Consider the following 144,179-nt stretch of genomic DNA (forward strand, 5'->3'; position numbering starts at 1 on the left):
TTAAAGGATTGCAATTGCAAATGCAATTCGACCTTTGTGTTTTTGGCTTGCTTGCGAGAGAGGTTTTAAAACAAAGATGATGGTATGTGGGTATTGGGTTGTCATGGGTTCAGCGCGAGAGAGTGAATCCTAAATCATTTTCGACACATTCAGATTGAGAGAGTGAATGGACTGAAGTGCAAATTCTTATTTTGTTGGTTATTAGTGTTCGACAAAAACCAACTTGATTTGGAGAAGATTGTTTAAGAGAAAGTTTATCTCCTCTATAGTCTAGCATATTCACTCATATACAATTGTTATCTAATAATTTCAAGTACCCATTTTTCTACTTTCTCCTATAATCCAATCACATCCCAAGACAGCGTCTCATTATTGTTATTTTTTGTGTTATTTTCTGCTACTATAGTGAATAATCTCCAACAAAAACTCCCCATTTAACATTCATGTCACTCTTTAATTTGAATCAAGTTTTTTTTCGATAATGTCTTTTCCTATAACTGATTTGATCATATTCACAGTTTTCGAATGATTCCAAAACATATACAACTCTTAGTGCCCCAACTAATTTACTTGGGTTATATACTATTGAATGATCGTTGATGCTTAGAATCGGATGAAGTGTCTTCGCTTGTGTTTTTCATTATAAACGGTGCCACTACTGTGGGGTGGTGGTGTTTGAGAAATTTTTGTAAGCTGTCTTAATTGAATCTACTTATTTTTATTTTTCCTTTATGTGCTGATGTTTTGAATAGGAAGTATGAGTGTGAACGATAGCAATGGTTACCAGATGGACCTTGTTTTGAGATTCATGATTCTTAAGGATAATAAACTACTATTCAAGGAATTCGAGGGTGATACTATCCATGAGTTGTGGCCAAAATTTAAGGCATTACTTCAACAATACCAACTCATAGAATTTAATATAACATGCCACTGGAATGCTTCTACACAGGATTTGGTCCCAAAAATGTAGTGGTGGTTGACCAACTCTCCCCGAGTTGTTTGATTAGACTACCCCATAAGACAATAGCCCAATTCCTTGATGGTATGCCCAAGAAAAAAAATTAGTTAGAAAAAGACCGAGAATTGATCACATTGTTGAAAAAGACCAAGAATTGATCACATTGTTGACTCAAGTGGATGTCTTAACAAAGAAAGAAATGGAATTGAAGGCATTGTCCAAAAACAAAGACATGTAAATTGCACCTCACTAGCATCGAAGGAGAAAGAAGTAATAGGGTAGTAAAATTAAAAAGGTCATTTCACTCATTATAAAAAATTCAAAGAACATGAAAACATGTTGAAGAAGATAAGAGAGAACGTCTTGATGCTAAATCAGATGACAACCTATTATTCCATGAGCATTCAACTACTAAAGTCCCACGTGGATCAAGTTTGGTCTTGTATCTACCCAAATCAACAAAAAGTGTTGCCTTGTTACACTGAGGTAAACCCAAGGAATGAATTCTAGGTGAGGACTTCCTACATGCCATGACTTTAACTAAGATTCTTTTTGGAAGGCAACCAAATTTTTGTTTGCTTTTTGTTATTTTTTAATTAATTGTGTGTTTATTGTAAGTTAAAGTGTGCAATGTGTTTGAAAACTGCAGGTTGGCGATCAAAATGTTGGATCGACACCCAACACGGACAACCATTGAACTCAAAGCATTTTGGAATTGGAGTTTGTAAAACTCGATAAGCCCATGTGTAAATTGGTTAATCACTAACCAGGTCGGTGATCATGATTTTGCCATTGTTTGGACCCCTGAATTATGTAGAGGTCTTGTAAAAGGACACAAGGTAAGTTCCCACTTAGAGACATACCGAGTAGGTTGGCGAGCAAAACTTATATCACACCCTAGAATATATGGCACTCTTAAAGTGCGATGTGGCGTACTTGACCTCTCGGTTTCTCAGTTCACGTCTAGCTTTTGGAGGACCTTTCAAGATGAGTTGGGCACCCGGGTTGATATGTGCACAGCTTTCCACCTGCAGACTGATGGTCAGTCAGAGCGCACTATTCAGGTCATTGAGGACATGCTACGGGTTTCTGTTTTGGAGTTTGGTGGTCAACGGGACCAGTTCTTGCCTTTGGGGGAATTTGCATATAACAACAGCTACTATTTTATCATTCAGATGGCCTCGTTTGAGGCCTTGTATGGTAGGCGTTGTCGCACTCCAGTAGGCTGGTTCGAGTCTACAGAGCCTACGATGTGAGGTACAGATTTGATTCAGGAGTCTTTGGAGCAGGTGAGAGTGATATAGGATAGACTCAGGATAGATCAGAGTAGGCACCAGAGTTATGCGAATCGGAGGCGTCGACCTTTGAGATTATCTGTTGGTGATCGGGTATTTCTCCGTGTGTAGCCCATGAAGGGTGTGATGAGATTTGGGAGACGGGGTAAGCTTAGCCTTAGGTATATTGGGCCTTTTGAGATACTTCGAACGGTTGGGGAGGTTGCTGATGAATTGGCCCTACCTCCAGCATTTTTAGCCATCCATCCTGTTTTCCATGTATCGATGCTACGTCGATATATTCCTGATGAGTCCATGTGCTCCAGTATGATGCAATTGAGTTGGATGATCATTTGACATTTGTAGAAGAGCGAGTTGCCATCCTAGCCAGAGATGTGAGAAAATTTGCGCTCGAGAGACATTCCTATTGTTATGGTTCATTAGAGGCATCGTTCAGTCGAGGAGGCTACCTGGGAGACCGAGCAGGAGATGCGAGAGTAGTTTCCCGACTTGTTTGAGCCTTCAGGTACTTCTTGACCGTTACTTTCGCGGACGAAAGTTCTTTTTAGTAGTGGATATTATAATGACCCTTCTTGTCATTTTTAGTGTTTTATCTTCTGTGCATCGTTTAGAGCATTCCTGTAGCGATTCCAAGTCATTTATGACTTGCTGGGACTGACAGATCGGTCACCTGGTCATTCGTTTGGTTATTGTGTGAGCTTTAGTATTTTTATGAAGCTTATGAACCTTGAACGATCTTTTTCGATCAAAATTTCAAGAAGATGATATCAGAATCCAATTCTGACGATTCCATCAGCTCTGGAAGGGTCATTTTAGTCTAGTAGCATTGTCGACATGACTCCCAATGTTTTCAGTGTGAGTTGGTGGGATTAGGCGTTTTAACTTAAAGTTTAAAGGCTATGTTTGACTTTAGTAAACATTCTGAGTAAACGCGCTCGGATGAGAATTCCGTCAGTGCGGTTAGCTCCAGAATGTCGAGTTTGGTCTAGTTTGACCCTTCTTTCGGGTTTTGAGGTTTTTAATATTTTTTCGAGCCCTTTTGTGGTTTTTGACTCAAAATGGCCAATGGAAGTGGGACCCACATTTTATCGAGATGACCTCTGATGAAAATTTCGACTGCGCCTTTTAGTCTGGAATGTCGACTTTGGTAGGGTAGCATATCTATTTTATTTTTATCAGGTTCCGAAAGGATTCCGAGCACCTGTCGGAGACTATAAAAAAAGTAGGCAAAGCTAAAATCAGGTGCAGCCTTTTAACAACCAGAAATTGGGGTTTTAACGACCACATTCGTCCTTATTAAAACCCAACTTTCAGCTTTGTGTCTTACTTTGAAATCTTGATATCTTGAGCTATACAACTCCAAATTGGGCGATTCAAAAGGCTAAGTTGTGAGATTTTTCAAGGGCAACGCATTGGTGAGCTTGGAATATTATTTGGGGACCTGACTTGAGGTAAACTTTGGGTTTTAACTTATGTCATAGCTCATTTTCGAGCACAAGTTTTGGGAAATTTTAGAAGGTGATTTCTTGGTAATTTTAGGTCCGAATCAAGTTATTCAAGAGCCTATATTGTGGGGTTTTTCGTGAGGATCGGCGTGGTGTGATTTTTTTTGGCTGTTGGAGCTTCATTTTTGGTAAAATCTTGTAAGTAGCTGCTGTCATTGTTGCTTATTTTTTGCTTAGAATTTGTGTTTTTTTGTTGCATGTTCATGTTGGGACTGTCTTGAGTCCTGAATTATGTTCCATTCTGGTATACAAGTTTCGAGATTTCTTTAGGACTTTTATTTGGGGTTAATTCGGGATTTCTCAACGCGGATCCCACTTTTTCCATTTTGACCGCAAAATTGACCCGTGTCCGTTTCTTGAGATTTTAGTGTTTAAATGACTGTAATAACATTGTGACTATATTTCTGATAGTGTATCAATGTTTCGAGGCCTTTTAGAAAGTAAAAGATCCGGGGGGTGAATTTTGGAGCGCTCGTGATCTGCGTTCAGGTAGGCTATGGTTTCTCTTCTTAGATTCTACTAGAACATGTGAATGCATGTTGATTAGTTGGGATTTGGGTTGGGTAGTTATTGGATCATGCATAGGTGTTAAAAATCATATTTTCGGCCTTTTTCTAGACAATTATCGGGTAACTGTGAGCATGTTTATTTTTATTAATTGACCTTCTTTGTTATATGAATTACTTGTATGTTTGAATACTAGTTATCAGAAGTATGTTGGGCCTTAGTTTAGGTTTGACTAGGGTTTTCCTTAGAAATGCATGATTTAAAGTTGGTAGGACTTAGTTTAGCCCCGACATCGCTCGGCTGGCTTAAATCCTTGTAGACTGATGTAGCAGACTTGAGTCTGATAGTTTGGTATTTAGCTAGACGATGAGCTTGCTCTAGCGATAGTTACTCTTATTTCTTCGATGTTATGGCTTCTCGTGTTATGTCAGTGATAATGAATTCCGCTACGTGATTCAAAGTTGAGTTTCTATTCGACTTTAACGTCTTACATTGATTAGCTAAGTCTGGATTGTGTTCCATGGGTTTATATGATTATGGATAGATAAAGACTCTTTCAGCAGCTATATCGACATCTTTGTCGGGTATCCGGATTTAAGGTCCGGCCTCGACCATCGACATACTTATGTAGAGCATCCGTGTAGAGGTCCGACCTCAAGTATGTAGAGCATCCGGTTAGAGGTCCGGCCTCAGTTACTTATATTTTGCAATTGGCTACTCGTGTAATTCTGGTGAGCATCCGGTTAAAGGCCCGACCTCCGCACCGTCAGATTCTACTTTTTGGTTCGGTGTTTGCCGCCCTCGAGTTCTATTCTCCTTAAGTTATAGTTATTTTGTGTACTCGTTAGGCTTATGGGGGTCCGTTAGGGTTTTTATTTAAACATGTGCACGAGTGTACCTTCTGGGCTTATGGTGGGTCCAGTTAGGTGTAGTTAGCTTATTTATATTAATTTAGTTAGATCTTTATACACTCGTGTGCATTATTGTGTTACTTAGCCTTCCGTTCTTGACCTCTAGTTTTGTGATTACGTCTTTTCATAGTGCTTTACTTTTCTAGTTCAGTTGGCCTATGATGCCTACTGGGTACCTGTTATTTGGTACTCATGCTACGCTCTACATCTATTTTCGTGATGTAGGTCCGAGCACCAGTAGTCAGCGTTGATCGAGTTTGGAGCATTTCGGGTCTGGAGACAAGGGTGAGCACACAGGGTTTTGTACTAATGCAGTCTCCATCTGTTTACATAAAGACTTGTCTTTTACTTTTCGAGATAGTCTAGTTTCGGTGGTGCACTGTTGGGACTTGTACTCGTTTTGTTGGTAGCTCTGTATTAGTGAATTCCAGGCTCTGGGAGGGATCCTTAATTGTATTTATGTTTTGGTTTGCTAATGTTGTTATAGTAATTTTGCTTAGTCTTGTTTAGTTTGTACCCTCACACCCATTACGTGTTGTTCTGGGTTGTGGTTTGGCTTACCTACTAATGGGTCTTGTACAAGCCCTTGACATCATTCATTGTATTCACATATGAAAATTAGTGCAGAATTAAAACTTTTCACGTGAAATATCCTTAAAACATATTTAATATTAAAATCATAGAAAACACGAAGTATCAACATATCCCAATCATAGACTCAACAGTAATTAGGACAGGGCCCATATAAAAGAAATATAGAGACATAATCTATTACAATACTTGAATAAAAGAAGTCCAAATGATAACTATGCCCTCGAGCAAAAGAGGATATACTTTAACTTTGCATAAACGATTACTAGATTCCAAACTTTGTCCAAGATACCTCTCACCTATTTATCACACATTTAGAGATAGACAACAAGTATGAAATTAGTACCAATACATGTACTAAGTTTGACTTAATGCATAAAATCATAAGAAACGAATATTTATGACAAATATGCTATTTTTTATTAAAACGTGACATTGCAAGCATAAGAACCACATTTAAGCACCAAACATCAGAATTAGAACACAATATAATCCTAGGATATTTATACCAAACTATAAGACCTTATAGTGAACTTCCCTGTAACTTCAAGTAAAACTCACACATTACAATATAGCATCATCAACACGTACGAGATACATAAACATGAGATCTAACTGTCAAAGCTGATTCTAAGACTCACTTGAGTGAGTTATGAAGCGACCGCCCATACAATCCCTTCACACACACCTAAGAGAACCTTAAGAGTAGCTAGGATAAGATCATTCTCACTACACACCATAACATATATATATATATACATACATACATACATATATATAGATATATACATCTATATATATGTATAGGACATTCTCCTCCCAAATGTTCACAAAAGTCTTACTTCAGTAATTCAAGAAGAGAACGCCCATAAACCCTATCTAAGATTACCTAACTAACTCCTAAGCCTACCTATGTTTAGATCATGGCTACTTTATTAATTCACTTCCCTATCTAGATTCAGACTTAAGACTTCCGTAGGTAAGACATGAAGAAAGTTTGTGTGCCCTTCACACCTTTACTAGGCAACTATTAAACTTCATCGATAAGTAATTAGTAATTTACATAATTTATACCTTAATTCATTATCTTTTTTAGTTCACATAATAATCATTAAACATATAAGGACATTCAAGTAATGGTCTTGGAAAGACTTAGGGACTCACTCACTAACATCTTCATAGACTAATCATGCAATGTATAGATAGTGTCCCATACCACCACCTTAACTTCATAGAAATTCTCCAACACTAGTAGGTACCTCATATGATCAAAATAGGCAATGACCGACATAGACCATACTAGCTACGCATGGAATCAGGAGTCATGAACCTACTCCGATGTGTGTGTCTTACTTGCAAATGGTAGAACTGGGACACAACCCATGTAGGCACATGGTTATAGAATATTAAGGGTTTCTTTGTTCTCTAATGTAATCTTATATGGAGCAACTTCTTAAACCATACTCGCTCAGTGCTAGCCTTTGTTCTCATAGAGTGTTTCAATAAAGGAATACATTAAGAGGTTCCGTATCAAGTTCACAACCCAATCACATTACACATTAACAAAGAGGGTCCAATAGGCTACCTACAATTTCTAAGAGGATATCTCAATGACTTTCCTAAGGATGACTTCATACCGTTCTAGCCAACCAGCGTTAGTACACCATTCACACAAGGAGGACACCATTACAACATTCAACTTCAAGGATATCATAACCTTACAACTAGGGTAAAGGTTCCACATAAAGGACCTTCTTCATTATGTTCAAGGTCACATGTTAATAACACATACAAGACTAAGAAAATTTATCCTACTAAGTAAAGAAGACATATTCACATTATACATATATCAAGTAAGGGACATAAGTCTACTTAAACAAGACATATGCATACTTCACATATATCATATAATTTAAGAAGAACATAGGCATAACCAATAACTCTATAGGTCACCCTATTCCCTACTACATAACGATCAATATAAGTGTCACAAGTGTCATATAATATATTCAGAACATCATACTTCATCATCAAGTAATTGACTACATTATAGCCTACTAGAGACACACACCATCAACTAGAATAACTCATGTTTTGACTCCACATATAAGCATAAGTCCTCAAGACATTCATACTACCCACATATTCAAGTTATAACTTTATAAATCCATAACACGTAAATTAATGCCGATGAGGTCACATTGATTAACAATTCATAATGTAATGTTGACAAGGTCACATCAATCACAAGTATATCACATAACTACCGCTTCCATAAGTGAATCATACAAAACATCATTAAAAACTAAAGAATATACTACAAAATATAGGGAAATTTAGGTCAATATACCATTGAACCTACCTCAAAACTTCAACCCATAGACAATTTCCATATTTTACAATTCAACCAAACAATTACAATATCCAATGAATTCAAGATAATAAAACATTAATTTATGAATTTAGGTCACCTTAATAACAATTCTAACATATGATTCTATCATAATTCAGTTGCCCTAATAAAACAACATAAGAATTCAATAGCAATAACATAGAATCAATTCACCCACAAAATAGATAAAACTCGGTTTGCATGAATTGCGGGTTCATAAACATTTTAGGTTAAAATAATCAAATTATAACCAATTCAATCAATAAATAATGATTCAAAATGTTTTATACAAGATTAAATGCCAAGATATAAAAATAAGATAAGTTCATCTTTTGAAAGACTTGGGAAATTAATTTGAAGTTTGGCTCCTTGAAGAAAAGAGATTCAAGGATGAAGAACCATACCAAAAATGATTCTAGACCACGAATTTATGTACAATTGATGGATAAATCATCAAGAATATTCAATTTAAGATCTATCTTGAGTTTTGACTTCAATGGAGTTCTAGTGAGTTTCTTCGAGATTTTGTGTTTTGATTTGTATTAATGAATTCATCTTGATGTTTAGTACTTATAAACAAACTTCAAATACCCAAAAACCCCTTAGGAAACCTCCCTTTTAGTTATTTGGACATGGAATGAATTTACAAATTCAACCCTGCACTTTACAATGAATCAGCGCAGTTGTAGACCACCATCGATGGTTGTTCATTGACAGGACGTTGGTCCACAAACGGGCCGTCTTGTCTGAGCGTCGATGGAATGATAGACTTTTCTTTGAGAGATTAATATCCATAGTCTATGTCCTGACCCATGTGTCCCACGTACGGGGCGTAGGTCATCTTTCGTAGGTGAGACTTATTTTTGGCTGTTTTGTCTCAAATGATGGGTCCTTTTTCAAGGATTTTGGTTGGTCCTTGGGGAATTTTACCAAGACGTTTTAAACTAAAATATTTTTTTGTACAAGTTTATGACCTCTCTCAGAAATTTCATCCAAAATAACACAAAAACCTCAATGAAACGTACCAACACACACAAGGACGTTTCAAGCTTAACCTTTCGAACTTCATGGATGTTCTTGGACGTTTAACATCCCAACTTCATGAAACTTTAAAAAAATTCTCCTAACATCATTATAACCTATTTTAGGACCTCAAATTGTCAATACACATGTTTTACGCTCTACTGTCACCTAAGTCAATTTAGAGGTGTTACAACTTATGTCGCCATATGGAAGAGAACTAGACAGTTCTAAGGGACAAATTTCAAAATCTTTCACATTTAATAACTTTAAAACTTTCCAAACTCACACTTTCGTTATATTTTACCATAAATTTGCTTTATTATCACTTTCTAGTTGTCATTTGTGTGTTAAGAGTTTGTTTGTTTGCCGCCTACTTTTATAACTTCCCGTATTTGGCTTCTAAGGTTTGTTTTCTGAACCCTAAGATTTTATTGCAATTTTAATCATGTTCAATAATATTTAACTTAGTGATGTGTGTTGGCCTCTCTATACGTAATTTTGTATGTGTGTTCCTGTTTTAATTTTAATATAATGTTGGTAATGACTTTATTTTTCATTTTTGAAAATTTTGTGCCTCAAAATTGATAAGTGTTGTAGGGTGGTTTTTAAATGTTGTTGGGTCTAGTCCAGTGGAGTCTATGTACTCATATTTGTGCCAAATGACATAATTTTCCCAAAAATGGAGCATTTGACGTCATTTATAAGGGCAAACGTCGTCCAATTGAAAAATTTGACCAAATTGGGAGAATTCTAAGTATATATGGGGCTTGGATGTAAAGGATCTAGGTCTAATTATATGAGTGCATGTTTTTATTTTGAGTTAAGAGGTTGTGGGGTTGAATTTCGCAGTCGGGGTTGAAAATAAGTATGTTGGGCATTTTGGCGAGCTGGGTCAAGCTTGTTGAACCATTCGGCGGTTCACCCCTTATACCTTTAATTTCATGCTAAATACATAGTTTGGGCTATGTAACTTTTGGTGGGAAGAATCAGTTTTCTGAGTGCACTCGGAGAATCACTAAATGCCCTCAGAGACTCGCCGAAGGAACTCGACGACTCAACAAAAGTTTTTCCCGATCGCTCTTTCTACGCCCCTAACCCCTAAAATGCGATGTAAATTTTTGTGGGCTAGTCCTTTATCACCGAATTCAAAAGGAGGTACATCAAAAGGCCGTTCCCATCAGCAACACGTCAAATTTTCTAGAAATATTATAGCCATTCCTCTTGGCGATCCCGATCAAGATCGCGATAAAGTTCAGCAACTCGATGATCTTTTTACGAGCCTATCTACAACTATTTTTTGTAATTTTTCAAACACTTTTTCTAACTCTTGTTGATATTTCTGCAGACATGGCTATACAAGAAGTGGCCGGTAGAAGCATTCCACCTTGTAACTAGGCCAAGGGAATAAATATAATCTAGGATGGAGCTGCATTAAATGCTAAGGTTACCAAACTTCCCACAATAAGTTAAAAGGGAAAGGGAAAGGCACCTAATCTTGCATCACCAAAGGCTAGCTCCGACAGTTATGGTACCTGTGAAACTCACCTCACTACTTCTGAAAGTGAGTGTGAGCCACAGGAAAATAAGGTTGCGACTTCTGATCTTAAATATGAGCTACTAGACGCCTAGAGAGCAGAGTTGTGCTCCAAGAGGCAGATTGATCCTTCTAGGACTAGGACCCATAATGCTACTATTTTTCCTCCTGCTCCAGCATAGGCCATGGTTATAGCACCACCGGTATAGGGTCATCCACCTCCACCTCTGTTTTTTAATAAACTGAAGATTGAGTGATTAAGAATCATCATAGAGTAGAAGAAGCTATCAATTGATGGAGTCATTGAGAGGTACTCGGAGATTATGAGTTGTCTGAGATACTACAAAATTCCATTTTTTCGCTAAGCCATTTTGCTCGTACTGTAACAACCCTAAAAAAGACTACGCTAAGTGATACTTCATGTTTCTATAATGCCTACAATTAGACCGAGTCACACGGATTGATGCACATAGAACTAGACCTCGGAACCCTTTCTACAGCCAGCCAACAAACTAAGGGATTTATTTGAGCTAAGAAAGGTTGGGTCCAGCCATGTAGGGCTCTCGAATACGAAGATTTACGCTAAGGAGTCTTTACCGGACTTAAAAAGGAGAAATCTTAGGTTTGGAGGGTCTAGGGGTAAAATGGTCTTTTTTAAGGCTAAGGGTAGTATCATAATTACCCTAAATATATAATTAACTATATAATTTATAAGGTGGAGGGACATTTTGGGGAGAGAGGGCCGAAATTGGGCTCTTGAAATGAAGTCTTACTCCACCCGGGTTCGAACCTAGGTGGAAGCAATGAATTAAATTGTATTTAATTTAAGTTGGTAAATTAATGTATTTTATTTATATTTATTACTTATTATCTGATTTAAATAATATTTTTAATAATTAAATAAAACCTTATTTGACTAAGTCCTAAACTAGACTGCTAAGCCTAAGAAAATTCTCCTCTCCCACGCTCATCACTCTCTCTCACGTCTCTATCACTCTAAGTCACGTTTTTCCTGACAAACTAACTTCAAAAACAGTAGGTAAACCAAATTTTTTCACACTTGAAGAACTCACACGAAAATATAAGGAAAAAAACAAACGTTAATCAATCACTATTCAAAGAGGGGTTTTTCGTCGAGTTTTATGTTGAACTGTTGTTTTGGACGGGATTGTTGGAGAAGGTTTGGAAGCAACTTCAAATTTTGAACGTCAAAAAGGTATGGGTTCTCTTATCTCTTGGTCCCTTTCCCAAGAAACCCTTCAGATTAAGTCAATTTTAATCCAATAACTTGGATTGTTCCCATTGCATGTCCCTTTAACTAGCTCTCGTTGATTCGTAGGTTGGGTATGTTTGCTGGTAGTTATTAGGCATGTAATGTGTTTTTGCGTTGAATATGCTCATGAATGTGTATTTTGAATCGTATGAATGACAACCTATGTTTTCCGAAATGATGTGTATGTGTGTACAATGTATCCGTGACTCCTTTTGTTTGAGGTTCAAACTAACATGTTACATTTGTGTTCTTACGTGCACAAACTTATATAAATCGTGATGTTCACAAGTGATATAAAAATTCTTATTTGAGTGGAATTCTTTATCGAACAAAATCTTTAAAATGCACCTAAAGAACTCACTAAAAAACTAATTAAAACGTCTAAACATTTAATGTGAAAAGAAGTGAGAAAATAGGCTGCAAAAATTTCCAGCAGCTTGTTAATGAGTTTCCTCCAAGCTAAGGACAATTTCATGCTATGAAAAAAATAATTTAAATATGTGAGATCACTGGAGATTGAACCCGCGCCCTCACCATGATAAAAAAAATCAATCAAATGAGGTGAGAAAAAGGGAATGTGGAATGTGGGACTCGAACCTATGACCTTTGCTGGAAAATGAAAAAATAAAAAGAAAAGAAATGAGAGGAGTGGGATTTGTAGCCACGACCTCTCAAGCAGTGAATGAGAAAGGGAAAAAAATGAAAGAAAAGGAATGTGAGGCTTGGGATTCAAACCCAAAACCCCTTAATTTTGAGAGAATTAAAAATGAAAATGAAAGAAATGTGAGGCGTGGGAATTTAATCTGCGACCTCTAGGCAGTAAAGGAGAAATACAAGAAATATAAAGAGAGGTTATGGGGGTTTGATCTCACAACCTCATGGTCAATGGGAGATAGTCAAGGAGAAATTAATAAAGAAATAAAAGGGGTTTTGGGGGTTTGAACCCACAACCCATTGGCCAAAAGGAGAGAGTTTAAAGAGAAAAAAATTAAAGAAAATGAGGTTGTGAGGGTTTGATACCACATCCTGTCAATCCCATTGAGCGAAAAATGAAGAGAAAAACTAAGGGAAAAATAAAATGAAGTTGGTTGGGCTCGATCTAGGGTCCCAATGTCATGAGCACTAAAACTAAAATCAATGAAAAATGTAAGAGTTGCCCAAGGGATTCGAACATGAGTTCCGTTGCCCAAATTTCCATATTGATACATAAGTCATACATGAATTAAATGTTCAAGAATAATTCAACCTTTTTAGATCCAAATTGAGATCTTGGCATCCATACAAGATACATAAGTCTTGTACTACATAATCTTAGGAAGATATGAGTCACTTAAGAAACTACGAATGAAGCCTCATGGCTTGTATATTTAGAACCATAAGTCTAGCATATGTTTAAATGTAAGTGAACCTTAAACGTATGCAATCAAATGATGAAATGAACAACGAAATGATAAAATGAACAAAGAAAACATTATAAATTTATTAGCTCCTATCATATTAGATGGTACTCTTATGTGATCGAGGTTGGAGCATCTACCTAGAAGAAGGACCTCAATGTGGCAGCGTGGTACTAGTTTGGATTCATAGCAACGCAATCATTCCCTTCTTAAAGTATTTGTTCTCCATCACACCAAAGCGGTCAGCCTAGGCTGTAACATTGTTGGGACAAGGATTAAGTTAGGGATGATTATTGTAAACGAGATGCTCATATTATCCAATCAGTGCCATACTTCTCTCTTTTCCAATATTGATCACTGATTTATCTAGAAAATCTCGAGTTCCTAGGGATGAGAGAGAGTATTTGGAGGTGATTCCCACATCTTCTATTGATATCCAGAAAATTGAGTTGTAGTGCTTGAAAGATGAGGGCGAAAAGAAACAGGAAACCCCAGTGGATTCTTACCTGGTTGCTGATACCCAAGCACCATATGTAGAGGCAACATTGTCTTATTCGGCCCCTACTCCTTCATGTACATCTAGTTGTGTACCTATGAATACTCATAAATCCTCTACTTCCCCTTTGCCTCCCAGAGTAGTATTATTGTTGCTGCTACCTCCCAGCCCACTCACTCAGATTGCATTACTAAAGATGGGACAACTATCCTTTTTTGCTGATTGTCATGATTCTAGACATGAGGCCACTTATCTGGGATGATTTAAACAGACCTTGCTGATGTACTGACACCTCTATGTGCTACCATTGATGCCCTTTCAGATAGGATAATGGTGTGCGAGCGTGGACAAGGTCCCATGTGGAAGTGATGACTCTAAATACTACTATTGATGTTTTATAAAGATATGTGGACTACCTAAAGTCCATTGACAGGAATATTTATTTTTTGGACTGTGGAGATCGTAGATGTTCCATTTAATCAAGATATAAGGGCCTTATGGAGATTGTGGAGGCCATGGTAGATGCATTTTGCAGACTTCTTTACCAAACACAGCATTGGCTAACCCTACTAGATATAGTAAATTTTATATGACTCCGAACATTGAAGCCCAAGATTAGAGTATTTAACTGGGCACTGATGCCCCAATAGATGAAGCGATCTTTTAGACATGATTTTCTTTACTTCCTTTTCTGTTTTATTTTTATTGTTTTTTGGATATTTTTCTAATATATGAGGAAAATTGTTTTTTCTTTTGTTGTGGGGTAAGGTATTTCCATATATATCTCTTGTGATGTTTTTGCATCTCGTTAGGAATAGCCGGAAATGAAATTGAGTCTCTTGTTATGAATATTACTTTCTAGATAAAGTGTGGAGTCTCGTTTGAGATTGATGTCAATGTCTGGTATGATGAGTTTACCGTGAAGCATGTATGATGAAACCTAGAATTTTTCTTGTTGGTCTAGTTGACTAAGCGATGCATTCTCTTGAAATGATGTTGGAAAACTATTGAATTGTGAATTAATTTTACATTATACCTCTTTTATGGCCAAACTTGTTAGTGTGTGAAGTTTGCTTAAACACCCTTTGAGCCTTACCCTTTTCATGGAAGAAACTTGTTATAATTGTGACCTTTCTTTATCTCTTCACCCATAATCCTAATGAGATGTGGTTCGTTTGAATAGCCAACTTGGGCCCAAATCATAAGTTGGGTTGTTCATAAAAAGAGAAGTTAAATCAAGAAATTTCATGGAAGTTCCCCTGAGCTATCATTTTGAAAAGAATGGAATCCCTCCATATGAAAAAAAGAAAAAAAAGAAATAAAACATGGAAAGGAATGACAAATTTGTCAAAGATGTTGCAAAAGTAATTGTCTTTCCAACGTTCTATCGAAAATGAATAATGAAGAATTTAAAACATGGATAAAATTATCGATAAAAAGGGAAGAAAGTGTTGTTCACACCACATTTAATGAGAGTTACATCCATTGAGTCTAGATGATTATACCCTTACACTCAACAACATTACAAGCCTTGAAAAAGACCTTTTTGATCTTCAATGATATAAAACAAGTGTTGCTTGAAAAATAAGGAAAAACCTATGGGTGAAATTATGCATTGTGTTCATCTTTGTGTCAGAGGGCTTTGAGCACATTTGTTGAGCTAAAACTTGCATTTGAAGCAAGTATTGTGAGCTTAAAAATATATCCTAATAAATCCCTAACAGAATCCAAATCTAGGACTCATCAACACCCCCAACTTAACTTTTGGTTGTCCTCAAGTTAAGCCCAAGTGCAAAAGTTAAAAAAGGGTGCCTCAAATAGTGCTACACAAGACTCAATCATGAATTTTCACAAAAAGACTCTACTTACTCATCCAAGGAGCTTTATGCACTCAAGGATTCAATTTGTGACTTGCCATTACCAATGATTTTGTTCTTCTTGCAATAACCCTCTATTTCCAGAATATGAATTAGGCTTTCAATCTTGTGGGATGTAGTAGGTACTATTAGGCTTCCAATATAGGAGCAAGTGTCGAGTAGAGTCATGTTGATTAGTGTGGAGATGTGTGTATCCTATATTGGTATGTTGCTGAGTATTCTGAGCAACTTCAACTCTTGATTCGCTATCGTGGGATTTCACTTGAATATCTTTTGAAACTACATCTTCGGAATATATTATTTCAGATGAATAGTAAGATATTTTAATTCATGTCCTAAATATTTAACAGATGTTAGAGGGTCTAGGAGGAGAACAGGTTTTAAAAGAGCAAGTGTTTGTGTTGACTCCTCAAGACTCAGTAATGGGAGTTCATGGTATCATCGAAGGTACACCACAAACTTGTGTAACTCTTAGGTATGTAATTGGTTCAGTGGCTAGAGTAGAGTTAGAAGATTCCCAACTAGGTTTGTTATTCATTTATCGAATATGTGACCAAGTTTTTTTATTTGATCACCCATGCTCTGACATTGTCTTTGATAAGGAAAGTCATGAATCATCGAGTCATTAGATACTTGATTTTTTTAATGAGTCTAGCATTGGAGAAATTCATAGTAGTTGGGTGTACTTTTACACAGGTAGTTTTTCATTGAGAGGGTTTTATAGAAAGCATGTATTGAGACTTACTCTAGTAGAGGTACGAGAACCTGTTTTCAGCACAATAGTGATAGGACTTCCTATTGAGGTTGGCATTATCCCGATGAGAGTGATCCTCTCTCTCAACCTACCTGGTTAATGGCAAGAGTATCACAAACCGAAAGTACCCCCTAGAAGTTAGAGAGAACCCTCGTTTTCTGACCGGGCGTACTTGACCCATTGGGGTCTTGTTTACAAGTTATTTAACTATTGTTCATTACATAAGACATGAAAATTCGTGTGGCATTAAAACTTTCAAGTCATTTGATATAAAAAGTAATTTTTTATAAAGACTAAGAATATCTCATTGTCACAAATTAAACTTAAATACATGGCATAATTAACTCAGGGACACGGCTCTTAACATTGAAATAAAATACATAATAATTCTTTAACTAAGAAATTAAGAGAGGACTATGCCCTTGAATATGTGAGGACATACATTCTTTTAAGAGGAACTTTCCCAAGATTCACCTTCAAAGCTTCAAAAGCTTCCAACCTAAACTTATAGTATAGAAATGTATAGGGTTAGTACAAATAATGTACTAAGTATGGCGTATGCAAAAACATGCAAAAAGGGACATTTTAGTAAAATAAAATTTCATGCCAATTAAGTAAAACATTTATGACTCTAGAAGCAAAACATCATAAAAACCATCATTTAACACTTACATAAGAGTTTCTATAATTTTAGTCCAAAAGAGACCATTTACTGTAAACTCCTAAACTTATAGTGAAATCAACATGCCAATTACAGTGAACTACTTAAGCATTTGCAATGAATCCATTTTAAATTACAACGAATCATTTAAAGCATTAATAGTGAATTAAACTTGACCAATTTCAATAAACTATCCTATTCTAGATGCTTGAACTTCCAAGGCCAAGAGAAGAGAAAGTGAACTCATTTACGTATGAATTTCCCTATCTCGGGAATATCCTAAGACTCTCTAAGGTAAGGCATAAAGAAAGTATGCATATGCCTCCTTTAATACACAACAAATAAATCCTCAAGGCTACCCTTTTGGCTTACTCACCTCGGGAGAACTAGCCCCTCACTCAATGACAAGACATTAAATGAACGCCCAACAAACCACCAAACTCTTCCCTTTCAAAATGCCTACTTAGTGCAATGATTAGATGGCGTCTCATATCACCACCTACCCTGAGTAGCACACCCTTTTAGAAGGTTCGGCACTAAGTCTTCCCTTTCGAAAGGTCCTACCTAGTGCAATGAGTAGATAATGTCTCATGCCACCACCTACCCTAAGTAGCACATTCTTTTAGAAGAATTAGTTCAATCAATTCAAATAAGGCTCACCAAAACTCCACTTTCGGATTGCATACCTAGTACAATTGATAAATAACGTCCCATTCCACTTCCTACCCTAAGTAGAACACTCTTTTAGGAAACTTAGCACATTCATTTCTTTTGTGGGAGTTATCTTAACCGACATAGACTATAAGATCTAGACATGGAATCCCGATATTAAACCCTATCGGATGAGGCATTCTCACTTGCCTAGAATGAGGACATTCTCTTTGCTTTTACATGGCTTTCCCAATAGCTACACCTATGCGGGAGCATAGTTAAGTGTTAAGGAGATTGCTAATAATTAACTCATTCTATACTAACAAGGAGTACACATCTCAAGAGGTACATTGGAATACAATATCTCAACTCACGAAGTGTAACCACCTCTTCTTCATACCCTCTCACTTCTAGGCATAGCTTCCCACGGATTCTAAACGTTATAAACAATCGGTTAAGGATAAGTAGTGAACACCAAATCTCAACTCACGAAGGGCATTCATCCTCCAACCTATATTAGAAAACTCATGGAATGTAGTGTGGTTGCTACTAAACACTTCATCTCAAATCAGGAAGAGTGTTCACCCCAAAATTCCCCATTCGGGCTAAACTTAACTTCATTCATTCAAATGTAACTGTAGGTGTACATGTAATCACACCTTCATTCATTTACCTCTAACTTCTATACATACTTAAACCTTCATTCATCACATCACACACTTTACATAATTCACAAAATCATATAATTCCTTAAGACATAATCCTTAGCATACTCATAACAAGCTTCATAAAAAATTAACACGAAAAACATCATTGAAGTGTACACTCTAGTCTGCTACACATAATAACTTCATAAGGAACTAACAAGAAAGGCATATTTATCATCTTACTTCACATAACAAGCGTTAATATGCTAATTCAAAAAAAACTAGTAACATCACATACATACAATTTAAGTAAACACCGCCACCATGAAGGTGGACCATACCACTCAAGAACATTTCGAAACTGAAACTAAAAAACACAAACAACTTACCCTTTAATCCAATCATTCATCACCTATTACATTTTTCTCAATATTGCATCATAATAATGAATTTTTTGAAATATCTAAACACCAATAACAACCATAAGAAATCAAAGCTCAAAGAATACCAATTCATGCTCATATAACACATTTCATAGGCCAACATTAGATGAAAAACTTTAACATGATTTCATTCAATTTTAAACCTTAAAATCATCAACTAACATTAGAAGTACCATTATTAAGTCATTATAAATGTTTTCATGCAAGACCCATATTTAAAGTTGAAGATTGAAGAAACTAGGGTAAAGAACAAATTTTGAAAATTCATTAGAAGGGACTACTTGAATGGAACAGAGTTCAAGTATAAATACTATACCTCACATTGAAGAAATACTAATGATTTTTAATGAAGAAATGACCATCAACAGCCCTCCTAGCATTTCTTTACTTCTAGCTTTCATTGAGACTAGAGAGAAAAATCTAACGGAGAGGGGTCTAAAATGAGGTCTTAGGATTTAGAAAACTTTAATATATCTAATAAACCCTAAAAATAACGGTCTAGGTTCATAAAAGATTTGGGGTGATTTTACCAAACAACCCAAGCCTTGGTAAAAAACTTATAGTGTTTGAACCCCTCACTGACAAGATCTACCCAATGGATCTTGTGTGCATTAACGGACCATTGGTGGGGTCTCTTCGTTTGAAACTTAGCTCCACATGGAGCCTAACTAACCAACCTTGCAGGTCCAACCGATGGAGCAAGACGACGGGCCTTTGGTTAGACCACTAGCCGTCATTGCCTTCTTTGGATTACACTGTCAAGGCCGTTTTGGTCAAATTCTTAGGCCCTTTCTCTAGGGTCCCTTGTGGGTCCTATGTGGGGTCGTACCCAAACTTTAAACCCCTAAAATTAGTAACATAGGCATTAGGAACATCTCATGCAATTTTTAAGAAAAAGGAACACATAAAACTCACTCAAATAACTCAAGACACACAAATGCTATCTAAGGCACACCTTCCAAACGTCATGGATGTTATTGGACGTTTGACCTCCAAACATCTCAGATTGCATATTAACACTAAATTAACTCATCTTAACATAAAATTAAGTCATGAAAAACTCATGTGTCTCTATTTCAACTTAGTTCATTTTTGCGCGTTACATTCTCCCCCACTGAGAATAACATTCGTCCTTGAATGACACTGAAACATCAAATTCATGAAGGACTTACTTAGCATCACATAAAAATTACAATCATGACCAGAATATTTACTCAAAATTAAAGTAGCAAGGAAAATCAATTCACACTTTCACACACTTAGCAACATTAGCAACTTTTGTCAAACTTTACAAACTTCAAAACTCACCCTTAACCTTCTTTTATGGGGGAACTACCATCTCCAACCTTAAACATGCTCTTATACAACACTTGCGCACACATTGAAACTTCAATAAAAGTAAAGAAAATTTTTCTCAAAATTCAAAAATCTTATAGTGAACATCACTCTAACACCATTAAGCATTCATAAAATTTCAAATTTTCATTCTTTGAGCAATTAATCAAGAATGGATGATCATATGATGTATAATACAACATAAATCATGTCATGAAACATTGAAACGATGATTCATGAAGAATGCAATTTTCTCAAAAATTTGGACTCACTTACAGTAAATTTAGAACATCACTATGTAATATGCTAAAAATTTCCATAGTGCACCTTTCAAGAAACTTTAAGAAGATTTCATGATATTATGAGAGATAAGACCATACTAACTTACTTCAAAGAGACTTAGCAAGTCTAATTAAGTGAAATGTGAGGGTAGCATCCCATACTACCACTCCCACATAAGTGACCCTTGAAGATTCTCTTGGAAAAAGTACATTATATGAAATTCTACTCAACTCACTCTCCCCCTGTTAAGGTAAAGCCATCTTTAAGGTATCACACTTCAAAGTAGCACTATAATTCTTCACAAGGTAAGAACTCACACTAACCTTGACTCATGTACATCAAGAATACACATCAACCTTACAAGTTAAGCATAACACTTCAATTTTTGGATTCAACCCTAAACAAACTATCTTAATCATCACTTCATTTAACTCTTAGGCATCACCTATCTCACTTTCAAGGAATAAAACTTCTTCACTAGATATTCATACCACATTTCCATCTTAGTGTAAGCCTACACCACAACATCCACAAATCACAAGAGCAACTATGAACATTAGTCACACAAGGGAGTTGCATTCATAAAATTCTCCGCCTTTTCTCAGCTTGACACCTACTTTAGATCTTCTATAACATCTCCACATTCTCTCAATATTCCTCAAATTTACACCTTAAAGCATATCTACCATCATTGAACATAATCACAAGATAACTCATTTATTCTCAAAAGCACTTTAGTCAATACTTATAACTCTTACCATGCTTAGACCTAAATCACCATAACGTTTCTCAGCACAAAACTCGCAACCTCATAAATCACACCTAGACATAAATGCTATCACTTCAAAATTCTCAACACTTACCCTCATATCAAATCTTCTAGCCAATAAACCATGATAAAATCAAAACTCACCTTTTCTCTCCCTCAAACTTAGAAACATCTCCTCTTACAAACAATAACACCTAGAAGACACCCAGACAAGGAAACAAAAGAGAGAGAGGCCTTATGCAGGTAAAATCTATGGCATAATTCAAGAGTAATATAGAAAGTAAAACTCTATCGTCCTATAGCCTCTTGTGAATGGATGTGTCGCGACTCACACCACTGACCATGATACTACTAAATGTGGCTTGTGAGACTTTTAGAACCTAAACTAGTTCCCATAACCTTACGCTCTTATACCAAGTCCACAACCCGAAAGTACCCCCTAGAAGTTATCAAGAACCCTCATTTTGTGATCGGGCGTACTTTACCCTTTGTTGTCTCGTACAAGCCCGTTAACTATCGTTCATTACAGAAGACATGAAAAGTAGTGACGAATTAAAACTTTTCAAGAAAGTTGATATAAAAAGGAATCTTCTATAAATACTAAGAAAATCTCATCCTAAAAAGCAAAACATAAAGACACTATATAATTAACTTAGGGACACGGCCCTTTACATTGAAATAAAATATATAATAATTATTTCTAGAAGAAATTAAGAAACGGACTATGCCCTCGAATATGTTAGGACATACTTAGTCTTTAGAGGAACTTTCCCATGCTTCACCTTCAAAACTTCAAAAGCTTCCAACCTATACTTATAGTATAGAAATATATGGATTTAGTACAAATAATGTACTATGAATGGCATATGGAAAAACTTTCAAAAAAGGACATTTTATTAAAATAACATTTCATGCCAATTGAGTAAAACATTCATGAATCTTGAAGCAAAATATCATAAGAACCATTATTTCACACTTAGATATGAGTTTCCATAATTTAAGACCAAAAGAGACCATTTACAGTAAACTCCCAATCTTATAGTGAACTCAACTTGCCAATTACGGTGAACTACTTATGCATTTACAGTGAATCCATTTGAACATTTACAACAAATCATTTAAAGCATTCACATTGAATTTAACTTGCAATTACAATGAAATATCCTATTCTAAATGAGTGAACTTCCAAGGCCTAGAGAAAAGAAAATGAACTCATTTCCGCAAGAGTTTCCCTAGCTCAAGATTATCCTATGACTCACTAAGGTAAGACATGAAAAAAGTATGCATATGCCTCCTTCAACACACACCAAAGCAATCCTCACGACTACCCTTTTCGTCTTACAGACCTAGGGAGAACAAGCCTCACACTGAATGACAAGACATTAAAAGGACACCCAACAAACAACCAAAGTCTTCCCTTTCGGAATGCCTACTTAGTGCAATGAGTAGATGGTGTCACATACCACTACCTACCTTAAGTAGCACACTCTTTTATAAGGTACGACACCAAGTTTTCCCTTTCAGAAGGTCCTACCTATTGCAATGAGTAGATAGCATCCCATATCGCCACCTACCGTAAGAAGCACGTTGTTTTAAAAGAATTAGTTAAATCTTTTCAAATAATGATCACCAAGACTCCTCTTTCGGATTGACTACCTAGTGTAATGGATAAATAGCGTCTCATTCCACTACCTACCCTAAGTAAAACATTTTTTAGGAGACTAAGCATATTTATTTCTTTTGTAGGAGTTAGCTTAACCGACATAGACCATGAGAGCTAGATATAGAATCTTGATATTAACCCCTATGGGATGAGGGTTTATCACTTGCCTAGAATGAGACATTCTCTTTTATTTTACATGATTTTCCGAATAGCTACACCAATGCGGGAGAATAGTTAAGGGATAAGGAGATTGATACTAAGTTACTCATTTTATACTAACGAGGAGTACTCATCACAAGAGGTACATTGGAATACACCATCTCAACTCATGAAGTGTCACCACCACCTCTTCATATCCATTCGGTGGTAGGCATAACTTCCCACGGATTCTAAACACTATAAACTTTAGGTTGAGGATAACTAGTTTACACCACATCTCAACTCACAAAGGGAATTCATTATCCGACCTATCTTATAAAGCTCATGAGATGTAATGGGGTTGCTACTAAACACTTCATCTAAACTCACGAAGAGTGTTCAGCCCAAAACTCCCCTATAGGGATAAACTTAACTTCATTGATTCATTCAAGTGTGAGTGTGTGTGTACATGTGAGTACACCTTGCTTATAAGCTTCGTTTCATTTACCTCTAACTTCTATACATGCTTAAACCTTCATTCATCGGAACACACACTTTAGATACTTCACACAATAATATAAGTCCTTTAGACATAATCCTTACTTATTCATAACAAGCTTCATAAACAATCAACACAAATAACTTCATTTAAGCATACGCTCTAGTCTACTACACATAATAGCATCATAAGACACATTTAACAAGAATGGCATAAACGGCACATAAAGATCCATAATAGCCTAATTCATAATAAACTAGTAACTTCACATTCATAAAATTTAAGTAAACACCACATCAAGAAGGTGGATCATACAACTCAAGAGCATTTCAAAATTGAAACTAACCAACACAACCAACTTACTTTAATCCAATCATTCATAACCTATTACATTTTTCTCAATGTTTCATCATAATAAATCCCTTTGGCTAGTAACTGAAAAACAATAACAACCATAAGAAACCAAAGCTCGAAGACTACCAATTCATGCTCATTTAACCGATTTCTTAAGCCAACATTAGATGAAAATCTTTAACATGATTTCATTGAAGTTTTTAACTTAAAATTATAAACTAACATTATAAATACCATCATTAAGTCATTATAAATGTATTCATGCAACACTCATATTTAGAGTGAAGATAGAAAAAACTAGGGTTGAGAACCCATTTTGAAAATTCATTAGAAAGGACTTCTTCAATGGAATAGAGTTCAAGGATGGAAACCATACCTCACATCAAGTAAATAAAAATGATTTTTGATGAATAAAAAACATCAACAACCCTCCTAGCATTTCTTGACTTCTAGCTTCCATGGAGACTTAAGAGAGAAAGAGAGAGGGGTTTTGGGTTTTAGGAAGAGGGGTCTAAAATAAGGTCTTAGAGTTTAGAACACTTTTATTTATATAATAAAACCTAAAACAAACGTCATAGGTTCATAAAAGAAATGGGGTGAATTTACCAAACACCCCATGGTAGAAAACTTACAGTGTTTGAACCCCTCACAGACCAGACCTAACCAACGGGCCGTCTGTGCATCTACGGACCGTTGGTGGGGGTCTCGTGGGTTGACATTTAGCTCCAAATAGATCCTAAATAATCAACCTTGAAGTTACAACCGATGGAGCAAGATGATGGGCCGTTGGTGGGACCACTGCCCGTCGTTGACTTTGTTGGTTAACATTGCCAAGGCAGTTCTGGTACAAGTCTTGGGCCCTTTATGTAAGGCCCCTTGTGGGTCTAAGGTGGGGTCATACACAAATATTAAACACCTAAACTAATTCATCTAGGTCTTAGGAACATCTCATTCAGGGTTGAAGAAAAAAGAACACATAAGACTCACTCAAACACCTCAACACACATAAGCGTTATATCAGGCACACCTTCCGTACGTCATGGACGTTCTTGGACGTTTGACCTCCAAACTGAACTAAACTTCACAAAATGCCTAAGAACACTAAATTAACTCATTTTAACTTCCAATTAACTCAATAAACACTCATGAGGCTCTTGTTTACCTTAGTTTGTTTTGGGGCATTACAAAGAGTATCTCAATTTCTAGGTTGTTTAATGGAAGTTTATTATACCCACGGTGAATAAGGTTCATAAAAGGCTTCACATTCCATGTATTTTTATCTAGGGTTCATTCTCGTTCCACGGAGTCATCTTTGAAGGTCGTTATCAGTACAAAGTGTTATACATTCAAAGAGTTAGGGAATTTTTATAGGGAATGCCCTAAAGTGACTCATCGCCAATGAAAGTCTTGTTAGGTTTGGGGCCCAGTGTATTCATCTACAGGTGGTGATTATATATGTATTCTATGTTCCAAGTATTTCTATCTTGTTAGTGATCTTGTGTTTTTCTAACCCATGACTGCTTGTGTTGTGTAGACTTAGGGTTTTCGTACCTATTCAAGCCTTTGTAACTTAGTTTCTACTTTTTATTTGTGGTGAAATCCCTATTTTGAATTGTATGTTGATGTTTATTAGCCATGTAGATGATTTAATTTAGCAGTGGGTTTCTTAGCAATATTGTTGTGTTTTGAGTAGTTGTAGAGTAGAACCATGTGCCTTTATGCTTAAATGTCGTTCTCAGGTTTGGTCTGTTATGCTCTGGATAGTTTGTATGACGTTGACTTCTGTGACAGTGGTGATGGGAATGTGTGATCATTGGTGGTTTTTCTTCCAAATCCTTCTATTTATACCTTACCCTTTTCTAAATCTTATTCCAATCTCCTTGGTTGTAAGGATGAGGTTTTTCTATCTTACTTCTTCTTGAAGTGTCTCTTTTTTGTGAGCTCCTTTTTTAGATTAATGATTTATCCGATGTTTGATTCTCTCTGATGTTTTAGTACTAAATGAGTGTGTTTGAGTTAATGAGGTTGGGAGTGGAGTTGTTTTAAAAGGCTCTATGTACGGTGATGACATGGTTGGTGGCATTTCATGTAAGGTTCTTTTTTTTAGGGGTTAGCAGGTACCACTGAGAAATATAATAATATTCTACTGATGGCCAGTGAAAAGGAGTATCTTTTGAGTGAGAGTGTCTACTTGTTGATTATTGATTCATCCTGTAAACCTTGGGTGCTATTCCGATTCATGGGTTACTAATGTTTAGATATCATTGTTCCGCTTCTTGGTTATGGGGATATTCTACAATGCAAGAATGACTACTATATTTAATAGTGATTCTTGATTTTGCCAGAGTTACTCATGGGTTGTTTCATAGGTTTAATATGTAGTGATCGCAACATCTAAAAGAGTTAAACGAACACATACTGATTTTAATATGTTGAGGTATTAGGTTCATAACGATTAATTTAGTTAAGGATGTGCATCTTCCCATTTTAAATATTAATTTAAGTTCAAGATTTATATGGCACGAAATTTTAAGTAATCACAAAAAAACCTCCTAAAATATGTTATGCAAGGCCGATAAGCTTTTCATGCATATATTATCTTCACACTTAAGGACCAAATAACAATAATATTACCAACTTTTAAGTACCAAAATCAGTCTGTTCATGCTTCACACAAACTTACAAAACATATAGCAATTTAGTATTTCACAAGAAATGGGTTTACACAACCCAAAAAGATAAAAACATAGACTCGTACTTAAATTACAACCCACGGTTACATGACCAAATCATCCCTCAAAATTTCATGTAAATATACAACACATAGATCATGTACAAGTCCCAAGGTTTATACAAAATATATATATGCCTATATTCAAGTGTGATCTTCCTTGATGCTTTCAAAATATTCTTCTTCAATGACCAACTTCAAGCGTCCTCTTGAACATTTCATACTATAAAACCAACTATTGCTAAGCATATAACTTAGTGGTGTAAAAACTATAGATCCGGAGCCCTTAGATTCACCAAGTCATCATTATGAAGTCAAGGGAAGCATAATTGAAATATAGTCAATAAACAAAGTAAACAATATTGAAAGAGTATCAAGTTTGATATTTAAAGCTCCAAATGACCATAACGTTCATAGTAAAATTTTCCAAGAGGTTCAATAACAAGACTCGCCCAATGTATACATCATGTCATCACATCAAGCACGAGCAGGTATCAAGAGGGGTCGACCCCCTGTATCAAGAAGCGTTAAAGCCCAATAAACAAGAGAACCAAGAACCATATTATAATGGATTTCTAGTTTGTACTTAAAATGGAAAAATTCCATACTTAATACGAACTAAAAATCCAAATTGAAGATGGTTAATTGATCAAACAAATCATACAAGAGGGCGAATTACACAAGAGTCTTTAACGTCTTAAACGACAACAACACGACAATGCCAAGTGACAAGAGGTAACCAAGATACCAAGATAAAATTTCAGATAAACCAGAAGGTAAAACTAGTACAAGAAGAAGTTTATACACAAACCTCAACACTTTAGCAAAGAAATAGTCCAACATGACTTCAAAAGTTCAAACTGTAGACCAACAAACAAATGAAGGTCCTCAACTTGTTCACGAGTACATACAACCTTTAAAATGCAATTAAATAACTTCTTTAGTTCCTAGTATCTCAAAAATGTCGAATTAAATTAGGGTAACAATCACAAGTATGCTTATCCTTTACAAATACGACTATTGCTCCTAGTACAGTGATTCCAGTCAGCTTAGTGTCTCATGCTGCAACTAAGACTTGAAAGAGAAAATGGAAAAAAAATTGACATTATATCCTTCATAAAATATGTCGGTACATCTATTAAACTTGCAAAAAATAATAATAGCCTCAAAATATATTTTGTGCAAAAAGAGATTATAAAAACACTAACTGTTGAAAAGACATGATTTTTAATTCAAGAAGTTGAACAGAACTTGTCCTATGTTGTGTCCCATATGTGGAATCCTTAACCGCTAAATTAGAGATCTCCATAACCATAAAGGTTGTAGAATTATGAATTATTTTTCAAAATAATATTTACTCACTGTAAACAAATTTATATTGAACGAGATATGATTAAACTACTAAACACTAGCCAGTAATAAAATAAATTATTTATCACTTACAAAGATGAAGTGTGTGTATCGAATTTCAGGCAAAGGAGCTAGTGTTTCTCTTGATGTTAAAGAAAATATTTTTAGATAATATTCTTTGCTTCTTATACTTCAAATTATACAAAATTTACAAGAGGAGGCGTGAAATATATAACTACACAAATGATCCTCATCACATGGATAGATGTCACAAAAAGGTGCTGCCGACAAACTTGTGTGCAGCCCAAAATGCATACATATACACCAATATGTATATACTTGATGTCAATACTTCCGATTTACTTATAATTCTAAGTAGTCAATTTACATAAATAACCCCATAGAATACATTAAATTATGATAACACTTATGTTAGGCACATTTAAAATTATCACAAAACATATATACCTCATATCCTTTATGATATATTGGATGTGATTTTCCTTTATATATCAGCTCAATTTTTCTTAGAATATGAAGGTTTTCTCATATTCACATTCAGTGTGAGATTCATGGTTTCATAGCATTTATCTCTATTGCAACAAACTTTAATCTCCATATTACTTCAATTTTCTCATAGGATCGTCTTAAAAAGATTATTGTTGGAGTTTATCTCAGTTTTGTTGCATGTTTATGTGGGAAATATTTAGATGGTATTTAAAATTATTGATAAGGATACATATTGGAAGAAATTCGTGAAGTCTATGAGGTGTTTGGTTTGGTGTTTGAATCGGATAATCCTACTTGTGAGATATTGGGCATTTTCTCTTGTCTACTGTTCTGATGCGTTCAGTTGAGTTTTTTTAGGGTTAGCGGAAGCACTTTTAATGGAAAAAGTTAGTTTTCACATGTTTTTACCATTTTCCCCTTTCTGTAGCTTCCTTCTGGCTTTGGTGTGGTGCTTAGTTTGGTGGCACGCTTCCTAACATGTTTGGTTGGGTTTGGTGCAAATTTCTTACTTTGCAGACTTTAAGGTTGAAGGAGTAAACATTAGTCAACATCTAGATATTCTGGTGGCAGATTAGAATTTTGTAAGTTTCATTACCTCTGTAAGGTCCATTTTGGTCTAGTGTGATGATTGATTTTGGTTTCGAGGCTTCCATTTGGAGTTGGTTTGATTAGGCATTATAGTTTTTAACTTTTACCTAAAGTTTTACTTTGGTAAACTTTGTCAATAAACATGCTCCAAATCCAATTCCATTAGTTAGTAAGCTCCGTAATGCTGAGTGTGGTATAGAATGACATATGTTTTAGTTCCCAAGGCTTTCAGGTTGAGTTTCTAGATTTTGGTGTTTTGTTTGTGTTTCTTTGTTAAGTGTTTGACTCTTTCAACATTTTTATTAAACTTCTTTGGATGGTTGTTTAATTGATTCCGTTGATTCTGAAATAATGTTCAAAGGGGTTTTCACTTTAGCTTTATGTTTTTTGGACTCCAAATGAATTTCGAGGGCTTGTTCGAAGTTTGGGAACATCAAGACAATTTTCTGGTTTCAGCTGCTGGTGCACTCGCTTTTGGTGATCCTTCATCACTTAATAAGAAAGCACCAGGGGACAGGAGTCGCTTAAGGTGTTGGCCCCTCTTAAGTGTGAGTTGCTTAAGCGATGTCCCCTTAAGAATAATTTTGGCAGTTTTTCCAAAGATCACTAGGATTAAATCTCATTTGTTTCCCTTTTTTGAAACTTCAATATCTTGAGCTAGGAAGATCTGATTTGGGTTATTCGAGAAGAATCTTGTTCGTTATTATCATTTCTGCGGGTTGGACTATTTGAGGTACATTCTTCTTGAAAGAGGCTGCATGACCCTCTTTTGTGCTCTTTTATGGTGTTTAATTGCATTGGTTGTTTTCTCCCTTTTAAAGCATCGAATTGTGTCCCACCTTTTGAAAAATATCTTGCAAAAAATATCAGAACCTATAAATAGAGTCGATTTGAGATTTTTGGTATGGCTCCAACTTTTTCATTCAACTAGATTGTGGTTCCATTTCCAATTATGGCAATTTTGGTGTCTAAATGCATTTGCTTGCATTGTAATCAATTAATTTCCAGTGTGGCGGTGATCAGAGGTGATTTAATAAGGAGTGATCTAGTTCAATTATTTCAAAGCACGCATGTTTAGCTTCGATATAGGAAACGCTCTTCTTGTTCTTTCATTGAGCTTTCTTAGATGATTTTTATCATTTATTTCATGTGAGTAGGGATTATGTGTGGTGGGTTAGGTTTATCTCCCTTATCCTTATCTTTGATTCATGCACAAGCCTTTCTTTGTTTAGAATTGTTAAATCCTTGGTCTAGTAGTGATTATTTTCTTGTGCCTTAGTTTAGTACTTTTAATCTCCTTAAATTTTTTATTGGTACCTTGTGGGTAGTCGTGGCGATTAGTACCTTTAAATAAGTTATATTTTATCCTTATATTTTATTTTTTCATTATGAAGTTGTTCTTAGATTGGGTTTTCTCTACTAGTCGAGGACTAGCTGGATCCCATATTAGTTCTTATACTATATGAGAAAGAAGGTTGATATATATCCTATTTGTGATGGTGAATGTGCTTCGTAGATTCTGTTAATGGCATACATTGCATCGATATCCTCGTGCTCATATGACTCACTATACGATCCAGTGTATGCATTTTTGTCAACATACTATGTAGAGGGCGGGGGTTTAACCCGATTACTTTTCAAATTGATCTTTTATAGGGGGGTTCTACTACATTTACTATTGCACAAATGGATTTGAGGGTTAGAAGATCTGGATGGTCTTATATTTTTATATTTAGAGGCATCTGGGATGCATTTACTTTTAGAGATTTTAGGTCTCTGGCATGTGTTCATATTTACTTTACTGGTCTAGAAGTTTCCCGACCTTTCTATACTATTATGGTTATGTTTACTATCTCCAGTCAACTAGCAAACTCAAAAGTCAAAGATCGGGATCAGTAAGGTATACATGGGCACTCCTGACTCCCCCACGGATTCTTTTTTTATATGTGGCCCATTGAAAAATAAGAAAGAGGTGTGCATAGGTCCTACCTTACATTATGAGACTGAGGGAATGGTGTATATATCATGGCACTATTGTACTGCTGGTGTTATTTCATAAATCTAATTCACTATGAATTTTATAACACCAACATCATTGATTGATGTGCTTATCTTTTAGTCATTAGGGTCCGTAAGGATTTAGTTTTTTGTACACCTTCTTAGCACATAGGGGCGCAAAAATGTTATTGTTTGATTATTTTGTTGAATGTGGTAGTATGAAGGGTGGTTCTTTTTTTTAATGTAGGTACTGCCCTAGTTCCCCTTGATTATTATTTCGTGAAGGTTTAGTTTGGAATATCCATCTTTGCTCTTACTCGATATCTATGATTGTTTCAGTTACTATAACTTTGGGATAGTTTGTCTCCCTTTAGTAGGGACTTGTCATGTTTAGGTTGATGGGCTAGCACATCCATGATTCTCTTGTACTTCCTTTATCTGCTTCATTTACTCTTTGTTCTTTGCATAAGTTTGTTTCTTATGTTAATATTCCAGTTGTTCTATTAGTTATATGTTATATATGCTCCTTTCTTACATGTTATTTATGGTTATTTTGTCTTTGGAGCTCTGTCTTCCTAAAACTACTTCATAGGGTAGGGTATAATTTGTTCAAACCGAAAAAAACATGCCGGACATTTTTTTTAATTTCGATTTTGATTCCATCGATAGGTTTTGATTTTTAATTTTAAAAATTTTGTACTTTGGTTTGATTTTCGGTTTTATTTTGTTTAGTTTTTTAGTAAACCGAAAAAACAAATTTATCTGGTACATTTATAATTTTAAACAAATCCAATCCAAATGTCAACCCAATCCAAATGTTAGCCCATTAAAAAGTAAAAAAAATGTCACCTAATTTCTGAATAGATAAATTCCTAAATTCACCAAATATGAACCCATTGCACAATCTTCTTGCATCTCAACATTTTGAGTTTGATCAATTTTTTCCATTGCCGACAATTGATATCTCGAAGCCAGAGCCCTCAATCCTTAAAATCACATTGAAAATTTATTTCTTTTTAAAATTGATATAATTTAAATTTTAATTTATGATCAAACAAAGGCTCATAAGGATAATACTCAAACCAAAAAAATCAAATTGAAATAAATCAAACAAAAACTATAAAAATTGACTAACACGAATATATTTCAGTTCGGTTTTGATCAAAATTTTCATCAAACTGCAAACCAAAAGACCGAACTAATCGAATGCCCAGTCCTACTACTGAGTTCTACTTGTTTGAACTAATACTATACTTCTACACCCTGCAGATCAAAGTACAGGTTCTAGTCGTTCATGTTTGTCTCCTGCGGTGCAACTCTTGGATTTAGAAATTTAGGTGAGCTCTTGATATTAAGAGTTGTCTCACTCTCCCTCTATTTTGGACTAGGACTAGTCTTTAGTTTGGATACTGGGATAGTTTTGTATTAATTTATTATTATTGTACTCTTGTTTTTAATAGTAGATCAAATACCGGTTTATACAAAGTCTTGGGTTAGATTTTGTCTTGATTCGATTCTCTCTTTTATTTTTCCTTCTTATTATTATTTTTTTCTTCCGTTCAGTAGCCCTCTGTTTTTAGTTCAAGGCTATGTGTTAAGCTTACCTACTTGTGGGAGGTAGTAGGTACCATCACAATCTGAAATTTTAGGGCGTGGCATTAATAAATAATAATTTATGTACTAAATAATACATCTAAAATAATAATAATAATAATATTTTGTAATCTCGCTCATATAAATTTAGTGATGTTTTACCATAGTATTATTTTAATAATATAAGTTATTTGTAGGTATATATGGAAATTTATCTAAGGAAAGTAAATAGGAAAATTTGTTTAAGTATCTCTAGCTATATATATGATATACTCTATAGATATCTGCAGAACTATACCCCAATTTTAAGCATTATTCAGTTATTCTTAGCAAACTATTTGGACCCATTTTTATATTTCAAAGCTTTTTAAGTAAAAAATTTCAAACTCTTACTTGAAATCTATGGTCAAATATATCTTTAAAAATATTTTCTTTTTAAAAATTTTGATTCAAAATATAAGAAAACTCTACATCCACAAATATAAGCACTATTAAGCCCTTCTCAACAAACTGTTCGGACCCGTTTTTGACAGTTGAGAACTTTTTAAGGAAACTTTTCAAACTATATGATAAAATATATAGTTGAAAGTGTTTTCTTCTGTAAAATCTAATTCAAGCAACATATGAACTTCTATAAAAAAAAAATTTAAGCATTCTTAATGCCTATATAATCCTAAATTTTTGGCTTCTTGCAATGAACTACCTCTACTTCCTTTTCCCAATTATGACGTATTGCACAAGAAAGAAAAACCAAACTCTTGCTTACAATTACCAACGATAGTATAATCACAAATGGAAATCCCATGTGGTTTGTGCGGAAAAACATTGATTTTTGATGCATCTCATATTAAAAATTAGTCCAAAATTTCCACACAATATATATGGTCAAAAAAACGAGAAGCCTTGTTATGTAGCACAAGTACTTCATCTTCCCCTTATTGAATTCCAGTGTTTCTTTTTGGTGACTCTGTCACACCTCAACAAGAATCTAGGCTTGTTGATGAAGCGTGGAGGAGTCATGGTTTCTTTCTCGTAGAGAACCACATAGTTTATGCCAATCTCATCTCCAGTGTTCATCGTTACATGGATACATTATTTTACATGCCTCTCTCTGAGAAAACAAAAAGCTTAGAGGAAAATTTATGTGCATTGTTGCAATGCCTTAGCTTTACTAGAAGGTTTTCTTCAGAGTTGCCTTGGAAAGAGACTCTCTTTACGATATTTTGCAAAACAAGACTCATCGCACATAGTTGAAGAGTATTTCCAAAGGTCATTGGGTGAAAGTTTCAACAATCTCGGTTATGGAAAATTTACTATGTAAGTACTCTCTTTAAATTTGTTTGTCGTACTTTTGTTTTTTGTATGTTTCAAAAACATGTTTTTTCCTTTTTTGGCTAGACATGTTTAAGACCACTAAACTAAATGATATTCTTGTACATTTTACTTATGTTTTGTCTAAAACTACTGTATTCAAAAGTCCTTTTTTACTTTTTTAAACTTCATGTCAAATCAAAATCATAAAAAAACCAAATTGAAAGAAAAAGAGTATCTATTTTTTTATATAAATGAATTAACCTTTTTTAACTTTAAATACACAGGAGTATTTATCAATAATATTCCAATTCATTGAGTACACTTTCTCTTAGAATCATGGAACTCTGACGGATAATCGTAGATGTACACAAAAAAACATTAAAGAGTTTTTCGAATAAAATTATTTCATAATGAGACTCAACTACTATCCACAGTAACAGAAACCAGAGCTCACCTTCGAAACAAGATGTCACTATGATCCAACCCCATTAACAGTTCACCATCAAGATTGCATTATTGGACTTCACGTTTTTGTGGACAACAAATGGTATTCCATCCCTCAAAATTTCAATAGATATGTGGTTAACATAGGCAACACCTATATGGTATGAAAAATTACACACTTGTGTTAGGATCGAATTCACGCACACACACTTTATGAATGAAGAATACAGGAACTTTCAAGAGAAAGAGATGAGAGATCTAGAGAGAGAAAGAGAAAATCTAATATTTCATGGTAACACCCCGTGACTAAACTTCCACGGCGGTGGGGTATATTTATACTAATAAATCCGACTATTTTTTGTTACAGAAAATAAATAGTAAAGCCTAAAAAGTTATATATATTAATCAGGCTCCACAACCTAACAATTCTCCCACTTGGAGACTGATTCAGTTATCAAAAAATTACATTCTCAAAAAAAATCTCTTCATTATCAACATCTTCACCGCACCGCAACATCTGTAGCAATAACTACAAAAGACCAACCGAGGTTTTGCATAACCCAGTTTCCCAATATCAACACATTTCGCCAACATGTCTGCCGGGTTCTTTACACCCATTATCTTCTCCAAGCACATATCACCATCCTTCACTGCCCTGCGAGTGAAATGGTATCGCCTTCTTATGTGCTTTGTTTTCGAATGATAGACAGGATTTTTAACCAACTGTATGATACTCTTGGAATCTGAGTAAAGAATCATCTCGCTCTGCTTCTTTCCCAATTCCTCCAGATAGTATGCTAGCCATATCATCTCTTTCCCAGCTTATGCTATTGCCAAAATATTCAGCTTCAATAGATGAAAGAGAAACACACTTCTGAAGCCTGGACATCCAACTCACTGATGTTCCACCTATAATGTAAATGTACCCGGATGTACTCTTGCTCGAGTCAACATCCCCACCAAGATCAGCATCAACAAAACCCTGTACAGTCACATTGCCTTTGCAAAAACAAAGTGAAGTACTTGATATACCTCTCAAATATCTCCGAAGCCACTTCACAACTTCCCAATGCTCTTTCCCACGGTTTGCCATGTACCTGCTAACAACTCCCACTGCATGTGATATATCAGGTCTAGTGCAGACCATAGCATACATCACACTCCCAACTGCTGAAGCATATGGAAAAAGTTACATGTGCTCACGCTCCTTGGCAGTCTTGGGTGACTTCTCCTTTGACAATTTAAAGTTGTTTTCCAATGGAGTATTCGTGGGTTTAGCATAATTAACCCTGAATCTGCTCACCACCATCTCAATGTACAACTCTTGAGATAGATTTAAAGTGCCAGCAGATCTATCGCGAGAAATCTTCATTCCCAAAATCTGCTTCGCTGGACCCAAATCTTTCATCTCAAACGCTGCAGACAACCTTGTCTTCAGATTGTTAATCTCCCTCATACTAGATCCTGCAATCAACATATCATCCACATACAAGAGTACAAAGACATATGAATCAGTGTATTTCTCGAAGTAATAACAAGGATCCTTTTCATCTTTGATGAACCCACTCTTGGTTATGAAGGAGTCAAACTTCTTGTACCACTGCCTTCGTGCTTGCATTTAGTCCATAAAAGCTCTTGGTGAGCTTGCACACCATGTGTTCCTTTCCTGGAACAACAAATCCTTCTGGTTGCTACATATAGATCTCTTTGTCCAGATGTCCATGTAAAAATGCTGTTTTAACATCCATTTGATCTAGATGTAAATTCTCCGATGCAACAATACTCAACAGAATTCGAATAGAAGTTAACTTCACAATAGGAGAAAATATTTCAACATAATCAATACCTTTCCTTTTTGAATATCCTTTAACCACTAAACGAGCCTTGAACCTTCTTTTGCTATCTTGCTCAGTCTAGATTCTGAACACCCACTTGTTCAGCAAAGCTCTCTTCCCTGCAGGTAACTCAATAAACACCCATGTGTCGTTCTTCTCAAGTGACCTCATCTCTTCATCCAAGGCTTGCTCCAGCTTGATCGATCTTCCACCTGTAGGGCCTCATCAAAGACTCTGGTTCCCCCTCATCAGTCAGCAATAGATAGTGTAATGAAGGTGAATACCTATCTGGTGCCCTCGTGGTTTTGGATGATCTCCTTAACACCTGCTCAGGTGTATCTCGCTCCAGTTCAGATTCTTCAGTAGGAGTTGGTTGAGTATCTACTTCACCATATCTAGGGTTACTCTTCTCCAACTCAACATCAACACCAACTTGCTTTGTAATCTCTAGAAGCTTCTGCTCTCTATCCCTGTACAGGACAGACTCATCAAATGTCATGTCACAATGTCTCAGGATCTTTCTGTTCTTGTCATCCCAAAACCTGTAACCAAACAAATCAGAACCATAGACTATGAAGTAACACTTCACAGCCTTGGCATCAAGCTTGTCTCTCTTTTCTGGATCAACATGAACATAAGTAGTGCAACCAAAAGTCTACAACTGTGAGTACTTGAGTTTTTTTCCTGTCCACACCTCCTCTGGAATCTTGAACCCTAAAGGAACTAATGGTCCCCTGTTGATCAAGTATGTATTTGTGCTCACAACATCCGCTAAATATGTTTTGGGGAGCCCACAATGTATCCTCATACTCCTTGCACGCTCATTCAACGTTCTGTTCATCCTCTCAGCAATTTCATTTTGCCTTGCCTTACCAAGACTGTTCTCATCAATCTCATTCCCTCAGCTGCAAATAATTCCTTGAACTCTTATTTGTCATACTCTCATCCATTGTCAAACCATAGGCATTTGACTTTCAAACCGGTTTGATTCTCAACTTCAGCTTTCCATTTCTTGAAAGTTGCAAACACATCAAACTTATGCTTCAAGAAGTAAACCCATACCTTCCTGCTGAAATCATCCATGAAGGTAACATAGAATCTGGATCCTCCAAGTGATGATACTGGAGATGGTCCCCAAACATCTGTATGGATCATTTCCAACCGCACTTTCTTTGGATCTATAGGAGTCTTTGTGAAGCTCACTCTTTTCTGTTTGCCCATAACACAGCTCTCGCAAAGACCATCAACAGACTCTAGACCCTCTAATGCTCCTTTTGCAACCAGCATCTTCATTCCATTAGCACCTATGTGTCCAAGTCTGTTGTGACACAGACATGAACCGGAAGCACCTTCAGCAATAGCGGCCATGTTAATACACCCTGTGGTGGTGTACAAGGTTCCATATTTGGTGCCACTAGCTACTACCATAGAACCTTTTACAATCTTCCACGAACCTTTCCTAAACTCTGCTGCATATCCCGTGCTATCCAACTAACCAACAAAGATCATATTTTTCTTGAGCCCAAGAATATACCTGACATCATCCAATGTCCACTGGTTTCCCGAGGTGGTCATTATGCAAACATCTCCCTTTCCTTTAATCTCTAAGGATTTATTGTCAGCAAGATACACCTTTCCCAAAATTTCCAGATTTTAAATTTTGGAACAACTCTATGCTTAGAGACAAATGGAAAGATGCACCAGAATCCAAAATCCATGGTTCAACCGGGCTATTTACACTAAGGATTAGAGCATCCCCAATGTCCTCTACTGAATTTAAAGATACATTGTCATCTCCGAATTTCTGATTCTGTTTCTTCTTTGGATTTGTACACTTCGTCCGAAAGTGCCCTTTTTCTCCACAGTTACAACAAGTCACTTTTTATCTGTTGATGGATTTTCCTCGATTCTTTGATTTTGATCGACTATGTTGATTTTAGCCTTTCGTATTACTTCTCCACCTTCGGTCAACACTGAGAGCACTGCCCGATGAATCTCCCACTTCTCGTTTGCGAGTACTTTTACTAATAACAACATCACAGATTTCATCAAACTTCAGTTTCTCAGATCCACGAGAACTGGTAATCGCATCAACAACAGTATCCCAAGACTCGGGCAGAGATGACATCAAAATCAACGCCTTAATTTCATCTTCAAAATTAATATCCACAAAATTAAGTTTACTCAAAATCATCTTGAACTTGTTTATATGATCGAAAATTGACCCATTCTCAGACATCTATGAATTGAACAATCTACGCATCAAATATACCTTGTTGATGCCGATGGTTTTTTGTACTTGTTTGATAGTGCCTTCAACAGACAGGACGTAGTCTTCTCCTTCACGATGTTGAACGCCACGTTTCTTCACAAAGTCAATCGGATCAACCCTAGATCCTTGTTATCCTTAAGGTTCCACTTCTCCTCCGTCATAGATTTCTTCTTAACCCCGGTCAACAGTTCGTGAAGATCTTTCTGGTACAGATAATCTTCGATCTACATCTTCCAGAAACTGAAATCGGATCCATCAAACTTCTCGATTCCAAGCTTTGAACTATCCATCTTCAGTTATCGTGTTTAATCTCCTTAGCTCTGATACCAGTTTTTTTGGATCGAATACACACACACTTTATGAATGAAGAATATAGGAACTTTCAAGAGAAAGAGATGAGACATCTAGAGAGAGAAAGAGAAAACCCAATATTTTGTGGTAGCACCCCGTGAGTTAACTTCCACGGTGGTGGGAAATATTTATATTAATAAATCAGAGTATTTTTTGTTACAGAGAACAAATAGAGAATAAATAGTAAAGCCTAAACAGCTATATATATTAATCAGGCTCCGCAACCTAACAATTCTCCCACTTTAAGACTGATTCAGTCATCCAAAAATTATATTCTCAAAAAAAACCTCTTCATTATCAGCATCTTTACCGCACCGCAACATCTGTAGCAACAACTACAGAAGACCAACCGAGGTTTTGCATAACCCAAGTTTCCCAACATCAACACATTTCGTCAACATGTCTGTCGTGTTCTTTGCACCCTCTATCTTCTCCAAGCATATATCACCATCCTCCACTGCCCTGCAAGTGAAATGGTATCGCCTTCTGATGTGCTTTGTTTTCGAATGATAGACTGGATTTTTAATAAATTGTATGGCACTCTTGCAATCTGAGTAAAGAATCTTCTCGTTTTGCTTCTTACCTAATTCCTCCAGATAATCTGCCAGCCATATCATCTCTTTCCCAGATTCAGCTATTGCCACATATTCAGCTTCAGTAGATGAAAGAGAAACACACTTCTGAAGCCTGGACATCCAACTCACTGTTGTTCCACCTATGGTGTAAATGTACCTGAATGTACTCTTGTTCGAGTCAACATCCCCACCAAGATCAGCATCCACAAAATCCTTTAGAGTCACATTGACTTTGCCAAAACAAAGAGAAGTACTGCATGTACCTCTCAAATATCTCAGATGCCACTTCACAGAGCTTCCCAATGCTCTTTCCCAGTGTTCGCCATGTACCAGCTAACAACTCCCACTGCATGTGCTATATTAGGTCTAGTGCAGACCATAACATACATCAAATTCCCAACTGCTAAAACATATGGAACAACTGCCATGTGATCACGCCCCTCAGCAATCTTGGGTGACTGCTCCTTTGGCAATTTAATGTGATTTGCCAATGGACTAGTCCTGGGTTTCGCATCATTTAGCGTGAATCTTCTCAATACCTTCTCAATGTACAACTCCTGAGATATATATTAATCAGGTTCCACAATCTAACAACTTGAACTATAATATAAGCTAATGTATTATCTATAACATGCAAATAATGTAAACAGAGTAAATTTTAAGACAAACAATACATTTATAGATGAAAAATATTATAGGACATTTACACATGATGAGCAATGATATACATTATGAATTCATAGGCGTACAACATGAATATAACATATTTGGTATTTGGCATACAGGAGGTTCTATCAAATGGTAGATACAAAAATTGTTTGCTTAGAGTAGTGGTTAAAAACTAGACTCCTAGAAAATAACTTTCTTTCTCTATTTGTCCACACAAAGATAAGGTGGTGAATCCACCAACTAAATTGGTGGACTACCAAAAACCTCAACTATATCATGACTTCACATGGCCTGCTCTTCTTGAGTTTACTCAAACGCATCATAGAGCATATACAAACAGTATTCAAGCTTTCTAGATGTAGCTTCAAGACAATAATGCAGAAGCTTAAGAGCTATACATATGAGGTTTAATATTGAAGTCCTGGGAATCTTTTTTTATATCTGTTGAATCTTTGATTTATAACTACAAATATTTTTGCTACAACACTTCAATTAAGTTAGAGACCTAGTATTTTGGAGTTGATTTGTATATCAGTCTTGTTTTTAGTCTGTAAATACTTGTGATTTGTTAGTCAATAAAATAATGTTTTGTATTGCGATAAAAAAATTTATCCTTCATGTTTTCTTCCATTCTTATTTCTGTGCATTTCTTTTCGTTCAAAAACTGATAGTTGTGATTTAGAGCTATTTTTCTGAAGGAACATGTAAGTATAGTTGGATTTTGAAAATAGGTTTTTTACGAATGACTCATGCATTTTTGGTAATGAAAATTACCAATTATGAGTTATGATAATGGAAATTTACTAGAAGGCCCTTAAAAATTTGTGGAAGAGGATTATGAAATTAATCCTCTTCAAATTAATCCCACCATAGTGCAAATCATGAATCACATGGTAAAGAATATCATGAATTCCCGGCTAAAGCAACTATGTTTTTTTCTCAATCCAATATTTTTAAGAGAATTATGTTTCCAATATCACCAAATAAAATTTGGAATTATCTAAAGAAAGAATATGTTGGATCCTGGAGGTGAAGGAGTTCGAATTATAAAGAATGAAAGACTCTGATAAAATCAATGAATGCTCTGATAGATTCTTTTTCTTTTTTAACAAGGTAAGATTTCTAGGCATTGGATCTAAAAAGGTAATAAATAAATATAAGCACAAGAAGCTAAAGGTTGGTTCATTAAATAATTTGGATTTAGTAAAAAAGTTCCAGAAAAACATTCTTTGGATGTGATATTACAAACTCCCTTAATTAAGAAGAAATAGAGTTAATGCCAGAATCCTAATACACAACTTCCACTCAAAGATATTATACAACAGAGACGTGATAGCGACTGTTAGAAATAAAAGAAAGCAAGGGTTTCCAAGTCTGTTGGAACAGGTAGATGTAAAAAAAAGAGCGATTCAGACAAGATCTAGATTGCATTGTGTCTCCATGTAGTGCAGAAGTGGATGATTCTTTAAGTTGAGGAACATAAGAGATAAAGATGTACATTATTATGAAGATTACATTGAAGGGTCTTGTTTATTAAATAATGGGTCATAAATTTAAATACAAGTAGTCACAGTTTGATTCATTGAAAAAATCACTTTAGTAAATATTCCATAATACCATTCTTTGAATGTGATATTAAAGACTACCTTAAGAGTACTTAGAGTTAATGCAAGAATCTTGAGACTCGACCTTCCCATGATATTATAGAAATGGCATGTGATACTAGCTATAATAAAAAGAAAGAAAGAAAGGGTCTGAAAGTTTGTGGGGAAAGACTGCAACATAAGGAAAGGTAGTGATGGATCATTATAAGAAAAGTTATCTATGAACAAGTTAAAAATGATTACAATGAAGTTCATAGTTAGTTTAAAGATTTTTTGTGTCTCTTAGGAGGAGAATTTTGACAGGGAGGACCTTGCAAAAATAAATTGTGGCCATATATACCATATTCATTGCCGCAAAGAGTGGATCAAGATCTAGAACAGTGGCCCCATCTGCAAGACGAAAGTGGTTGTTATTTACCATTTTACATTGAGAATTTGTGCATTCCTTTGTAACTCCACTATAACTAGTCAACTTTACAGACCCACTGAACTGATTTCAGTGGGCTCTTTCTAGACCATGTTATTTTGGCAAAATTCAAGAAAGTTCAGCAAAACTTAGAAAGATGTTAGATATTTTAATTCGGTAAAACTTAGAAAAACAATGGTCTTTTAGTTTTTTCTATTTAGTAAGTTGGATGTTTTTTTTTCTTTTTCGAAGCTAAGTAGAACTAAGTACTCCTGTTGCATGTTTTTTATGAATGATCTACAAAATCTATGATTTCTGTTCATATCTAATGCACATTTTGAATACTTTTTGTTTATTGTAACTGCCTTATATTGTTCTTCATATACTCATCTATATTCTCCAGTTTGCAATGATATGTGCACTGGATTGTTTTTCTATTCTTGTACTATTAAAAAACCATGATTGTGTATGTATTTACAACATAAAATATACTTACATACATGCAAAATTTTATAATACATCATGTATGATTTGATATAAGTTTTGAATTTGTTATCTTAATTTCCAGACTTGTGTGCATTCTATGTAAATATACATATATGCATATCTATGTCTATATTCACATAATTTTATGTAAACACGTGCATGTAAATCGTTATAAGTGTATAGTATCTGATAACGATGTATAACTCTCTCTTATTTCAAAATATTTCAAAGTTTTTCTTTTCACATTTCTCTAAGTAAATCTTCTACTTAAAAAATGCCCTTAAATTTTAGGCAAATTTAGTGGAGTATGATGTTACAAAAATATTCCTTTTTCTAAAACATGAGTATCTTGCTAAGCTATTTTACCCTATAAAATGTAGAAGTTATTGTTTTGTTCTTTGAAAAAGTAAAAGGTGGAGTGCTAAGTTCTGTGGAGCTTTAGAAGTTTCTCATTATAATATGCTCATAGTTGCTTACTAGAAATTGAAAATCAAAATTATGACATCAATGCATAGACGAATTTATGGTTTATGATGGAAACTAGATAAGTTCAACCTTTAAGTCTTTAAGATCCTTATTGTTAATTTCATTGTACATTTAAAACTATATGTTCACAATTAGATAATATTTTTGAAATTTTAATAATTTTAGTTCTTTTTCATGTATATGTCTGTGTTCACATTGAAAATGTTAGGTTTAGTTTGACCTATAGAAGATACGCAATATCTGCCTTTTTACAACATATCATTAAAAATTATTTATCGTAAACTGAAACCTAACATGAAGGTATAGCTAGTGTCCTCATACACAAGTAAAACCATAAGGGAACCTTAATTAGTAGAAGCTTGAACGTTATTGCTAATTCTCCCACTGATAAATATGGCCATCAACGTGTGGGCCTGCCAAGTAACGAAAATTGTAGAGAAGAAGAATTGTAAGCAAAATGAAAAGATAAGATCACTTGAGAATTATCTTTATGGGTGTATATCTTAAGATATCTTACTTTGAACTATATAAAATCCTTGAATTTTTCTGCTCTCCATGTGACATGTTTTATATGTTTAAAAAATTTGAAGAAGAGGAACTTAAGTGAGACAAATTTTGATAGTTCTACAGTTAAAAGTGTAAGAAAAATAAGGTACATTATGATGACAATCTCATTGGTGGCACTAGTTTATCAAACAGTAGATAAGAAAAGGTTAGGGGCAATGCCCCGAGCCTACACCTTAGGCGTCCACTGGCACTTGAGAACCATTATTGGCTCCAAAAATATCATTGGCCTGGCTAAACTTTCAATAGAAAATTTTAAGAATTTATTAAGGAAAACAAATGCACTATCTCAAAATAACATAGAATGTCTTTGAAAATAAACATTCAACTAGCAAAAGTGGTAACTCAAGTCTTATAACAAAACAATTGAAATGCAAAGACTAAAGAACTATAGTGATGTGTCTATGAAGACTCCAATACTATGAGTGATTCCGGGACAAGACCCCCGACCATCCTAATAAATGAAATTATAAATCAATAATTAAGGGATCCTCTGTGAAGCAAGGATAATCACCAATGACTAAGAAATGCATAATTAGATCAACGAAGTGCTGAATGTTTATCCTAGATACATGTATCTGCATCATAAAATGATGTAGGCTAAATGACATAAGTACATTGAATCTAGAATCATGCAAGGAGAATTCTAAGAAAAAAAACCATAAGCTTGACTGGAATATGAAAGAAATACTTACCCCTGCTTTACTCAACTCATGGACACTTAACTTAATGCAGAAATATAAAAAAGAAAATATGCATTTTATATAAAGCATTAAAAGAGTAAGTACCAACTCAATTTGCATATACAATAATGTAATTTAATTTTGTGGGAGTTTCTCTAACTAACAACCATTATATGATCTATGTGATGATACAGCGTCTAGCACACTTTTCGAACTGTCCTATAACTTGTAAGGATATAGAACGCCTAAACTAAGTGGATCCACTAGTCTATGATAAAAGATTTGAGGAATCATTTAAAAGTTATGAATCTTTCTACCCATGTCGGCTACATGGTTTAAGGAGACTTGAGTTATTATGAATTTGTCCCCATATAGATGCTCAATACTACTTTAAAAATATACTCATCTCATATGTTTAAAAATGTAACTCTTTATCAGTGGTTTGAGCATATTACACAAAATTTTATTATCTTAAGAGAGATGAAACTCAAAACTATTCATCAAAACTCATTTAGAAATTGGTGTTTCGTCTTATCTTAAATGTAAAAACATTTACTCTTCGGGAATACATAGTCCTCATTTAACATTTTAAATAAAATGAAATCGACTCTAATTTTTATCATTCTCAATGCTTAAGTCTGAAAACAAGTTCAAAAGATTTGTAAAAGACTTCTGAAAAATTACTCGAAGAATAATCAAGACTTGACTCTCAACTCTAACATGAATTTGATTTATGAATCCAAGGTTGTGATTTGTGATAGGAGAGATTTCCTGATGCTTAGGAGTGTTTTAGATAGTTAAACATCAGAAAAGATAAAGAAATCACTGTCAAAAAGTGAATTCGCGATGCGGAGATGCATTTTAATATTTGGTTGCGAAATAAATTTTGAGTCAAAGGGATTCGAAACGTCTCCACAATGTGTGGAGAAAATTTTCCTTTTCTGAGGAACAGGTCCGCGTCTACCCGATTTATGCCTAACTTTTTTCTTCTTCATTTTCTAACGCTGATTTGCCTTTTCTAAAGCCATTTTAGTTTCAGATACCCAGTGCATGTACACAAGAATTTACTCCTAAAAGAATCTATAATCGACGTTATTCCATAAAGAACTCAACAATCCAATCAAATCCTAAGAGTGAAGGCAAAATTCAAGAAGACAATTCAAGATCATCAAACTTTCAACTCTCTATAACAGATTTCTCTGAACTAAACATTATTGGTGTGTGAGAACGAACTCAATGCTATGAAAGTCTCATACATCTTTATGGATCAACATTTGGCGAAACCACTTCAATTCCGCAAGAAACCTCCAAGAACGCCTCCTCTTTTATCCTATTTCTCTTCTATCAAAGCCCTAGCATAATTTTTAATTGCATAAACTTAAATAACCCATTATAGACCCCAAATAAATTACTAAAAAAGAAGTAAATCTATTTGGTAATGAAGACCGAAATTCCCCTTTACAATTCGGTTGACTTTTCTTATCTAGAGAGCTCAACTTCAAATAGTCATATCTCCTTCATACAAACTCGAAAATTAGCAAACTCGATGGCTTTGAAAATATATTTAAATACCTTTAATTTTATAACTTTTAGACCACCTAACTCATACTGTAAACATGAGTTATGGTCATCAAAGTTAATCAAATACTCATACTTGCAAAATCTCAGATTTGTTATTGTTTCCAAAAATGATTCTTTGTAATTTCAGCTCTTTCAAATAGCGGGGTGTTACAATATATCCCCCTTAGGAACATCTGTCCTTGAATTAGATTAGTCTTACTAGGCTAAGGTGTGACATCTAACATCCAGCTCAAATACCCAATAAGAAAAATATAAACACAACAAGTCAACTTAAAGTAAATGCCAAGAAAAGAATAAGTACCTTAATTTAGAATTTCTCTCGAATAGAAGGGATGTGGGTACCGATTCTTCATGTCCTCCTCATCTTCCCAAGTATCTTCCTCAAAAAACTGATCTCTCCATAGAAGTTTGATTGATTCTACTTCCTTGGTCCTCGGTTTGTGAACTTGACTATTTAGAATTTGAATAGGAATCTCCTCATAAGAAAAGTTATCCTTAATACCAATATTTTTAGTAGGTATGACAAGTGATGGATCGCCCATGCGCTTCTTCAAATATGAAATACCTGAAGGACTGGTGGTTTTCTATCTTTACTTGTTGACAATTTGTAAACTTCGCAACAAACTCTGTAATGCTGCCCTTCTTCATACTACTCCACCAATAAACCTCTCTCAAGTCACGATACATCTTTGTGGAACCCAGATGGATAGAATATCTTGAGTTATGAGCTTCCTCCATTATCCTCTCTTGAAGTTCATCACCCTTGCTACACACAAACTACATTGATATCTCAATACAACATCTCCCCCTTGTTCAAAAATCATCACTTTTTGCTTATGAACATTTGTCTTCTATTTAAGCAAAGTAGGATATTGGTCTTGATTCTCTTTAAATTCAGACAATAATGATGGTTCATCCCCAATCATCACCACTACTCCTCCTTCACTGGAATCCGTTTATGAGACTCCTAACATTAAAGTCTATGCACATACTTTGTTATCTCTTTTTTGTCCTCCTCAAAATAGGCAGTACTACACATAGACAACCTACTTAAGGGATCAGTAACATTAGCTTATCTAGGTGATAGAGAATACTCATGTCATAATCCTTGAATAATTCTAACCATCTTTTATTTACTAAACACATACTAAAGACTCTTATGATCGGTAAACACATAAACATAAACACCATAAAGATAATTATGCCATATTTCAAAGCAAATACTACCACAACAAACTCTAAAACATAGGTTGGGTAATTCTTCTCGTGAACCTTATGTTGAGTAGAGGCATAAGCTATAAATTTTTCATTCTACATTAATTAACAAAAACCCCGAACCGACTCTGGAGGCATCACAATAAACCACAAAGCCTTGTGTATCCACTAGTAATCAACCGATTTTTCATTTCCTGGAAGCTTTTCCCACAAGAATCAGACCAATGGAACTTAATTGTTTTCTAAGTCAACATAGTTAGAGGATATGAAATAGATTAGAACCCTTAAAGGAAAATTCTATAATATTCAAGAAATCTCAAGAAACTCCTAATATTTGTTTGAGACGTGGGTCTAGGACAATTTTGAACAACCTCTATCTTTTAAGTGTCAAATCAAATCCCATAACCGAAAACGATATGGTCTAAAAATGTTATAGACTCAATCAAGAACTCACACTTAGAAAACTTAGCATCTAAATCCTTATATATGAGAGTTTGGAGAACTATTTTTAGATAACTAGCATGATATTCCTCATTCTTCGAATAGATTAGGATGTCATCAATGAATATCATAGGACATATCTAAATAATCCTTGAATAATATGTTCATAAGGTCCATTAATGTTATAGGAGTATTTGTAAAACTGACCATAAAGGGTCCTAAAAGTTGTCTTATGGATATCACTTTTTCTTACTCTCAACTGATGATAGATGGACTTGAGATTTATATTCGAAAAAAAGTGGCACCCTGAAGTTAATCAAAGAGTTCATAAACTCTCAAAAGAGAATACTTATTCTTGATAGTAACCTTGTTTAACTAATGGTAATCTATGCATTAATTATTGGAGAACTATCTTTCTTTCTCATAAATAAGACTGGAGCACCCCAAGGTGAGACACTTGGTCGAATAAAATCCTTCTCAATGAGATCTTTCAACATCTCTTTAAACATTTTCAACTTTGTTAGTGTCATTCTATATGGAAGAATGGAGATAGTACGAGTATCGGGAAGAATATCCATATCGAAGTCTATTCTCACTAAAGAGGGACTCATAGAAGATCATATAGAATGACTCTAGAAACTCACTCGCGATCAAAATTATCTGAATAGAAAGCGTCTCAATGATAGAATCATTAAATCAGGCTTAGTGATAGACACAAACTTGGAGACTAACATTCTCTCCTTCAGGTGCGAAATAAAAAACGATGCTTATGCATTGCTGAAGTACACCTTCACTCAACAATTTGCTCATTATGAAACTGAAACTTAATAACTCAATATCTACATATAACTGAGGCATAACATGCATGAAGTTAATCCATAACTATAATGACATCAAAATCTACCATATCTAACTCAACTAAACCATCCATGGTGCTCTTATGATTTATAGAAATGGTACAATCATTATAGACTCTCTCAGCTAGAATATACTCACCAATATGTGTGTAAACACTTAAGGGATCATGAATTTTCTCTGGAAGAATATAAAAATTCATCACAACATAAGGATTCACAAAACATAGACCGACTCATGGTTCTACAAAAGCATAAACATCAGAAGTAAAGACTTTGATCATACTAGTGACAACATCTGAAGAATTCTCATGCTCCTAGAGAGTAGTGATCGCATATAGACGGGTTGTCCCTCTTCCGATCCCAGAAGTAGCTCCTCTAAGTGGAGCTCTATCTGGTGAAGGAACTGAAGAAGATTAAGATTTATTGCCCCAATTCCCATTGCTTTGTATGTTCTTAGGGAACTCTTTCATGAATTAACCCTCTTGACCGCACTTGAAACAACCAGTGGAGCTATCATGACAAGTACCTGGTGGTTCCTACCATACTTACAACATGTAAGAGCCTAATTACCTCCTTGTTCCACACTATCTTTGAGACTTTGAAGGCCAAACTGTGATATTTTCTGAACTCTTTATTCTTTGGTGCAAGTGCACTAGTAGATGATGGAGCAGGACCCTTATGTTTCTGTTGGAAAGAAGACCGATTCACATTGGTCTTTTGCTACTCGGCCTCATTTATTGTCTTAGTTTTCTAGTTTCTTAATTTGTCTCTACCCTAAGCATGTCCTCCTTAACTTGTTAGACATGGATCATCAACCTTGCTATGTCCATATATCATATCAACATAGTTTCCTTGTCTCCATACTTTAAGACGTGACAACCTAGCAATGAACAAACTCATCCTGCTTCTCATGTTAGCAACCATCTTTGGAGCATAGTGGGGAAATTGAGTGAACTCCAGACAATACTCATGAACACTCATTGATTTCTGCTTAAGAGTGAGGAAGTCTTATCCTTTTGCTTCTCTCAATTCTCGGGGAAAGAAACACCCTAAGAAAGCACTCCAAAACCCGACTTAAGATCGATGTACCCTCAGCTTTCTTCTTCTTCAATTGGTCAAACTAGATTTTATAAAGACTCTATAGTTGATATTCATCTAGTTCCACTCTCTGAACATCAGCAACTTGCATAGCCTCAAACACTTTTTTGTAGTTCCTCTACAAAGTTTTTCGAATCCTGAATGACACTTGAACCAGTAATGTTTGTAGTTTTCATCATTAAGAACTCATGGATCCTAGAAGTATCAGCCACTTTCTGTCGATTGTGTCTCTGTCCAATTTTATTGGTTTAAGTTTGACCCACCATCCGGATAGCTTCCCAAAACTTAGCATTGGCAACCTCTCCTTGGGGTTGCCCAAACGCATTAAGTACCCCTTGTTCCTCGAAATTCCTCTTAGATGAATGACCTCTAACAGCTTTTTATGGAGACATGATCAAATATACGCTTACACACGAATTAGAAGTAATTTTTTTAGCGATAAACTCTATCACAAGAAATAAATATAAAAGTGTGAGATAGTTCCTAAAATGCTCAACTGGATCATGAAGCGCTGAATTCTTATACTAGTTACCTCTATTTGAATCATAAAACGATGTAGGTCAAATGACATCAGTATATTGACTTAAATCAAAAAGAAATACTTACCTCAGCTTTACTCAACTTAATGCAAAAATAAACAACATTAAATATACAGTTTATATAAAATATTTAAACATTAAGTAGCAACTCAACTTATATATATATATATATATATATATATATATATATATATAATAAAGTAATATAATTATGTGGGAGTTTATCTAACCTACAACCATCACAATAAGTTATGTGATGATACACCGTCTTGCCCACGCTGCCAAAACTGTCCTATAATTCTCAGGATATAGAACATCTCAAATAAGTGGATCCACTAGTCTATGCTAAAAGCATTAAGAAATCATCTAAAAGGTATGACTCTTTCTATCCACATTGTCTAAATAGTTTATGGAGACTTTAGTTATTATGAACTCTTTCCCCATATTGGTTTTCAATACTACTCCCAAAAAATACTCAACTCATATGTCTAAAAACATAACCCTTTATCAATGGTTTGATATTATTACTCAAAAACTTATCTCTTAAAAACTCTTAAGAGAGATGGAACTCAAAACTACTCGTGAAAACTCATTTGGCAATCAGTATTGCCTTTCATCATAAATGTGTAAAAATTTACTCTTTTGGAATACATAGTTCCCATATAACATTCTAATGAAAATGAACTTGGCTCTACTCATTCTCAATCTTAATGCTTAAGTATTGAAACAAGTTTAAATGAATTGTAAATGTCTTCTTCACAATGACTTGAAGAACCCTCTAGACTTTACTCTTCACTCTACCTTGAATTTGATTTATGAATTCAAGATTGTGATTTGTGATAGGAAAGGTCTAAGGATGCTTAGGAGTTATTTTAGATAGTAAAACATGAGATAGATCAAGAAATAATTTAATGAAACAATTTACTCTTTTGGAATACATAGTTCCCATAAAACATTTTAATGAAAATGAACTTGGCTCTACTCTTTCTCAATTTGAATGCATAAGTATTGAAAAAAGTTTAAATGAATTGTAAAAGTTTTCTTAAAAATGACTTCAAGAACCTTCCAGACTTGACTTTAGAATCTACCTTGAATTTTATTTATGAATTTAAGATTGTGATTTGTGATAGGAAAGGTCTCAGGAAGCTTAGGAGTATTTTAGATAGTAAAACATGAGAATAGATCAAGAAATCATAGTCTTGAAGCAAGTTCACAACACGGAGATGCATTTCAATAATGGTTCGCGAAATAACTTTTGAGGGAGAGTGTTCTGGGACCTCTTTGCGACGCAGAGAAAAAAGTTTTATTTTTGAGGAACAAGTCTGCGTCGCACCCAATTTCTGCCAAACTGTTTCCTTCTTCATTTTCTAACTCTAATTCGCCTGAATTCGATTCTTTTTCTCAATTCCTAATTAGATTAAGACACCCAGTACATGTACACAAGAATATACTCCTAAAATACTATATAATGGACATGATTCCATCGTGAACTCAACATCATATCTTAAGAACAAAAGCCAATTTCAAGAACACAATTCAAGATCATCAAACTTTTAACTTTCTAGAATGAATTTCTCTTAACAAAACATGATTTGCGTGTGAGTGAACAAACCCAACGTTATGAAAGTCTCACATACTTCTTTAGATATTAACCCCTGGCGAAACGTCTTTGATTCCGTATGAAATCTCCAAAAACACCTTGACTTTTCTCCCATTTTCTCTTCTCTCGATGAACTAATGTAATTCATAATTGCATAAATAGAACTAAATTAGTTTAGACCACAAATAGATTACTAAAAATGAAATAAATTAATTGGGTAATGAAAATACCAAAATACCTCTCTTAAATTTGATTGACTTTCCTTATCTAGACATCGTGACCTCAAACGGGCATATCTCCCTCAAACAAACTCTAAATTAGCAAATTTAGTGGCGTTTGAAGGATAATTCAATTACCTTTCATTTAATACCTTGTAGCTCCCCTAACTCATCATGTAGAAGCAGTTATGATCGTTTAAATTTAACTCGTACTTAACATACTTGATAAATTTTGATATTTTTCATTCTTTTCAAATATGATTCTTTCTAATTCCTGCTCATTCAAATAGCAGAGTGTTACAGTTAGAGATAAATATAAATGGAAGCAGCTAAAGATTTATTCATTGAAAGATTATCCATTCTATGGATATGACATTGAACACTCCCTTAAGAGCAAATTGGGTGAGTGTTTAGAATCCTAAGATACAACCTCCAACAATTATTATAGAAGTGATATGTGATAATAAAGCTGTAAAAAAAAAGAAAAAAGAAAGCAAGGTCTCCAAGTCTGTGGGAAAAGACTCAAGCATAAGCAGAGCTAGTGTAAGGATTGATGGAAAAAGGAGAGCAAGTTAAAGAAGATATAGATTACACTGTCTCTCAGCATAGTCCAGATGCTGATGAAGATTCTTCAAAAAGGGGAAATTACACCGTGTCTCGTAGGAAAGTTTGTGAGCAATGTAGTCATGCCAGTAGCTTTACCACAAAGTTTTTTCGAAGGTACCTTGGAAAGATACACTATACCTAAGATACTCTCCTAAAGAAGACTCATCTCATATCGTTGAACAGCATTTTCAAAGGACATTAGTGAAATTTTTAAAAATCTCGGGTAAGGACAATTGACTATCTTAGTACTTATCTCTATCAATTTGTTTGTCATTCTTTTCTTTCTGGTATGTCTCAAAAAAACATACTATTTTATTTTTTGGAATTACATGTTTAAGAACACTAAATTAAATGATATTCTTGTACATTTTACATACTTTTTTTATCTAAGATTATTGTATTCAAAAGTGTTTCTTTACTTTCTTAAACTTCATGTCAATTCGAAACAGGCAAATAAATTAAAATAAAAAGATTATCTATTTTTCTATTTTTTATTATGTACATGAATTAACCTTTTCTGCCTTTAATTACACAGGAGTGTTTATCAAGAATATTGCATTTCCATGAGCACACTTTCTCTTAGGATCATGGAACTCTTAGGGATGAGCCTAAGTGTATAAAAGAGCCTCTTCAAAAAGTTTCCCAAAGATAATGAATCCATAGTGAGACTCAACTATTATCTTTATGATCCAATATCATTAATTGTTCTCCACCAAAATTGTGTTAGCGGACTTTAGGTATTTGTAGACAACAAATGGTACTTCATCCGTCAAAATTTCAATGCTTTTGTGGTAAACATAGGTGACACATTTATGGTTAGAAAATTCACACACCAGAACTATATAATAAGCTAATGCATTATATATACAAGTGATATAAGTAGAGTAAAATAGACAAACAATACATTGTTAGGTGACAAATATTATAAGATCTATTCACATGACGCGCAATGAGATACATCATGAATTGTTAGACGTACAATATATAAGGACTTTTGCAGACGCTATCGAATAGAAAATACAAGACTTCTAGAAAATCACTTGTTTCTTTTTTGTTTGTCCAGATAAAGATAAGTTGGTGAGTCCACCAGCTGAATTATTGGACTACAACAATCCTCGACTATATCACAACTTCATATGGCCTGCTCTCCTTGAGCTTAATCGAAAGCATCATAGAGTTGATACAAGCATTCTTAGGGATTTCTCGATGTGGCTTCAAGAAAATAATGCAAAAACTTAATAGCTATACATATGATGTTCAAGATTGAAGGCCTTGGAATCTTTTGTATATATATTGAATTAAAAACAAAATTCACAACAAATGAAACACTACACTATGTTGAATTATTTATTCTACTATATATTACATTTAAGTAGGTGAAGCTGGATAAAATACATTTGCTTCATCGTTTTCTATCCAAAACATATATGTTTCAGTCAATCAATAAAATAAAGTGAATAATTAGCTGAAGTTAACACAATAATCTCGCAATACATAATGATTTTTTTTCAACAAGTAGGATTGAAATTTATCATCTACATCAAAAATCTATTTATTATTTTTCTTTTCGAAAAGTTCTTATTTTAAAAATAGTTTCATGTGTCAAATGCATAGATCTCTAGTCTAGATTATATGTGGAAGTTTTTATCCTACTATATACTGTATTACATTTAAAAAGACCGCAGGTCGAATAAAATGCACGTACTTCGTCGAATAAAATATAATTAATAATATCAGAAGGGTGCAATTGGTAAACCGTCCTTACATTTGATATACTGTTGTTGGAAGAATAAATTTAACAACCTTAATTAACGGAAACTAAGATAATTATCACTAGATAAACTTTGCTTGGGAAGTCAATTAACTAAACCTTACTATACAAATAATTTAACCAATTATAATAAATTCTTATTCTCTTTTTAAGATATTTGATGTTAGGCCAAAATAAAATAAAAAATATCTATTACATGCCTCACATTTTAGTTTTTAAATATCTTTTGCATACTAATTTTATTACTTTGTTCTTAATATTATTTGTTTACATTGTCGAAATAAAGAGGTATGATGATTTTAAAATATTTGAATTAAAATAAATTAAAGTAAAAAAAGGATTAAAAGTAAATAAATTATAGGATATGTGCAATGTGTCCCACGATATGAAGACCAAAAATAAAATAAATAAAAAGAGGCCCAATATCTTTTACATTTTTCCACCATATTTCTAGAGGTATAGTTGTTAATTGATATTTTCAATCAAATTAAGGAATATTACATAAATTTCATAATGTAATAACTAACTACATCGTATTAATTGTTATTTTTTTCTAAATTATAAAAATCTCTTATATTTGGTGAAATCTGCATACATCTCAAATTGTCCCGATAAATCACGTCTTAATTTCGAATACATTACTCAATGTCTTGATACATCACGTCTTTGTTTTGAATATTTCACTCAACGTCCTGATAAATCACGTATGGTGATGTATCCGACGGATACATCACATATGTATAGTGATGTATCCGATTGATACATATCAAGTAAACTGATGTATAACATCTAGACACATCACGTACAATGCCCTATCCGACGGACACTTCGCTTGCTTTAGTTTATCCGATTGGTACATAGTGTAAAGATGTATATGACTGATATATCACGTAAAGTGATGTATCTGAGAATATGAGAGAATTGAGATTTTTATAATTTTTTCAAATGATAGAAAATTTTCTAGAATATGATAAAGAAGTTTTGTATTTAGGAAATTTTTTCCTAATTTACAAATTGGTTTACATATTTTACTTTTCAATTTGCTGCACTTTTAATCATATATACTTCTAATTTAAATATTCAAAAAGGAGAATAGCCATATTGAAGCTACCCATTGATAATGATATGAAAAGTATTGTAAAACATGTTTAATATTTATTTCTATCTCACATTATACAGCATCTTTTTAATTTAACTAATAATATTTGTATCTCAATTCATCTAGTCTTTTAATTTTGATTTAATATCTTTACCTCACTGCTACATATTGAAATAAAACATTAAAATATTAAACTACATCGAGTTAATATTTAATAGTCATAATTTTCTATTTGAGTACATATATATAATTTTTAAAAGTTATAACTTTCTATTCGAGTATATATAAGTTGAAATTTTGAAATCGAAATAAGTCATAATTACGAATTTATCATACCACAAAATATGGAAATCAAATTTAAGAATATCAAACTATATCAAATTAATTTATAAAAGTACAAGGTGAGGCTTAAGCTCCGAGACACGAACTATAAGTCTCAAAGATCTACGCGGTGTAGTATCATGTATATTCAATTTTATAGTTTTATTATGTAACGACCCGTTTAGACGTTTTGAGCAACAGACTTCAATTCTGGAAAAACTGGCAGAAGCGACAGACCCCACGACGGAACGTCATGGGCACGACGGAACGTCATGGGCACGACGGACCGTCGCAGGGTCTCGTTTCAAAACACTTAGAAAATCTGAAATTGGGTACTGAAAATCGACTCTCTCAACTTCGTGACAGAATGGCAGGACGGACCGTCAGAGGCATGACGGACCGTCACGGAGATTTCAGTGAAACTCCATTCTCTGAACTTTGCGACGACCTGCAGGACGGACCGTCGCAGGCACGACGGCCCGTCACAGGTTGCGCAAATCCCAGGCAGAATCGAATTTCCTTACACGTTTTAAGGGACGTTTTTGGACTATTCTTTCCTTAATTATAGATTTCGTGGGTTTATATTAATAACTCAAATTCTTGGGGGTTAAAAGAGGTAACCCTAAGTTAATTAGTGGGGTATTATTGTCATCTTTTATTCTTAATTATATACTAATTAGGGTAAAAGAAAGAGGGTTTGAATAAGAAAAATAAGAAAGAACAAAAAGAGACAGAAAAAGAAAGAGAACGAGTAGAAAGAGAGAGAAACGAAGAGGATAGCAAGGATTCTGAGAGGATAGCTTGTTGATTTCAATTCTTCGGTCGAGGTAGGTTATGGTTTTCATGCTATTCGTAGTAAACTCTTAATAGCGAATGATATGTGTTAGTAGTATTGTGAACCTTCTATATGCTTAATTGTATGCTTGCATGAATGATGTGATTATGTAATTATGAATAAATAAGCATGATGAAGCTATTGAATCCCAAATCTTGAAAAGAAAACCCTAATCTACTTTGTTAATGATGATGCCTTGGTATAAAAGAAGGCTTGATGAACGAAAGTAGTGAGATTAGGGGATCGGGTGCCACGTTCCGGTACCAGGATAGTATATGAGGATCGGAGTGTCACGTTCCGCCACCAGGATAGAATATGGATCGGGTGCCACATTCCGGTACAAGGATAGTATATGAGGATCGGAGTGTCACGTTCCGACATCAGGATAGAATATGAATCGGGTGCCACGTTCCGGTACCAGGATAGAATATGGATCGGGTGTCACGTTCCGACACCAGGATAGAATATGGATAGGGTGCCACTTTCCGGTACAAGGATAGTATATGAGGATCGGAGTGTCACGTTCCGACACCAGGATAGTATATTGAGGAGCGGAGGGTCACGTACCGACACGAGGGGAATAAAGATAATGAATCTTGAAATATGATAATATATCCAATCTAATGAACTAAATTCCCTAATGAGTATGATGAGGAGGTGTGAGTCCTCATTGATGTGCTTGGTGTTGTAACCAAGGGTTATGGTAACTATAAATGCTGCATGTTAAGGATATTAGGTTATTTTATGATATTGCTTAATACATATTGTTCCCTATTTTGAGTTGGCCGATGATATCTACTTAGTACCCGTGGTTTGTACTGACCCCTACTTTTATGTTTTTCTTCTTGTTATTTGTGGAGTGCAGCAAACGTGCCGTCATCTTCTACTCAACAGTAACTCAAGCCAGTCTTCGTCACACCGGATCTTCAGGGTGAGCTAACGCGTCTAGCTTTGACTGGATCTTCTCCTTCATGTCTTGATGCCTTGAACCTCCGGCATGGACTAGCTTCTTATGTATTTTTAGCTTTTAGAAACTCATAGAATTAGTACTTTAAAGTAGATGTTCTTGTGATGATGACTTCCAGGTTTTGGGAATAATAGATGTTGAATATTGATAGTTATTGAATTGGTTTTATTAATGAGTTTAAGTCTTCCGCATTATTTTCTGTTGTTATTACATTGAAATGTTAAGGTTTAGACTGGTTGGTTCGCTCACATAGGAGGGTAAGTGTGGGCCGGTTTGGGTCGTGACAAACTTGGTATCAAAGCATTAGGTTCATTGGTCTCATCACACAAGAACAGGTCTAGTAGAGTCTTAAGGAACGGTAGGGGGACACCTTTACTTTTCCTTGAGAGGCTATAAGACTTTAGGAAAATTTCACTCTTTCATTCTTTCTTTCGTGCTACTACTTGAGTCCAATTGGTATCTAGGCGATACGAATTGGTATCTGACCATCTTCACTCTCTTTCGCAGATGGTTAGAACTAGAGCAACGACAACGTCAACACCAACACCAGCACCGGCGAGACAGGGTGCGTCTGAGCCAGCCACTGGGGCTGTAGCTCGAGGAAGAGCAGCGGCAAGAGGCCGTGGTAGAGGTCGTGGGAGGACGTCCTCTAGAGGAAGAGGACGAGCACCTAGCCCATCTGATACTAGGGCAGTGACTCCCCCACCGATTGAGGAAGTTATAAGAGAGGGGGAGGATGGGGTGAATGAACAAGTGCAAAATGAGGAAATGCCACCCCAACCTACCCCAGAGATGATGAATCAGGTTCTGGCTTATCTTAGCGGGTTATCTGATCAGGGCCAGACACCCCCAGTGTTTTCTGCACCAGCACCTCAGGCTCCGGAGGTACAACATGCGGCTACTATGGCTCCCCGCATGGATGTTCCATTAGAAATAAGCACATTTCCTCGTCTGACTACAGGGCCTGTAATGACAAATGATCAGCATGAACTTTTCAGTAAGTTCTTGAAATTGAAACCTCCAGTCTTCAAGGGTGCTGAATCGGAGGATGCTTATGATTTTCTGGTCGACTGTCACAAGCTACTACACAAGATGGGTATAGTAGAACCGTTTGGTGTTGAGTTCGTGAGTTATCAGTTTCAAGGGAACGCCAAAATGTGGTGGCGATCACATGTTGAGTGACCACCGACAGAGGCACCACGTATGACTTGGGCCTCATTCTCTAGCTTGTTTATGGAGAAGTATATCCCTCGGACTTTGAGGGATAGGAAGAGGGATGAGTTCTTGAGCCTAGAGCAAGGTAGGATGTCGGTTAATGCTTATGAGGCTAGGTTTCACGCACTATCCAGATATGCCACGCAACTTTGTTTCAGTCCACAAGAGAGGATTCGCCGGTTTGTGAAGGGGTTGAGATCAGAGTTGCGGATTTCGGCCTTATAGGTAGCGGCTACAGCAAAATCCATCAAGAAGTGGTAGACTTCGTGATAGAGGTGGAAGTAGTGAAGCCAGATGACTTCACCTCGACACCGACATCAAAAAGGTTTCTAAAGGGGGGTGAGTTTAATGGTTCCCACTCTAGAGGACAGAGTTCCGGAGGTTACTCAGTTCGACCCATTCAGTCTTCACTACAGACTGTAGTTGGGGGTCCACCTCCGACCGGTCAACACTTCTCTGAGAGACCTATGCATGAACCCAGAGAGTGCTATGGATGTGGGGAGATTGGACATATTAAGAGATATTTTCCAAAACAGAGTTACAGACCTCCAAATGTTAGAGGTAGAGGTGGTCATTGCAGAGGCCGTTATTCTGGAGGACGTGGTGGTCGAGGTAATTGTGTTCACCAGAACGGCCGAGGTGATGGGCAACCTGGAGCCACTACATCACAACATGGTAGGGGCAACGGACAGACAAACGATAGGGCCCATTGTTACGCTTTCCCTGCGCGGTCTGAAGCGGAGGCATCTGATGCTGTCATCACAGGTAATCTTCTGGTTTGTGATTGAATGGCTTCTGTATTGTTTGATCCTGGATCCACGTTTTCTTATGTATCTTCCTCATTTGATAATGGTCTAAATTTACATTGTGAATTACTTGATATGCCTATTCGTGTCTCTAATCCGGTGGGTGAGTCTGTGGTAGTTGAATAGGTATATAGGTCTTGTTTGGTAAACTTTGTGGGGAGCAACACTTATGTAGATTTGGTTATCTTAGAAATGGATGATTTTGATGTGATTCTGGGTATGACTTGGCTTTCTCCGCAATTTGCAATCTTGGATAGTAATGCTAAAACGGTGATGTTAGCCAAGCCTAGGACAGACACGTTAGTGTGGGAGGGTGACTACACTTCCAATCCGGTCAGCATCGTCTCCTTTCTTCGTGCTAAGAAAATGATTAGTAAAGGGTGTTTAGCTTTCTTGGCACATCTCAAGGATGACACTACCCAAGTACCTTCGATTGAGTCGGTTTCAGTAGTTCGTGAGTTTCTGGATGTGTTCCCTGCAGATCGTCCTGGTATGCCACCGGATAGGGATATTTACTTTTGTATTGATCTCGAATCGGGCACACGCCCCATTTCTATAACCCGTTTATAGAATGGCTCCCGCGGAGTTAAGGGAGTTAAAAGCACAACTTCAAGAGTTATTGAACAAAGGCTTTATTAGACCAAGTGCATCTCCTTGGGGTGCTCCAGTTTTGTTTGTAAAGAAGAAGGATGGGAGTTTTCGAATGTGTATAGACTACAGACAACTAAACAAGGTAACCATAAAGAACAAGTATCCTCTTCCCCGCATTGATGACTTGTTCGATCAGTTATAAGGTGCTTGTGTCTTCTCTAATATTGATTTGAGATCCGGTTATCATCAATTGAAAATACGGGCAACGGATGTGCCAAAGACTGCTTTTCGAACGAGGTATGGGCATTACGAATTTGTAGTGATGTCTTTTGGTCTAACGAATGCCCCTGCTGCGTTCATGAGCTTGATGAACGAGATTTTTAAGTTATATTTGGACCTCTTCGTGATCGTATTTATTGATGATATATTAGTATACTCAAAGAGCAAGAAGGAACCTGAAGAGCATTTGAGAATGGTATTGGAAATGTTGAGGGAGAAAAAGCTTTATGCCAAGTTTACTAAGTGTGAGTTTTGGCTAGATGCAGTGTCCTTCTTGGGGCACGTGGTTTCTAAGGATGGAGTGATGGTGGATCCTTCTAAGATTGAGACAGTGAAGAATTGGGTGAGACCTACAAATGTGTCAGAAATAAGGAGCTTTGTTGGGTTAGCTAGCTACTACCGCCGATTTGTCAAGGGATTCTCTTCTATTGCTTCCCAATTGACGAACTTGACTAAGCAGAATGTTCCATTTGTATGGTCGGATGAGTGTGAGGAAAGCTTTCAGAAGCTTAAGACTTTGTTAACTACCGCACCTATCCTTACCTTGCCAGTAGAGGGTAAGAACTTCATTGTTTATTGTGATGCATCCTATTCTGGTTTGGGTGCAGTACTAATGCAAGTGAAGAGTGTGATTGCATATGCTTCAAGGAAACTAAAGGTGCATGAACGTAACTATCCGACCCCAGATTTAGAATTGGCTGCGGTGGTGTTTGCATTAAAGCAATGGAGACACTATTTGTATGGGGTTAAGTGTGAGATCTATACAGATCATCGTAGCCTACAGTATGTCATTACTCAGAAAGATTTGAACTTAAGACAGAGGAGATGGATGGAGTTACTAAAGGACTACGATATCACTATCTTGTATCATCCGGGAAAGGCGAATGTTGTAGCGGATGCTTTAAGTAGAAAGGCGGGAAGCATGGGAAATCTAGCTCACTTGCAAGCTTCTAGACGCCCTTTGGCTAGAGAGGTTCAGACTCTAGATAATGACTTGATGAGATTAAAAGTAAATGAGAAGGGAGGATTGTTGGCTTCTGTGGAGTCAAGATCTTTTTTTCTTGACAAAATTAAGGGAAAACAGTTTGATGATGAGAAACTAAGAAGAATCAAACATAAGGTATTGCGAGGAGAGGCTAAGGAAGCACAAATCGATGAGGAAGGTGTTTTGAGAATCAAGGGAAGGGTATGTGTACCCCGCGTCGATGATTTGATCAACACTATTGTGACAGAGGCCCATAGTTCCAGGTATTCTATACATCCGGGTGCAACCAAGATGTATCGTGACCTAAAACAACATTTTTGGTGGAGTAGAATGAAGCGTGACATTGTAGATTTTATTGCCAAATGTCCAAACTTTCAACAAGTAAAGTATGAACACCAAAGGCCCGGAGGAACACTTCAGAGAATGCCCATTCCGGAATGGAAGTGGGAAAGGTTGCAATGGATTTTGTGGTTGGTCTTCCAAAGACAATGGGTAAGTATGACTCTATTTGGGTTATTGTTGATAGGTTAACTAAGTCTGCTCATTTCATTCCGGTCAAGGTGACTTACAATGCAAAGAAGTTAGCCAAAATCTATGTCTCAGAAATTGTTCGGTTGCATGGGGTTCCACTCTCCATCATATCAGATAGAGGTACTCAGTTTACTTCTAAGTTTTGGAAAACATTGCATGAGGAATTGGGTACTAGGTTGGACCTTAGTACTGTGTTCCATCCTCAGACCGATGGTCAGTCTGAAAGGACGATTCAGGTGTTGGAGGATAAGCTTCGTGCGTGTGTGATAGAGTTTGGTGGTCATTGGGATAGCTTCCTACCCTTAGCAGAGTTTTCATACAATAATAGCTATCACTCAAGTATCGATATGGCTCCATTCGAAGCGTTGTATGGTAGGAGATGTAGGTCTCCCATTGGTTGGTTTGATGCATTTGAGGTTAGGCCTTGGGGTACTGACCTTTTAAGGGATTCGATGGAAAAAGTGAAGTCTATTCAAGAAAAGCTTCTAGCGGCGCAAAGTAGACAAAAAGAATATGCAGATCGAAAGGTTAGAGACTTAGAGTTCATGGAAGGTGAACAAGTCTTGTTGAAAATTTTTTTTCCATGAAAGGGGTGATGCGGTTTGGAAAAAGGGGTAAACTAAGTCCAACGTACATTGGACCATTTGAAGTACTCAATCGAGTAGGGGAGGTGGCTTATGAGTTAGCCTTGCCCCCAGGGCTGTCCGGAGTACATCCGGTATTCCATGTGTCGATGTTGAAAAGATACCACGGGGATGGAAACTACATTATCCGTTGGGATTCAGTTTTGCTTGATGAGAACTTGTCTTATGAGGAGGAGCCTGTTGCTATTTTAGATAGAGAAGTTCGCAAGTTGAGGTCAAGAGAGATTGCATCCATCAAGGTGCAATGGAAGAATCGACCGGTTGAAGAAGCCACTTAGGAGAAGGAGGCGGATATGCGAGAAAAATACCCACATCTGTTTACAGATTCAGGTACTCCTTTTCGCCCTTGTTTTCCTTCTTTTGATCATTCGGGGACGAACGATGGGTAAATTGGTATCTAATGTAACGACCCATTTAGTCGTTTTGAGCAACAGACTTCAATTCTGGAAAAACTGGCAGAAGCGACGGACCCCACGATGGAACGTCATGGGCACGATGGACCGTCGCAGGGTCTCGTTTCAAAACACTTAGAAAATCTGAAATCGGGTACTGAAAATCGACTCTATGAACTTCGTGACGGAATGGCAGGACGGACCGTCAAAGGCGTGACGGACCGTCACGGAGACTTTAGTGAAAATCTATTCTCTGAACTTTGCGACGACCTGCAGGACAGACCGTCGCAGGCACGACGGCCCGTCACAGGTTGCGCAAATCCCAGGAAGAATAGAATTTCCTTACACGTTTTAAAGGACGTTTTGGGACAATTCTTTCCTTAATTATAGATTTCGTGGGTTTATATTAATAACTCAAATTCTTGGGGGTTAAAAGAGGTAACCCTAAGTTAATTAGTGGGGTATTATTGTCATCTTTTATTCTTAATTATATACTAATTAGGGTAAAAGAAAGAGGGTTTGAATAAGAAAAATAAGAAAGAACAAAAAGAGACAGAAAAAGAAAGAGAACGAGTAGAAAGAGAGAGAAACGAAGAGGATAGCAAGGATTCTGAGAAGATAGCTTGTTGATTTCAATTCTTCGGTGGAGGCAGGTTATGATTTTCATGCTATTCGTAGTAAACTCTTAATAGCGAATGATATGTGTTAGTAGTATTGTGAACCTTCTATAAGCTTAATTGTATGCTTGCATAAATGATGTGATTATGTAATTATGAATAAATAGGCATGATGAAGCTATTGAATCCCAAATCTTGAAAAGAAAACCCTAATCTACTTTGTTAATGATGATGCCTTGGTATAAAAGAAGGCTTGATGAACGAAAGTAGTGAGATTAGAGGATCGGGTGCCACGTTCCGGTACCAGGATAGTATATGAGGATCGGAGTGTCACGTTCCGACACCAGGATAGAATATGGATCGGGTGCCACGTTCCGGTACCAGTATAGTATATGAGGATCGGAGTGTCACCTTCCGACACCAGGATAGAATATGAATCGGGTGCCACATTCCGGTACCAGGATAGAATATGGATCGGGTGTCACATTCCGACACCAGGATAGAATATGGATCGGGTGCCACGTTCCGGTACCAAGATAGTATATGAGGATCGGAGTGTCACATTCCGACACCAGGATAGTATATTGAGGAGGGGAGGGTCACGTACCGACACGAGGCGAATAAAGATGATGAATCTTGAAATATGATAATATATCCAATCTAATGAACTAAATTCCCAAATGAGTATGATGAGGAGGTGTGAGTCCTCATTGATGTGCTTGGTGTTGTAACCAAGGGTTATGGTAACTATAAATGCCGCATGTTACGAATATTAGTTGATTTTATTATATTGCTTAATACATATTGTTCCCTATTTTGAGTTGGCCGATGATATCTACTTAGTACCCGTGGTTTGTACTGACCCCTACTTTTATGTTTTTCTTCTTGTTATTTGTGGAGTGCAGCAAACGTGCCGTCATCTTCGACTCAACAGTAACTCAAGCCAGTCTTCGTCACACCGGATCTTCAGGGTGAGCTAACGCGTCTAGCTTGGACTGGATCTTCTCCTTCATGTCTTGATGCCTTGAACCTCCGGCATGGACTAGCTTCTTATGTATTTTTAGCTTTTAGAAACTCTTAGAATTAGTAGTTTAAAGTAGATGTTCTTGTGATGATGACTTCCAGGTTTTGGGAATAATAGATGTTGAATATTGATAGTTATTGAATTGGTTTTATTAATGAGTTTAAGTCTTCCGCATTATTTTCTGTTGTTATTACATTGAAATGTTAAGGTTTAGACCGGTTGGTTCGCTCACATAGGAGGGTAAGTGTGGGCCGGTTTGGGTCGTGACAAACTTGGTATCAAAGCATTAGGTTCATTGGTCTCATCACACAAGAACAGGTCTAGTAGAGTCTTAAGGAACGGTAGGGGGACACCTTTACTTTTCCTTGAGAGGCTATAAGACTTTAGGAAAATTTCACTCTTTCATTCTTTCTTTCGTGCTACTACTTGAGTCCAATTGGTATCTAGGCGATACGAATTGGTATCTGACCATCTTCACTCTCTTTCGCAGATGGTTAGAACTAGAGCAACGACAACGCCAACACCAACACCAGCACCGGCGAGACAGGGTGCGTCTGAGCCAGCCACTGGGGCTGTAGCTCGAGGAAGAGCAGCGGCAAGAGGTCGTGGGAGGACGTCCTCTAGAGGAAGAGGACGAGCACCTAGCCCATCTGATACTAGGGCAGTGACTCCCCCACCGATTGAGGAAGTGATAAGAGAGGGGGAGGATGGGGTGAATGAACAAGTGCAAAATGAGGAAATGCCACCCCAACCTACCCCAGAGATGATCAATCAGGTTCTGGCTTATCTTAGCGGGTTATCTGATCAGGGCCAGACACCCCCAGTGTTTTCTGCACCAGCACCTCAGGCTCCGGAGGTACAACATGCGGCTACTATGGCTCCCTGAATGGATGTTCCATTAGAAATAAGCACATTTCCTCGTCTGACTACAGGGCCTGTAATGACAAATGATCAGCATGAACTTTTCTGTAAGTTCTTGAAATTGAAACCTCCAGTCTTCAAGGGTGCTGAATCGGAGGATGCTTATGATTTTCTGGTCGACTGTCACAAGCTACTACACAAGATGGGTATAGTAGAACCGTTTGGTGTTGAGTTCGTGAGTTATCAGTTTCAAGGGAACGCCAAAATGTGGTGGCGATCACATGTTGAGTGTCAACCGACAGAGGCACCACCTATGACTTGGGCCTCATTCTCTAGCTTGTTTATGGAGAAGTATATCCCTCGGACTTTGAGGGATAGGAAGAGGGATGAGTTCTTGAGCCTAGAGCAAGGTAGGATGTCGGTTAATGCTTACGAGGCTAGGTTTCGCGCACTATCCAGATATGCCACGCAACTTTGTTTCAGTCCACAAGAGAGGATTCGCCGGTTTGTGAAGGGGTTGAGATCAGAGTTGCGGATTTCGGCCTTACAGGTAGCGGCTACAGCAAAATCCTTCAAGAAGTGGTAGACTTCGTGTTAGAGGTGGAAGTAGTGAAGCCAGATGACTTCACCTCGACACCGACATCAAAAAGGTTTCTAAAGGGGGGTGAGTTTAATGGTTCCCACTCTAGAGGACAGAGTTCCGGAGGTTACTCAGTTCGACCCATTCAGTCTTCACTACAGACTGTAGTTTGGGGTCCACCTCCGACCGGTCAACACTTCTCTGAGAGACCTATGCATGAACCCAGAGAGTGCTATGGATGTGGGGAGATTGGACATATTAAGAGAAATTGTCCAAAACAGAGTTACAGACCTCCAAATGTTAGAGGTAGAGGTGGTCATGGCAGAGGCCGTTATTCTGGAGGACGTGGTGGTCGAGGTAATAGTGTTCACCAGAACGGCCGAGGTGATGGGCAACCTGGAGCCACTACATCACAACATGGTAGGGGCAACGGACAGACAAACGATAGGGCCCATTGTTACGCTTTCCCTGCGCGGTCTGAAGCGGAGGCATCTGATGCTGTCATCACAGGTAATCTTCTACTTTGTGATTGCATGGCTTCTGTATTGTTTGATCCTGGATCCACGTTTTCTTATGTATCTTCCTCATTTGCTAATGGTCTAAATTTACATTGTGAATTACTTGATATGCCTTTTCGTGTCTCTAATCCAGTGGGTGAGTCTGTGGTAGTTGAAAAGGTATATAGGTCTTGTTTGGTAAACTTTGTGGGGAGCAACACTTATGTAGATTTGGTTATCTTAAAAATGGATGATTTTGATGTGATTCTGGGTATGACTTGGCTTTCTCCGCAATTTGCAATCTTGGATTGTAATGCTAAAATGGTGACGTTAACCAAGCCTGGGACAGACCCGTTAGTGTGGGAGGGTGACTACACTTCCAATACGGTCCGCATCGTCTCCTTTCTTCGTGCTAAGAAAATGATTAGTAAAGGGTGTTTAGCTTTCTTGGCACATCTCAAGGATGACTCTACCCAAGTACCTTCGATTGAGTCGGTTTCAGTAGTTCGTGAGTTTCTGGATGTGTTCCCTGCAGATCTTCCTAGTATGCCACCGGATAGGGATATTGACTTTTGTATTGATCTCGAACCGGGCACACGCCCCATTTCTATACCCCCTTATAGAATGGCTCCCGCGGAGTTAAGAGAGTTAAAAGAACAACTTCAAGAGTTATTGAACAAAGGCTTTATTATACCAAGTGCATCTCCTTGGGGTGCTCCGGTTTTGTTTGTAAAGAAGAAGGATGAGAGTTTTCGAATGTGTATAGACTACAGACAACTAAACAAGGTAACCATAAAGAACAAGTATCCTCTTCCCTGCATTGATGACTTGTTCGATCAGTTACAAGGTGCTTGTGTCTTCTCTAAGATTGATTTGAGATCCGGTTATCATCAATTGAAAATACGGGCAACGGATGTGCCAAAGACTGCTTTTCGAACGAGGTATGGGCATTGCGAATTTGTAGTGATGTCTTTTGGTCTAACGAATGCCCCCTACTGCGTTCATGAGCTTGATGAACAAGATTTTTAAGCCATATTTGGACCTCTTCGTGATCGTATTTATTGATGATATATTAGTATACTCAAAGAGCAAGAAGGAACATTAAGAGCATTTGAGAATGGTATTGGAAATGTTGAGGGAGAAAAAGCTTTATGCCAAGTTCTCTAAGTGTGAGTTTTGGCTAGATGCAGTGTCCTTCTTGGGGCACGTGGTTTCTAAGGATGGAGTGATGGTGGATCCTTCTAAGATTGAGACAGTGAAGAATTGGGTGAGACCGACAAATGTGTCAGAAATAAGGAGCTTTGTTGGGTTAGCTAGCTACTACCGCCGATTTGTCAAGGGATTCTCTTCTATTTCTTCCCAATTGACGAACTTGACTAAGCAGAATGTTCCATTTGTATGGTCGGATGAGTGTGAGGAAAGCTTTCAGAAGCTCAAGACTTTGTTGACTACCGCACCTATCCTACCTTGCCAGTAGAGGGTAAGAACTTCATTGTTTATTGTGATGCATCCTATTCTGGTTTGGGTGCAGTACTAATACAAGAGAAGAGTGTGATTGCTTATGCTTCAAGGCAACTAAAGATGCATGAACATAACTATCCGACCCACGATTTAGAATTGGCTGCGGTGGTGTTTGCATTAAAGCAATGGAGTCACTATTTGTATGGGGTTAAGTGTGAGATCTATACGGATCATCATAGCCTACAGTATGTCTTTACTCAGAAAGATTTGAACTTAAGACAGAGGAGATGGATGGAGTTACTAAAGGACTACGATATCACTATCTTGTATCATCCAGGAAAGGCGAATATTGTAGCGGATGCTTTAAGTAGAAAGGCGGGAAGCATGGGAAGTCTAGCTCACTTGCAAGCTTCTAGACGCCCTTTGGCTAGAGAGGTTCAGACTCTAGCTAATGACTTGATCAGATTAGAAGTAAATGAGAAGGGAGGATTGTTGGCTTCTGTGGAGTCAAGATCTTCTTTTCTTGACAAAATTAAGGGAAAACAGTTTGATGATGAGAAACTAAGAAAAATCCAAGATAAGGTATTGCGAGGAGAGGCTAACGAAGCACAAATCGATGAGGAAGGTGTTTTGAGAATCAAGGGAATGGTATGTGTACCCCGCGTCGATGATTTGATCAACACTATTCTGACAGAGGCCCATAGTTCCAGGTATTCTATACATCCGGGTGCAACCAAGATGTATCGTGACCTAAAACAACACTTTTGGTGGAGTAGAATGAAGCGTGACATTGTGGATTTTATTGCCAAATGTCCAAACTGTCAACAAGTAAAGTATGAACTCCAAAGGCCCGGAGGAACACTTCAGAGAATGCCCATTCCGGAATGGAAGTGGGAAAGGATTGCAATGGATTTTGTGGTTGGTCTTCCAAAGACAATGGGTAAGTATGACTCTATTTGGGTGATTGTTGATAGGTTAACTAAGTCTGCTCATTTCATTCCGGTCACGGTGACTTACAATGCAAAGAAGTTAGCCAAAATCCATGTCTCAGAAATTGTTCGGTTGCATGGGGTTCCACTCTCCATCATATCAGATAGAGGTACTCAGTTTACTTCTAAGTTTTGGAAAACATTGCATGCGGAATTGGGTACTAGGTTTGACCTTAGTACTGCGTTCCATCCTCAGACCGATGGTCAGTCTGAAAGGACGATTCAAGTGTTGGAGGATATGCTTCGTGCGTGTGTGATAGAGTTTGGTGGTCATTGGGATAGCTTCCTACCCTTAGAGGAGTTTTCATACAATAATAGCTATCACTCAAGTATCGATATGGCTCCATTCGAAGCATTGTATGGTAGGAGATGTAGGTCTCCCATTGGTTGGTTTGATGCATTTGAGGTTAGGCCTTGGGGTACTGACCTTTTGAGGGATTCGATGGAAAAAGTGAAGTCTATTCTAGAAAAGCTTCTAGCGGCGCAAAGTAGACAAAAAGAATATGCAGATCGAAAGGTTAGAGACTTAGAGTTCATGGAAGGTGAACAAGTCTTGTTGAAAGTTTCGCCCATGAAAGGGGTGATGCGGTTTGGAAAAAGGGGTAAACTAAGTCCAAGGTACATTGGACCATTTGAAGTACTCAAGCGAGTAGGGGAGGTGGCTTATGGGTTAGCCTTGCCCCCAGGGCTTTCCGGAGTACATCCGGTATTCCATGTGTCGATGTTGAAAAGATACCACGGGGATGGAAACTACATTATCCGTTGGGATTCAGTTTTGCTTGATGAGAACTTGTCTTATGAGGAGGAGCCTGTTGCTATTTTAGATAGAGAAGTTCGCAAGTTGAGATCAAGAGAGATTGCATCCATCAAGGTGCAATAGAAGAATCGACCGGTTGAAGAAGCCACTTGGGAGAAGGAGGCGGATATGCGAGAAAAATACCCACATCTGTTTACAGATTCAGGTACTCCTTTTCGCCCTTGTTTTCCTTCTTTTGATCGTTCGGGGACGAACGATGGGTAAATTGGTATCTAATGTAACGACCCATTTAGTCGTTTTGAGCAACAGACTTCAATTCTGGAAAAACTGGCAGAAGCAACGGACCCCATGACGGAACGTCATGGGCACGATGGACCGTCGCAGGGTCTCGTTTCAAAACACTTAGAAAATCTGAAATCGGGTACTGAAAATTGACTCTCTGAACTTCGTGACGGAATGGCAGGACGGCCCGTCACAGGCGTGACGGACCGTCACGGAGACTTTAGTGAAAATCTATTCTCTGAACTTTGCGACGACCTGCAGGACGGACCGTCGCAGGCACGACGGCCCGTCACAGGTTGCGCAAATCCCAGGAAGAATAGAATTTCCTTACACGTTTTAAGGGACGTTTTGGGACTATTCTTTCCTTAATTATAGATTTCGTGGGTTTATATTAATAACTCAAATTCTTGGGGGTTAAAAGAGGTAACCCTAAGTTAATTAGTGGGGTATTATTGCCATCTTTTATTCTTAATTATATACTAATTAGGGTAAAAGAAAGAGGGTTTGAATAAGAAAAATAAGAAAGAACAAAAAGAGACAGAAAAAGAAAGAGAACGAGTAGAAAGAGAGAGAAACGGAGAGGATAGCAAGGATTCTGAGAAGATAGCTTGTTGATTTCAATTCTTCGGTGGAGGCAGGTTATGATTTTCATGCTATTCGTAGTAAACTCTTAATAGCGAATGATATGTGTTAGTAGTATTGTGAACCTTCTATATGCTTAATTGTATTCTTGCATGAATGATGTGATTATGTAATTATGAATAAATAGGCATGATGAAGCTATTGAATCCCAAATCTTGAAAAGAAAACCCTAATCTACTTTATTAATGATGATGCCTTGGTATAAAAGAAGGCTTGATGAACGAAAGTAGTGAGATTAGGGGATCGGGTGCCACGTTCTGGTACCAGGATAGTATAAGAGGATCGGAGTGTCACATTCCGACACCAGGATAGAATATGGATCGGGTGCCACATTCCGGTACCAGGATAGTATATGAGGATCGGAGTGTCACGTTCCGACACCAGGATAGAATATGAATCGGGTGCCACATTCCGGTACCAGGATAGAATATGGATCGGGTGTCACATTCCGACACCAGGATAGAATATGGATCGGGTGCCACGTTCCGGTACCAAGATAGTATATGAGGATCGGAGTGTCACGTTCCGACACCAGGATAGTATATTGAGGAGCGGAGGGTCACGTACCGACACGAGGGGAATAAAGATAATGAATCTTGAAATATGATAATATATCCAATCTAATGAACTAAATTCCCAAATGAGTATGATGAGGAGGTGTGAGTCCTCATTGATGTGCTTGGTGTTGTAACCAAGGGTTATGGTAACTATAAATGCTGCATGTTACGAATATTAGTTGATTTTATTATATTGCTTAATACATATTGTTCCCTATTTTGAGTTGGCCGATGATATGTACTTAGTACCCATGGTTTGTACTGACTCCTACTTTTATGTTTTTCTTCTTGTTATTTGTGGAGTGCAGCAAACGTGCCGTCATCTTCGACTCAACAGTAACTCAAGCCAGTCTTCGTCACACCGGATCTTCAGGGTGAGCTAACGCGTCTAGCTTGGACTGGATCTTCTCCTTCATGTCTTGATGCCTTGAACCTCCGGCATGGACTAGCTTCTTATGTATTTTTAGCTTTTAGAAACTCTTAGAATTAGTAGTTTAAAGTAGATGTTCTTGTGATGATGACTTCCAGGTTTTGGGAATAATAGATGTTGAATATTGATAGTTATTGAATTGGTTTTATTAATGAGTTTAAGTCTTCCGCATTATTTTCTGTTGTTATTACATTGAAATGTTAAGGTTTAGACTGGTTGGTTCGCTCACATAGGAGGGTAAGTGTGGGCCGGTTTGGGTCGTGAAAAACTTGGTATCAAAGCATTAGGTTCATTGGTCTCATCACACAAGAACAGGTCTAGTAGAGTCTTAAGGAACGGTAGGGGGACACCTTTACTTTTCCTTGAGAGGCTATAAGACTTTAGGAAAATTTCACTCTTTCATTCTTTCTTTCGTGCTACTACTTGAGTCCAATTGGTATCTAGGCGATACGAATTGGTATCTGACCATCTTCACTCTCTTTCGCAGATGGTTAGAACTAGAGCAACGACAACGCCAACACCAACACCAGCACCGGCGAGACAGGGTGCGTCTGAGCCAGCCACTGGGGCTGTAGCTCGAGGAAGAGCAGCGGCAAGATGTCGTGGGAGGACGTCCTCTAGAGGAAGAGGACGAGCACCTAGCCCATCTGATACTAGGGCAGTGACTCCCCCACCGATTGAGGAAGTGATAAGAGAGGGGGAGGATGGGGTGAATGAACAAGTGCAAAATGAGGAAATGCCACCCCAACCTACCCCAGAGATGATCAATCAGGTTCTGGCTTATCTTAGTGGGTTATCTGATCAGGGCCAGACACCCCCAGTGTTTTCTGCACCAGCACCTCAGGCTCCGGAGGTACAACATGCGGCTACTATGGCTCCCCGCATGGATGTTCCATTAGAAATAAGCACATTTCCTCGTCTGACTACAGGGCCTGTAATGACAAATGATCAGCATGAACTTTTCAGTATGTTCTTGAAATTGAAACCTCCAGTCTTCAAGGGTGCTGAATCGGAGGATGCTTATGATTTTCTGGTCGACTTTCACAAGCTACTACACAAGATGGGTATAGTAGAACCGTTTGGTGTTGAGTTCGTGAGTTATCAGTTTCAAGGGAATGCCAAAATGTGGTGGCGATCACATGTTGAGTGTCAACCGACAGAGGCACCACCTATGACTTGGGCCTCATTCTCTAGCTTGTTTAAGGAGAAGTATATCCCTCAGACTTTGAGGGATAGGAAGAGGGATGAGTTCTTGAGCCTAGAGCAAGGTAGGATGTCGGTTAATGCTTACGAGGCTAGGTTTCGCGCACTATCCAGATATGCCACGCAACTTTGTTTCAGTCCACAAGAGAGGATTCGCCGGTTTGTGAAGGGGTTGAGATCAGAGTTGCGAATTTCGGCCTTACAGGTAGCGGCTACAGTCAAATCCTTCAAGAAGTGGTAGACTTCGTGATAGAGGTGGAAGTAGTGAAGCCAGACGACTTCACCTCGACACCGACATCAAAAAGGTTTCTAAAGGGGGGTGAGTTTAATGGTTCCCACTCTAGAGGACAGAGTTCCGGAGGTTACTCAGTTCGACCCATTCAGTCTTCACTACAGACTGTAGTTGGGGGTCCACCTTTGACCGGTCAACACTTCTCTGAGAGACCTATGCATGAACCCAGAGAGTGCTATAGATGTGGGGAGATTGGACATATTAAGAGATATTGTCCAAAACAGAGTTACAGACCTCCAAATGTTAGAGGTAGAGGTGGTCATGGCAGAGGCCGTTATTCTGGAGGACGTGGTGGTCGAGGTAATTGTGTTCACCAGAACGGCCGAGGTGATGGGCAACCTGGAGCCACTACATCACAACATGGTAGGGGCAACGGACAGACAAACGATAGGGCCCATTGTTACGCTTTCCCTGCGCGGTCTGAAGCGGAGGCATCTGATGCTGTCATCACAGGTAATCTTCTGGTTTGTGATTGCATGGCTTCTGTATTGTTTGATCCTGGATCCACGTTTTCTTATGTATCTTCCTCATTTGCTAATGGTCTAAATTTACATTGTGAATTACTTGATATGCCTATTCGTGTCTCTAATCCGTTGGGTGAGTCTGTGGTAGTTGAAAAGGTATATAGGTCTTGTTTGGTAAACATTGTGGGGAGCAACACTTATGTAGATTTGGTTATCTTAAAAATGGATGATTTTGATGTGATTCTGGGTATGACTTGGCTTTCTCCGCAATTTGCAATCTTGGATTGTAATGCTAAAACGGTGACGTTAGCCAAGCCTGGGACAGACCCGTTAGTGTGGGAGGGTGACTACACTTCCAATACGGTCCGCATCGTCTCCTTTCTTCGTCCTAAGAAAATGATTAGTAAAGGGTGTTTAGCTTTCTTGGCACATCTCAAGGATGACTCTACCCAAGTACCTTCGATTTAGTCGGTTTCAGTAGTTCGTGAGTTTCTGGATATGTTCCCTGCAGATCTTCCTGGTATGCCACCGGATAGGGATATTGACTTTTGTATTGATCTCGAACCGGGCACACGCCCCATTTCTATACCCCCTTATAGAATGGCTCCCGCGGAGTTAAGAGAGTTAAAAGCACAACTTCAAGAGTTATTGAACAAAGGCTTTATTATACCAAGTGCATCTCCTTGGGGTGCTCCGGTTTTGTTTGTAAAGAAGAAGGATGGGAGTTTTCGAATGTGTATAGACTACAGACAACTAAACAAGGTAACCATAAAGAACAAGTATCCTCTTCCCCGCATTGATGACTTGTTCGATCAGTTACAAGGTGCTTGTGTCTTCTCTAAGATTGATTTGAGATCCGGTTATCATCAATTGAAAATACGGGCAACGGATGTGCCAAAGACTGCTTTTCGAACGAGGTATGGGCATTACGAATTTGTAGTGATGTCTTTTGGTCTAACGAATGCCCCCTGCTGCGTTCATGAGCTTGATGAACAAGATTTTTAAGCCATATTTGGACCTCTTCGTGATCGTATTTATTGATGATATATTAGTATACTCAAAGAGCAAGAAGGAACATTAAGAGCATTTGAGAATGGTATTGGAAATGTTAAGGGAGAAAAAGCTTTATGCCAAGTTCTCTAAGTGTGAGTTTTGGCTAGATGCAGTGTCCTTCTTGGGGCACGTGGTTTCTAAGGATGGAGTGATGGTGGATCCTTCTAAGATTGAGACAGTGAAGAATTGGGTGAGACCGACAAATGTGTCAGAAATAAGGAGCTTTGTTGGGTTAGCTAGCTACTACCGCCGATTTGTCAAGGGATTCTCTTCTATTGCTTCCCAATTGACGAACTTGACTAAGCAGAATGTTCCATTTGTATGGTCGGATGAGTGTGAGGAAAGCTTTCAGAAGCTCAAGACTTTGTTGACTACCGCACCTATCCTTACCTTGCCAGTAGAGGGTAAGAACTTCATTGTTTATTGTGATGCATCCTATTCTGGTTTGGGTGCAGTACTAATACAAGAGAAGAGTGTGATTGCTTATGCTTCAAGGCAACTAAAGGTGCATGAACATAACTATCCGACCCACGATTTAGAATTGGCTGCGGTGGTGTTTGCATTAAAGCAATGGAGTCACTATTTGTATTGGGTTAAGTGTGAGATCTATACGGATCATCGTAGCCTACAGTATGTCTTTACACAGAAAGATTTGAACTTAAGACAGAGGAGATGGATGGATTTACTAAAGGACTACGATATAACTATCTTGTATCATCCGGGAAAGGCGAATGTTGTAGCGGATGCTTTAAGTAGAAAGGCGGGAAGCATGGGAAGTCTAGCTCACTTGCAAGCTTCTAGACGCCCTTTGGCTAGAGAGGTTCAGACTCTAGATAATGACTTGATTAGATTAGAAGTAAATGAGAAGGGAGGATTGTTGGCTTCTGTGGAGTCAAGATCTTCTTTTCTTGACAAAATTAAGGGAAAACAGTTTGATGATGAGAAACTAAGAAGAATCCAAGATAAGGTATTGCGAGGAGAGGCTAAGGAAGCACAAATCGATGAGGAAGGTGTTTTGAGAATCAAGGGAATGGTATGTGTACCCCGCGTCGATGATTTGATCAACACTATTCTGACAGAGGCCCATAGTTCCAGGTATTCTATACATCCGGGTGCAACCAAGATGTATCGTGACCTAAAACAACACTTTGGTGGAGTAGAATGAAGCGTGACATTGTGGATTTTATTGCCAAATGTCCAAACTGTCAACAAGTAAAGTATGAACTCCAAAGGCCCGGAGGAACACTTCAGAGAATGCCCATTCCGGAATGGAAGTGGGAAAGGATTGCAATGGATTTTGTGGTTGGTCTTCGAAAGACAATAGGTAAGTATGACTCTATTTGGGTGATTGTTGATAGGTTAACTAAGTCTGCTCATTTCATTCCGGTCACGGTGACTTACAATGCAGAGAAGTTAGCCAAAATCTATGTCTCAGAAATTGTTCGGTTGCATGGGGTTCCACTCTCCATCATATCAGATAGAGGTACTCAGTTTACTTCTAAGTTTTGGAAAACATTGCATGCGGAATTGGGTACTAGGTTTGACCTTAGTACTGCGTTCCATCCTCAGACCGATGGTCAGTCTGAAAGGACGATTCAAGTGTTGGAGGATATGCTTCGTGCGTGTGTGATAGAGTTTGGTGGTCATTGGGATAGCTTCCTACCCTTAGCGGAGTTTTCATACAATAATAGCTATCACTCAAGTATCGATATGGCTCCATTCGAAGCATTGTATGGTAGGAGATGTAGGTCTCCCATTGGTTGGTTTGATGCATTTGAGGTTAGGCCTTGGGGTACTGACCTTTTGAGGGATTCGATGGAAAAAGTGAAGTCTATTCAAGAAAAGCTTCTAGCGGCGCAAAGTAGACAAAATGAATATGCAGATCGAAAGGTTAGAGACTTAGAGTTCATGGAAGGTGAACAAGTCTTGTTGAAAGTTTCGCCCATGAAAGGGGTGATGCGGTTTGGAAAAAGGGGTAAACTAAGTCCAAGGTACATTGGACCATTTGAAGTACTCAAGCGAGTAGGGGAGGTGGCTTATGGGTTAGCCTTGCCCCCAGGGCTGTCCGGAGTACATCCGGTATTCCATGTGTCGATGTTGAAAAGATATCACGGGGATGGAAACTACATTATCCGTTGGGATTCAGTTTTGCTTAATGAGAACTTGTCTTATGAGGAGGAGCCTGTTGCTATTTTAGATAGAGAAGTTCGCAAGTTGAGGTCAAGAGAGATTGCATCCATCAAGGTGCAATGGAAGAATCGACCGGTTGAAGAAGCCACTTGGGAGAAGGAGGCGGATATGCGAGAAAAATACCCACATCTGTTTACAGATTCAGGTACTCCTTTTCGCCCTTGTTTTCCTTCTTTTGATTGTTCGGGGACGAACGATGGGTAAATTGGTATCTAATGTAACGACCCATTTAGTCGTTTTGAGCAACAGACTTCAATTCTGGAAAAACTGGCAGAAGCGACGGACCCCACGACGGAACGTCATGGGCACGATGGACCGTCGCAGGGTCTCGTTTCAAAACACTTAGAAAATCTGAAATCGGGTACTGAAAATCGACTCTCTGAACTTCGTGACGGAATGGCAGGACGGACCGTCACAGGCGTGACGGACCGTCACGGAGACTTTAGTGAAAATCTATTCTCTGAACTTTGCGACGACCTGCAGGACGGACCGTCGCAGGCACGACGGCCCGTCACAGGTTGCGCAAATCCCAGGAAGAATAGAATTTCCTTACACGTTTTAAGGGACGTTTTGGGACTATTCTTTCCTTAATTATAGATTTCGTGAGTTTATATTAATAACTCAAATTCTTGGGGGTTAAAAGAGGTAACCCTAAGTCAATTAGTAGGGTATTATTGCCATCTTTTATTCTTAATTATATACTAATTAGGGTAAAATAAAGAGGGTTTGAATAAGAAAAATAAGAAAGAACAAAAAGAGACAGAAAAAGAAAGAGAACGAGTAGAAAGAGAGAGAAACGAAGAGGATAGCAAGGATTATGAGAAGATAGCTTGTTGATTTCAATTCTTCGGTAGAGGTAGGTTATGGATTTCATGCTATTCGTAGTAAACTCTTAATAGCGAATGATATGTGTTAGTAGTATTGTGAACCTTCTATATGCTTAATTGTATGCTTGCATGAATGATGTGATTATGTAATTATGAATTAATAAGCATGATGAAGCTATTGAATCCCAAATCTTGAAAAGAAAACCCTAATCTACTTTGTTTATGATGATGCCTTGGTATAAAAGAAGGCTTGATGAACGAAAGTAGTTAGATTAGGGGATCGGGTGCCACGTTCCGGTACCAGGATAGTATATGAGGATTGGAGTTTCACGTTCCGACACCAGGATAGAATATGGATCGGGTGCCACGTTCCGGTACTAGGATAGTATATGAGGATCGGAGTGTCACGTTCCGACACCAGGATAGAATATGAATCGGGTGCAACGTTCCGGTACCAGGATAGAATATGGATCGGGTGTCACGTTCCGACACCAGGATAGAATATGGATCGGGTGCCACGTTCCGGTACCAGGATAGTATATGAGGATCGGAGTGTCACGTTCCGACACCAGGATAGTATATTGAGGAGCGGAGGGTCACGTACCGACACGAGGGGAATAAAGATAATGAATCTTGAAATATGATAATATATCCAATCTAATGAACTAAATTCCCAAATGAGTATGATGAGGAGGTGTGAGTCCTCATTGATGTGCTTGGTGTTGTAACCAAGGGTTATGGTAACTATAAATGCTGCATGTTATAAATATTAGTTGATTTTATTATATTGCTTAATACATATTGTTCCCTATTTTGAGTTGGCCGATGATATCTACTTAGTACCCGTGGTTTGTACTGACCCCTACTTTTATGTTTTTCTTCTTGTTATTTGTGGAGTGCAGCAAACGTGCCGTCATCTTTGACTCAACAGTAACTCAAGCCAGTCTTCGTCACACCGGATCTTCAGGGTGAGCTAACGCGTCTAGCTTGGACTGGATCTTCTCCTTCATGTCTTGATGCCTTGAACCTCCGGCATGGACTAGCTTCTTATGTATTTTTAGCTTTTAGAAACTCTTAGAATTAGTAGTTTAAAGTAGATGTTCTTGTGATATGACTTCCAGGTTTTGGGAATAATAGATGTTGAATATTGATAGTTATTGAATTGGTTTTATTAATGAGTTTAAGTCTTCCGCATTATTTTCTGTTGTTATTACATTGAAATGTTAAGGTTTAGACTGGTTGGTTCGCTCACATAGGAGTGTAAGTGTGGGCCGGTTTGGGTCGTGAAAAACTTGGTATCAAAGCATTAGGTTCATTGGTCTCATCACACAAGAACAGGTCTAGTAGAGTCTTAAGGAACGGTAGGGGGACACCTTTACTTTTCCTTGAGAGGCTATAAGACTTTAGGAAAATTTCACTCTTTCATTCTTTCTTTCGTGCTACTACTTGAGTCCAATTGGTATCTAGGCGATACGAATTGGTATCTGACCATCTTCACTCTCTTTCGCAGATGGTTAGAACTAGAGCAACGACAACGCCAACACCAACACCAGCACCGGCGAGACAGGGTGCGTCTGAGCCAGCCACTGGGGCTGTAGCTCGAGGAAGAGCAGCGGCAAGATGTCGTGGGAGGACGTCCTCTAGAGGAAGAGGACGAGCACCTAGCCCATCTGATACTAGGGCAGTGACTCCCCCACCGATTGAGGAAGTGATAAGAGAGGGGGAGGATGGGGTGAATGAACAAGTGCAAAATGAGGAAATGCCACCCCAACCTACCCCAGAGATGATCAATCAGGTTCTGGCTTATCTTAGCGGGTTATCTGATCAGGGCCAGACACCCCCAGTGTTTTCTGCACCAGCACCTCAGGCTCCGGAGGTACAACATGCGGCTACTATGGCTCCCCGCATGGATGTTCCATTAGAAATAAGCACATTTCCTCGTCTGACTACAGGGCCTGTAATGACAAATGATCAGCATGAACTTTTCAGTATGTTCTTGAAATTGAAACCTCCAGTCTTCAAGGGTGCTGAATCGGAGGATGCTTATGATTTTCTGGTCGACTTTCACAAGCTACTACACAAGATGGGTATAGTAGAACCGTTTGGTGTTGAGTTCGTGAGTTATCAGTTTCAAGGGAACGCCAAAATGTGGTGGCGATCACATGTTGAGTGTCAACCGACAGAGGCACCACCTATGACTTGGGCCTCATTCTCTAGCTTGTTTAAGGAGAAGTATATCCCTCGGACTTTGAGGGATAGGAAGAGGGATGAGTTCTTGAGCCTAGAGCAAGGTAGGATGTCGGTTAATGCTTACGAGGCTAGGTTTCGCGCACTATCCAGATATGCCACGCAACTTTGTTTCAGTCCACAAGAGAGGATTCGCCGGTTTGTGAAGGGGTTGAGATCAGAGTTGCGAATTTCGGCCTTACAGGTAGCGGCTACAGTCAAATCCTTCAAGAAGTGGTAGACTTCGTGATAGAGGTGGAAGTAGTGAAGCCAGACGACTTCACCTCGACACCGACATCAAAAAGGTTTCTAAAGGGGGGTGAGTTTAATGGTTCCCACTCTAGAGGACAGAGTTCCGGAGGTTACTCAGTTCGACCCATTTAGTCTTCACTACAGACTGTAGTTGGGGGTCCACCTCCGACCGGTCAACACTTCTCTGAGAGACCTATGCATGAACCCAGAGAGTGCTATGGATGTGGGGAGATTGGACATATTAAGAGATATTGTCCAAAACAGAGTTACAGACCTCCAAATGTTAGAGGTAGAGGTGGTCATGGCAGAGGCCGTTATTCTGGAGGACGTGGTGGTCGAGGTAATTGTGTTCACCAGAACGGCCGAGGTGATGGGCAACCTGGAGCCACTACATCACAACATGGTAGGGGCAACGGACAGACAAACGATAGGGCCCATTGTTACGCTTTCCCTGCGCGGTCTGAAGCGGAGGCATCTGATGCTGTCATCACAGGTAATCTTCTGGTTTGTGATTGCATGGCTTCTGTATTGTTTGATCCTGGATCCACGTTTTCTTATGTATCTTCCTCATTTGCTAATGGTCTAAATTTACATTGTGAATTACTTGATATGCCTATTCGTGTCTCTAATCCGTTGGGTGAGTCTGTGGTAGTTGAAAAGGTATATAGGTCTTGTTTGGTAAACTTTGTGGGGAGCAACACTTATGTAGATTTGGTTATCTTAAAAATGGATGATTTTGATGTGATTCTGGGTATGACTTGGCTTTCTCCGCAATTTGCAATCTTGGATTGTAATGCTAAAACGGTGACATTAGCCAAGCCTGGGACAGACCCGTTAGTGTGGGAGGGTGACTACACTTCCAATACGGTCCGCATCGTCTCCTTTCTTCGTGCTAAGAAAATGATTAGTAAAGGGTGTTTAGCTTTCTTGGCACATCTCAAGGATGACTCTACCCAAGTACCTTCGATTTAGTCGGTTTCAGTAGTTCGTGAGTTTCTGGATGTGTTCCCTGCAGATCTTCCTGGTATGCCACCGGATAGGGATATTGACTTTTGTATTGATCTCGAACCGGGCACACGCCCCATTTCTATACCCCCTTATAGAATGGCTCCCGCGGAGTTAAGAGAGTTAAAAGCACAACTTCAAGAGTTATTGAACAAAGGCTTTATTATACCAAGTGCATCTCCTTGGGGTGCTCCGGTTTTGTTTGTAAAGAAGAAGGATGGGAGTTTTCGAATGTGTATAGACTACAGACAACTAAACAAGGTAACCATAAAGAACAAGTATCCTCTTCCCCGCATTGATGACTTGTTCGATCAGTTACAAGGTGCTTGTGTCTTCTCTAAGATTGATTTGAGATCCGGTTATCATCAATTGAAAATACGGGCAACGGATGTGCCAAAGACTGCTTTTCGAACGAGGTATGGGCATTACGAATTTGTAGTGATGTCTTTTGGTCTAACGAATGCCCCCTGCTGCGTTCATGAGCTTGATGAACAAGATTTTTAAGCCATATTTTGACCTCTTCGTGATCGTATTTATTGATGATATATTAGTATACTCAAAGAGCAAGAAGGAACATTAAGAGCATTTGAGAATGGTATTGGAAATGTTGAGGGAGAAAAAGCTTTATGCCAAGTTCTCTAAGTGTGAGTTTTGGCTAGATGCAGTGTCCTTCTTGGGGCACGTGGTTTCTAAGGATGGAGTGATGGTGGATCCTTCTAAGATTGAGACAGTGAAGAATTGGGTGAGACCGACAAATGTGTCAGAAATAAGGAGCTTTGTTGGGTTAGCTAGCTACTACCGCCGATTTGTCAAGGGATTCTCTTCTATTGCTTCCCAATTGACGAACTTGACTAAGCAGAATGTTCCATTTGTATGGTCGGATGAGTGTGAGGAAAGCTTTCAGAAGCTCAAGACTTTGTTGACTACCGCACCTATCCTTACCTTACCAGTAGAGGGTAAGAACTTCATTGTTTATTGTGATGCATCCTATTCTGGTTTGGGTGCAGTACTAATACAAGAGAAGAGTGTGATTGCTTATGCTTCAAGGCAACTAAAGGTGCATGAACATAACTATCCGACCCACGATTTAGAATTGGCTGCGGTGGTGTTTGCATTAAAGCAATGGAGTCACTATTTGTATGGGGTTAAGTGTGAGATCTATACGGATCATCGTAGCCTACAGTATGTCTTTACTCAGAAAGATTTGAACTTAAGATAGAGGAGATGGATGGAGTTACAAAAGGACTACGATATCACTATCTTGTATCATCCGAGAAAGGCGAATGTTGTAGCGGATGCTTTAAGTAGAAAGGCGGGAAGCATGGGAAGTCTAGCTCACTTGCAAGCTTCTAGACGCCCTTTGGCTAGAGAGGTTCAGACTCTAGATAATGACTTGATGAGATTAGAAGTAAATGAGAAGGGAGGATTGTTGGCTTCTGTGGAGTCAAGATCTTCTTTTCTTGACAAAATTAAGGGAAAACAGTTTGATGATGAGAAACTAAGAAGAATCCAAGATAAGGTATTGCGAGGAGAGGCTAAGGAAGCACAAATCGATGAGGAAGGTGTTTTGAGAATCAAGGGAATGGTATGTGTACCCCGCGTCGATGATTTGATCAACACTATTCTGACAGAGGCCCATAGTTCCAGGTATTCTATACATCCGGGTGCAACCAAGATGTATCGTGACCTAAAACAACACTTTTGGTGGAGTAGAATGAAGCGTGACATTGTGGATTTTATTGCCAAATGTCCAAACTGTCATAAAGTAAAGTATGAACACCAAAGGCCCGGAGGAACACTTCAGAGAATGCCCATTCCGGAATGGAAGGGGGAAAGGATTGCAATGGATTTTGTGGTTGGTCTTCCAAAGACAATGGGTAAGTATGACTCTATTTGGGTGATTGTTGATAGGTTAACTAAGTCTGCTCATTTCATTCCGGTCACGGTGACTTACAATGCAGAGAAGTTAGCCAAAATCTATGTCTTAGAAATTGTTCGGTTGCATGGGGTTCCACTCTCCATCATATCAGATAGAGGTACTCAGTTTACTTCTATGTTTTGGAAAACATTGCATGCGGAATTGGGTACTAGGTTTGACCTTAGTACTGCGTTCCATCCTCAGACCGATGGTCAGTCTTAAAGGACGATTCAAGTGTTGGAGGATATGCTTCGTGCGTGTGTGATAGAGTTTGGTGGTCATTGGGATAGCTTCCTACCCTTAGCGGAGTTTTCATACAATAATAGCTATCACTCAAGTATCGATATGGCTCCATTCGAAGCATTGTATGGTAGGAGATGTAGGTCTCCCATTGGTTGGTTTGATGCATTTGAGGTTAGGCCTTGGGGTACTGACCTTTTGAGGGATTCGATGGAAAAAGTGAAGTCTATTCAAGAAAAGCTTCTAGCAGCGTAAAGTAGACAAAAAGAATATGCAGATCGAAAGGTTAGAGACTTAGAGTTCATGGAAGGTGAACAAGTCTTGTTGAAAGTTTCGCCCATGAAAGGGGTGATGCGGTTTGGAAAAAGGGGTAAACTAAGTCCAAGGTACATTGGACCATTTGAAGTACTCAAGCGAGTAGGGGAGGTGGCTTATGGGTTAGCCTTGCCCCCAGGGCTGTCCGGAGTACATCCGGTATTCCATGTGTCGATGTTGAAAAGATACCACGGGGATGGAAACTACATTATCCGTTGGGATTCAGTTTTGCTTGATGAGAACTTGTCTTGTGAGGAGGAGCATGCTGCTATTTTAGATAGAGAAGTTCGCAAGTTGAGGTCAAGAGAGATTGCATCCATCAAGGTGCAATGGAAGAATCGACCGGTTGAAGAAGCCAGTTCGGAGAAGGAGGCGGATATGCGAGAAAAATACCCACATCTGTTTACAGATTCAGGTACTCCTTTTCTCCCTTGTTTTCCTTCTTTTGATCGTTCGGGGACGAACGATGGGTAAATTGGTATCTAATGTAACGACCCGTTTAGTCGTTTTGAGCAACAGACTTCAATTCTGGAAAAACTGGCAGAAGCGACGGACCCCACGATGGAACGTCATGGGCACGATAGACCGTCGCAGGGTCTTGTTTCAAAACACTTAGAAAATCTGAAATCGGGTACTGAAAATCGACTCTATGAACTTCGTGACGGAATGGCAGGACGGACCGTCAAAGGCGTGACGGACCGTCACGGAGACTTTAGTGAAAATCTATTCTCTGAACTTTGCGACGACCTGCAGGACGGACCGTCGCAGGCACGACGGCCCGTCACAGGTTGCGCAAATCCCAGGAAGAATATAATTTCCTTACACGTTTTAAGGGACGTTTTGGGACTATTCTTTCCTTAATTATAGATTTCGTGGGTTTATATTAATAACTCAAATTCTTGGGGGTTAAAAGAGGTAACCCTAAGTTAATTAGTGGGGTATTATTGCCATCTTTTATTCTTAATTATATACTAATTAGGGTAAAATAAAGAGGGTTTGAATAAGAAAAATAAGAAAGAACAAAAAGAGACAGAAAAAGAAAGAGAACGAGTAGAAAGAGAGAGAAACGAAGAGGATAGCAAGGATTCTGAGAAGATAGCTTGTTGATTTCAATTCTTCGGTGGAGGCAGGTTATGATTTTCATGCTATTCGTAGTAAACTCTTAATAGCGAATGATATGTGTTAGTAGTATTGTGAACCTTCTATATGCTTAATTGTATGCTTGCATGAATGATGTGATTATGTAATTATGAATAAATAGGCATGATGAAGCTATTGAATCCCAAATCTTGAAAAGAAAACCCTAATCTACTTTGTTAATGATGATGCCTTGGTATAAAAGAAGGCTTGATGAACGAAAGTAGTGAGATTAGGGGATCGGGTGCCACGTTCCGGTACCATGATAGTATATGAGGATCGGAGTGTCACGTTCCGACACCAGGATAGAATATGGATCGGGTGCCACGTTCCGGTACCAGGATAGTATATGAGGATCGGAGTGTCACGTTCCGACACCAGGATAGAATATGAATCGGGTGCAACGTTCCGGTACCAGGATAGAATATGGATCGGGTGTCACGTTCCGGCACCAGGATAGAATATGGATCGGGTGCCACGTTCCGGTACCAGGATAGTATATGAGGATCGGAGTGTCACGTTCCGATACCATGATAGTATATTAAGGAGCGGAGGGTCACGTACCGACACGAGGGGAATAAAGATAATGAATCTTGAAATATGATAATATATCCAATCTAATGAACTAAATTCCCAAATAAGTATGATGAGGAGGTGTGAGTCCTCATTGATGTGCTTGGTGTTGTAACCAAGGGTTATGGTAACTATAAATGCTGCATGTTAAGGATATTAGTTGATTTTATGATATTGCTTAATACATACTGTTCCCTATTTTGAGTTTGCCGATGATATCTACTCAATACCCGTGGTTTGTACTGACCCCTACTTTTATGTTTTTCTTCATGTTATTTGTGGAGTGCAGCAAACGTGCCGTCATCTTCGACTCAACAGTAACTCAAGCCAGTCTTCGTCACACCGGATCTTCAGGGTGAGCTAACGCGTCTAGCTTGGACTGGATCTTCTCCTTCATGTCTTGATGCCTTAAACCTCCGGCATGGACTAGCTTCTTATGTATTTTTAGCTTTTAGAAACTCTTACAATTAGTAGTTTAAAGTATATGTTCTTGTGATGATGACTTCCAGGTTTTGGGAATAATAGATGTTGAATATTGATAGTTATTGAATTGGTTTTATTAATGAGTTTAAGTCTTCCGCATTATTTTCTGTTGTTATTACATTGAAATTTTAAGGTTTAGATTGGTTGGTTCGCTCACATAGTAGGGTAAGTGTGGGTGCCAGTCGCAACCCGGTTTGGTTCGTGACATATTAACAATACAATAAGCAAAAGTAAACCTTTCAATGATTTATGATTTTTATTTGAGCTAAGTATAAATAGTCAATAATGAAAAAAAATATTATAATTACAATTTGAGAAATATCATTACAAAAATATGATGTAAAATAACATTTTAAAAAAATCTAAGAACGCCCCTTCATACGTTTTTCACTGAGGACATACATTTTATGCTTGGGGCTTACGATTCAAATTTTAGGACATATATTTTATGAATCTATGTCTTTAATTTACGCCTCGAAGCGTTTTTGATGCGTCTGTCCCGAAATTCGCCCCAAAAATATTCTTGAAAACAAAGATACGATTTTCTATTCTAAACATATGAAATTTTGAAATTGAAAGAACTGTAATCACCAATTTATCAAATCACTAATGATAGAAAAAAAGTTTGCAGTGAAGAAATTACCAATGTGTTCCACATGATCACAATGTTGCTGCAAAAGAAATACTCCTTCAAATGAATATAGTTAGCACGCAGGTGAAACACATGTTTATGGTGTGCGGCCTGCTAAGTGCTAACTCTCACTTGTAGAAGAAAGAGAATAATAATTTTATCTTTACTTCTAATCTACCTACTAGGTCCATGATACTAAACCTTACTTATTGAATCCCGGAATTAAGGTTGTCAAATGGATGGGTTAGATTGAAGTTAGAGATATTAAAATGGGTTGAGATAAAAATCGGATTGGGTCTTGATCTTCACATGTTTAGTTTGGCCTAAGTGAGTTGGGTTCAAATGGGCTAAAAATTGGCTAGGTCTTGACACGCTCCATTTGACACAATTAATCTCAATAATTTTAAAATGATGATACTTAACTTTTATAATTAAAATTCGAATTTCCTCTCAAGATTTTTCTAAAAGAATGTATAAATGGATAGACAAATCCTAAAAATGTTAAATAGATAACAATTCATACCTTTAATATAAGAATATATCTTAGTAAAAAATTTAAACGGGTTGAAAATAGAGATTGAATTGGACACAATTGTGGATTCTCTTAAGATGGATTAGGCTTGAATGAGTTGAGATTCAACCTAATACAATTTATCATGATTCTAGGGGGGGCATCACATGGAGTCTACAAAGTTCTCGAGCACCCATTAACGTCGTTACAGAATATATATATATATATACATATATATGTGTGTGTGTGTGTTTATGTCTCGTGCGTGTATGTAGAAAATAAAATGCATTTATATAAAAGTAAACATAGAACACCTAATGAATTAATGATTTGATTGGCCCAACAGCTCTTTGGTGGATGCCCAACTCTTAAAATTATAGACAAATTGAACGAATACTATATATTTGGATTTATTTTTAACACTCTTACCTATAATTATCACAATATTCAAATTATCATAATTGCATTGTTACTATGTTCACATTTATTAATAATCACGCCAAATTATGTAAATGGTTTCACGAAGGGAGAAATAATAGCAATTGACTTTACAAAATTTTAAAATAATAAAAAAGATTACCAAAATAAATTATAGAGTATGAACTTCATTGAATATTAATGAAGCTGAAAAGGGAGTAACAACTTTGCTGGCACGCTGAGATACGCAACTTAATGTTGAGCTGTTTTGTTTGAAACATAATTCTCAATAAACAATCCTCCTTTCTTTTAATTTTATTTGTTTTTTAACATAACACATATCAAGAAAAAAATGTTTTTTGAATGTCTTAACGTTGTTTTAATTATTCATTCTCAAATTATTTTCTATAATATAAAATTATATATTATATATCAATTAATATAAATATTGTGATAATATACATATATATTATTCTCTCTGCATTTCAAATTAATTGAATTGTTAAATTGTTTCACACACTTTAAGAAAAACAGGTTAAGACGTAAATTAAACATAGCTTCTCATCTGTCATTTTTATCCTTATTAATTATTGTCAAATTTATGATTAACATAACAAAATATTTATTATAATAATTAATTTTCAATACTAACTCATAAATGATAAAATTGAAAAAATTGTGATGAAAATGGAATAGTTAAATTAATTTAAAATATACAAAATGTCTCAATATTCAGTTAACTTGAAGTCGAAAGAGTTATATTTTTCTTAAGAGGCCTGTGAAATTCAAATTGAACAAGTAAAAATAAATCGAAAAAGTAAAACATACTTTGCACATATTAGGATGACATTTGACTATATTTGTCGAAAATATTACCTTTATCGGATATACTAGATATACGAGGCCGTGCTAACACGGGTCAAACATATTTTTTCTCTCTTAATTATGCGGAACAAATAAAATTTGGAGAATTATTTCAATTTTTAAATATTTCAATTTGCTAACTATTGTGATTCATATTATAAATAATGTGTTGCTCTCAAATAATATATGTCACTTTCTTTATCATAATTTATACAACATCGATATAATTTTTAAAGTCAACCAAATGTTCCATGACTTTTAAAAATCTTAAGTTTTTAATTTTTATGATATATAATATCGTTTATGTATCTTTTAAATAATATATGTTACTCTCTTTTTTCTCAATTTATGTGACACTAAGAGAATTTCAAAATTCAATCGATCTTTTTAATTTAAATTGCTAATTATTACTTGCATTATCTTTTCAAACAATGAATATTAATCTCTTTGTCTCAGTGACACATAATAAAATTTCAAGAGTCAATCAATTTTTTTATATAGTATTTTAATCAAGTTGTTGATAATTGGGATTATAAAACTTTTTACGTCATTTTGAAATAGTACATATTATTATTTTTGCCTTAATTTAAGTAACACTGATAAAATTCTTAAAATTAAATACCTTTTTTATAATCTTTTAATTTGTGTAATTTATAAATTTTTATGTAATTTTTGAATATATATAAACAAGAACCTTAAAAGAAAGTAAACAAATTAAAACAAAGAAATCACAAAAAAAAGTCAAATGTTCCATAATACTTAATTTACGATTTTTTCTTACAAATCGACAAAGAAAGCATTAAAAGAACAAAGAATGAAGTCCACGTGGTGCTTTCATCCGCTACATATGTGAAATTATAAACGAGAAAATTTGACCGTTAATAAAGGAGAATATGGTTAAGTAAATCGAAGAGGATTCTCTCTAGTACACTAATCTCTCCAGTTGATTGTCTACAGTTGATTCAGTACATATTTAATTTAATGATATCCGTCCAATGATTCATAATTATTTTAAATAAAACAATTTTTAAAATCATGACTATTTATTGAATTCAATGTTTTATGCCTTACGGCAGAATTCAATTAAGGACTTTAGGATTGTGTGGACAACGAATTGTACTCCATTCATCAAAGTTTAAATGTTTTTGTGGTTAACATAGGTGAAACAATTATGGTAAGAGTACATACAAATAATATAAACATAATCAATTAAACAAATAATACATTGTCTTGGTGAAAAACCTTATAAGATCTTTACACATGACGTGCAATTGTATACATCATGAGTTCTTAGACTTACATATGGAGTATAACATATTTGGTGTTTGTCTTTTTGCAGACCCTATCGTATCGTAGATAGAAAAGTTTCTTGCGTAAAATAGTGATTAACAACAAGAGTCCTAGAAAACCACTTCCTTTCTTTGTTTGTCCATACAAAGATAATGTAGTTAGTCCACCAACTGAATTGGTGTAAAACAAAAACCCAAGACTATATTCTAACTTCATATGGCCTTCTCTCCTTTAGTTTACTCAACAACATCACAGAGCTCATAAACACTCTTCAAGATTTCTTGATGTGTATTCAAGGCAATAATGTAAAAGCTTAAGAGTTATACATATAAGGTTCAAGATTGAAGACCTTGGAATATTTTTTTATGTATGTTGAATCTTTGATTAAGAACTATAAATATTCTTTTTGCATTAATTCAATTAACTTCGATACCTACTATTTAGGAGGTGATATCTACTTCAATTTGTTTTTTTGTATGCAAATACATATATTTTGTTAGTAAATAATATAAAGTTATGTAGTGCGTTACATAATTTATCCTTCATCTTTTCTTCCATTGTTTTTTTTCTTGCATTTCTTTTCTTACAAAAACATATAAGGTGGGATTTAGAACTGATTTTTTGAATGGACCTTTGAGTGAAGAGATGGATTTAAGAAAAAATAATTCCATGGATAACTCGTGTTGTTTTTAATAATTAAAATTACCGATTATAAGTTGTGTGAATATTAAAATACTTTGAGGCCCTTTATCTTTAGGAAGGAAGCAGTGAAATAGGATAATCAAATGAATTTGTTACAAACTAATCTCACCAAAGCACAAATCAAAAACCTTAAGAAAAAGAAAATCATGAAGTCCACGATCAAAAAGGGGATTTGTTTTGTTGTTGTGTCAACAACTATTTTAAAGAGAATTATATGTCTTACACCACCAAAAATTTTTTGGAATCACCATAAGAAAAAATATATTCGAAGTGAAGAAATTGAAGTTTCAAAGAATTAAAGACTACAAGAAAATAAAAGAATGCTTGGATAGATTGTTTGGTAATGATAGCAAGGTAAAATTTTAGACACTAGATTATAAAAAGTAAGAGATAAATATACGCACAAGCAGCCAAAGGTTGATTATTTAATATTTTGACTTTAGCAAAAAATCAAGTAATTCATTCTGTGGAAATGATATTAAAGTCTCCCCTAATTAAGAAGTAATGGAGTGAATGTCAGAAACCTAAGAAACAACCTCCCCCAAATATTATAGAAAAGACATGTGATAACAACCTTATCAAATAAAAGAAGGCAAAGTTTTCGAATTCTATGGGAAAAGACTTTAGTAGAAGTAGAAAAAGTGAATGGACTAATGGAAAGGGTAGAGGTAAGAAAATAGAGCGAGTCAGACAAGATATAGATTACACTGTGTCTCAGCATAATTAAGATACTGAAGATTTTTTATCATCCTTTCTCCTTCTATATATGTTAGCTATTCTTTTCTATTGAGACGTCTTGTTGTGTTCCACTAACAGGACTGGTACTCGTTCAAAATCGACACCTTTGTACTCGTGACTTCTAGGTTATGGTAGTGTCTCCATTATATATAGTTCGAAGCAACGAACTTTGTCGTTAACCTTTGTCAGATTGTTTGTAGGTAACAAATTTTATATTAATTTGTGACTAAATAGGATCGGAAATGAGTTTTGTTGTTTAGCTATAAAATTTATCAATCACTAATTCCCATTTTTAGTAAGTTCTTATTTGAACAAGATGCTTTAGAAGATATTGCAGTGGAAAGGTTGTCAAATAGACACATTCCTTATTGTAGAATCTTGATGAGCATTGGCACTATTTTGAGACACCACGTAATCTAGATCTTGTCTAACTCGTTCTTCCTTTTCCCATTAGTCCTTTTGTTAGCTTTACTTCAGCTGAAGTCTTCGGCAACATATACAGTCATTCCAAAAAATTAAAAAATACATTTTTATGAAACATACCAAAAAGAAAAGTTCGAGAAAAAATTTAAAAAAGATGAGAACTAAGATAGTTAGTTGTCCTTAAAAGTTTTATAAAATATCCACCCAATATCCTTTGGAAATACTCCTTAACTATGTGATATGAACTTTCTTTAGCAAGAATGTCGTAGAGAGTGTCTCTTTCCGAGGATGTTTTGAAGAAAGCTCTGAGTGAAGCTTCTGGCATAATCAAAATGGTCACCAATTTTTTTTTTAGCTTTTTCTTTTCAAAGAAAAGCATGTCAAAGAATATGTCCATATAAAGATGGAAATTAAAGATGAGATTAGCATCAAGTTTGTGGTTCACTACAAGAAAGAAACAATGACTGATGCACACTTTACCAACAAGACTAGATTCTTGTTGGGCGGTGGAAGTGTCAACAGAAAAGAAACCCCTTAAGTAAATAAGGGGAACATTAAATTCTTGTGCTACAAAACTAGGCTTAACGTCGTCTAGCCATATACAATTTATAGGAATGTTGGACTCATTTTCATATGGGAATCATCAAATATAAATGGGTTTGCCTCACCAAGTATATGTAATGACTTGTCCCGTCTTTATGGAAAAACGAATGGGAATGGAATTTGTGCCAGAAAGCTTTTGAGTAGTGACTTGGAAATTTCTAGCCTATGCTTGACTTGGATGAAAGACTGGTGAGGTATAGGAAACTTTGTTAATAGACTAGGGGTTTGAATATGAATTTGATAAAATGACTGGATTCAAGACTTTAAGGAGCATGTACGACTTTACGAAATCAAATCTCGGCAAGTAAAATTTCCAAAGTTGATCTTATCATGGAAAGGTAGTGTTTGAACATCTTGTTTTAAGGTGTGTCATGAAATAGGAGCTCGGAACTCAAAGTCCAATCGTCTTCCTCCGTGCAAGATGCCAGAGCGAAGTAACTTCCCACAAAACGTTGGCCGCTATGGCGGGTTAGCCTTAGTTAACTCTTGTAAACACCACAAAATACTTATTGACTGGAAAATTACGTTCTTGAGATCTAAGAGGTGAACCAGAGTAGTTCTTGACTATTTTCCACAATTTCTAGTGCTATAGGTAAGATAATCTCTCCCCTAATCTATAATTTGATTGTTAGAACTTGGAATCTTGAGTAATTATCATTGGTTAAGAGTTTTTGTTTAACACCCACGAAACTAGTAGGCTAAACTAGAGTTTGAAGTGAGAGTTAAGTAGTCACTCCCCGTACATTAAATGAAGGGTTTCGGTTAGAACGTCAAGGTACGATCCCCCGAGGATCAACCTAGCGTCCTTAAGGAGGACCCTACATTTTTCCTCATATTCAATGATGCACGAAAGGAACAACCCACACCCTTGGGTGAGGTGTCGTGGTTCAGGATCCGAAAAACAATGTTACAGACCACCACCCATGCTTGACCAGCATTCCTTGTGGGTCCACTCAAGGTACATGGGTGTGTTCTCATGGTTGAGACATAATGTTGGTTTCAAACATTTAAGAAGGGCTTTTGTGGAATTTTCATAAATAAATTAGTTATTATTTGACATGTTTTACCCTAGTTTAGACCAACTATATAAATGCTTTACTCTTAATTAAGTCATCTTAAGTCATTATTTTTAAACCCCTAAAAGAAACCCAATTCAAGATGATGATGAAGAAAAAGAAGAAGAAGAACGAGAAGGAGAAGGAGAACGAGAAGAAGAAGGAGAAGGGGAAGGACAAGGAGAAGGAGAAAGAGAAAGAGAAGGAGAAGGAGAAGGAGAAGGAAAACAAAGAGGAGGAGGAGGAGGAGGAGGAGGAGAAGGAGAAGAGAAGAAGAAGGCGAAGGTAAAGGAGGAGGAGTAGGATAGGAGGAGGAGGAAAGAAGGAGAAGGTCAAGCTAGGGCAAGAAGCCGATCAATGAAATAGAAAAAGAAGAAGGAGGAGGATGAGGAGTAGAAGTAGTAGTAGTATGAGGGGGTTAAGGAGGAAAGAGGAGAAGGAGGAGAAGAAGAATGAGAACCTTTTTATGATGTTTCTTCAAAATCTATGGTCAAATATAGCTTTGAAAATATTTCTTTTTTAAAATATAATTCAAACAACATATGACATTCTATCCAAATTGTGAGCATACTAAAGCTTGAAGGGTAATAAGGATCAAGTGGGAAAAATTGGTCTATTGTTTAAGGGAAAGACGATGAAGAAGGGAAATTGTTTACCCAAAGAACAAGTCTTCAGTCACAAGAACTCAAGACTTCGTTCCATCAAACTAGAGTGCCATTATTGGGGGGCAATTGAAGAGCCTTCTAAAACTGAGAGGAAATAAAGCCTCTGCAATAGTTCCATCATTTTTGGTATTTTATATTAATATTTAACAGAAAGTTGTTCATATATTCAAGATGCTCTCCACCTATTTTCTATACTCAAACAGTCGTGGGATATAGAAATATTTTAGGAAAGGTTGGAGTGGATACTACTACGAAATCCATCAGCATACAGACACTTCTAAGATGAGGATTTTACACCTGAAGCGGTATGGTTATGGAAGCTATGGAAGTACCAAAATGCTTAAACCTTTGCATTTTTCTCTCGATCTAGTGATAAAGCCCTGGACTAGGAAAATGTATAGGTTTTGAAATTTGGTACTTCCATAGCTTCCATAACCAAACCTATACATGTGTAAAATTATCATCGTAAAGTGTCTGTATGCTGATGGATTTCCTAGCAGTAGACCCTCAAACCATTCCTACGGTACTTCTATATCCCTTTGTGTCTCAGGGGTAAAAACCAGGCTGAGAGCATATCTAATGTTATGAAAAACTTCGTGTGAATTATCAAGATCGAATACAAAAAATTATTTAACGATTAGAGAGACTTTACTCCCTCTAACTTTTACAAGGCTCTTTAATGGCCCCCCAAAAAAGGCATTTAAATTTGAAGGAACGAAGTCCTGAGTTCTTTTGACTACATACCTGTTCATTGGGGCAAAATTCTCCCATGCTTCATCATCTTCAGATGAAACAATAGACAAATTTTTTTCACTTGAACCTGATTGTCCTTCAAGCTTTAGCATGCTTAAAATTTTGATAGAAGATTATATGTTGTTTGAACCAGATTCTAAAAATGGGAATATTTTCAAAGATATATTTTACCATATATAAAATATTTCATAAAATGTTCTCAAATATCCTAAGAATTTGTTGAGAAGGGCATAATAGTGCTTGATTTCATGGCCAACGAGTTTTATCTATTTTGAAGAAAATTTTAGAAAAGGAAATGTTTTCAAAGATATGTTTTACTAAAGATTTCAAATCAGAGTTTGAAATATCTCTTTAAAAATATTTGAAATGTTAAAAAATGGTCTAAATGCTAAGAATGGCTGAATAATGTTTAAAATTGGGGTATATTTTTTTTAAAATAAAATGTACATAGACATATCCGCACATAATATAGCATAATCATAGGTAGAGATATTTCAAAGCTTTTTGAGGAAAAATTTTCCATCTCTGATTTGAAATCTATGGTACAAAATATCTTTAAAAGTATTTCATTTTTTAAAAGTTTCTTTAAAACATTTAAAACTATAATTTTTAAAATTAGGATATAACTTTGTTCTAGAATGTAGATAGACATACCTATACGTAGTAGATAATATATGGCCCGTGATACGTACCCAATAAAATTTTTACATATTGTTGAAAAACTACATAAATCTACAACTTAGTGATTATAATACTCTTTCTTATGCATCCCTATTTCCTCTCAAATATATCTATTTTTTCTCAAATGCATACAAAATCCCTCTCAAATAAATCCCTCACCCAAAGTAATATGTCATTTGTAATATATTGCAATCAAGGAACGTATTCAAGAGTAATGAAAAATTTGAGATTTTTGTAATAGAAGAAACTTCTTGGATATGATGTATTTAGCCACAAAAGACATGAGATTTTTTTACTTTATACTATTTTTTATTTAGTAATATATCAATCTATAATCATTTTCAAAAGGTCATACGACATAAATATGTCCTTTACAACCTAAATTATAAAGTAGAAACTCTAAAAAGTTCGATGCATCAAGGAAATAGAGAAATGCATTAGACTATAAGTTAAAACATTTCGTAGATGAGAAATATATTAAATGTTGATATGTTTGAAAAAGCTCATCGCTCTTTATATGTATTCATAAGTGGTATTTTTTTCCACAATGTTATTGTCTTTGATTTGTAATATTTACACCATAAACTTTGAATATGATAAAATACTAATGATTGATCAATCAATTCGTAAAGATCGATTCAAAGTCTTTCACATATCTATTGCTTCAACTTATGTATACGATTGTGTTTGTAATAGACTTTGTCGATGAATTTTGTGATATATTTTATTATTGTCTTCGCTAAATAGAAATACTTAAAGAATAATTCCTAACTTCATTACAATAAAGACAATCAAGAAACCAACTTTATATCTAGATACATAACAATTGTCGTAGTGTTATATTCTAAATATTGAAAGTATTTATTAAAAAAGTAATTTTTAACTCCATAAGAATAAAAACAATCATGAAAGAAACTTTCTTTTTATATTCAATATTAATTACTGTAATGTTATATTTTAAATTACATTAATTAAATTTTTTATACTACCCTCTTAATATCATACCGTAAAGAAAACTGTAAATCTTACTCCCACAAAATAACCAATATACTTTTTTCAGGTTGTTTTTTTCTAATTTTATTTATTTGTAAGTTTTTTTTGCTTCCTCTATATTTATTAACGAAGTCATTTTCTATTGAAATTTTCTTTTGTTGTTCTTCTTTATTTTAAGTACTCATTTTTCTGTAGTTTGAATTTTAACATTCATTAGAATTTGAATGTAAACGTTTTCCTTGTCAAATTTTCTCTGTTAAATATTTTACTATATTTGATATTAAGAAAATATAGAAATGAAAACTTTCTATTTTTAATCTTTCGATGAGTACACTATATATTATTGATTTCTTGATAGTAAAAAATAGTTCATTCTTTTAGTCACGAAATTTGATATTTTCTTTAAATTAATTAGAAAATACTGATTCTTTATATAAAAGACTATTTTAATAATCTAGATACGAACGTAGTGATTACATTAGGTAACATAATATTAAAAATATGTTTACGCAATAACCTTTTAATGTATTTCTAGGAACAAAATATTTAACTATTCAAACACATTTTATTTTAATTAGTTGAAAGTCTTCTTCATAAAATATGTCAAAACAAGGTTAATATTTATCATTGTTTGTGAGAAATTAATGAGTAGAAACTCTTCATTTTAATAAAATTACAATAATATCCTTGTGGGCCCATAACAAATGTTAAGACATGTATGGGTTGTTTTAGATTTTCATTTAGACTATTAACTACACAATTATTACTTTGCCTTTTAATGATGTTAAAATTACTAAAATGCAGTTGGTTGCCAAACTTTATTTCTATATACACTAATAATTATTGTAACGTTATTTTTAAATTACATTAATTAATTTTTTTGATACTACACTCTTAATATCATGCCGTAAAGAAAACTCTAACCCCACAAAATAACAAATATTTTTTTTCTAGTTGTTTTTATTGAATTTATTTATTTATTAGTTTTTTTCGTCCTCTATATCTCTCAACAAACTTTTTTTCTATTGACACTTTCTTTTGTTGTTCTTTATTTTATTACTGCTCATTTTTCTGTAGTTTGAATTTTAATATTCATTAGAATGTAGGCCCAACATATGTTATTTTTTTTCTTTCAATTTATGTGACACAAATGAAATTTGAAAAATCGAACTAATATTTTTATATGTGTTTTAAAAAAAACATTTTTTTAATTGTTAATTTATATACCTTTTATGTCATTTTCGAATAATATATGTTATTCTATTTGTTTAATTTTATGTGATACAAGTGATTTTAGGAAAATCAATGAAATTTCTTATATGGTTCTTACATATATTTTTGGTTGTCATTGTACAGTGGTTCATTCCACTTTTTAGATCGTACATTATTTTCAAAAAATCTATGCAACTTTTTTTTGTTTCGATAAAAATAAGGGAGTCAACCAAATCACATTATTTTTTAACTGTGTTTTTCTAAAAATATTTTAAATTGTTACATTTTGTTTTTAAGCTTCTTTTATATGTAATTATTAAATATACAAAAAAAACTTAAAATTAAACTGAAGAACTAAAAATTTCAAATCACTATATTTCATTTTTAATATATGACTCCCTCCTTTTCAATTTATATCAACTTATTTTTTAAATTTCATTTGAAAAGAAAATAACTTCTGAATTTTAAATTTTTTATAAAGCATTTTTAAGATCACAAAAATTTTAAAATAAGTCAATACACAAAATATAAATATACATATAATTTTTAGTTTTAATTTTGATTGATTTCACCTAATATTATACTTGATATATAATTATAAAGAGCTAAGCCTAATCATTGTTTATTTACTTTTATATAATAAATAGATATCTCAATAACTCATAAAAAATAAAGAAATAAAAAAAGAGGTAATAATGGTAATAAAAATAATTAAAGAAGTTCCTAGAACTATTTAATTATCTTATTATCATTTTTGGTAGATTTTTGTTTGCATGAAGTTATATTTTTACCTTTGATTTCACTTCATATATAGAAAGATATTTCTAGATTATTTATTCTTGAAAGATTTTTATTAGAATGAAATTACATTTTTTTGGTCGTCTTTAATACAAATATATAATCCTATTCATTTTTATTTGCAAAGTTACTTTTTAACATATTTTTCTTTAATTTCAATCTAATATATATCTTTAATTTTATCACACATATTTATTTTCAAATATATTAAAAGAACAAAAATAAAGATGAAAATAATTAATTCATGATAAATTTTGATATAAAAAGTAAACATTTTATACAAGTATAATGAGTTGAAAAATATTAAGAATTAAAGTACAGTAATAGTAAAATAGAGTAATAATAAAATAGATATCACAATAACTCACAAAAGAAAAGAAAGTGAAGTAACAACAAAATAAGTTTATAGTAATAATAATAACTCAAGATGTTTGTAGAACTAATTAATTTTTTTGTTATTACTCTTGGTAGATTTTTGTTAGTGTGAAATTATATTTTTGTCCTTGATCATTATTCACGTCATATATAAAAAGATGTCTCTAGAATAATTTATTATTTTTCTTGATAGATTTTTGTTAGTGTGAAATTACATAATTTCCCTTGGTCATCCTCAACTTGCCTCTTCAATATAATAGAAAAATATAACATAATCATAGGTAAATATATTTAAAAATAATTTCCAATCGATTTTCCTTAGATAGATTTCCTTATATAGCTACAAATAGTTGGGTTTAACAAGTGTGAATGGGAAAAGAAAAGAGAGAATATGAAAAGTAATAGAACTATTTTGGAGGGAAAATGAAAACTCATGTGCAAAGTGCAAATGAAAAGTCATTTCTCCCATATCGGCAAAAGAAAGGGAAATTGTTGTCCTTATATAAGGAAACACTTCCATTACTTCTTAAAGAGCTAAGAAGAAGATATCCCCCCGCATCGTCGTCGTTGTTCGCTCGGCTTCGGCTTCGGCTTTGGCTTTGACTTTGACAAATAATGTGATTGATTGATAAAGTCGTTACCTTCCGAAAAGCCGTTATTTTCATAACAGACACATATTTTTGAAAAGATGTTATTTTTTCCAAAAGACACAACTTTCTGGATAAAACGGGTCTGAACAGATTTCTCTGAACAGACACATTTCTTGATCAAAATGGCTATAAAAGGAAGTCAATTTTCATTTTTTGAAGCAATGAATTTTTTGCCTGCTCCGCATAATTGTTTTCTCACAGACAAATCAAAGTGTCGATCTACTGAGTCTGTGTGACTTGTTGCTGTTCTGAAATTCGCTGAAGTTAAAGAAATTTGAGGTGCCGCTATTTATCTAACAGGATTAGTCTGTTTTATCTTTGGAGAAATTAATCCATAACCTCGGGTAAAGTGAGAGGATTAAATTTCTTAAGGACACACAGTAGTTTCTGTGGACTCAGCTTACTTTTTGTATGCTATTTACTTTCTGTTTCATCTTTTATTTTTCTGTCATTTTAGGCTAACGTTATAATACAGGTTGAATAACAATCTTTAGAAATTTAATCAATTTCTGTATTTGAGGTTTCTGGAGATTAAAACCTTTATGGTTTTCTACTCTGCTTGAAATTTTAAAATTCATCCGATTACCGATTAAAAGAACACAAAAACTTTATCGTTAAATCAGAAATAGTGTGTGTAAAGATTTGTTCTTTACTTTTAGTATTTCAAATACTTAAATTATCTTCCATTTTTTTTATAGAAAAAAGAAAAATGACTAATTCAAGTCAAATAAGTGCTACAACAGTAAGTGTTGCAACAACATCGGTTGCACATAATCGTTCAAATGCTGCCTTTGCGCCGGCTGAGAAACTTGCAAAGTTTTCTGGAGTCGACTTTAAGAGATGGCAGCAGAAGATGTTCTTCTATCTCACTACGTTGAGTCTGCAGAAGTTCATTAATGAGAATGTTCTTGTTTTTCAGATGAAACTCCGTCCGATGATCGATTCTTTGTAATAGAAGCATGGACACACTAAAATTTTTTCTGTAAAAATTATATTCTGAGTGTCCTGCAAGATGATCTGTACAATGTGTACAATAATGTCAAAACATCAAAAGAACTCTGGGATGCTTTAGAAAAGAAGTATAAAACAGAAGATGCCGGAATTGAAAAAAATCACTGTGGCAAAATTTCTGGACTATAAGATGATAGACAGTAAGACCGTCGTCACCCAAGTTCAAGAACTGCAGGTCATAATCCATGATCTTATTGCTGAAGGTATAAATTTATTTAATTTCTATGTTAGAAATTTTATGTTTTTTCTTAATACTAACATAATCTCTAATGTAGGATTGATTGTGAATGATGCCTTTCAAGTGGCTGCAATTATTGAAAAGTTATCTCCATTGTGGAAGGACTTCAAAAACTACTTGAAACATAAATGCAAGGAGATGAGTGTTGAAGATCTCATAATAAGGTTGAAAATCGAAGAGGATAATAAGGCTAAAAAAAAAAGGTCACGTGGTAATTCAGCAATATCTGGAGTAAATTTTGTTGAAGAAGATCCCACAAACTTAAAGAAAAGAAAGAAAACATCTGGTTCAAAAAGCAATCATCCTAAGAAGAAATTCAATGGAAACTGCTTCAACTGTGGTAAACATGGTCATACGGGTACTGAATGCCGGGGTCCTAAGAAGGACAAAAAAAAGAAGGATCAAGCAAACTTGGTTTAATCCAAAGGAGAAATGGACGATCTCTGTGCAATGCTTTAAGAATGTAACTTGGTTGGAAATCCAAGAGAATGGTGAATAGATTCTGGTGCCTCATGCCATGTTTCTGCTAACAAAAAATTATTTTCATTATATACTCCAGCACCTACATATGAGATGTTGTTTATGAAAAACTCCGCAATTGCAAAGGTGGAAGGAATTGAAAAAGTCCTATTAAAGATGACATCAGGAAAGGTGGTGACTTTGAATAGAGTCTCATATGTTCCATAATTGAGAAAGAATTCAGTTTCAATTCTAGTTCTGACAAAGAATGGATTCAAATGTGTTTGATTCTGACAAAGTAGTAGTAAGAAAGAATGATATGTATGTAGGAAAAGGCTACCTTAGTGATGACCTTTCAAACTCAATGTAATGGCAGTTGATATGAAAAAAGATTTTTCTTCTTCTTACTTGCTTGAGTCTAAATGTCTATGGCATGAACATTTGGGACACGTTAATAACAAAACCTTGCGGAAACTGATTAACTTAAATATTTTGCCAAAATTGGAGTGCAATAAATCAAAATGTCAAATTTGCGTTGAATCTAAGTATGCTAAGCATCCTTATAAATCTTTTGAAAGGAATTCAAATCCTTTAGAACTGATTCACACTGATATTTGTGACATGAAGTCAACACAATCACGTGGTGGGAAAAAGTATTTCATAACATTTATTGATGATTGCACTAGATATTGTTATGTCTATTTGCTAAATGGTAAGGATAAAACAATAGATGCATTTAGGCAATATAAAACTGAAGTTGAAAATTAGTTAGATAAAATGATCAAAATGATCAGTAGTGATAGAGGTTGAGAATATGAATCACCATTTGCAAAAATATGTTTAGAAAATGGAATAATCCATCAAACTACTACTCCCTACAATCCTCAGTCTAATAAAATTGCAGAAAGGAAAAACCAAACTTTAAAAGAAATGATGAATGCGTTACTTATAAGTTAAGGTTTACCACAAAACTTGTGAGGGGAAGCTATCCTTACAACAAATCAAATACTTAACAGAGTGGCTCACTCAAAGACAAATGTAATTCCATATGTGAAATGGAAAGGTAGAAAACCCAACTTAAAATATTTCAAAGTGTGGGGGTGTCTATTCAAAGTCAAAGTTCCTATACCTAAGAGGGTAAAAATAGGGCCTAAGACTGTGGATTGTGTATTCATTGGATATGCCACAAATAGCGAGGAATGTAGTTTTTTGGTTCATAAATCCGAACATCTTGATATTCATGATAAAACGGTAATGCAATCAGATAGTGTTGAATTTTTTGAACATATCTATCTGTATAAAACAAAACTTGATTCATCTAGTGGGGGGTCTAAACAACCTAGAAAAGAAACAAAAGAGAATGAACCTAGTGAAGAAAGTCCAAGACGCAGTAAATGTTAAAGGACATCTACTTCATTTAGATATGATTTTGTAACATTTCTTTTTGTAAGTGAACCTCAAACATTCAAGGAAGCAATGTTGTCTAGCGATTCAACCTTTTGGAATGAGGCTATTAATAGTGAAATTGAATCAATCTTAAGCAATCATACTTGTGAGTTCGTTGATCTTCCTCCTGGGAATAAACCCTTGGGTTAAAAATGGATATTTAAATGGAAGATGAAAGATGATGAAACTATTGACAAATATAAAGCAAGACTTGTTATCAAAGGTTTTAGACAAAAAGAAGGTCTTGATTATTTTGACACATACTCGCCAGTGACTAGGATTACATCAATTCAGATGTTAATGGCACTAGCTGCAGTATACTATCTTGAAATTCATCAAATGGATGTGAAAACAGTTTTCTTAAATGGAGAGATGGAAATAGAAATTTAGGTAGAACAACCTGAGGGTTTTGAAGTTCCTGGTAAAGAAAAAAACGTGTGCAAACTTATTAAGTCACTTTATGGACTAAAACAAACACTAAAATAATGACATCCAAAGTCTGATCAACCCATGTTGTCAAATGGATTTAAGATCAATGAATATGATAAATGTGTTTACATTAAAGATACTCAAAATAAGGAAGTCATTGTGTTCCTCTATGTAGATGACAAGCCTATAATGAGCAAAGACATTGCTAATATAAAAGCTACAAAGCGTATACTCGCTAGTAGGTTTGATATGAAAGATTTAGGAGTTGCTGATGTAATATTAGGAATTAAAATTCTTAAAACTTATAACGGTCTAACATTGTCTCAAACTCACTATATTCAAAAGATACTTGAAAGATTCAAATTTTTTAATTTTAAAATGGCAAAGACTCCAATTGATGTAAACCTTCATCTTGCAAGGAACAAAAGTGAAAGTCAGTCTCAATTTGAGTAGTATTGGGAAGCTTAATGTATGTCATGAATTGTACACGACCAGACATAGTTTGAGCTTTCAGTAAGTTGAGTCGATATACATGTAATCCTAATCAAAGTAATTGGTTGGTGATGAAGAGAGTTTTGCGATACTTAGATGAAACTCAAGACTATGCTTTACATTACAACAAATATCCGGCCGTTCTCGAAGGATATAATGATATAAATTTGATTACTGGGTCAACTGAAACAAAATTCACAAGTTGATACGTTTTTACTATTGGTGGAGGAGCAATATCTTGGAAATCATCCAAATAAACATGTATAGCTCGCTCTACAATGGAGTCTGAATTCATTGCTTTAGACAAGTCAAATGAAGAAGCTGAATGGATCTGGAATTTCATAGAAGATATTCCATTTTGGCCAAACCAATGACCCCTATATGCATGCACTGTGATAGTCAAGCTGTAATGGGAAGGGCTGGAAGCATTATGTATAATAGCAAGTCTTGTAATATAAGTCGAAGACATAACTCTATGAGACAACTATTCTGTAGTGGAATTATCACAATTGACTATGTGAATTCAAAAGATAATGTGTCGGATCCACTTACAAAAGTCCTAACTAAAGAGGGAGTTGAGAAATCATTGACGGGAATGCGACTATGGCCGAGAACAAGTCATCGGGGCGGTAACTCTACCTAGAAGAATGGAGATCCCAAGATCGAGGTTCAAAGAGATCAAACAAAGTCATTCATGACGGTTCAACATTGTCAAAAAAATTATTGTTTTGTAGTCCATTCTCATGATGAGACAATGTTTAGTAACCAGGATAAAGACATAAGGACTTTTTAATGGTTTCTAAGTTTGATACAGGTAATATTATATGGTGTATCTATGAGATAACACATTTTAAAATCACCTATGTAAGTGTGAAGTGTAAGCCGCTTCAAGGAGAATCCGGTAAGGCCAGTTATTTAAGCACTTACTATCCAAGATGTGTTCATGACTGAAACGAACAAAATAAGAGAACTAAGAACAGTTCAAGGGTTTATTGTATGACATATGTTGTCTAGGTATACACCAAAGCTCACCGGTTCAAACATATCAAATCTACCGATTGACCGAGTATATCCGATATATGTTCACTATGAAAAGTTTAATGGGAACCTACTTATCCAGATGCGATTAACCTTTACCTACAAGACAATCATGTTTTTTCATGCATATGTTTTAACAATAGCCTTCCCCATTCATGTGGGGGATTGTTGGGTTTAGCAAGTGTGAAGGGGAAAACAAAAGAGTGAATATGAAAAAGTGACGGAATTTTTTTGGAGGGAAAATGAAATGTCATTTGCAAAGTGGAAATAAAAAGTCATTTCTCCCATATCGGCAAAAGAAAGGGAAATTGTTGTCCTTCTATAAAAAAATATTTCCATTACTTCTTAAAGAGCTAAGAAGAAGATGCCCCCTCGCGCCGTCGTCGTCGCTCGCTCGGCTTTGGATTTGGATTTGGCTTTTGCTTTGGATTTGGATTTGACAAATGATATGATTGATTGATAAATTTTTTTGACAAAATTTATTTAATCAGTTTTTGTTAAATCAAAAAAATCCTGTTAATATTATCTCTTATAAATTTGCAGGTAACGGTAACATTCCGAAATGTTGTTACTCTTTTCGAAAAGTTGTTGCTTTCCGAAAAGTCGTTATTTTCATAACAGACACATTTTTCTGAAAAGTTGTTATTTTTTCCAAAAGACACAAATTTCTGGATAAAACGGGTCTGAACAGATTTCTTTGAACGAACATGTTTCTTGCTGAAAATGGCTATAAAGGAAGTCAATTTTCGTTTTTCAAAAACTGAATTTTTTTCTGCTCTTTGATAAATTTTTTCTCTTAAACAAATCAAAGTGTCGATCGACTGAGTCTGTTCGACTTGTTGTTGTTCTGAAGTTCGCTGAAGTTAATGAAATTTGAGGTACCGCTATTTCTTTAACCGGATTAATCTGTTTTATCTTGGGAGAAGTTAATCCATAACCTCGGGTACAGTGAGGGAATTAAATTTCTTAAGGACACACAATAGTTTCTGTGGACTCGGATTACTTCTACTATTCTATTTACTTTCTGTTTCATCTTATTCTGTTTTTGTCATTTTAGGCTAAACTTATAATACAGGTTGAATAACACAAATAACTTTCATTTTTTAAAATAATACTATAGCAAAGCTAACTGAATTACTATAGGTGATACTAGAAAATACTATTAATTTTAAGATGTATACTTTGATAGATAAATTAAAATTAATTAACTTATAGAGTCTGTTCAGATTCAGCAAATGTTAATTTTTTTTACATCAAAGATATTGTATCCTAATAGTTTAAGTATTATATTTATTGAATTAAAATGAGATAATATGTTATTGTGCATAAAGTACAATGAATACATTAAAACATTGTATCTTATTAAAATATGTATCCTATTTATTTAATTCAATATTTTATGCCTTATGGCTGAATTCAAGTAAGGACTTCTGATTTTTGTGGATGACAAATTGTACTCCATTTATTCAAATTTTAATGCTTTTGTGGTTAATATAGGCGACACATTTATGGTATGAAAAATTACAAATTAGTCCCATATAGTAAGCTAATGTATTATGTATTACATAAAAATAATAAACATAATCAATTAAACAGATAATACATTGTCGCGGTGTAAAACATTATAATATCTTTCAACAGGACGTGAAATTGTATACATCATGAGTTCATAGACTTAAAAATTGAATATAACATATTCGACATTTGTCATTATGCAGACCCTATCGTATTGACATAGAAAAGTTGCTTGCATAAAGTAGTGATTAATAACAAGAGTCCTACAAAATCACTTTTTTTTCTTTCTTTGTCCAGACAAAGATAAGGTGGTGAGTTACCAACTGAATTGGTGTAAAACAAAAATCCTAGACTATATCCTAACTTCACATGACCTGCTCTCCTTTAATTTACTCAACAACATCACAGAGCTGATACGAACACTCTACAAGCTTTTTCGATATGGCTTCAATGCAATAATGTAGAAGCTAAAGAGTTATACATATAAAGTTCAAGATTCAAGACTTTGGAATCTTTTGTACTCATGTTGAATCTTTGATTAAGAAATATAAATATTAATTTTGCAATAATTCAATTAGGTTTTAAACTATTTAGGAGGTGATATCTACTTCAGTTTGGTTTTTAGTATGCAAATACATGTCTTTTGTTAGAAAATATAATAAAGCTCTATAGAGCAATGTAAAATTTAGCCTTCAAATTTTGTTCCATTGTTATTTTCTTGCATTTCTTTTCTTTGAAAAACTTTTATGGTGGCATTTAGAACTATTTTTCTGAATTGACTTTTGAGTGACAAGATGGATTTCAAAAAATAGTTTTTCATGAATAACTAGTGATGTTTTTAGTAATAAAAAATTACGAATTATGAGTTGTAAGAACGTTAAATTGCTTTGAGGCCCTTGATATTTAGGAAGGAAGCACTGAAAGAGTATTATGAAATTAATTCGTTACAAAATAATTTGACCAAAGCGCAAATCAAAAGTTATAAGGAAAAGAAAATCATGAATTCCACCAGAAAGCGGTTGTTTGTTATTGTCTCAACAACTCTTTTATAGAAAATTATATTTCTTCCATCACCAAAAGAAATTTTGGATTACCTTAAGAGAAAGTATGTCGGAGGTGAAGTAATTGATGTTGCAAAAAATTAATGACTCCAAGAAAATCAAAGAATGTTTGGATAGATTGTTTGGTAATGATAGCAAGGTAAGATTTCTAGAAACAATATCATAAAAAGTAAGAGATAAATATAAACACAAGCAGCCAAAGGTTGATTCGTTTAACATTTTTACTTTAGCAAAAAATCAAGTAAGTCATTCGGTGGATGTGACAATAAAGACTCCATTAATTAAGAAGAAATGGAGTGAATTTCAAAAAGCTATGAAACAACCTCCCCCAAATATTATAGAAGAGAGATGTAATAACGACCGTATTAAAGAAAGAAGGCCAATTTTCCAATTCCATGGGAAAAGACTTTAATAGAAGTTGACCTAGTGAAGGGAGTAATAGAAAGGGTAGAGAGAAGAAGAGAGAGCGAGTCATACAAGATATAAATTACATTGTGTCTCAGCATATTGCAAATACTGACGATTTTTTATGAGCCTTTCTCCTTCTATATATGTTAGATAGTATTTTGCCATGGAGACGACTTGTTGTGTTCCACTAATAGAACTTGTATTTATTCACTGTTGACACCTTTGTACTCATGACTTCTTGGTTCTGGTATTGGCCACATAGTATATAGTTTGAAGCAACGAACTTCGTCATTAACCTTTGTTAAATTGTTCGCACGTAACAAAATTTTATAATAATTTGTGACTAAATAAGATTAGAAATGAATTTTGTTGATTAGCTATAAAATTTATCAACCACTAATTCCCATTTTTAGTCAGTTCTTATGTGAACAAGAAACTTAAGAAGAGACTGAAGTGACTGTAACCACGGGTTGCCAAATATACAGTTTCCTTGTTGAAGAATCCTGATGAGCATTTGCACTATGTTGAGACACAATGTAATCTATATCTTTTCTAACTCGTTCTCCCTTTTACCATTAATCCCTTCGCTAGCTTTTCTTAAGTTGAAGTCCTTTTTCATTAGTACTACAAGATTATATGTAATTTATCTTGATAATGAAAACAATATATTTCCAACTTCTTGTGATAGTGTGTTTTATATGTTGAATAGGACTAAGTAGAGATATTTGTTTACACTAACTCAAAAAAACATATTATCTAAACTATCAAATGTATTTACATTCTAAATCTTGATATAACTATATAACTATATATATATATATGTATATATATTGTTTTGATTTATTAATATGTGAGTTCTGATATAGGTAAATATGCCTGGTAGATTGGATGATAATAGCATATATTGGTGAAATAATAACTTTGTCAATGAAATTCATATCTCGTTATAGATATTAATTAATATGTCTTTTTGAGAAGCATATAAGTTTAATCGTGTAAAACCTTGCTAGTTTATTTATGAATCCGACACATGAAATAAGTGAAGTACTATTTTAAAGGAAATAATCATTGAGTTAAAATCTTCAGTATTTTAATTTATTGATTAGTCTCTGTTATCTTCACATGGAGAATTATATAAATGTTTAATGGGTAATTTTGAAATATAAATAGAGGACGACTGCAAGTACGAATTTAGAGTGGAATTATTTTTAATTTAGTATTGTAAGAATAATTCAAATTAATTATTTGGAATAATTTTTATAATATGAAACCTCAATAATTAATTTTTTGGTCCCTACTGTGCCCATATTTAATCAGAACCCAAAATCCTATTTTTAAGGAGAAAAGAGGAGACTAGAGTGAGTTTTTCTTTTAAAAAGAAACCCATCGTGTATTTTTCTTGTTGAAGAAAAAAGAGTATATTTTTTGTCCTTTTTGAATTGGAAGAAATATCTATAATTAGGATTCTTTTAACTTAGAAAAAGATTGAATGTTCTATTCATACTTGCCCACCCATGTATTTACGGAGTTCACATGTGAATTTGACATCATTGTAGAAGGCTACATAACATTGTCTATCTTTTTGATTCACTTGATGATTTGTCTAACTTGTGAATTCGCTTGAAGGAAGATGTGTCTAAGTTGTGAATTCATTTGAATAAGATTTATGAGGTATTCTTGAAAGAAATTTCAACAAGTTTATGTGTTCTAGCATAACTGTATACGATCTAGCATAAACGATTTGGTTATCTATATTAGTCGTTAGGCTGTAAGATTCTGATATGCTTCTACTATGCATATAATTTTCTAAAAATTGGAATAAAGAGATAAATTTGGATCAAAATATATAGCCTAATCTATTTATACATATTTTTTATTGTGTATATGAGTACATTTTTTTTTCCGTATTAACACATACAACGACAGAGAAGCAAGACAATGCATGTGTTTGCGGCAGGTGTGTTCACAATGATTGTAATATTTTTTGGCAATGATAATGTGTAATAATTAACAAATAATTGGTATAGTTTACCTACATGTGTTTGTTCCTTTCGATTAGCTAAAAATAAGTTTTTTTGTGTAAAAAAGGAATTATTTGTTTTGACGATAAAAGTGGGTTGTTGAAAAATAGTTTTGAACAGAGATTTCCTTAATATTTTGGAGTGGAAGTTCTTCTACTATTTTGTTCACTTCGCCAAAACATCAAAAGAAAAGGAGAAATATATATAATTCATGAAGTAACTGTAACAACTCATGGTGCCATCATTCTATTAGGATATTTTCCCTTTTTTCTGAAATTTTTTCGCTTGATAATTATATATACTTTTATTTCCAACATATGCATGTATAATTTAAGAATTAATGATTGACAAGTAATTCATAAGAAATTATGATTTATTGAATGGCGAAAGACATTCTCTCTCTCTCTCTCTCTCTGTCTCTCTCTTCTCTCTCTCTCTCTCTCCATCTCCCTATTTATCTATCTATCTATATATCTATCTATCTATCTCTCTCTCTCTCTCTCTCTCTCTCTATATATATATATATATATATATATATATATATAGATATAGATATATATAATGAATTATGATTTTAAGTTTGTCTAATTATTAGAGTCATTAAAACATACTCAATATAACATTTATAAATTGTCCTAAATAAATATATACTAGTAATGGTTTGTTTACTCAAGTGGAGATTAAACTTTACATACTAGTAAAACTTAATTCATTAGAATTGAAATTAAAGTTTTTCACTGATATGAGTGGTAAAAATGTAATATCTTGAATTTCTGGTGCATTAATCGAGAGGATATTTTTCTATAAAAATGTGTGAATGTTTTAATCAAAGGAAATACATATAACATTATGCTCATGAGATAATTATTAAAGGAGAATAAAATTTGAATAAAGTGGTTTTAATATTTAACTATGCTTATAAGAACAATTATTCTTAAATCTAGTCATTATGTAGGTGGTAATGATTTTTTTGATCTCTGATTGACTTGAAATTTGATTGTTCCTTTTAAAATCATTTTGATGTGTTTTAAGTGGTTTGTAAGATAAAATTTAATTTGACTATAATAAGATCATTCTTTGTATCAATTATGTTTATGTTGAATTTGGAATATGATTGTACATGTAACAACCCTAAAAATGGATGCCAAGTAATGCTTAATGTGTCCAGAATGCCTACGATTAGACTGGGTTCACACTAAATTGATGCGCGTAGAACTAGAACTCTGAACCCTTGCGACATCCAAGCCAACTAACTTGGGGAGTTAGTTGATCTTGGTAAGGTTGGGTCAAGCCAGGTAGGGCTCTCGAATATGAATATTCACTCGAATGAGTCTTTATCGGACTTAATACAGGGAAATCTTAAGCTTTGAGGGTCAAGGGGTAAAATGGTATTTTTCCAATCTAAGGGTAGTATCTTTATTACCCAAAATCTGTAATTAATTATTAAATTAATAAGGCGGAGGGGTATTTTGGGGAGAGAGGGACAAAATTTCCCTTTTAGCAAAATCTTGCTCCACCTAGGTTCGAACCTAGGTGGGAGCAATGATTTAATTTGTTTTGTTTAAATTGGTATATTAATTTAATTAACTAATATTTATTAGCTGATTTAAGAAAAAAGAAAAATCATATTTTTTAAAGGTTTGAAAGATTCCTAGTTGACTAAGTCTAAAACACTCCACCTAATACTAAACTACCTTTCACGTTTTAGCTCTCTCTCTCATGTCAATATCTCTCTTTTATTTTCACGTTCTCTCTGCCAAATAACAAGAACTGATTAGAAACCAAAAGTTCTTCACACTTCAAGAACTTTCACGTTAAAACATATACAAAACATAACCAAAAACTTTACGAAGAAGGGAGGGGTTTTTACGTCGTGTTGGTGTTGAGGCTTTTGGTCTTGGACATGATTTTGGAGAGGGTCTTTGGGCAGAAGTTCAAGGTTTAAATATCAAAATAAGGTATGGGTTTTCTTACTCTTGGTCCCTTTTCAATGAGACCCTTAGTACTCAGATGTCTCTCTTCCGAAAACTAGTGTTGTTCCCCGTTGCATGACCCTATCGCTAGCTCCCGTCGATTTGTAGGTTGGATATGTTTGCTAGTAGAAATTAGGGATGTAATGTATTTTTGTAATGATTACGTTTATGTGTGTATGTTCAGAGTTATCTGAATATTAGGTATGCTTTCCGAAACTATGTGTTTATGTGTGCGCAATTTGTAGCGGTGACATATACTCTTGGTTGAAGTTTGAAAATGACATGTTATGGTTGTATTCTTACGTGCAAAAATATGTATAAATCGTGATGTTCATATGAAGTATAATGTGGCTTATTTGAATGGAAAATATTAACTAAATGAATCAATGAAAATGAACCTAAAATGGTACTAAATGATCCATGAATTACACTAAGAACTAACATGTAAATGTTGATGAAAATGAGCTAAAAACGTACATAATTTCCAGCATCTTGTTGATGCATTTTGGCCAAGCTAAGTGGTGTATAATGCTATGTAAAATGAATTAAAAATAAGTGAGGTCACTGAGAATCGGAACCGTGACCTCACCATGTTAAAAATATTAGAAAGAAAGTGATAGAAAAAGAATGTGGCATGTGGGATTCGAACTCGTGTGCCTTTACCAAAACATGAAAAAAGATAATGAAAAATAAAACTGAGAGGTGTGGGGTTCGAACCCAAAACCTCTCGGTCAAACTTGAGGAAGATTTAAAAGAAAAATAAAAGTTGAGGCATGTGGTAATCGAACTCAAGACCTCTTTGCTTAATAAAGGAAATTAAGCAGAAAAATAAGTGGGGATGTGGGGGTTTGATCCCACACCCTCTCGGTCAAAAGAAAATGGTTTAACGAAAATGAGAATAAAAGAAAATGAGCTTGTGGGGGTTTCATCCCACATCCTCTTAGTCCCAAACGAACGAAAAATAAATAAATTAAGGGAAAATGAAGAGAAGGCGTTGAATCTCCATCTTGGGTCCCCAAGCCGATTAGATCATACTAAAATAAGTAAAAACGTAAGTGTTGTCTAAGGGATTCGAAATCGGGTTCCCTTGCCCATTTTCCATATTGATAGATCCGTCATACGTGAATAAAGGTTCAAAATAATGCTGCCTACATAGATCAAAATCGATGATCTTGGCATACATACAAGATGCATAAGTCTTGTATCACCAAATCTTAGGAAGATACGAATCACTTACAAGACCCATAAGTCTAGCATACGTTTAAAAGTAAGTAAACCTAAGATGTTTGTAATGAAAGGAAGTAATCCTAGAAGGGTTAAGTAAGCGTGTGAAACATACTAAATGACCAAGTGCATTGGCATATGATGAAATGAACATTCACGAACAAGGGGTGAGTAATTATGAAAAGCAAATGTTAAAGTTAATGAATGTGATGACAACATGATAAGAGGCTAATGTGAAAGATGAGAGCAATATCAAATGAGCATAAGTAAATGTTACCCAAACGTACTCACCTATGAGAGTGTAAAGTTAATGAAAAGACCAGTCTCTATGAACACTCTAATGAAAGTATTGATATTAATGTATACTCAATACTGATGATGATATGAGAAATCATCTATGAGCTATGATGTCCTCATATGAGAAGCCAGCTTCCATGACGTATGAGTTAAAAGTAAAGGAAATTTATACTGAGCACCGATAGGCCAGCTATGAGCGGTAATACCTTCTCTCGGGAAGGGCGGAGATTCACGTAACTCTCAGAGATGAGACTTTCTCGCATGCCGGGTATGGGGCACCTTATATTTCCTACTCTTTTAACCTATACTACCAATATAGGGATCTAACAGGGTTCAATTCCCTATATACTCTAGCATGTTTAGGTTCACCTTAGCTGGTAATTCCACCTCTTTTCGGTATGGGATGACACACTGGGATTTCATGATCCTCACATAATCTATGTCGGTTAAGGTCAAAGTTCTCAAAGAAAGAATGAGGCTAGCCTCAAGTAATGCACATAATGAAATGAACGATACGAAAAGTGTTAGGATAAGATAATCAAGAGGTGATCTAGACTTAAGTAATGAACTAGGTCATTCATGGTCATTGCACAACGAAACCGGTGAAAGTCTTAAACTACATCCTAGGTATGGCTGGTGTTTAAACTATCTTAGGAACGAATGAAAATGAAGTACGTATGAATGAATTAAACAGACTTTGTGTTTGCTAAAGAAGGATCCCTAGTTAAGGTCCCATATGTTGAGCCCTCATTTTGTGAAGTCCTAATGTCAAGTCCATGATTCCATGGTCTCATGTCATATCGAGGAATGATATGAAATATGTTATGTGCTAATAAGCAATATGTTATGTGCTGTGTGCAATATGTTATGTATGATGATGCATGCTACTCTCATAGCATGACTTTCCTAATCCGATTTTTTGCAAGTCCACTTACTTGACTTTTTATAATTCATATCTTTAGGAAAGAGCTCTTCTTAATTATGCATGTCCTCGGTGTGTGCTTACATATACCCATACTTAGTACAAGTGTGTACTAATCCCATACAACTCTCTACTTTTAGGTGCTGGTGTAGGTGAACTCTAAAGCATTATGAGACTATGCTGATTTTATTCGGACGTGGAGCATTCATCCAAACTTGGTGGTCCTTCTTTCTTTCAAGGATGCCTATCTTCTATATTCTAGCTTAGATGTACGCATGAGCTAGTGGAGGATGTTCCACTAGCATTTCTTTTTCACTTGTTTTAGACATTGTATTGGTGTCATTTTAGCAAGTATACATGTAATACACTTATGAACTATTTCATTTATTTAAGTATCTTTGAATTATATAGTTGTTGTGAACGATTATAAAATTTTGAAGATGATCTTATTCGAATACGATGTTTTCTATTATAAAGTCTAAATATACTTAAACTAAACAAAAAGTTCAAATTTTTCACTAAATTTTATTTAGATGATATAACAATGACGTATGTAGGCTTGTCTGCGACCTCTGTGAGCTCAACGATGCCGGTTTTGGCTAGGCTCTAGACTCCGATCGTGACAGTACATAGTTATTTAACATGACTTGATGTGTGATTAAAATGTAGGTCATATTGTATTAATTTCTAAAGATGCTTAAATCACTTGAATTTAAATTTTGTCACAACTTTTCGAATAAATATTTTATAACATCAATTGATCCTAAAATTTGTAAGTTCATTGATAATGTCCTAGTAAGAAGTATTTATTCCAATATGGTTATAATTTTAAAATCATTCTTTGGAATTAAAATGTGATTTAGTATGAATGACATCCTTTATGTTGATTTTATTTATTTTATATGTTGTACATTATTACACATGATGAGTTAACATGAATTTATATATGATATGCATATATATATATATATATATATGAGTTTGATCACAACATTGGAGATACATGTTATTTTTGAACTATGACTGATATGAATTTTTTTTTTATATATATATATATATACATATTATTAAAATCATTTGAATATGAGTTTGATCACAACTTTGGAGATAAATATTATTTTTGAACTATGACTGATATGAAATTAGGTAGACTCATTAGAAAAAAACAAATTAACAACACTCATTGTTATGAAGTGATTTGAAAATTTGAGGTTATTGAGATAATGTTTTTAGCTATTTTTTGTTTTCTAAAAATTTAATGAAAATTACTCAACTAAGTGGCTATTGACACTGCTCACTCTGGTCTTCACTACTAAAATTTAGTACAGTATTAAGTTAATGTGTTGGCTTAGACCTTCTTCCATATCAGCTCAAATTAATACAAGTCTTTAAAATTTAATCTCTAATTTTTATAACTTATGTTGATTCTCCATATCTCAGTAATATAAGATTGGATCAATGAATCTATAGATAATAATATTTACATTGCATTAATAACATATACTCTTCATCGGCGTTACTTCTGAACTAAATTTGTTTTAGTGAATATCTGACATCACAAATGTATATTGTATCAGCGGTAATTTTTTCTCTCAATATTTGCGTTCAAGATACATGAATATCTATAAGGTGTGTTTTGAATATTAATTTTCAAATTTATTTATAAACATGTTGAATTTTAGAAAACAATATCCAGATAATGTAAATAGTTTTTGGGATTTTGCTTATTATTCTTGATTAGTATATCTATTTTACAAATGATAATATGTGATAGGAATTACTAAACAAAAATTCTTAAATCCTTTTTTGGACAAACGATATTTTTTGACCAAATTGATCATAGTTTTAGAATTTGGAAAAAGGAAACTCTAGTTGATCTTAAATTTTATAGATTCTTTACTACAACCTTATAAAATATTATTTCTTTGGTTGGTTATGTGAGTTTTTAGTCATATTTGGTTATAGGGGCTCCTCTGTTGATTACAAAGATTGAATAGTAGTGAGGTATTAATTTTATATGTTGGCTTTGACCTTCCCTCAAGTCTGATAAAATTAATGCATGTAATCGTCTAATTTTTTTAATATGTAGTACCACTCCTAAGCTGAGTAATATATAAATGAGTATATGTAACTACAGGAATTTTACCTAACTTAAGCTAAAAGTAGACTCTTCATCTAATTTAGGTCTGTACAATTGCATCGAGTGAATAATTGGTCATTCTACATGTGTATTACACGAGTATTTCTCCAATCCCATTGATTTGCTATTAAAGATTTATGGGTATATATGAATAAACAAACCCTAAATATCGTTATTTTGTATTATTCGAAACATTATGATCTATTTAATGTATTATATCTCATTCTCGATAGACATTACACACCCACTTAGTATTACTTAAGATTTTATTTGGGTAGATATAAGATATTAATACAAAGAATGCAATATATATGTACCTTACATTCGAATGAATTATTTTCAATTTCTAACTAGAAAAGAGATGAATATTTAATATATTTATTTGTAACTCTCCAATCATTGTGTTTGATGAATATTTTTTTTGTGGTATATTGATGCATGTTTTTTATTAGTATTATCTCTCATGAATTGAGTTAAATTAATCAATCTTTTAAATTGAATAAAACTTATCTATACATTATATAACGTCTAAGTCATTTATTCTGAATAGAATTTCAAGGTCGTTTAATGGATGAACATAATGGTTCATAGAAAGTTCAGTCACTACAAACATGTAAGTCGTGTTTTGAAGGAAAATGACTAAGATAACTTTCCTATTAAAAAGGAAAAAGAGGTAGTAGTAAGTTATAATTAATCGATTCTTATTTGTGTAATACATGTGCATTTGATCATGAAGTGAATTTCAGTATTCTGAGTTTTCAAAAAGGTGACTCATTATATGATTTTTTTATGTTTATGTCACGACTCTAGTCTACCCCCTGGACGTGGCCGACAGTCAAAAATCATTGTTGGTACCCAGTAGGGGTGGGCATTCGGTATTTCGGTTCGGTTCGGGTTTTTTTTTGGTTTTTTCGGTTTTCGGTTTTTGTAAATTGTGTACCGAATACCGAACTGAAATATTTCGGTTCGGTTCGGTTTTTGTTAATTCGGTTCGGTTTTTATTAATTCGGTTCGGTTTTTTATTTCGGTTTTTAATGGGCCTGTTTAGTGGGCTTTTTAAACTTAACAATTTTTTCAATTTTTTGTTTGATTTTTCAACTTAATGGGCTTTGATATTTCAACTTAAAAAAAAAAAATAAAAATAAAATTGGGCTTTGATATTTCAACTTAGGGTTTCTTATTTTTTAAAAAAAGATTATTTAATATTAATAATTATTAAATATAATATAATTTATAAATTATAATTTAATATTTCGGTTTAAACCGAAATACCGAATTCCAAAGTAACATGTACCGAAAACCGAACCGAAATGCCGAAAATACAAAAAATTAAACCGAATACCGAATCGAAAACCGAAATACCGAAACCGAAATTCTGAAAAATTTCGGTTCGGTTCGGTGTTTCGGTTTTCCGATTTTTATGCCCACCCCTAGTACCCAGGAGAACCCTCATCCTAGTTGACCACAAGCAGAAGACAAATATAAGCACGCAAAAACATAAAACTGAAATAAAATCCAATAAACTCAACTTTTCAAAGATTTAACTCAAACAAAAACCTTAAATAAATTTAATATATTCAACTAGCAATAAAATATGCAACTTTAGTCTTTAAACATTTCACAAAATAAATGATTAATACAGACTCCTAATTTATACTAACTATCTATGAAGCCTCTAACTGATAAAGATGGAAGTCAGGACAAGACACACGACATCCTGACTAAAACGAAAAATAAATGAAATCCACCTGAAAACAAGAAGGCTCACCATGGCTAACTCGAACTATGGTGTAATGACCAGAAAGTACCCCCTAGAAGAAGGGAGCAACCATAGGTCGAAATAATTGTGTACTTGACCTTTTGGAGGTCTTGTACAAGCCTTAGTATCATTCATTGCATAAGACATGTGCGGAATTAAAAAATTTCACGAATAAATTAATAAAGAAAACATCTTTCATAAAATCTAAGGATTGATATTGTCTTCACAAGCCAAATTAAGACATTAATATCTTAGGGGCACGACCCTTTACATTAAATGAAAATACATAATAAGTCTTAACAACAGAAACTATGAAATAGAACTATGTCCTTGAATATAAGAGGACATACTTAGTCTTGAGAGGATAGATTATCAGGTTTTGACTTCTAAACTTCTTCCTTTCCTCCAACCTATACTTATAAAGTATAGGAAAATATGGGGTTAGTATAAAATAATGTACTAAGTATGTCATGTGCAAAAAACGCGAAAAGTGACATTTTAGTAATATAAGCTTTCATGACAAATAAGTAAAACCTTCATGAATATATAATTAAAATAGTCTAAGAATCATAATTTATCACATATTAAAAGAGTTCCATAATTTTAGCACAAGGAGTCAGTTCACAATGAACTCCAAAAACCTTACAATGAAACACACTGAAATAGTGACATCTTACAATGATCAGTTCATCCCAAGCAACGTGAACTTGTTTCCTTTGGGGTTTCCCTAACCAAGTTATCCTAAAACATACTAAGTTAAGACAAGAAGGGACCGCCTATACACCTCCTTCAAGACACACCAAAGTTATCCTTAGGACTACAAACCATAGGCTTACCTCGTCTGAGAAAGAAGTCCACACTCTTGGTTAGACATTTGAAAGACATTCATACGTTAAGGATTTCATGTAAGTATTCTTGTCCAATAAAACTTTTAAGTTACCCTAAGTTCAATATGAGAGTAGTATCCCGTACTACTACTCCCACTTAGTGCTCCTTGAGGATTCCCTTGGATTAAGCAATCTACATTAGTCATTCATAACTTCATTACATAAAACTTAAATTTATCTTGCTTCATTAACATTAGACCTTAAGTCATGTAACTTCATTTACAACACATGAAAGAACACACCAAGACTTCTCTTTCGAAAGGTCTACTTAGTTAAATGGATAGATAGTGTTCCATATCACCTACCCTAAGTAGTACGTTCTTTTAGGAGACATAGTTCATTCATTATTTTAGGGGGGAATAGCTTTAACCGACATAGACCATGAGATATAGACATGGAATCACGATATAATCTTTATCGGATAAAGGTTCACCACATGCCTAGGGCAGGGTCTTTCTCTTAGCTTTTACATGGCTTTTCCAATAGCTACACCTACATAGGCACACAATTAAGGGATAAGGAGATAGCTACTAAGTAATTCACTCTCTATTCACAAGGAGTGCACATCTCAAGATGTGCATTGGGTAGAATATCTCTACTCAACCTTCATCAAATCCTCTCGATGCTAAGCATAACTCCCCCACGCCGTCTTCAACATTCATTACTGAAGGTCAAGGATAGCTTTTGGACAATCCATCTCAACTAACAATGGGTATCGATCCAGCAACCTACATTAGAAAGCTCTTTGGAGGTAATGAGGCTGCTACTGAATACTTCATCTCAAATCACAATGAGTGTTTACCCCAAAACACCCTTTTCATTCACATTCTTTAACTTCATTCTTTCTTTATTCATTCATCCATTCAAGGTGTGAGTGTATGTGTACATGTGAGCACACCTTTCACATAATCAACACTCTCATTAACATTGAATTTTATTCATGCTTACACCTTCATTCATCATTTTTCACACACTAGCACGCTCAACATATACACATACTTCATTGAGGAATAATCTAAGCGAGACATACAATTCAAGATTCATAATACATATTAACATGAACCTCATCATTATCACTTCATTTCACAGATTATGCTATTAAAGACATACGCAGAATACATACAAAATATAACCAAATACAGTAAGTAAACACCAACACGAAAAAAGGTGGACCATACCACTCAAGAGCATTTACTAATAAGAGTTATACAAAATAACTAATTTACGATTTAACCAAGCTTTCACCATCTATAATCAATTTATTCAATATTACATCATTATATGGCTCCTAAGGCAGTAGCTAAACCATAATAACAACATAATAAAACCAAATTTCATACCTTACAGATACACATTCATTAAACCCAATTCTTAAGCTAAAAGTTAGAAATATGCATAAGCATGAGTTCATTATGGTTTTGAAATTAAATTCATCAATAAATGCTAGAAACAAATTTTTTGAATCATTATAATACTCTTACCTGAAGACCATGCTTAGAATCAAAACATGGAGAAGATAGAGCTTGAAAACCCTTTTTGAAATCTTTAGAAATGAATCCTTGAATGGGAGAGAGTTCAAGATTACTACCATACATAAATGTGATGGAAAACCACTGATTCGTTGTTAAGAAACGTTCCCAACCAGACCTCCAAGCTCTTTCTTGTGTCTTAGCTCCAGTGGTAACTTGAGAAAGTTTTTCTTTAGAGAGAAAGTTGTAATATATGAAGTGAGGGGTATTGTCTAGGACTAGGACTTAAAACTAACTTAATATACCTTATAAACACTAGAAATATCGTCTAAGGTCATAAAAGACATAGGGTGAATTTACAAAACAACCCAAGCCAATAAAGTGAAAATGTGACAGCATTCGCAGGATCCATCGACGAACCCAAGAAATGGGGCATCGATTGAACGATGGCCTATGCTGCATGGGCGTTGTTTGGGTCTGAAGCTGCAGCTGGAGTGTTGATCTTTCACGCCATGTCTTGACCTATGCCCTAGACAGCGGGGCTTCATCTTGAGTATGGCCAGTAGGCTGATAGGCGTTGATCGAGCAGTGATTTGGCAGCTTGGGTGTTATGTTTTAACTCCTCTTCTAGGATCCCTCATAGGTCCTAGGTGGGGTTGAAATGGGATGTTAAACCCCTATACATAGTGTTCTAGGTCTTAGGAACAACCCACATCAATTTTTATTAATAAAAACACATACACTCACCAAAACTCATGACTACACATTAGCACATTCTAAGGCACAACTTCCAAACGTCATGAATGTTTGACCTCAAAACATCACCAAACATCACAAACTGACTAAGAAAATCACTGTAAACAATTTTAACTCAAAATTAACTCATGACACACTAACGAAGCTCTAGTTCACCTTAGTTCATTTTAGGATATTACATTCTTACGCACATGGAATAACATTCGTCCTCGAATTACATTAAAATCTTATAAGAACAATTAGGACTTACTAGCAACATATAAAACACCAAATAAAGTCTCAAACATTCATATTCAATGCATCAAACCTAAATGGAAAACCAACGATATATTGACAGGCATTTTTGCTAAGCAACACACGTAACTTTTAAAATAGAACAAATTTCCAAATTCAAGCACACACTTACTACTTTAGTTTATGGAGGAACTACCTTATCCAAATTTACACATGCTTATAAACATCATTCTAATCACATTGGAAGCATTACTAATGAAAATGAAATTTTTTTCTCAAACATTTTAATATTACATTGAGCATCACTCTCACACAGTGAAACATGCCTGATTTTTCAACAATTTCTCCTATAAGAATTTTATCAAGAAATCATGTTCATAAGGAATAAAAAACCATATAAAATTACTTATCACATAATCAAAAGATTCATAAAGGGTATAGTCATACCGGGACTATCAAATCTTGATTAGTTCTCCCTCCTAGACCCCATCCCATAGGGAGGGTTCTTCGTTGGAGCATTATGATCTAGACCACATTAAGGAGCTTGATTGGCCCCTTTTAATTTTTGATTGATGTTGGAGAAGTCCCTCATCTTGTGGTTCTTACTACAACATGCAAAGCAAACATCCGATCCGGCAAGACACTTACTCAAGTGTTGCTTCCCACAAGTAGAACACTAAGTCCTCTAAAATGTATGGCCACCTCATTTGGGAATTTTTGTTGGAAAATCCATTATTGTTCCCCATGGAAGACTCTTGGTGATAGAACCTCCACTTAGGTTTTGGTTGACTAGATTCATCAAACCTAGGCGTCTTTCCCTCTTGTCTAATCTTCCTAAGTTTAGACTCTTCAATTGGTTGTGCTTACATCATGAATCTAGAGATATCCATGTCATTAAAACCATTTACTTATGACACTCCTTTACCATAAAGGTAGACACTCCCATCAGAAATTTATTCATCCTAGCCTTAGGGTTGTCTACAATAGTCGGGGCATACAGTAACACTTTGAAATGTTTAAGACGTGTTCTAGAGCCTAACATAGGTGACATAAGGTTTAGACACTTTTTAAGTTCTATTTTTATGTGTATAAGTCATTTAGGAAATTTAGAAATCAAAACGTCAAGGAACTTCCATGACATCCGAAAACTAGTTCAATGAGGTGCTAGTGTGCCTTAGCATATTTGACAGAGTGTTAGGCGTCGTAAAATGATGAAAATTTGTGGAAGTTTTTCTAACATGTGTTAGAGTTATTTCATATACAAAACGTCAGGGTAAGACCCCCCAAGGACGAACCAAGGTCTCTTGAGGAGGACCCTTGTGATTTGGCAAGAAGCTGCCAAAAGGCAGTGTGCACAAACTACTGTATTCATCGGACCGTGTTTCAATCGACGGGTCGTAGAATGACTCTGTCGATGGAAACATAAAATATTTGGCAAAATCCTGTCTTGTCAAGTATCTGAACTCAACGACGGACTAACATAACGATTAGTCCCTTGGCTATCATTTGACAAACGAGGTGTCTATCGGGAAGTCGTCTGTGAGTGAAATATTTCACCGCATGTTTTAAGCATTGTAAATTTAATTAATTAAGTGGTTACTTAATTAATTAGGGATTAAGGTTGTTATAATTAAGTTAGTTAACAACCTATATAAAGACTCTACGATAAATAAACTAACCTAAGTCCTAAAAATCCACAAACCAAAACTCTCTTCTTTCTCTCTTTTTTCTCTCTCCCACGTTGAAGAACCCCATAGAATACAAGGTATAGGTGGGTTATAGGGATTCAATCATCAAGGTTTATCCATAAATATTCATCAAACAATAAGGTATGGGATTCCTTTCACCTTTGAAACTTCTTTCCATAAAGAATTCCATCAAATTTATTTGAAAACCATGAAATTGAAGTGGGTCTTTTCCAATATCGAAATTTATCTTTTAAATCAATTTGTTTATGGTTTTTTTGATTGTATTTAGTATATTATGATGAATTATGACTATATTACACTACTTATTTATGGACTGATGTAGTTTGTCGAAGATTACCTATTCCACTTAACCCTAGGTTGTGATCTTGATATGAATGGTTTAATGTTGGTTCAATTAAATTGGTTATTAGTCGAATTAGGACTAGATGATGTTATTGTATAAATTATTAATAGATTATGATGAATTATTTTCCTATCAAGCTAGTTCTTGAGTAATTGATCTAGATTATGACTTTGACCTAAGTCTCTTATCTAAAGCTATGAACTAGTTATGGATGGTGATGTAGTTATTCAATTGACTTTGTTGTCGTGTTGGTTATTGATGTGTAATGATATTAAACCCTTATTGGGATGAGTTAAGGGTTAATGTAAATGACATTATGATGGATTATGAAGGATTCTTGGTAAGTCTTGTGATGTCAACTATTTACTTCAATTGTTGTTAAATGTGATTAAGTGATGACGTTTCATTGAAGTATACCTTCTTGCATTATAATTGATATGGTTGGTATAATTTTGAATTGGAATGTATTGAATATGGTTTGTGAGTTTTTGGATAAGATGCAAATGTTATAAAGATGTTTATAACTTATTAATGTGCCTTATCATGATGTGATTATGTAAATGTGCTAACCTCACTTATATGAATTCTGATGAAAGGACTTTACTAAAACAATTATTATTGAGGTATGATGATTATTATTATACAAGGATAGACACTATGACCTATATTAAGGAATTATTATTTAAGAAATAAATTAACGATATTTCAAAAAGGGACTTAACTAAGCACCTAGTGAACATAACAATAATGGGTGTTGACTTTTCATAGAGGAAGATTCAACCTATAGTTCCATATGAGGTATTGACTCCTCAATAAGGGACATTCATCCTTTGGATTCCCATGTAATAAAGCTCCAATTTCCAAGTGGCAGGTAGAGGTTTCATACTTATCTCATAGTTCTTGAGTTATGATGCCCCGATAACAAGACTAGCTAGTGGATCCACTTAGAAATCTACGTTTATGTTTGGTTTTGCATTGGAAGGTAGACCAACATCCATCCGTGCAAGGTTTTACAACATCGGATTCCACACTTACATCTTGTGGTCTATGTCAGTTAAGGAAAGTTTTCCCTGAACTAAAATGAAGAAATAAAGTACAAACAAATTTGGGTGACTTAAGAGGTTTTACTTAGCTTAGGTAGGGTATGGAACTCTATCTATTTCTTGCACTAGTTTTCCTTGAAGGGAGATTTAAAGGATTTTATTATATATGAATTTGCTTAAACTTGTACATAATATGATACTACATAATGATTGCTTTCACTTATGAACGTTTGTTGGTGTTTATTCCTAAAGTATGATGATATGTACTCTTAATGATATGCTATGTGAAGTTAGACATTGATTATGAGTCTTTTAAGTTTACTTGATTGAGGTTATGGGCTTTTCTTGGACATTTCACTTGACTTAGTGAAGGATCATGGGTAATTTTCTTGCTTTGGTTATGTTGTAAAGAACTTTTATTCGTGCTTGTGGCTATTATAACTTGATGATAGAGTTTCCTCGATTATGTGTTCAATTACATGATATGTTTGTTGACTAGACAAAGTATTGCTGGTCCTGTGATGTACATGCTTTTGACACAATAAATATGTTTTTTTTTATTGGTATGATCTTCTTGAATGTGCATAAGGCTTTCTTAATGTAAATTAGCATGTTTTAACATAATTTCCCTTTTTGGCATGATTTAATGATATGTGTGCATATTGTCTCATATTTAGTACAAGTGGTCTACTAACCTCATTCTCTCCCTTTTCCCCAACATTTTACGTTTCGGTTGTTGAGGGATTTAAGATGACTTGTCAGGAAGACTTTGAATTCTCATTCATCCAAGTTGAGTAGGTCCTCACTTTCTGAGGGAAATGACACTATCACGTTTATTATGTTGTTCTAGTTTTAAGACTTCTATGTTATTGCCACGACAGAAATCTAGACCCTAGACGAGACTGGCGTCGTTGACCTCTCAGAGGTCGGAGACAAGCCTACATACGCCATTCTTACTTCATCTAGGTTAATTTTAGCAGAAAAATTGAAACTTTTTATTTTCTTATTTCATAATAAAATTTTTTAACTTAACATTACAGGAGTTCACAAATCAACCATCTAATATAGAGATAATCATATGCAAGAAACAATTCATAATTGCATTAGAAGTATTTTTCCAAAACGGCACCAATACAAAATCTGAAATAGGATTTGAAAGAAACACTAGTGGAACATGCTCCACTAGCAAAAATTTACATCTAGATAATAACAATAGAAAGCCTCGAAAGCATGAAGGCCTACCAAGTCCAGATGAAGCTCCATTTCCGGATAGCTGCAACGTCGTACTGTAAGATCCAACATCCATTTGTGCATGCACCTAAAAGTAGATATTTGTATGGAATTAGTACACACATGTACTAAGTATGGGTATATGTCAACACACACCAAGGACATGCATGAAAAAGAATAGCTCTTTCTAAACAACATGATTTATTAAAAGTAAAGTCAGTGGACTTGCCGAATTTGGATTTTGAAAGTCACAGCATGAGTGTGTCATGCATCATCAAACTTATCATTTTGTAAACAACATGTAACATATTTCACATATCATATTTCATATAGAACATAACATCATTCATATCATTCAATCATATGCCATGAGACATTGGAATCATGGACTTATCATTAAGACTTTCCAAAAATTAGGGCTCAACATATAGGACCTCAACTAGGGAGTCTGCTTTAGCAAAAATAGAGTCTGTTTCGTTCATTCATACCTACTCCATTTTATTTCATTCATGGGGCAGTGTAAACAACAACTATACCTAGGATGTACTTTAAGAATTTCATCGTGTTAGTTGTGCAATGACCAAGAATGACCTAATGACATTAATTTAATCTAACTCACCGTTTCATTATCTTATCCTAACAGCTTTGTTATCATTCATTTCATTGTGTGTATCATTTGAGGATGGCATATATCATTCATTGGGAACTTTAACTTTAACCAAAATAGATCATGTAAGAGTCATGAAATCCAGTTTCATGAAGCCCCACACCGAAAAAAGGTGGAATCACCGGACAAAGTGACCCAAAACATGCTAGCGTACACTAGAATTGGACCCCGCCAGATTCCTATATTAGCAGTATAGGTTCAAATACTAGGAGATATAAGGAGACCCATACATGGCATGTCGGACAATCTCATCTAGTGAGAGTTACGTGAACCTCTACCTTTCCTGAAAGAAGGCATCACCTCTCATAGCTAGTCTATCGGTGCTATGTATAAAGTTACATTACAGTCAACTCATACATCATTGAAGCTGGATTCTATTATAAGGACATCATATCTCAATAGATGATTTCTCATCTCATTAGTAGTATTAGGTGTGTTAATCTCAATACTTTCATCAGAGTGTTCATCGAGACTACTGTCTTCTTTAACTTTACACTCTCATAGGTGAGTACTTGTGGTATCATTTACTTAGTCACATTTGAGATTGTTGTTATCTTTTATATTAGCCTCATATCATGTTTTCACCACATTCATTATCAATAGCACATTTGCTCTTCACACTTACTCACCCCTTTTACATGAATGTTCATTTAATCATATGCTAATGCACTTGGCGATTTGGTGTGTTTCACACACTTACTTAAAACTTCTAGGGTTTCATCATTTCATTGTTCATTTCATCATTTTATTGTTCATTTCATTATATGCTAGTGCACTTGGCTATTTAGTGTATTTTAAACTAGTACTTAACCCTTCTAGGGTTTTATCATTTCATTAAATACATCTTAGGTTCACTTACTTTTTAATGTATGCTAGACTTACAGATCTATACATATAAGCCATGAGGCTTAATTAATAGTTTGTCTAACTAATTCATATTCACTGAAGATTATTTGGTACAATACTTATGCATCTTGTAGACATGCAAAGATATTGATTTCAATCTTTAGAGGTAACATTAATTAAATATTTACTTACATTTATTAAACTTGATAATCACATTTTTCTTATTTGGGAGACCCAAGTTCAATCCCCATCAACCCTATAATATTTCCTTTCTTTTTCTCCTCTCCTTTTTCGTTTCTGTCAAGGAGGTTGTGGGTTCAATCCCCCACAAGCTCATTATTTTTCTTTTATTTTATCTCTTAATTTTCTCACCTATCCAAGAGGTTGTGGATTCAATCCCCACTCTGCACATTCATTTTCTCCTTTATTTTCTCCTAACTCTCTCATCCATTCAAGTTTTTGTGGGTTCAATCCCCACTCACCACATCTATTTTTCCTTGCATTTTTCTCACGAAATTTTAATGAAATTTTCATTTAGTGAGGTTATGGTTTCAATCCCCAATGAACTAAAATTTTAAATAAATATCAAAAGAAGCTCATTTTTTTAAAAGTTGTGGAAATTTAGTCTCTTCCAATCCATTTTTGTCTTAATCTTTTGTTGATTTTTTGTAGCTTTCATGTAATGATGTCTTTTGTTCAATCCTTAGTTATCTCACATATTTTACATTGATTTTTCATTAAAGTTTGAGCCATTTTGTTTGGCCGAACCCAACCTAATAAATGCTGGAAATTTGTTCACTATTTTAAACTTCTTTTTATCATCATTCATACGTGAATTCATTAGTCATTTCGTGGATCATTTGTTGCATCTTAAAGTGTAATCTTTTTATGATTATATTCTACAAAGAATTACCATTTCATCTGGAAACATTAAAATTCTTTTACACCTCATGATTTACACAAACATTCGCACATCAAATTCAACCATAAAATATTTTCACGTACCTAGGTTGACATAACTTAACATGCTTACAATTCCGAACACATAATCACGAACACATTATCATGAAAATCAAACTTCATACTTAAAATACCAGCAAACATACCAACAACACGATCTCTAACCTATTTCACATGGATATTAAAGGGATATTAGGGACAAGGAGTTCGACAAGAACGGGAACAACCCTAGTTTTTGTGTAGATTCATCTGAGCGTTAAGGGTCTCTTGGGAAAGGGAACAAGAGTAAGAAAACCCTTACCTTATTTTGATGTTCAAACCTTGAACTTGCTGCCCAAGAACTCCACTCAATAACACGTCTAAGCCTCCTCAATATTAACTCCACTCGAATGACAACCTCCCTTAGCCTAGTGTGAGATTAATGCTTGTTTTCTTGTAACTTCTTCAAGTGTGAAGAACTTGGTTAATTTTTCTGATTTTATATCTTTTTTTTGTAGAGAAATTTCGTGTGAAATAGACATATAGATTGAGCGTGTGAATGGAGAGAAAAACGTGAGAGACAGTAGGAATTATATTAGGCCTAGGAGTCCAGTTTAGGACTTAGTCAAATAAGGTTTTCTAAATTATTAAAAATCTAATTTTTATTTTATTTTAAATCAGATAATAAATAATAATTATTTATTAATTATATTATTTCAATGGAATAAAAAAATCACATTAATTCATTGCTTCCACCTAGGTTCGAACCCAGGTAAAGAAAGACTTCACTTCAAGAGCTCGATTTCGGCTTTCTCTCCCAAAATTGCCACTCTACCATATTAATAAAATAATTAATTATATATTTAGGGTAATTAGGATATTACCCTTAGCCTGGAAAAAAATACCATTTTACCCCTTGATCGTCCAAACCTAAGATTTCCTCTTTTTACGTCCGGTAAAGAATCGTTCGAGTAAATCTTTGTATTTGAGAGCCCTACTTGGTTGGACAAAACCTTTCCTAGCTCAACGAACTCCCCAAGTTAGTTGGCTTGGATGCATCAAGGGTTCCGAAGTCTTGTTCTATGCGCATCAATCTGTGTGAACCCTGGTCTAATCATAGGAATTCTTGACACATTAAGTATCACTTAGATTATCCATTTTTAGTGTTATTACATTATCCCCCCCCCCTTAGGAACATTCGTCCACGAATGACACTGTTCTTTACTAACAATAAGTAAGTCATCTATATAATGTATGAATACATAGGTAATTCAATACTCCCCATTGGTGAATATTTGATTAACATATTAACATGATGGTACACATCCTTGAAACCTACTAGTAGCTTAACATTAATATGCTAAGGAACACTTTCCTAAACTAGTCTCATCAAAGCATACAACATAAGTAAATATGTAAGTCATACAAATAAGCAACCAAAATGATGACTCAAACATATTAACCTCATACTAGTGCATAAAGACCATACACAACCAAATACCTGAAGGACTAATTAAGGCTACCCACATGAGACTTCACCTAAAGGGCCTTCCCTTACACCCCTAGAATTGAGTGCAAAGAATCGTTGCCTCCTCGAAGCCTCTTCACTTAGACCATTAAGTTGAACTCTCTTCTTCCCTTGTTCTTGACTTCTCCTAGTCGAACAATCCTTCTCCATGCGACCCCGTTTTGCTACAAATCTAATAAGCATTATAGCCCTTCATATACTCTCCTCCATGAAGTTTGACATACTTCCTACTCTTAACTTTGGGCTTGGAATCCCTATCATTGCGATCCTTGGACGAAATTGATTCCCCTTAGTGGGAGATTCCCTTGTTAAACCTGGGCTTATCCTTGATTTCAAACTACTCTTCCTTGAAAAATTCTTCTAAGCTTGTCTTGACCTGTTCCCGGCCCTAGTATGCTTCTTATTCTTGTTTTCCTCCACTTGTATGACATGGACCATAACCTTTGAAATACTCATGCTGGCAATGCAACATAGCTGCCCTACACTCCTCCTCAAGATTCTCATCAATCTTAGATCCACTTTGAACGAGAGGATTCATCCTCGTGAAGTCCCTTAACCTACTAGCCATGGTGCTGGAAGGTGGGTTCTCCTTGGGAACACCCCGTTGCTTTCCCTTAGCTTCTCCTCGTATTCATTTTTCTAAATCTCAAGAAGTGACGTTATATACTCTCTTAACAGAAAAAAAAAAACATTAGAGAAGGCACAATAATATTAGAAAAAGGGAAATTTTCATATGCACCATGCAGTCTCTAATTTAGGATAGTGGTGCACTTCACTACCATGACTTAGAAACTACTTGATGTGGTTGATGTGAACTTATTATCCTCAGAATTTAACCTAGCACTCTTATACGAACTTTGTCACTACTGGAATCTAAACCCCAAATGAAACTAGCGTCGTTGACCTCTCAAAGGTCGCGACAAGCCTACATACGTCATTCTTACTTCATCTAGGTTACTTTTAGCGGAAAATTTGAAAATTTTTATTTTGTTATTTCATGATAAAAATTTTGAACTTAACATCATAAGCGTTCACAAATCAACCATCTAATATTAAGATAATCAAATGAAAGAAATAATTCATAATTGCTTTAAAAGTATTTTTGCCAAAACGGCACCAATAAAAAGTCTGAAATAGAATTGGAAAGAAACAATAGTGGAACATGTTCCACTAGCTAAAGTCTACATCTAAGCTAGATAATAACAGTAGACAACCTCGAAAGCATGTGGGCCTACCAAGTCCGGATGAAAGCTCCACGTCCGGATAGCTGCAACGTCGTACTATAAGATCCAACATGCACCTGTGCCTGTACCTAAAAGTAAATATCTGTATGGAATTAGTACACACTTGTACTAAGTATGGGTATATGTAAGCGCACACCAAGGACATGCTTTAAAAAGAAAAGCTCTATCCTAACAACATGATTTATTAAAAGTAATATAAGATTGGATCAATGAATCTATAGATAATAATATTTACATTGCATTAATAACATATACTCTTCATCGGCGTTACTTCTGAACTAAATTTGTTTTAGTGAATATCTGACATCACAAATGTATATTGTATCAGCGGTAATTTTTTCTCTCAATATTTGCGTTCAAGATACATGAATATCTATAAGGTGTGTTTTGAATATTAATTTTCAAATTTATTTATAAACATGTTGAATTTTAGAAAACAATATCCAGATAATGTAAATAGTTTTTGGGATTTTGCTTATTATTCTTGATTAGTATATCTATTTTACAAATGATAATATGTGATAGGAATTACTAAACAAAAATTCTTAAATCCTTTTTTGGACAAACGATATTTTTTGACCAAATTGATCATAGTTTTAGAATTTGGAAAAAGGAAACTCTAGTTGATCTTAAATTTTATAGATTCTTTACTACAACCTTATAAAATATTATTTCTTTGGTTGGTTATGTGAGTTTTTAGTCATATTTGGTTATAGGGGCTCCTCTGTTGATTAAAATATTGAATAGTAGTGAGGTATTAATTTTATATGTTGGCTTTGACCTTCCCTCAAGTCTGATAAAATTAATGCATGTAATCGTCTAATTTTTTTAATATGTAGTACCACTCCTAAGCTGAGTAATATACAAATGAGTATATGTAACTACAGGAATTTTACCTAACTTAAGCTAAAAGTAGACTCTTCATCTAATTTAGGTCTGTACAATTGCATCGAGTGAATAATTGGTCATTCTACATGTGTATTACACGAGTATTTCTCCAATCCCATTGATTTGCTATTAAAGATTTATGGGTATATATGAATAAACAAACCCTAAATATCGTTATTTTGTATTATTCGAAACATTATGATCTATTTAATGTATTATATCTCATTCTCGATAGACATTACACACCCACTTAGTATTACTTAAGATTTTATTTGGGTAGATATAAGATATTAATACAAAGAATGCAATATATATGTACCTTACATTCGAAGGAATTATTTTCAATTTCTAACTAGAAAAGAGATGAATATTTAATATATTTATTTGTAACTCTCCAATCATTGTGTTTGATGAATATTTTTTTTGTGGTATATTGATGCATGTTTTTTATTAGTATTATCTCTCATGAATTGAGTTAAATTAATCTATCTTTTAAATTGAATAAAACTTATCTATACATTATATAACGTCTAAGTCATTTATTCTGAATAGAATTTCAAGGTCGTTTAATGGATGAACATAATGGTTCATAGAAAGTTCAGTCACTACAAACATGTAAGTCGTGTTTTGAAGGAAAATGACTAAGATAACTTTCCTATTAAAAAGGAAAAAGAGGTAGTAGTAAGTTATAATTAATCGATTCTTATTTGTGTAATACATGTGCATTTGATCATGAAGTGAATTTCAGTATTCTGAGTTTTCAAAAAGGTGACTCATTATATGATTTTTTTATGTTTATGTCACGACTCTAGTCTACCCCCTGGACGTGGCCGACAGTCAAAAATCATTGTTGGTACCCAGTAGGGGTGGGCATTCGGTATTTCGGTTCGGTTCGGGTTTTTTTTTGGTTTTTTCGGTTTTCGGTTTTTGTAAATTGTGTACCGAATACCGAACTAAAATATTTCGGTTCGGTTCGGTTTTTGTTAATTCGGTTCGGTTTTTATTAATTCGGTTCGGTTTTTTATTTCGGTTTTTTAATGGGCCTGTTTAGTGGGCTTTTTAAACTTAACAATTTTTTCAATTTTTTGTTTGATTTTTCAACTTAATGGGCTTTGATATTTCAACTTAATGGGCTTTGATATTTCAACTTAGGGTTTCTTATTTTTTAAAAAAAGATTATTTAATATTAATAATTATTAAATATAATATAATTTATAAATTATAATTTAATATTTCGGTTTAAACCGAAATACCGAATTCCAAAGTAACATGTACCGAAAACCGAACCGAAATGCCGAAAATACAAAAAATTAAACCGAATACCGAATCGAAAACCGAAATACCGAAACCGAAATTCTGAAAAATTTCGGTTCGGTTCGGTGTTTCGGTTTTCCGATTTTTATGCCCACCCCTAGTACCCAGGAGAACCCTCATCCTAGTTGACCACAAGCAGAAGACAAATATAAGCACGCAAAAACATAAAACTGAAATAAAATCCAATAAACTCAACTTTTCAAAGATTTAACTCAAACAAAAACCTTAAATAAATTTAATATATTCAACTAGCAATAAAATATGCAACTTTAGTCTTTAAACATTTCACAAAATAAATGATTAATACAGACTCCTAATTTATACTAACTATCTATGAAGCCTCTAACTGATAAAGATGGAAGTCGGGACAAGACACACGACATCCTGACTAAAACGAAAAATAAATGAAATCCACCTGAAAACAAGAAGGCTCACCATGGCTAACTCGAACTATGGTGTAATGACCAGAAAGTACCCCCTAGAAGAAGGGAGCAACCATAGGTCGAAATAATTGTGTACTTGACCTTTTGGAGGTCTTGTACAAGCCTTAGTATCATTCATTGCATAAGACATGTGCGGAATTAAAAAATTTCACGAATAAATTAATAAAGAAAACATCTTTCATGAAATCTAAGGATTGATATTGTCTTCACAAGCCAAATTAAGACATTAATATCTTAGGGGCACGACCCTTTACATTAAATGAAAATACATAATAAGTCTTAACAACAGAAACTATGAAATAGAACTATGTCCTTGAATATAAGAGGACATACTTAGTCTTGAGAGGATAGATTATCAGGTTTTGACTTCTAAACTTCTTCCTTTCCTCCAACCTATACTTATAAAGTATAGGAAACTATGGGGTTAGTATAAAATAATGTACTAAGTATGTCATGTGCAAAAAACGCGAAAAGTGACATTTTAGTAATATAATCTTTCATGACAAATAAGTAAAACCTTCATGAATATATAATTAAAATAGTCTAAGAATCATAATTTATCACATATTAAAAGAGTTCCATAATTTTAGCACAAGGAGTCAGTTCACAATGAACTCCAAAAACCTTACAATGAAACACACTGAAATAGTGACATCTTACAATGATCAGTTCATCCCAAGCAACGTGAACTTGTTTCCTTTGGGGTTTCCCTAACCAAGTTATCCTAAAACATACTAAGTTAAGACAAGAAGGGACCGCCTATACACCTCCTTCAAGACACACCAAAGTTATCCTTAGGACTACAAACCATAGGCTTACCTCGTCTGAGAAAGAAGTCCACACTCTTGGTTAGACATTTGAAAGACATTCATACGTTAAGGATTTCATGTAAGTATTCTTGTCCAATAAAACTTTTAAGTTACCCTAAGTTCAATATGAGAGTAGTATCCCGTACTATTACTCCCACTTAGTGCTCCTTGAGGATTCCCTTGGATTAAGCAATCTACATTAGTCATTCATAACTTCATTACATAAAACTTAAATTTATCTTGCTTCATTAACATTAGACCTTAAGTCATGTAACTTCATTTACAACACATGAAAGAACACACCAAGACTTCTCTTTCGAAAGGTCTACTTAGTTAAATGGATAGATAGTGTTCCATATCACCTACCCTAAGTAGTACGTTCTTTTAGGAGACATAGTTCATTCATTATTTTAGGGGGGAATAGCTTTAACCGACATAGACCATGAGATATAGACATGGAATCACGATATAATCTTTATCGGATAAAGGTTCACCACATGCCTAGGGCAGGGTCTTTCTCTTAGCTTTTACATGGCTTTTCCAATAGCTACACCTACATAGGCACACAATTAAGGGATAAGGAGATAGCTACTAAGTAATTCACTCTCTATTCAAAAGGAGTGCACATCTCAAGATGTGCATTGGGTAGAATATCTCTACTCAACCTTCGTCAAATCCTCTCGATGCTAAGCATAACTCCCCCACGCCGTCTTCAACATTCATTACTGAAGGTCAAGGATAGCTTTTGGACAATCCATCTCAACTAACAATGGGTATCGATCCAGCAACCTACATTAGAAAGCTCTTTGGAGGTAATGAGGCTGCTACTGAATACTTCATCTCAAATCACAATGAGTGTTTACCCCAAAACACCCTTTTCATTCACATTCTTTAACTTCATTCTTTCTTTATTCATTCATCCATTCAAGGTGTGAGTGTATGTGTACATGTGAGCACACCTTTCACATAATCAACACTCTCATTAACATTGAATTTTATTCATGCTTACACCTTCATTCATCATTTTTCACACACTAGCACGCTCAACATATACACATACTTCATTGAGGAATAATCTAAGCGAGACATACAATTCAAGATTCATAATACATATTAACATGAACCTCATCATTATCACTTCATTTCACAGATTATGCTATTAAAGACATACGCAGAATACATACAAAATATAACCAAATACAGTAAGTAAACACGAACACGAAAAAAGGTGGACCATACCACTCAAGAGCATTTACTAATAAGAGTTATACAAAATAACTAATTTACGATTTAACCAAGCTTTCACCATCTATAATCAATTTATTCAATATTACATCATTATATGGCTCCTAAGGCAGTAGCTAAACCATAATAACAACATAATAAAACCAAATTTCATACCTTACACATACACATTCATTAAACCCAATTCTTAAGCTAAAAGTTAGAAATATGCATAAGCATGAGTTCATTATGGTTTTGAAATTAAATTCATCAATAAATGCTAGAAACAAATTTTTTGAATCATTATAATACTCTTACCTGAAGACCATGCTTAGAATCAAAACATGGAGAAGATAGAGCTTGAAAACCCTTTTTGAAATCTTTAGAAATGAATCCTTGAATGGGAGAGAGTTCAAGATTACTACCATACATAAATGTGATGGAAAACCACTGATTCGTTGTTAAGAAACGTTCCCAACCAGACCTCCAAGCTCTTTCTTGTGTCTTAGCTCCAGTGGTAACTTGAGAAAGTTTTTCTTTAGAGAGAAAGTTGTAATATATGAAGTGAGGGGTATTGTCTAGGACTAGGACTTAAAACTAACTTAATATACCTTATAAACACTAGAAATATCGTCTAAGGTCATAAAAGACATAGGGTGAATTTACAAAACAACCCAAGCCAATAAAGTGAAAATGTGACAGCATTCGCAGGATCCATCGACGAACCCAAGAAATGGGGCATCGATTGAACGATGGCCTATGCTGCATGGGCATTGTTTGGGTCTGAAGCTGCAGCTGGAGTGTTGATCTTTCACGCCATGTCTTGACCTATGCCCTAGACAGCGGGGCTTCATCTTGAGTATGGCCAGTAGGCTGATAGGCGTTGATCGAGCAGTGATTTGGCAGCTTGGGTGTTATGTTTTAACTCCTCTTCTAGGATCCCTCATAGGTCCTAGGTGGGGTTGAAATGGGATGTTAAACCCCTATACATAGTGTTCTAGGTCTTAGGAACAACCCACATCAATTTTTATTAATAAAAACACATACACTCACCAAAACTCATGACTACACATTAGCACATTCTAAGGCACAGCTTCCAAACGTCATGAATGTTTGACCTCAAAACATCACCAAACATCACAAACTGACTAAGAAAATCACTGTAAACAATTTTAACTCAAAATTAACTCATGACACACTAACGAAGCTCTAGTTCACCTTAGTTCATTTTAGGATATTACATTCTTACGCACATGGAATAACATTCGTCCTCGAATGACATTAAAATCTTATAAGAACAATTAGGACTTACTAGCAGCATATAAAACACCAAATAAAGTCTCAAACATTCATATTCAATGCATCAAACCTAAATGGAAAACCAACGATATATTGACAGGCATTTTTGCTAAGCAACACACGTAACTTTTAAAATAGAACAAATTTCCAAATTCAAGCACACACTTACTACTTTAGTTTATGGAGGAACTACCTTATCCAAATTTACACATGCTTATAAACATCATTCTAATCACATTGGAAGCATTACTAATGAAAATGAAATTTTTTTCTCAAACATTTTAATATTACATTGAGCATCACTCTCACACAGTGAAACATGCCTGATTTTTCAACAATTTCTCCTATAAGAATTTTATCAAGAAATCATGTTCATAAGGAATAAAAAACCATATAAAATTACTTATCACATAATCAAAAGATTCATAAAGGGTATAGTCATACCGGGACTATCAAATCTTGATTAGTTCTCCCTCCTAGACCCCATCCCATAGGGAGGGTTCTTCGTTGGAGCATTATGATCTAGACCACATTAAGGAGCTTGATTGGCCCCTTTTAATTTTTGATTGATGTTGGAGAAGTCCCTCATCTTGTGGTTCTTACTACAACATGCAAAGCAAACATCCGATCCGGCAAGACACTTACTCAAGTGTTGCTTCCCACAAGTAGAACACTAAGTCCTCTAAAATGTATGGCCACCTCATTTGGGAATTTTTGTTGGAAAATCCATTATTGTTCCCCATGGAAGACTCTTGGTGATAGAACCTCCACTTAGGTTTTGGTTGACTAGATTCATCAAACCTAGGCGTCTTTCCCTCTTGTCTAATCTTCCTAAGTTTAGACTCTTCAATTGGTTGTGCTTACATCATGAATCTAGAGATATCCATGTCATTAAAACCATTTACTTATGACACTCCTTTACCATAAAGGTAGACACTCCCATCAGAAATTTATTCATCCTAGCCTTAGGGTTGTCTACAATAGTCGGGGCATACAGTAACACTTTGAAATGTTTAAGACGTGTTCTAGAGCCTAACATAGGTGACATAAGGTTTAGACACTTTTTAAGTTCTATTTTTATGTGTATAAGTCATTTAGGAAATTTAGAAATCAAAACGTCAAGGAACTTCCATGACATCCGAAAACTAGTTCAATGAGGTGCTAGTGTGCCTTAGCATATTTGACAGAGTGTTAGGCGTCGTAAAATGATGAAAATTTGTGGAAGTGTTTCTAACATGTGTTAGAGTTATTTCATATACAAAACGTCAGGGTAAGACCCCCCAAGGACGAACCAAGGTCTCTTGAGGAGGACCCTTGTGATTTGGCAAGAAGCTGCCAAAAGGCAGTGTGCACAAACTACTGTATTCATCGGACCGTGTTTCAATCGACGGGTCGTAGAATGACTCTGTCGATGGAAACATAAAATATTTGGCAAAATCCTGTCTTGTCAAGTATCTGAACTCAACGACGGACTAACATAACGATTAGTCCCTTGGCTATCATTTGACAAACGAGGTGTCTATCGGGAAGTCGTCTGTGAGTGAAATATTTCACCGCACGTTTTAAGCATTGTAAATTTAATTAATTGACTGGTTACTTAATTAATTAGGGATTAAGGTTGTTATAATTAAGTTAGTTAACAACCTATATAAAGACTCTACGATAAATAAACTAACCTAAGTCCTAAAAATCCACAAACCAAAACTCTCTTCTTTCTCTCTTTTTTCTCTCTCCCACGTTGAAGAACCCCATAGAATACAAGGTATAGGTGGGTTATAGGGATTCAATCATCAAGGTTTATCCATAAATATTCATCAAACAATAAGGTATGGGATTCCTTTCACCTTTGAAACTTCTTTCCATAAAGAATTCCATCAAATTTATTTGAAAACCATGAAATTGAAGTGGGTCTTTTCCAATATCGAAATTTATCTTTTAAATCAATTTGTTTATGGTTTTTTTGATTGTATTTAGTATATTATGATGAATTATGACTATATTACACTACTTATTTATGGACTGATGTAGTTTGTCGAAGATTACCTATTCCACTTAACCCTAGGTTGTGATCTTGATATGAATGGTTTAATGTTGGTTCAATTAAATTGGTTATTAGTCGAATTAGGACTAGATGATGTTATTGTATAAATTATTAATAGATTATGATGAATTATTTTCCTATCATGCTAGTTCTTGAGTAATTGATCTAGATTATGACTTTGACCTAAGTCTCTTATCTAAAGCTATGAACTAGTTATGGATGGTGATGTAGTTATTCAATTGACTTTGTTGTCATGTTGGTTATTGATGTGTAATGATATTAAACCCTTATTGGGATGAGTTAAGGGTTAATGTAAATGACATTATGATGGATTATGAAGGATTCTTGGTAAGTCTTGTGATGTCAACTATTTACTTCAATTGTTGTTAAATGTGATTAAGTGATGACGTTTCATTGAAGTATACCTTCTTGCATTATAATTGATATGGTTGGTATAATTTTGAATTGGAATGTATTGAATATGGTTTGTGAGTTTTTGGATAAGATGCAAATGTTATAAAGATGTTTATAACTTATTAATGTGCCTTATCATGATGTGATTATGTAAATGTGCTAACCTCACTTATATGAATTCTGATGAAAGGACTTTACTAAAACAATTATTATTGAGGTATGATGATTATTATTATACAAGGATAGACACTATGACCTATATTAAGGAATTATTATTTAAGAAATAAATTAACGATATTTCAAAAAGGGACTTAACTAAGCACCTAGTGAACATAACAATAATGGGTGTTGACTTTTCATAGAGGAAGATTCAACCTATAGTTCCATATGAGGTATTGACTCCTCAATAAGGGACATTCATCCTTTGGATTCCCATGTAATAAAGCTCCAATTTCCAAGTGGCAGGTAGAGGTTTCATACTTATCTCATAGTTCTTGAGTTATGATGCCCCGATAACAAGACTAGCTAGTGGATCCACTTAGAAATCTACGTTTATGTTTGGTTTTGCATTGGAAGGTAGACCAACATCCATCCGTGCAAGGTTTTACAACATCGGATTCCACACTTACATCTTGTGGTCTATGTCAGTTAAGGAAAGTTTTCCCTGAACTAAAATGAAGAAATAAAGTACAAACAAATTTTGGTGACTTAAGAGGTTTTACTTAGCTTAGGTAGGGTATGGAACTCTATCTATTTCTTGCACTAGTTTTCCTTGAAGGGAGATTTAAAGGATTTTATTATATATGAATTTGCTTAAACTTGTACATAATATGATACTACATAATGATTGCTTTCACTTATGAACGTTTGTTGGTGTTTATTCCTAAAGTATGATGATATGTACTCTTAATGATATGCTATGTGAAGTTAGACATTGATTATGAGTCTTTTAAGTTTACTTGATTGAGGTTATGGGCTTTTCTTGGACATTTCACTTGACTTAGTGAAGGATCATGGGTAATTTTCTTGCTTTGGTTATGTTGTAAAGAACTTTTATTCGTGCTTGTGGCTATTATAACTTGATGATAGAGTTTCCTCGATTATGTGTTCAATTACATGATATGTTTGTTGACTAGACAAAGTATTGCTGGTCCTGTGATGTACATGCTTTTGACACAATAAATATGTTTTTTTTTATTGGTATGATCTTCTTGAATGTGCATAAGGCTTTCTTAATGTAAATTAGCATGTTTTAACATAATTTCCCTTTTTGGCATGATTTAATGATATGTGTGCATATTGTCTCATATTTAGTACAAGTGGTCTACTAACCTCATTCTCTCCCTTTTCCCCAACATTTTACGTTTCGGTTGTTGAGGGATTTAAGATGACTTGTCAGGAAGACTTTGAATTCTCATTCATCCAAGTTGAGTAGGTCCTCACTTTCTGAGGGAAATGACACTATCACGTTTATTATGTTGTTCTAGTTTTAAGACTTCTATGTTATTGCCACGACAGAAATCTAGACCCTAGACGAGACTGGCGTCGTTGACCTCTCAGAGGTCGGAGACAAGCCTACATACGCCATTCTTACTTCATCTAGGTTAATTTTAGCAGAAAAATTGAAACTTTTTATTTTCTTATTTCATAATAAAATTTTTTAACTTAACATTACAGGAGTTCACAAATCAACCATCTAATATAGAGATAATCATATGCAAGAAACAATTCATAATTGCATTAGAAGTATTTTTCCAAAACGGCACCAATACAAAATCTGAAATAGGATTTGAAAGAAACACTAGTGGAACATGCTCCACTAGCAAAAATTTACATCTAGATAATAACAATAGAAAGCCTCGAAAGCATGAAGGCCTACCAAGTCCAGAGGAAGCTCCATTTCCGGATAGCTGCAACGTCGTACTGTAAGATCCAACATCCATTTGTGCATGCACCTAAAAGTAGATATTTGTATAGAATTAGTACACACATGTACTAAGTATGGGTATATGTCAACACACACCAAGGACATGCATGAAAAAGAATAGCTCTTTCTAAACAACATGATTTATTAAAAGTAAAGTCAGTGGACTTGCCGAATTTGGATTTTGAAAGTCACAGCATGAGTGTGTCATGCATCATCAAACTTATCATTTTGTAAACAACATGTAACATATTTCACATATCATATTTCATATAGAACATAACATCATTCATATCATTCAATCATATGCCATGAGACATTGGAATCATGGACTTATCATTAAGACTTTCCAAAAATTAGGGCTCAACATATAGGACCTCAACTAGGGAGTCTGCTTTAGCAAAAATAGAGTCTGTTTCGTTCATTCATACCTACTCCATTTTATTTCATTCATGGGGCAGTGTAAACAACAACTATACCTAGGATGTACTTTAAGAATTTCATCGTGTTAGTTGTGCAATGACCAAGAATGACCTAATGACATTAATTTAATCTAACTCACCGTTTCATTATCTTATCCTAACAGCTTTGTTATCATTCATTTCATTGTGTGTATCATTTGAGGATGGCATATATCATTCATTGGGAACTTTAACTTTAACCAAAATAGATCATGTAAGAGTCATGAAATCCAGTTTCATGAAGCCCCACACCGAAAAAAGGTGGAATCACCGGACAAAGTGACCCAAAACATGCTAGCGTACACTAGAATTGGACCCCGCCAGATTCCTATATTAGCAGTATAGGTTCAAATACTAGGAGATATAAGGAGACCCATACATGGCATGTCGGACAATCTCATCTAGTGAGAGTTACGTGAACCTCTACCTTTCCTGAAAGAAGGCATCACCTCTCATAGCTAGTCTATCGGTGCTATGTATAAAGTTACATTACAGTCAACTCATACATCATTGAAGCTGGATTCTATTATAAGGACATCATATCTCAATAGATGATTTCTCATCTCATTAGTAGTATTAGGTGTGTTAATCTCAATACTTTCATCAGAGTGTTCATCGAGACTACTGTCTTCTTTAACTTTACACTCTCATAGGTGAGTACTTGTGGTATCATTTACTTAGTCACATTTGAGATTGTTGTTATCTTTTATATTAGCCTCATATCATGTTTTCACCACATTCATTATCAATAGCACATTTGCTCTTCACACTTACTCACCCCTTTTACATGAATGTTCATTTAATCATATGCTAATGCACTTGGCGATTTGGTGTGTTTCACACACTTACTTAAAACTTCTAGGGTTTCATCATTTCATTGTTCATTTCATCATTTTATTGTTCATTTCATTATATGCTAGTGCACTTGGCTATTTAGTGTATTTTAAACTAGTACTTAACCCTTCTAGGGTTTTATCATTTCATTAAATACATCTTAGGTTCACTTACTTTTTAATGTATGCTAGACTTACAGATCTATACATATAAGCCATGAGGCTTAATTAATAGTTTGTCTAACTAATTCATATTCACTGAAGATTATTTGGTACAATACTTATGCATCTTGTAGACATGCAAAGATATTGATTTCAATCTTTAGAGGTAACATTAATTAAATATTTACTTACATTTATTAAACTTGATAATCACATTTTTCTTATTTGGGAGACCCAAGTTCAATCCCCATCAACCCTATAATATTTCCTTTCTTTTTCTCCTCTCCTTTTTCGTTTCTGTCAAGGAGGTTGTGGGTTCAATCCCCCACAAGCTCATTATTTTTCTTTTATTTTATCTCTTAATTTTCTCACCTATCCAAGAGGTTGTGGATTCAATCCCCACTCTGCACATTCATTTTCTCCTTTATTTTCTCCTAACTCTCTCATCCATTCAAGTTTTTGTGGGTTCAATCCCCACTCACCACATCTATTTTTCCTTGCATTTTTCTCACGAAATTTTAATGAAATTTTCATTTAGTGAGGTTATGGTTTCAATCCCCAATGAACTAAAATTTTAAATAAATATCAAAAGAAGCTCATTTTTTTAAAAGTTGTGGAAATTTAGTCTCTTCCAATCCATTTTTGTCTTAATCTTTTGTTGATTTTTTGTAGCTTTCATGTAATGATGTCTTTTGTTCAATCCTTAGTTATCTCACATATTTTACATTGATTTTTCATTAAAGTTTGAGCCATTTTGTTTGGCCGAACCCAACCTAATAAATGCTGGAAATTTGTTCACTATTTTAAACTTCTTTTTATCATCATTCATACGTGAATTCATTAGTCATTTCGTGGATCATTTGTTGCATCTTAAAGTGTAATCTTTTTATGATTATATTCTACAAAGAATTACCATTTCATTTGGAAACATTAAAATTCTTTTACACCTCATGATTTACACAAACATTCGCACATCAAATTCAACCATAAAATATTTTCACGTACCTAGGTTGACATAACTTAACATGCTTACAATTCCGAACACATAATCACGAACACATTATCATGAAAATCAAACTTCATACTTAAAATACCAGCAAACATACCAACAACACGATCTCTAACCTATTTCACATGGATATTAAAGGGATATTAGGGACAAGGAGTTCGACAAGAACGGGAACAACCCTAGTTTTTGTGTAGATTCATCTGAGCGTTAAGGGTCTCTTGGGAAAGGGAACAAGAGTAAGAAAACCCTTACCTTATTTTGATGTTCAAACCTTGAACTTGCTGCCCAAGAACTCCACTCAATAACACGTCTAAGCCTCCTCAATATTAACTCCACTCGAATGACAACCTCCCTTAGCCTAGTGTGAGATTAATGCTTGTTTTCTTGTAACTTCTTCAAGTGTGAAGAACTTGGTTAATTTTTCTGATTTTATATCTTTTTTTTGTAGAGAAATTTCGTGTGAAATAGACATATAGATTGAGCGTGTGAATGGAGAGAAAAACGTGAGAGACAGTAGGAATTATATTAGGCCTAGGAGTCCAGTTTAGGACTTAGTCAAATAAGGTTTTCTAAATTATTAAAAATCTAATTTTTATTTTATTTTAAATCAGATAATAAATAATAATTATTTATTAATTATATTATTTCAATGGAATAAAAAAATCACATTAATTCATTGCTTCCACCTAGGTTCGAACCCAGGTAAAGAAAGACTTCACTTCAAGAGCTCGATTTCGGCTTTCTCTCCCAAAATTGCCACTCTACCATATTAATAAAATAATTAAT

The 144,179-nt window shown here is 35.2% G+C and overlaps 1 pseudogene; it reads left to right on the top strand.

Moving 5' to 3' along the window:
- Positions 1–52,519: 52,519 nt before the first annotated feature.
- On the top strand, positions 52,520–106,359 carry LOC112940106 (gibberellin 20 oxidase 2-like; annotated as a pseudogene).
- Positions 106,360–144,179: the final 37,820 nt, after the last annotated feature.

Source organism: Solanum lycopersicum, chromosome 10 (assembly GCF_036512215.1).
Source record: "Solanum lycopersicum chromosome 10, SLM_r2.1".
NCBI lineage: Eukaryota > Viridiplantae > Streptophyta > Magnoliopsida > Solanales > Solanaceae > Solanum > Solanum lycopersicum.